General features: G+C 40.9%; 7 protein-coding genes and 2 long non-coding RNA genes across 24 annotated transcripts; 4 read left to right on the top strand and 5 right to left on the bottom strand.

Annotated features, from left to right (window-relative positions):
- Positions 1-5,035: 5,035 nt before the first annotated feature.
- Positions 5,036-10,289, bottom strand: LOC307042940 (uncharacterized protein; the record flags this gene model as incomplete). Its single annotated transcript, XM_079687099.1, has 7 exons — positions 5,036-7,481; positions 7,580-7,707; positions 8,581-8,758; positions 8,866-9,198; positions 9,354-9,447; positions 9,532-9,668; positions 10,188-10,289. The coding sequence occupies 7 exons, from the start codon at positions 10,287-10,289 to the stop codon at positions 7,332-7,334; spliced, it is 1,122 nt and encodes a 373-aa protein (XP_079543225.1). The 3' UTR covers positions 5,036-7,331.
- A 201-nt stretch (positions 10,290-10,490) lies between these two features.
- On the bottom strand, positions 10,491-11,268 carry LOC307045434. The gene is made up of 3 exons (XR_013809911.1): positions 11,171-11,268; positions 10,709-10,799; positions 10,491-10,625 (listed from the first exon to the last, which is right to left on the bottom strand). It is a non-coding gene; the product is annotated as an uncharacterized lncRNA (long non-coding RNA).
- Positions 11,269-27,561: 16,293 nt separating this feature from the next.
- On the top strand, positions 27,562-57,427 carry aak1a (AP2 associated kinase 1a). 11 transcript variants are annotated; one of them, XM_079686368.1, is made up of 21 exons: positions 27,563-28,391; positions 34,457-34,575; positions 35,168-35,276; positions 35,790-35,932; positions 36,070-36,191; positions 36,274-36,355; positions 37,280-37,412; positions 37,540-37,643; positions 38,105-38,184; positions 38,807-38,970; positions 40,430-40,611; positions 43,540-43,727; positions 44,347-44,540; positions 44,631-44,699; positions 44,958-45,047; positions 47,344-47,448; positions 48,663-48,758; positions 49,381-49,548; positions 49,893-49,982; positions 50,632-50,731; positions 54,919-55,037. In XM_079686368.1, exons 1-20 carry the CDS (start codon positions 28,232-28,234, stop codon positions 50,724-50,726), a joined length of 2,493 nt encoding a protein of 830 aa, XP_079542494.1. In that variant the 5' UTR covers positions 27,563-28,231; the 3' UTR covers positions 50,727-50,731; positions 54,919-55,037. The 11 variants fall into 11 exon arrangements, with proteins under 11 accessions (XP_079542495.1, XP_079542494.1, XP_079542499.1 ...); XM_079686369.1 differs by lacking the exon at positions 49,381-49,548 and having other exon boundaries at positions 27,562-28,391; positions 54,919-55,039; XM_079686367.1 differs by lacking the exon at positions 50,632-50,731 and having other exon boundaries at positions 27,568-28,391; positions 54,919-57,427.
- Positions 57,428-57,946: 519 nt separating this feature from the next.
- On the top strand, positions 57,947-61,569 carry med22 (mediator complex subunit 22). Of its 3 annotated transcripts, none has more exons than XM_079686381.1 (5): positions 57,947-58,099; positions 58,310-58,466; positions 58,814-58,894; positions 59,511-59,719; positions 60,954-61,569. In XM_079686381.1, exons 2-5 carry the CDS (start codon positions 58,344-58,346, stop codon positions 61,138-61,140), a joined length of 600 nt encoding a protein of 199 aa, XP_079542507.1. In that variant the 5' UTR covers positions 57,947-58,099; positions 58,310-58,343; the 3' UTR covers positions 61,141-61,569. The 3 variants fall into 3 exon arrangements, with proteins under 3 accessions (XP_079542507.1, XP_079542506.1, XP_079542508.1); XM_079686380.1 differs by having other exon boundaries at positions 60,948-61,569; XM_079686382.1 differs by lacking the exon at positions 60,954-61,569 and having other exon boundaries at positions 59,511-60,591.
- Positions 61,570-66,154, bottom strand: cUnh9orf78 (chromosome Un C9orf78 homolog). Its single transcript, XM_079686378.1, has 9 exons — positions 65,992-66,154; positions 65,191-65,250; positions 65,044-65,095; positions 64,872-64,942; positions 64,653-64,730; positions 62,933-63,130; positions 62,689-62,825; positions 62,146-62,250; positions 61,570-61,972 (listed from the first exon to the last, which is right to left on the bottom strand). The coding sequence occupies exons 1-9, from the start codon at positions 66,066-66,068 to the stop codon at positions 61,875-61,877; spliced, it is 876 nt and encodes a 291-aa protein (XP_079542504.1). The 5' UTR covers positions 66,069-66,154; the 3' UTR covers positions 61,570-61,874.
- On the top strand, positions 66,148-69,643 carry nfu1 (NFU1 iron-sulfur cluster scaffold homolog). The gene is made up of 8 exons (XM_079686379.1): positions 66,148-66,281; positions 67,332-67,432; positions 67,524-67,659; positions 68,303-68,369; positions 68,466-68,583; positions 68,685-68,748; positions 68,853-69,027; positions 69,261-69,643. Exons 1-8 carry the CDS (start codon positions 66,223-66,225, stop codon positions 69,297-69,299), a joined length of 759 nt encoding a protein of 252 aa, XP_079542505.1. The 5' UTR covers positions 66,148-66,222; the 3' UTR covers positions 69,300-69,643.
- A 330-nt stretch (positions 69,644-69,973) lies between these two features.
- On the top strand, positions 69,974-89,123 carry LOC307044061 (glutamine--fructose-6-phosphate aminotransferase [isomerizing] 1). The gene is made up of 19 exons (XM_079689089.1): positions 69,974-70,121; positions 72,305-72,412; positions 72,956-73,063; positions 73,162-73,287; positions 73,408-73,466; positions 73,542-73,676; positions 73,766-73,827; positions 73,911-73,990; positions 74,070-74,178; positions 74,312-74,475; positions 76,792-76,887; positions 77,259-77,356; positions 77,543-77,663; positions 78,000-78,157; positions 81,247-81,361; positions 82,279-82,406; positions 82,824-82,991; positions 83,905-84,066; positions 87,469-89,123. The coding sequence occupies exons 1-19, from the start codon at positions 70,115-70,117 to the stop codon at positions 87,511-87,513; spliced, it is 2,049 nt and encodes a 682-aa protein (XP_079545215.1). The 5' UTR covers positions 69,974-70,114; the 3' UTR covers positions 87,514-89,123.
- Positions 89,124-92,093: 2,970 nt separating this feature from the next.
- Positions 92,094-119,072, bottom strand: antxr1a (ANTXR cell adhesion molecule 1a). 4 transcript variants are annotated; one of them, XM_079689090.1, is made up of 18 exons: positions 118,619-119,072; positions 115,184-115,255; positions 115,033-115,104; positions 114,399-114,480; positions 114,211-114,244; positions 113,070-113,149; positions 112,353-112,421; positions 111,691-111,771; positions 110,579-110,639; positions 109,748-109,846; positions 105,044-105,113; positions 104,849-104,927; positions 104,029-104,124; positions 100,144-100,185; positions 99,223-99,318; positions 98,366-98,533; positions 97,370-97,450; positions 92,094-93,814 (listed from the first exon to the last, which is right to left on the bottom strand). In XM_079689090.1, exons 1-18 carry the CDS (start codon positions 118,774-118,776, stop codon positions 93,401-93,403), a joined length of 1,854 nt encoding a protein of 617 aa, XP_079545216.1. In that variant the 5' UTR covers positions 118,777-119,072; the 3' UTR covers positions 92,094-93,400. The 4 variants fall into 4 exon arrangements, with proteins under 4 accessions (XP_079545216.1, XP_079545218.1, XP_079545217.1 ...); XM_079689092.1 differs by lacking the exon at positions 118,619-119,072 and adding an exon at positions 115,839-116,021; XM_079689091.1 differs by lacking the exon at positions 118,619-119,072 and adding an exon at positions 115,695-115,827.
- A 7,612-nt stretch (positions 119,073-126,684) lies between these two features.
- On the bottom strand, positions 126,685-128,906 carry LOC307042188. Its single transcript, XR_013809037.1, has 3 exons — positions 128,672-128,906; positions 128,077-128,156; positions 126,685-127,501 (listed from the first exon to the last, which is right to left on the bottom strand). It is a non-coding gene; the product is annotated as an uncharacterized lncRNA (long non-coding RNA).
- Between the last annotated feature and the right edge of the window lie 16 nt (positions 128,907-128,922).

Genomic DNA, 128,922 nt, shown 5'->3' with positions numbered 1-128,922 from the left:
GCTGTGTCAAGCTGGGGCTCCCAACTGGACCTCACCATGGTCTCACCCGCGGAGGATGTCCTGGAGCTGGACTATGAGGAGGAGGAAGGAGAATACGCCCCGGAGTTTCTTCTTTCCGACTCAGACGAGGGCGAAGATGACATCTTCGTCTCGTCTGCCCAGGCTGCCAAGCCTGGGGCCATGTCCGCCTCCCCGGGCGAAGGCGAGCCACCGCTCCCCCCGCCTCAGCATGGACCTGCAGGCCGTGTGCCAACGCGCTGCATCCAAGCTGGACATCCCCTGGCCTGAAGCGGCCAGAGAGCCCTCCAGGTCTAGATACGAGGAAAGAACTTGCCCCAAGCCGCGAGGCTGACCAGGCAACTTCTCCCCGTATTTCCAGAGCTGCTGGACGAGGTGTCGGTCTCCTGGAGAGACCGCCCCTTCAGCAGCAAGGCCCCAATCCAGGGAGCCTCCTCTCTGGACTGTGAGGGCATGGAGAAGCTCGGGTTACTCCGCATGCCTCCTATGGAGCCGCTTGTGGCAGCCCACCTCCAACCGCGGTTGTCGGCGGCCCCCGAGCAGGAACCCCACACTGCCGACAAAGGCGGACCGGTTCAGTCCGCAATGACTGAACGGGCCTACAAAGCGGCTGCTTTGTCAGTCAGGGCGCTGAATGTCTCCTCCATGCTAACCCGCGTACCAAGCGGAGCTGTGTGCGGACATGACGGTGAAACCTGAACCGGCCGTGTGGGAGTAGATCATGGCGATCACAGACATTTGCCTCCGCGTACAGCGCTGTGCAGTCCAGGCCACAGGCAAATCGCTAGGGATGATGGTGGTGCAGGAGAGAGCCAGATGGCTGAACCTGACAAAACCTCCCCGACCGGGGAAAAGGAGGACGTGTTGGACATGCCAATCGTCCTGAGGGCATATTCGGCTCCGCTCTTGCCTCCATGCAACAACGGTGTGAGGCCAAGAAGAAGGAGGATGAAGCTCTCCAGCTTTGCCTCCCTCGGAAAGCCCAGCCGCCGCCCCCAACGGTCCTGCGACGGACCTTCTCCCAGGTTCCCCCGCACTCGGCCCTGTTCAAGGTCCCGAGATGGCAGAAGCCACAGCCCGCCCCCGGTCTCCCACCGAGACGCGAGGCGCGGACAAATTGGCCAAGAAAGTCCCCGGTCCCGGCAGCAGCCACACAGGCGCCGCCGACCCAGACTTTCAGTCACCAGGCGAGGAAGAAGAAGAGGGCAGCCTGACAGCCTTCCCTCCCCCCCTCGGGGAAAGGGCTGGAGGTTTCCTGTTCTCTTTCAGCCCTGGATCGTGTTCCGCACGTATCCAGCACCCATGTGTTTCCGGGGGACAACCACGCTCCCGCCTTCCCGCCGCCTCGGGTGATGACTGCACGTCATCCTCCAGTTCGCGCCATGAGGGAAGCAGACTTCACAACACTGACAACAGTTCCTGCCAGTCGTTCAAGTCACACAAACACACACAAGGGTCTAAAAATAAAATGTTTGCCACTGTTGCTTCCAGGCTTAAAGCCAAGGGCACAGTCGAAAATATTAAAAAGACAAATAATAATGTCAATAAACAGTCAGGTGACTGCCCCGCTTCTGAGAGTGGCTATGAACGCCTCTCTCGGAATGCGGACGGTGGCCGGGTCTGTGAACGCACCATCACCGCGCGCATGCGCAGTGTCGACCGAGGTTGTCACCCTAGAGCGCCACCGTGTTCAGACACTAGAGGGCGCCATAACACAACCAATGCGGTCACAGGGTGCAGACAACAGAGATATGGTGACATCCCCGCTCGCTCTGAGGAGCGAAAGGTGGAAAATGCTCACATGCTCTGCTTGGGTTTTCAAGACGATATCACGGGGCTACAGACTCCAATTCGCTGTCACCCCCCCTCGCTTATCGGGCATTGTGCAATCACATGCCCGGGGAGCGTCGGCTCACATTCTAGAGCAGGAGATTCTCTCGCTACTAGAAAAGAAAGCAATATCCATCGTACCCTCCAAACGGAGTCAGAGCGGCTTCTATTCCAAATATTTCCTCGTTCCCAAACGGGGAGGGAATGGAATTCGCCCCATCCTAGATTTAAGGGCTCTGAACGGGTATCTCAGAAAATACAAATTCCGGATGCTCACTCACACATCCCTGCTGCGTCTCGTGCGTCAGGACGATTGGTTCACATCAATCGACCTGAAAGACGCGTATTTTCACATCCCAGTATATTATCCACACAGGAAATATCTGAGGTTCGCTTTTCAGGGTGTCTGTTACGAGTACAGAGTGCTTCCCTTCGGTCTGTCTCTCAGCCCACGGGTGTTTGTGCGATGTACGGAAGCAGCGATAGCCCCGTTAAGACAACAGGGTATTCGCCTGGCAACCTATTTAGACGACTGGCTCCTTCTGGCACAGTCGGAGCAGGAGGCTATTATGCAGACGAATATCCTCATGAAACACTTGCTCGACCTGGGTTTTGTAATAAACACAGAAAAGAGCATGTTGTCCCCAGCCCAGTCGGTGCTCTTCCTGGGCTTACGCCTGAGCTCGGTGCCCTTCACAGCCCGCCTGTCAGCGGAGAGAGTGAGAGCCTTCAGGGCTTGCCTCGCTCGTTTCCAGCCACGCAAATATGTTCTCTTCAGATCGTGTCTGCGGTTACTGGGGCTCATGGCGTCAGCCATCCTAGTAGTACGTCTGGGCCGCTTACACATGAGGGAATTTCAGCGCTGGGTAGCTGCCCTCAGACTAAACCCCGCGCGTCATGGCGCGCGGAGAGTGATGGTCACTGTGCACTGCGTAACGGCGCTACGCCACTGGCTGCACCCGACTTTCCTGGTGCGAGGCGTGCCTATGGGTGCTGTCTTATCGCGGAAGGTGGTCACCACGGACGCATGTCTGACGGGCTGGGGGGGCATATACGAAGGTCGACCTGTGAGGGGTCTCTGGAGCAGAGACCTCCAATGGTCACACATAAATTATCTGGAGCTCTTAGCTGTGTTTCTCACCCTAAGACGCTTTCTGCCTTTTCTCAGGGGACATCATGTCCTCGTGAGGACAGACAACACGACCACAATATCGTATATAAACCGCCAAGGGGGTTTGCGTTCTCTACAGTTACACATGCTGGCACGCAAACTGATCTTATGGAGCTGCGGACGTCTCCTCTCTCTGAGAGCGACACACGTACCGGGAGTGATGAACCTCGGGGCAGATCTGCTGTCCAGAGGTGCACCACTATACGCAGACTGGACTCTACATCCAACGATTGTGAGTCAGCTGTGGGTGCGTTACGGCCGGGCCGCGGTAGATCTGTTCGCATCAAAAGAAAATGCTCAATGTCAGCTGTTCTTTTCAATGCGCGATCTAAATGCACCGTTAGGCGTGGACGCGCTCGCGCACGTTTGGCCCCCGGCCCTTCTGTACGCGTTCCCACCCCTGGCTCTAATACCTCCAACTCTGGCCAGAGTGAGAGAACAACGCCACACACTGATCCTGATAGCTCCACACTGGCCTGCAATGTACTGGCTGGCGGAGATATATCAGCTGCTGTGCGGACAGCCGTGGCAGCTCCCGCTACGCAGGGACATACTATCTCAGGCGGGGGGGATGATTTTTCACCCACACCCAGAGCGCCTGGCGCTATGGGCCTGGCCCGTGAGTGGTATAACCTGAGTACAGTGGGGCTCCCTCAGGAAGTGATAAACACTATTCAGAGTGCAAGGGCTTCCTCCACCAGGTCTCTCTATGACTGTAAGTTGAGGGTGTTTGAGGAGTGGTGTCTTCAAAAGAAACACATCTCTTTTCAATGCCCTGTCGGTGTGATTCTATCATTTCTACAGGATCTGATTGATAAACACAGAGCTTTCTCCACGATCAAAGTGTACCTGGCTGCTATTGCCGCATGCCATGTGGGCTTTGGGGGAAAGACGGCTAGCCAACATCCCTTGGTCTGCCGTTTTATGAAAGGGGCTCGCCGGCTCCTCCCCGTTTCCAGGTCATTGGTGCCCCTGTGGGACTTGACAGTGGTTTTAGATGGGCTCGCTCGAGCTCCATTTGAACCCCTGGAAGACGCTGACATGAAGCACCTGTCACTGAAGACAGTGTTGTTACTGGCTCTGGCATCTGCCAAACGAGTCAGTGATATTCACGCGCTCTCTGTGCATCCTTCGTGTACTCAGTTTGCCCCGGGGCAAACGAGAGTATTGCTGAAGCCCAACCCGGCCTTTGTGCCTAAGGTGGTTGGCTCATGCACTCCCATTGACCTTGAGGCATTTCCTTCACCGCTAGGTTCCTCTGGGGAACAGCGGCCGAATTTGCTTTGCCCGGTTCGTGCTTTGCGCACTTATATGGACAGGTCGAAAGAGTTTCGGTGCAATGACCAACTCTTTGTATCTTGGGCTAACCCTCATAAGGGCAAGCCCGTTACCAGGCAACGGCTCTCCCACTGGATTGTGGAGGCGATTGCTCTGGCTTATACGAGCCAGGGTTTGCAGGCACCAACGGGCCTGCGCGCTCATTCTACTCGTGGATTGGCTACATCCTGGGCTTTGTTCAAGGGTGTTTCCATTCAAGACATTTGTGCAGCAGCGAGCTGGTCCTCGCCGCTCACTTTTGTCCGCTTTTACAGGCTAGATGTTTCTGCTCCAAGTGTGGCCCGCGCAGTGCTGGGCCCCGTATTGGGACAGGGTTCTACCTGTTAAGTTCTGTTTTTGTGTTGGTGATTTTCGAGATAAGCATGTCTGGCAATGCGGGAGTCTCAATATCCCATAGTGAGACATTGAACGGAGTGTTATGAATGAGAACTATAGGTTACTTACGTAACCCCAGTTCTCAGAGTAACATGAAGTGAGATGTCTCACCTGACGGCCCTTCTTGCTGAGGCGAAGCGAGAAGAGGTGCTTATTTTGAATGACGCCTGCGTCGTGGCGCAAGCTACTTATAGGGTTGGTGGATTCCCTGACGTTGGCGTCAAGATCACCAGCCAATCAGGATTGGCGTAATGAGATTGATGCTTCTGGTGCATACGCGTTGAGGCGCATCCCATAGTGAGACATCTCACTTCATGTTACTCTGAGAACTGGGGTTACGTAAGTAACCTATAGTTTCAAGTACACACATTTTAACTGGACCAGACTGAACTGGTTTTAAAGTCAAGCATTCCCAATGATAAGCTAATGCAAACTGGTGTTTTTTCGCAAGTGATACTGTCAAATTCTTGAAGTTCTTTACCCAATCTTTGAAAAATGTGTGTTTCGCTTCGAACCTCATAGTCCAAATGTGAATAAGTGGTCCAATTTTCCGAATGCACCTCGGATAATGGACCATGAAATGATGTTTTGGAATCAGGTCGTTTGAAGGGTACAGTTCTTTAAAGAGTTGGTGGTGTTCAATGATAAGGTGCTTTAAATACACAGTCATCCCTTTGGTGATAGAGTAAGAGAACACAATGTTTATAATGTTCAGCAACAAGAGCAATAAGTGCCAGTGCAAGTCATCCTCTGGTACCAAGTCGCCAAATATCAGAGGTATGTTTGTGATCAAACAGTGTTTGTGATGCATTGAACCCTATTCCATTTCCTACACCATCAAGGTTAATATTTGTTGGCTTGTTTTTCTTTTCCAAATAGCCATAGTTAAAAGAATACACCCTGTTTAACAAGGTTTCTTTAGACATGACATTTTTAATTAAATACTCAAATAGCAGTTTGACCTCATATTGACCAAACCCTTCCAAAATGTCATGCATGATGTCGACACCAACATTTTCTGCAATATTGAAATATTGCAAAGTATTTAGTATGCTCTTTCTATTGATGCCAAATGAAGAGGTTAATGTTGGATCTTCTGCCAAGTTGGTATAATGTTGATCATTCAAAATTGCTGATTTTAAAGTCAAATGTGGGTGGTCTTCTGAGAAAACTGACTGCGATGAAGATTTATCAATTATGCAAACTCTACAGTAATAATTTGCACTAAATGACTCCATGAATCCAAGAATTCTATACCCAAGTTATCACCAGTAACTTGTGCAAGAGTGCCACGTACAAAAACTTCAGAAAATGGGACAGCAACTCCAATAGTCTCCAATCTTTTCAAGTCTTTTACTAAAGGTTTCAGTATTTCATCGATTCCGTATTTCTTAGCATCTTGTGCATGAAACAATGATACCAGATGAATGTTCATAAGGGCAGAATTCACCCTGGGATTAAGATTTCTAAGGATGAAGTATAGGCAGCCAACTTTATGTATACCTTTTTTTTTTTTACCAAGAGGATTTGCACACTCAAAATCATCATAGTACAATTGGATTTGGAGGGCAAACTTACTACTTGAAAACAAAGGATGACTTTTAAAGTAGCTTCCATCACAGAAATCTTCATATGTGTCACTTTGAGTGCATGTTTGCATCATTTCACATATATTTTCATTCTTGAAAATAAACTGCAGTGTTTTCAGTATGGGAATATAAATGAATTTGTCATTTATTGGAACTTGCTCATAAGTTCCACTTTTGCTGTTTCGTCTGGCATCATACCTTACACCTAGGCGTAGTTCAACTGGCTGTACTATATCCCATTTTTCCCCAAAATATTTCTTCCATTTGGTATCAGAATTCAACTGGCTGAAAGGGTTGTCCATACTATTAAATAGCTCTTCAATAGCTGAGGGATTGTCGGCCGGGAGAAAGTGTAATACTTGTTCCTGAATAGTAGACTGCAAATCTCCCACAAATTCCTGTAAATTCTCAATTGTAGAGAGAACAACCGTATTTGGAACACCGCTTCCCAAAAGTTTGGCTATAATGGAGGCACCCATATCTTTGCTGTGAGTTGATAGTGAAGGGCCTGCTTCAATATTTTGACATTGAGAAGAAGTAGAGGGTGTTTCATCATTCATGCACTGAGAATGATCATGCTGTTGGATGACATGGTTGGAAGGGGTGTCTTGAGGCCCACAGGACTCGTCAGAATGAGCATGTATCTTAATAAGATGTTTTCTAAATCCAGAATAACTTGAGAATTGCAAGCAACATCCTGTTTGCCCACAATTTAGTCTCAAGTTTTTACCAGGATACATTCCATGAATTACTTTAAGGTGTCTGATCAAAAGTAAAGCTGTATCAAAAGATGAAGCACAGAGGAAACATCCAAACATGTGTGCTGCATTAGTTAATTACTGCTTGTTCAAGAGCTTTGCTCTCAACTCTTTGACTTTTGGAGTTTCTACTGTTGTGCCAATGTCAATATCGTACAGAGAAGTCTGCAGAAATGTGTACAGGCTGGACAGAGCATCATCATATGTCACACTAAAAGCAAAGTGGAACTTGAAAAGCTCATCAAATGCACCCTAGGATGTACATGACTGACAAGGAAGAAGCTTTTTGTCCAAGACGATGTAGAAGCTGAAAACCTGTGCCTTTGAAGTGCCTGTGGCCAGAAGATAAGGCTGGTGGGTTCCCTCGATGGTCATCATGTGATCCTCAAGGCTCTTGCAGGACTGAAACAAAATGAAAAGCATTTTCGTACAAGCCATTAGTTTTAAAATGATTGGACAAACCACAATATTTGGAATTGGGACGCATTGTCTTGACAAACCTTGTGAAAAATCACCAGATGATCTATTGCCTCTCTGACACTGATTTTCTTGGCCCGCTTCCTCCCAGCTGGTTGTGGAGTGAGAAGATGCAGCACGACAAGAAGAGAAGCCATGTCGCTGTCCCACTCTGCAGACAGTGGAAATCATCTTAACATTTCTACATTGTCATGGACAAGGTTACCACTATGAGGGGATGTCAGGGACATTATTCAGAAATACCATTCACATATAATTATGTAACTCTCACACGCCTAACTGAAACCAAAATCATGTATGGGAAACGCTCTCATAAACACACGTGAAACACTCATGTGTATACATGTACATATACATGTGAAATGCTCTCCCACACAATGTATACGAGAGCATTTCACTTGTGTATGAGAGCATTTCAAGTGTGTGTGTGTGTGTGTGTGTGTGTGTGTGTGTGTGTGTGTGTGTGTGTGTGTGTGTGTGTGTGTGTGTGTGTGTGTGTGTGTGTGTGTGTGTGTGTGTGTGTGTGTGTGTGTGTGTGTGTGTGTGTGTGTGTGTGTGTGTGTGTGTGTGTGTGTGTGTGTGTATGAGCATTTCACGTGCGTGTGTGTGAGAGCATTTCACACGTGTTTTTGAGAGAACATTTCACAGGTGTATATGAGAGTGTTTCATATGTGTATGTGAATAACTTTTAAATTCAGTTGTGTCATTTCAAATGTGTGTTTTTAAATGATTTGTTTCTGTTTGTGAGAGTGTTTCTTAATTGTTTGTGAACGGTATCTCTGAATAATGTCCCTAACGGGAACAACAACACAACAACATGATGCACAGCATACAGGATGTAGATGATATTGTCAGAGAGGAATGTACAATTGAACTTTAAAGTTCAATTGACATCACATCAAGTCATCCCGATTACATCAATAATGTTAAAGTACTTTTCTTAGTGAAAATATCAGAAATGATCCCCATCCTAATATTCAAGACCATATTACTACACTTATGGAGTATGACTGTATGAAAGCACCTGGCTCATCGGTGTCAGATGCTTCATTCAGTGTAGATTTCAGCTGATTTTTCAGAAAAGGAGTCTCTCTAAGGTCCCTGGCCTCTCGTAGGACTTTGTCTTTAAAACCGCTGTTCCATCTTTCCAGGAACCTGGATGCAGTTTCTGCTCCGAACATCAACGAGAAATCTTGCAGAATCTAATAAAAAAGAAAGTAAGATTATTATTATTATTATTATTATTATTACAATCATTTAATGTAAACCAAGTATTTTTCAAGGAGGGAATTCAAAATGTGTTACCTACCAGTCCCTTAGTGTCCAAGAAACGAGGAAACGTTTGAAGTATGTTGGCAGATTGCTGTTGGTCATGGATCATCTGTTGACGATAGTGGAAAGTTTCTCTCATCTTCTGGAAGACTAGGTCATGGTCAGTGGTGTGGTGAAGAAGAAATATGGCCTCCATACAGTCGTCTCCTGTTTGCAGGTCGTCTATGGAACCAAAACTTCTAGATGATGTTGGACCTCCTTTTAGCTCCACTCTGTCATGGAATGTTGACGTGGGTTTGGATTGGCGTTGCTCAGTCTTGACACGCCACTCGAGAAAGCCTTTGTTGCTCTGAATGTCATAGAAATGTTCCTAAAAAGAAAAGAGCGCTTCTGGTTGGAATGCAGACAATATCAGGTTTTTCATATATCTAATGCAAATATGCTGCTGCTTGTACACAAAAGACCAAATAACCTAAATGTGACCACTGCCATTATTTTAAAAAAATGGCAACAATGCAAACTCAAATATCCTTTTGTTGAGTAAGGGTCCTTCAGAGATGGGAAAAGTGACACAATCCCAAGGGCATGGAACTCCTTCGTCACTTTACTTAAACCTTGCCTGCAAAAACAAAATAATTGGTTTACAATAAGATGTTTCCCTCTATAAATGAATACTTCATGCCATTAAAGCCAAGGCTCTTACCCTTCCTTTTCACACATGTGAGCTACGATGATGTTCACCATTAGTCGCCTGGTGGAATCTTTCAGACTCCCAGTATCGTCGTACTCTTTGATCACGGTCAACCCTGCCGGCTTAGAAGTTAGAACCTGCTCCACCATCTAAACACAATTTATATGAAATAACAAAAAACAATTAACAAAATAGATCATGTGTAACCAACTACTCATCAAATCGATCATCAATAACAAAGCTTCTTCAATTCCATGAAACCAATTTGTTTAAACTTGCTTTCGTTCTCAGGCAAAGTAAAGAGTAAATTATATTTAAGTACAATTACATTTCTTGCTCGGGTAATGTCCCTCATAGGTTGAATCATTTCACATCCAGCATCACTTGTGTCACTGCTTAGGCCACTTGAGGTTGAGACAAACAATGTATCTGTACAACTTGGAGAAAAGGGACCTTCACCATGTTGCTGCAGGTTGGTAAGATCTGGGGATCACAATTAACATAAATTATCCATATGGCCCATTATACCAAATCAAATATGTTCCAGTTGCAATGTGCAAAAACTACAATTTACCGTTAGATCCCAACTTGCTCAATGAGCTACTTTTTATTTTATTAGAACAACTTTTTATTCATTTATTATGAACATTTACTATAACCCTGCCTACCACATGTTGTAAGTACACACATTCGGTCAGGTTGGAGCAGTCACCAGATTCTGTCAGGTTGGAGCAGTCACCAGATTCTGTCAGGTTGGAGCACTCATCCATGTTTTTGGATGAGTCTGCCAGTGGGAGGTCTGAAATGCACATGATACATTATAGATTTTACTCTGGAGAGAGAAAATTATGTGATTGCTGTTGGTTATTGGCGAGTACAGAATATGAAGAAAATCAGTTTCTTACACATAGAAAATACAAATCTCTCATAGCATTCCTGCAACAAAACAAAACCCAGAAATATCACCTTACCATAATCACTGTAGATGACAAAACAAATGTTTTGGACTGTTGCCACTTCAGGAAAGACATCCTCATCCACCTCTGTGCCTCGCTCATCAGTGACTTTCAGCATTGTGTTTTTTGGTATGAGAAACTTCTGTTGCACTGAAGCATAACAATAAACACTTAATTAAATAAACGACTTTTACTACCCCTTTAATGAATTCAACAACATAGACAACACTTACCTGCTCTGATGAAGTCTGAGAAGTGGACTTCGTCCAGTTTGACATATTTTGTTGTCCCTCCAAGTCTCACCTTCAGCAACATATTGACCAACTAAGGAAAAAAGAGATAGCTCTTACTTTAGCAACATGTTGACTGTCACTAACAAAATGATCTTGGGTAGCCATATGGTAATATTATTTCATAAGCATTTTAAGGTAGCCTATTCTAGACTATTCGCGAGCCTACATCATCAGGTTGGGCAATTAAGAACAGTTTTGGGATATTTATTTGAAAAAATTAATGAGTTAGATGTTAACAGTTACTTTAAAAAAAGGTATCCCTTACTTTACTTCGTTATTTACTGCTGAAAGTAATTAGTTACACTACTAGTAACAGTAGTTTTGGATTACTCTGTAACATCACCTGAGATGCAACATAACAACCTCTATTTTATTTGAAAATCAACCGCGTTTTCTTTTAACCGTTGAAACGGGGAATCATCGTCTCCATGCTGGAGGGAAATGTTGGTTCAACCAGCCTCTTTATTCCCTGCCATTTCTGCTCCGGTCTCCTGCATTAACGGTACGTCTACACTACAGGCATCAAAAAATGCTTTCAACGCTTCGCCCATTCACTTGAATGGGGTGACGTAGAAGATTTTTAATTTTCGCCGAACTGCATTGTGGGGAGCATGGCATGGCTTTGCAAGCATCACGAGCATCTATCGGCATCAAAAGTTGAACAATGTTCAACTTTTGAGGCTCGATGCTTGGCATCAGCCAATCAAATCCCGTTTATGCAAATCCCGCCAGTGCAAGCGCAGCCAATCAAACCGCGTGCAAGCTGGGAGAGCCAGACCGCAGTTCATTTCCTCATATTCCAAACGAGATATTACGGTAGCAAATCACCCGGTTCTTTACGACCGGAACTATTTACCGGGATACAAACCGGAGGAACCAGGCATGGAGGGCGGTGGCAGAGACAGTGGGTGAAACTGATAGTTTTTTCGCCTGTTTGGAGAGTTTATATCCAGTTTACTTCGTTTTAACATTGCTATTGCTTTGTATGTCGGGGGCGGGAGATTCATGGGATTGGTTGCTCGCAAAAAATCGCCAAGCTTCAGACACGCCCAGCTTCAAGATTTTTTGATGCCTGTAGTGTAGATGGGCCGAGTGTAGCGCAGCGAAAAGGGACGTTTGCTTTATTTTTCTTTCCTCCCGTCATGCAGATAGTTAAAGTCGAAGACCATAAAAGTAACGAGCTAATTTCGTGCTTTGTTTGCGCCTTACACTTATAAAGTCGCCATTTACTTTGTAGTGTTACTAGCTAGTTGTTACGTCAACAAAAATGTCCGGGAAAGTACGTCACCTCGTCCACATTCCCTCAATGTAGGTCGCGGGACTCGTCCGGTACCGTCGTAGCCGTTCAATCTAATGTTTAATGCAAAGGAAAAGGCATTTTCGGTGTTGAAAGAACAACAAACTAAACTTTAAGCTAACACAAAAGAAACAGATATGACGACTATAAAGCTAATTTGCATTAGCCTAAATCATGTCCATGTTCAACACGTCTATGGCAAGCATTCAATTCAACAGCTAGTTAAACTTGCTAAATTCGTCTTAGCGAAAATAAACACATTAACTTTACAATGACAGAAAATATAGTTTGAGATGTATAACAGCACTTACCTTCCCCGGGACGGAGTCCAAGTGAAGCCGCGTGGTCCCGCGGCAGCAGAGCAGTTGTGAATAAACACCAGGGTAGTGTTCTGTCACGCTTCTGTGACCCAGTGACTGAACCCCGAAATATTACTCCGCCTACGAGTATCCCTTAACACAAACGGTAGTCTAAATTCGAAATGAACTCCCAAAATCTAACCCTTTCACACTTTTTTGTCTAACTACCAATTATTTTACCCCAGAAATTTGCTGTGTATGATTTACTATTATCAATCTATCAATCAATCAATCAATCAATCAATCAATCAATCAATGTTTATTTATATAGCCCAATATCACAAATGTTAATTTTGTCTCAGTGGACTTCACAGTTTGTACAGAATATCAGTATGACAATACGACACCCTCTGTCCTTGGACCCTCACATCGTACAAGGAAAAAATTCCAGAGAAACCCCCACAGTTTAAAGGGAACATGGGAGAAACCTCAGGGAGAGCAACAGAGGAGGGATCCCTCTCCCAGGAGGGACAGACGTGCAATAGATGCCAAATGTTTGGAAATGCATGTGTCTTTAATAAGAAGATGAATCCAGGAGGATGTCAGAAGTCCTGTAGGAGCCATCAGGGAAGTAGTATGACGAGAGTCAGGCAGGACCGCAGAGACAGGTTCAGCCACGACTCAAAGTCCAGGACTTAGATCCAGTACTCAGGATAGAGGATCCAGGACACACGACCACAGCAACAGGATTAGCCTCGACTCAGGATCCCGGCGTATATATAGACACACAAAAAAAAGAGATTTGGGGGAAACTGGGTTAATCGGAACATGAGAGTACACAGGTACAAACAGACAGAAAGACGGAGTAAGGTCCCCCCCCAACTATTAACTTACTATTGCCATGTATCTTGTGTCTTTGCTGAACAATGTTATTGCTTTCTTATGTGACATGATATGTGAAAATTTGATCTTTTTGGCTTTGGATTATAAATTAAAGTAATCCTAACTAAATAATTGATAATTGAAATTAAGTCCAAAATTATGATCTCATTTACATTTTTAATATTGCCAAATACACGATGCCTAAATAGACATCAGGGCGGACTTTATTTGAGGGATCAGAAAGATGATTGATGCATGAGCACCAAATGGTTAATAAAGAGGATTTCACATAGGCCATTAATCATACGTTATGTATCAGTGTAAACGACGGAACAGGTCACCACTTTATTTGAAGGGGCACAAACATGCTCAAGGTTGAGGTGGTTTGGGCACCTAGTTAGGATGCCACCTGGGCGCCTCCCTAGGGAGGTGTTCCAGGCACGTCCAGCTGGGAAAAGACCAAGGGGTAGACCTAGAACCAGATGGAGGGATTATATCTCTTCGCTGGCTTGGGAGCGCCTTGGGATCCCCCAGTCAGAGCTGGTTGATGTGGCCAGGGAAAAGAAAGTTTGGGGCTCTCTGCTGGAACTGCTACCTCCGCGACCCGACCACGGATAAGCGGGAGAAGATGGATGGATGGATGGATGGACAAACATGATGAAGTAATGACAAAGCCATGCTTAGTTAATCATGATTACAACGCTTGGAATTGCTGTGACAGCAGTTTTTGGGCCTGTCCCTTTAACTGCAGATCTATATGAAGAAGACATGAACAACTCAGAAGTCATGATGATTGAGATACCTTAGTTGATGCATTAATGAAGGTATTGTTCCTGCATTAAGTCATGCATGAGATACTATTAATCCTTGTACATTACTGATAGTTCATGAAGTACTACATGAATGAATTCATGCTTTTTCATGCATTAAGTCATGCATGAATTCATGATGATTAATATACCCTTACCATAAAGTGTTACCGTAACTCCTAAATAAATCTGTAAAGTAAATATAGTGGAATCAAAAGTACAAAATTGGCTTTCAAAATGTTTCGAGTAGTATGAAATTAAAATACTCAAGTAAAGTACAAGTACTTCAAATGTCTACTTAAGTCCAATACTAAAGTTAATGTACTTAGTTTCTTTCCAACACTGAAAATAATTCGGTACAAGTTGTTCTAGGTTTAACTGAAGGCAGGTTAAAAGCAGCAGTGAAACAGTAAGGACAAAAAGTATATATATATTTTTTTCTCATTAACTTTCAACAGTTATCTGCCACATTGTCATATATAAGGTTCCTGAAAGGAGGCTCAAAGCAGGAGAAAGCATTATCCTACTTTATGCCGCTCAGTTTATTATTTCAATATATAGGGCTCTGCCTGCCAGAAACCTTCAAGTTGTGTTGGAGAGCAGAGATGAGATCAGACTCAGGAAGCATTGCTGAAGCGTATGACTACCCCCGTAATCCCTGCTTCAATTCACACCATCCGTCTCATTTTACAGTGGCTGATCATTTGTCTTGTATTTGCCAACCTTTTTCCCTCAGCCAAGCATGAAGTAGGCTCCGATCTGCACGTACGCAAGGAAGGTTCGGGGATGGACTCGCTTCTGTGCTCTCAAGTCAGACCTTCACATCTCTTGAGTACTATTTATTTTAGGACGCCAGAAATGTACATGCACTGTTCACATTATGACGGCGTCCAAAGTTTATGTGTATATCTTGATGATTTGACCATTGGGGTCACGGTCGGATCAGCTAATATAGAGGACAATTACTTTAGAGTTAAGAGGAAGGGAAAGGTAGTAGTAAGTAGATTTATATTTGTATGGGTTCTTAAAAGGCCATGCTGGCAAGCTGTTCGATTCAAGATTCAAGATTCAAAGGCTTTTATTGACATTCGTACATAGTTACAGTGTAGTTATGACAACGAAAATCTTAGGTCACAGGCTCCTCCAACAGTGCAACACAATAAAACTGATCAAATAGTGCAATTAAATATAGATAACATAGGTTAGAAATAGAGCAATAAGAGTCTATATACAAATAATTAGAATAAGATATATTAGATACATAATTTGTAAGTTGCAAACAGGTGAATGTTATACATGTTCAGCTGTTTAACAGTCAGATAGTTAGTGTTGGGCAAGAAGTGTGGGATTACAATTTAAAGGGGCCCTGTTATGCTAATGTTCAGGTTTCATATGTGTATTTTGTTCCTCTTTTTTGTGAGTAACAGGACTTCAGGAGTGCTTTTGTGCTGTTTTGTTTTGTATGTGTCAATCAAAGCTGCACGTCATATACAACTAATTTCCGCAAGCACTCAATAATAAGGTTATTTGGAAAACGGACATTGAATTCCAGTAATTATAGCACTAGAACTACATAAATACAAAGCTAATATATCGGAGAGTGGGACCACTTGTCGAAACAAAAGGCCTCGCTGTAGCTTGTTGCTTGGAAACAACTGTCAGTCCCATCTCATCTCTCTGCACTGTTCCTCTGAAGGTGAAGCCGATGTCTGATTTTTGCTCAGAAATTGCCTCTCTCTGTGTGTGATTAAAAAGTGTTGAAGTGGATTTTCAGTTCCATAAGTTGACTTATTTTTGTGGATAATTTCTATTTCTAAATGTATTTCCCTTTCATTTTATACAGGATGAAACAATTACTTCTTGCTTTATGCCGGAAGACCTTTGTCTTTGTGCCAGTTGCTGAGAGTATAATGACAACCTACAGAAAATGTATAAAATAAATAAATTCAAAAAAAAGAAAGTTCAATTATAATAATAGAAACATAATAGTAACAAATAATAATAATAGTATTTGCGTCAAATACTTAATTATTACTGCTAAATACCCAATTCTACCCCCTAAAAAAATTGAAAGTGAAAACTACATCTAAAGAATGAAGAAATAAAGTGAATTAACTGGATGTGTTTGATTTGAGTTGTTTTGTCATTGTTGTTAAACATATGAAATGTCATATAAAAGCATTCTGTAATTGTATTAAATTAAAAATGTACTATTGGATTGGAATTTCTGTTGATGAACGCATATCTATTGACCACCTGAACCATCTTTATTCAGAGAGATGACTCAACAGCAGCTGATGTTACAAACCAGCCGTGTCAAACATGGAAATAATGAAATCATCCATGATGAGTTGTGGCCGTGCCATGGTATCTATTTTGCTTTGTAGTATTCTCCTGGGAGTTTGAGGTTAGCTCCAAGAAATCTGCTTACTTCTCAGTAGCGTGTTACTACAATCCACGGGGGGGGTTGTTGTGCATTTGATGAATGCAGTCTGATGTGCCAGTGGTACTCTGGGATGAAAGGGGGAAGGATATCCATTCCGGTCAATCTGAGGAACAAGCAGCTTTATTTTTCATCTACAGGAAGTGGTGTCTGAATGCAGTGTGAACTTTCCAACAACCATGCACCACAACTGAGCTTTATGCATCTGCTGCTATCAGCCCACTTCTGATAATCTTTTCCTGACATCGGTGTCATCTGTACGAAATTACCAGAGTTAATTTAGCTGATTGTCTCCCCCCTCATATATTTAATAAGGATCAAAAACTACTAAAGACACGTGATAAACCATAGGAAAACTCAAAAGTAAAACTGGGCACCAGCTAGAGAATCTTACGCAGGGAAAAAGATCCAAAGTCCAGGCAAGAACTTGGTTATGTGCAGCTTTATTTAGATTATCCAAATCCAACAACAGTACAAAGACAACGATTTCCTATATTCTTTTCCTGTGGCTTTCCTTGTGTCTACTGGTAAAAAAAAACATTCCGGTGCGCTAATCCCATAGACACTTGTCTCCAATATAATCACCAGGAGCCAAAATCCCCCAGTGCCCAAACTTAAATATTACATTTCGAAGAACAACATATTTTGTAGCAGTTTTTCCACTGTGTTTGTTTAGTAATCCCCTCTGATCTGACATCGGAAAACCAAAACAAACATTGGCAGATTCCACCGTGGGGAATATCATTTATTGAGTTGTTTTTAAAGCATTGAAACAGTTTAAACAGTCAGAGATGGAAACAGAGATTGGTTTGTCTGAGTTTCTGTTTCTCCTTGAAAATGTAGGCACAATCTGTAATTTGAAGTTGGAATTGCAGCAAAGCGAGAAATGTTGATTGTTACTGAACTGAAGTGTGTTATTAGAGACCATATTAGAATAATCATAGTTTGATTTCACTGTGATCAATGTGAGAAAAGTGTCCTCCTTAGACCTCTAGGAAACACACGTTATCACTTTACAATAAGACTACCCGTATAAAGGATTCATAAAGGGTTCATAATTAAGTTATGAATTAGGTTGTAAACACTTTATTAATCATTAAGAACCATTTATAAACCAGTTCTAACATAGACATCAACGCAGGCTCACTATTTGGCAAGATGGCTAAGCCTTATATTGGCACTAGCTTACTTCGTCTTCTTCATCAGCCAACATCCTTGGTATCTGTTGTTCACTGAGTTGATTCTCCCCCCCATCCATCTTGATGTTTCTTGGCATCTCTTTAGGACCATTTATTTATGAGTTACTAACATTTATAACTGCCAAAAGGGAGCCTTCTAAAAAGTTATATTAAGCCTTAAAGTTATGCATAAATTAGGGCGTGGTCACATTGAGTAATTAAAACTGTGGGTTTTCTCTGGAAGTTTTTCCTTGTACGATGTGAGGGTCTAAGGACAGAGGGTGTCGTATTGTCATACTGATATTCTGTACAAACTGTGAAGTCCACTGAGACAAATGTAACATTTGTGATATTGGGCTATATAAATAAACATTGATTGATTGATTGATTGATTGAGTGACAGGTCTGTCCAGTGACTGCTGCTGTTAGCTTTCTGCTCTACTAGCAGCTCCGTGATGCTACAGGGGCTCTGCCTGTTCAGCTCATCCGGGGAACATAACTTGAACTCTGCCGTGTTTGTTGTGCTGGTGCCTTGTGGACTATTCTTAATGCTTATATCGGACTATTGTGACTCACTTTGGGGTTAAAACAGACGGTGCATGAATGCAGTTTTACGGTAAGTGAAATTTGAGTACTTTATTTATGTGTTGCTTATGTTTTTTAGTCAGCTAACGTTAATGAATGTTAAGGCTTGAGTTAGCATGTAGTAAGCAAGTGGTAGCTACATCTGTGCTAACGATGCTAATCGATAGAGAAGTGTTAAAATACTGTAGAACAAACGGCTTCTGTTTGAGGTTGGTATAATAAGGTCATCCTTGTAAGTTAGAGAGATATTTTATTAGGAAGGTAACTTTATGCATTGATAAGGTTAATTTAAATTTGCTATGATTGATTATGTAGACAAGCTAACGTCAAAGTAGTGTTGAAGAGCGGCCTGGTTTATGTGAAATTAACCTCACAATAAGATGTGTGTATATTACAAATATTAATGTCATATTTCAAGATGATTACTTAGATATTACAACATTTTTGGTTGAGCTGGAGTTCATTATTGAAGTTTACACATTAACGTCACAGTCATATCTGAAGAACAAACCCACACCTTGTTAATTAATTGTATAACCAAATTGGTATCAAATAAATAGTAAGCATTGGTAACGCCAATGCTGATAAAGTAAACTATTTCATTTGATTATTTGTGTCTGGGAGAAGATCTGTACCCAGTTCCTATTTTCGGCAGTTATAGACTGGGCTTTCTTGTACAAGAGAATAAAAAAAAAAAATCATCAATATGGACCATTACTGTATAATTATCCTTAAATTATGTTATACAATGCACCTAATAAACAAGTATGGCATTTTGAAACATGATGTGCAACAATGTTTACTGTAATTTGTGTGCATTTTGTTGTTAACTAAGATGATGTTATGATTTTTTTTTGTTAGTATGCACGTGGACACTTTGGACATACAAGAAGATACATAGATACATTCAATACATAGAAGGAAGAAATGGGTCTTCGGAATGATGGGAGTTAAAGACAACAGGCGGAGACTAGTGGAGAAACGATCAAGATGCCACCTTGTCCCTCTGATTAGACGGCATGTTAAGTCAGGAAGTAGCATTATTAGTGATGAGTGGAGGGCATACAGGAGAGTGCTGAGTAACATGGGGTACAACCACTACACCATAAACCACAGCAGGTGGCACCCCCAGACGGCAGTCATATCCAACATATAGAAAGAGCTTGGTCGACCGTCAAAGGAGATGTCCGTAGATTGAGAGGAAACCGTACAGAGAGTTTGTTGGAGGAACACCTCAAGGTTCTTGAATGGTCATCTTGGCTTGGCTCTGCTCACCCTGATGGACTGCTTGGACGCTTGTTCAAGGATATACACAAAGCCTTTCCAGTCTGAGTACCATTATGTCTTACCAAGTCTTTGATTTATGTCTGAGAAAAACTTTTATGTTTAAATATGTGTATCAGTCATACTAAACAGTCATTACTTTGAGTCCTAATGTGTGAATAAAATGTTTTGCTTGGCTCTTTTGCATCTTACTTTGCATTTCATGTGAAAAATGTGTATTAGGTCAGCAAAAATGTTGTAACTCATTCATAAATGGACATGTGTATTACACTTTTAAACAACGCACTCTTTCAGTTTATAAATGGTTGTAACTCATTAATAAATGGCAATGTGTTTCACACTTTACAATAAGGCTCCCTTTTACTCATTATAAATGGTAGTAACTCATTCATAAATGGTCATAAGAGATGCCAAGAAACATCAAGATGGAAGGGGGGGAACCAACTCAGTGAACCACACCAAGGACACTGGCTGATGAAGAAGATGAAGTAAACTAAGTAGGCTTAGCAGTACAGATAAATGTGGGCTCACTATTTGGCAAGCAACCGGTCACAGTTGGCCTGTTCATCTAATCTCTTATAAAAGCTTATTAATGACTTATAAAGTGTTCACAACCTAATTCATAAATGAATTATAAACTATTCGTAAACCCTTTATACGGGTAGTCTTATTGTAAAGTGGTACCAAACACACAATATATTCCATGGATCTAATTTTCATTTTGATTTCTTTTTTTCTTTGATTTGCTTTTAAAAGGCTTCACAATTTGATCCCTGATTGACCAAGATCTGTTGCTCCAGTACGGGTCCAACTCTGACTCAAACACATTTTAGATAGATGCATGATCAAATGCAACATTTAAAATAAAATGAAGGGCAAAGTCGTATTAGCTTCCTGTAATACATACATTCTCATACAAACACACATTGACATTAATTTGGTCTTGGTTTCCCCTAATGACTTATTTCATTTTCATCTTTTCTATTATATTGCATTCGTTTTTTGTGCACCTTATGTGTCTCTATTATGTATGCCTGCAATGAGGTATTTCCTAATCTAACTTGCCTCTATTGTAAAGCACTTTGGGGTTTATATGTGCTAAATATATATAATCTGATTTGACCTGACTTGACATACAATGGTTGGTCTTCTTGCCTTGTGCTTCCCGGTTACTGCCAACTGCTTAAACAAGTTAAATGTGCTGATTCATTCGAGGCCCTTACATCACATGGGCATTTCCTCATTGCTGCAAAAGGAGCCTTATCTTACGAAACAACCGCATGTATTTACTAACACAAGGAAGTATTCTTGTTTAGTGTACTGTGACCAAAAAAGATTTAGAAAAAAAAATAGAAGGAATCGGGTAAAATGCTCCCCTCTTCTGTCTGTGAGAAGCACTCCACCCTGCAGGAGAGAGGCACATTCCTCAGGAAGTTTACCCTTCGCCTCTTCCCTTCATCCCTCGGTTTCCTGCCTCCAGTGATCGTCCCTGATTACTGAGGGCTGGGTGGGCCGATAAGAGATGCTAATGAGGAGAGGAGACCCTTAGACTTTAATGGTGTGAAGCTTTTTCACACGCAGACATGAAGGAAATGGTAAAAACTGTGCTTTTTAAATTATCAATGTCAAGATTATACACAGTGTTGGAAGAAGTACTCAGTTCCCTTACTTAAGTCAAATGGTAAAGTAAAACATCCAGATTTCAAAATATTTCTTAAGTAAAGGTACAAATGTATCAGCATCAAACAATACTTAAAAGCACCAAAAGTGAAAGTATAATCTGCTGAATGTACTTCAAGTAAAAGTACTTGTTGCACAATGGATCTTTTCACTGTACTATATTATTATGGTTATTGTATTATCCTGCATTTAATACATGTAAGAGCATTTTAGTATTGTAGTTGCTCAATGTCGACCAATATTGAAATACGATGTAAATTAGTACAGTACTGCATTATATCACATATGTGTTTTGTATGTACAAAGTATCTGTGAGTGCTAAATAAATGTACTGGAGTAGTAGAATTACAAAATAGCATTAGATGGAAGTACAAATATGTCAAAAAAGTACTTAAGTACAATACTTGAGTAAATGTTGCTTTACGCCAATGAATATACATAGAAATTACCAAAAACTGTTATGTTATTTTTTGACAGTCATAAGTCAGTGAACACAGCATATTAGGTTGAAATTCCAGATAGTTTAAGAGCTCGGCACAAACTAACACAAAAACACTTTTCACTCAAGGGTCAGAGATTAGATTTTGTCTCCACTAATGTTTTAGCAGCTGCCACAAGGTCGATCAGATAGCTTGATTTTTCCCGGCAGTTTAGCTGTTTGTCTCCATCACCGTCAACACCATCCAATCCTTGTCACCACACCTGCTGCTCTGCCACCAGAGGCTGATCCAGAAGCTGCTGCTGCACTGTCTGCGGCTGACAGAAAAGCTGCCAGTCAGCGCAGACTAGTGAGAAGAAACACGTCCCAGCGCTGCAAACACTATGCGTGCAACACCAAGCAGGTGTCTCTGAGCTGCTGCTGACACACAATCACAGGCAGAATTTAATTCAAGAGATTGCAGCCTTCATCAGTGCGGCTCAATGTCTGCCTCACAACATGGGGTCTGCATTGCTTTCCCTCTCTAAATACATGCATGTAGATCAGATCAGTGGATCAGTGTTAACGCAGGGTTTCCCGACCTGCTGACCCCTGTTTATCAGGAAGGGCTGTTGCCAGAAATAGTAATGCAATGTTCACAGCGAGACAATCCACCATCTTGTTAAAATCCTGGGCTCTGACCAATAGATCACTTGATGCTAATAGTTTACAGCACTCTGAGATAACAGCAGGGGGTCATCATTGGTCAATTTTTTATACATTACTGCAATTCCTGGGAAAAAAGTAACCTGTCAGCTCATTCTTTGGATGCATTTATGCAACTCATTTGACAATGCCGTTGCTTAGAAAACACCCTTATATTTTTTCAAAATCTAATTATAACATCCCATCAATGAGTTGTCTTTTATTCATTGGACCATGAGAATAGTTAAACCCATCATATTAAATTACCAAGAAGTTGACCATGTGTCCTCAATAGGAGATGAGGTCCTCCTGATACAGTGGGCAGATATAAGATTAGGCCTAATGATATTATGAATATAAATATGATACCAAACAAATAAACTGCAACTGAAGCGGGCCCTTTTGTATTTTAAGCAGTTTTTATATTTGGACATGAAAAGATGTCTGTATCCTCCTGGATTTTGAAAAACATTTTCTGTTAAATATCACTTCAAGGGGAATTAAAAAGGAGTTATGTTGGCTGGTGATACAGGAAGCTTATACGCATCGCCACAACTTGAAATGCAAAAAGGAAATTTGCTTTCAATTTTATGCACTGTTACTCCCTGTATTTTTTTTTCTTAAACCAATTTGCTGCAATATGGTTGGAAAATCAATTAAAGGAGTCCTATTCAACGCACTCAGACATACATCCATGATCCATGATGCCGGAATAAAAAGGAGATAGACCCTGCAGTAAGTATGATGTGAACCATGACCTAAATCTGGTACGGTCAGAGGAATTCATCATCTCGTTCATCCAAAATGTTCCCTTTGTTCTCTCTATGCACTTAACTGCACAATGTCAGCAGTCTTTCGAGAGCCAGATTTCTTTCTAAACGTGCCTGCTCAGCTTCCAGAATCTCTTTTTAATATCAGAGTTTGGACTGTGCTTATGAAAATCTTTACTTTGACAAATGGGCACAATAATTAAGGCTTGAACCTCTATTGGCGTGTCCATGGAAAGTCAAGAGTGTATGCTCAGGTATGTAATGATTGGCTTTCCTTACAGAGGGATGAGATCCAGATGTGTAGTGTGTCTGCTACTGGAGAGAAAGAGGGCACTCCAGTTCTGTCTCACACACTCCAAAAAGTCGATTAATCAGCTACTCTAAAATAGTAGTCAATGCCAAACAAACCAGCAGAGAGGAAGGAAGCTGACGAACCTCTTCTAACAACCGTGTTTGATTTGTTTTTCAAAAATAAACTATCCATCAGGAACTGGGATCCATCTGCTTTGATTTGGATTAAATATACACAGACTTCTTTCGTGACTACTTTGTTCTGTTTTTTAGCAAGCTTAACGGAATATCTAATCAAAACTTGGATGTTGTTTAAAGAGTTTTTAATGGTATGCATAAGTAGACGTATTCTTTTTGTAACGTGATTATGCATGAACAACATTAAAAAACATTTTGCCATTAGAAAAGTTATTTCTACTGTCTGGTATTGAGTCACCTTAATACATCTTAACAATTAGCTGTGACACCTAGCTGGGACAGACAGACAATGCACTGACATTAACCTCAGAACAATGGACATTTAATGAAAGGTCATTTTGAGCTGAACAAAGGGCATCCAAAGGAGAACAACCTGGAAATGAGAAAAGATAAAGGTCAGGCTGCGTAATTGATGTGAAGTGGTTTCATCTCCATTAGTTCGCTCAGGAGTTAAAACATTATCAGGCTTGCGATCTCAATCTTTAAGGAGGCATTCTTGTTGTCGAAGTTGGGGTTAAAACGTAAAAGTTATTAAAGTTTCACCGTACGCATGCACCCCAAACTCGTGCGCCATCATGTGATTCTGATGTGTTTTGTCAAAACAGGGAATATATGGAACAAATCCAACAAAACAGTATGGATGTATAAAAGCCATACAAATTTTAACACAAGTGTTTCCACATGGGTGTTTTGATACTATTCTTGGAAGCGAAGTAGGCTACTTCTCAATTGACACATCTTGCCTTAAAGTCCACCAGCTTTTCCTGAGATTTTTCTGACTTCCTTTCAATTCTACAGAGGGCTTTACACTCCAAAGATAGATTTTGGTTGGAGGATCCATCCCATATCTTTGAAACATTGGATATTGCATGTGTACGAGGCTTATTTAAGTGACCACAAATCAACTAAGAGACAGACATTGATTAATTTCAAAGTTGTTGAGTTATTTGTAAACTCAAAAGACAGATTTGTCTCTAAGGATGTAACTCTCACTCTACTCAGTTCACAGGCCCTGTTAGACACTGTTCTAGTACTTGCTGGCATGCATACATGATGCTTGCTTTTCTGACCCAGTACTTCACATTATCTAACCCCAAAAAATAATTACATAGTATGTTTGCTTTTGGCTTTTTGGTCAGCAGAGATCTATTGTATGAACGCAGAGGAAAGAATGCATCACAGATTTGTCATTTATCACCAGAGCACTAACGACTCTCCGGCTGAAATAGCTTAATGGCTCTATTATTTTGGAAAATGGTCACCACATGTTTTAAGTGTGGCTACATGAATGCCAAGGCATTAGCTGTGCTAAAAATGAACATCCTGTACTCTTTAAACAAATAGTCATACATACATACATTGTTGCAGACAGATACATGAGAGATTATTATGAATCAACAGCAGTGTTTATTAAGCAGCTCGTTGTGCATTAAGTAAAACACTAACAGTTGAAATGTAAAACATGCATGTAGTGCTTGATTATTATAGTTTGCAAACACGTTAAGTTGCACAGGTAGTAAGGGATGTGGGAACGAATGAGGAAAGTGGTCGCTGTGGAATTTAAACTGTCCGTCAATTTATACAAACATCAATAAAAGAGCTTGACAAGAAGTTTGTTGAAAGCTTAACATGTCTCCCCCAAAACAAACACACACAGATGGATGATGGATGCAACTCAATATTATACAACTTTTGAGATAAGCAATGAATAATGATCAAACTTGAATGAAGCTCTGTAAATTGGTGAGTTAAAAAAGCAGGTCCTGCATATATAAAGTAATGAAACAGTGCCCCCTGCAGGAGACATTATCACAGTCAGAAAGGCAGCCAACCAGGCCTTTTATCAATTTGAAAACCAATTCAGAAAATGTGTAACCTTTGAGCTGGCTCACTGGATTTCACTCAAGTATGAAGAAGTTCTAAAAACAAATTGATTGATTGGTTGATTCTGAATATATCTGCTACATTTCTATTAAAAGATACTGGAAGACCAACAGTGTGTGTGTTTAAAAAAAAGCATGAAACTATAAAAACATGGACGTGCAGTGTGAGGAGGAATAGAACAGACCATATATGAATGTTGTGGCCCACATTTTCATATTAGAAACTAGGAGGTCTAGAGTGATGAAATATCAGTTCTGTTATCTCTATTTTACTAGAAATATTCAAGGGGGTTGACACACGGGCAGAGTTCTTGTTTCATGTGTCACTGTGTATTGAATCGTGTGTTTATTTTGTGATAAGACATCGAAACCAAATGGGATTCCTTTAACTGGAAAACAAGGTCGTAGCTCATTTCCAGTGGGGTTGCATTTAAAGTTGAACATTCCTCACTGTCTCTGCTGCAAGATTTCAAATAATGATATGAGTAGGTTTTAGTTCATATAGACAAGAAGGAAAGGATTTATTTAACCGTTTCCTACAATATATATTTATCAAAGGAAATAAATCGATAGAAAAGGCAAGGAAAGAAAATTAAAAGAAAGAGCTAGACTGAAGAATGCAAGGCAGCTCATATGCAATTTAAAATACAAATTGTGTTGATTAAACAACTTGAAACTGATTTGTTTTAATATGTCTGCAAATATCAGTACAACTAATGACAAGACTGTTGTCTGTTTATTTTGTTTTCAAGACTCTGGTCTCACACTAAAATACCCGAAAGGCATGGAGCCCTGTGAATTAGGTTTTCTGTGCCCCAGCAACTATGTCAGTGGTTGAGGTGTTCACCTTCTGCTTGCATCTAGTAGTGCAAGATAATTGTGTATTATAGTTTTTAAACAGCCTATGTTCTGTGTTTGCTCTGCTCCGTCACAGCTTTGGCTGCAGTGTAGGTGTGCTAATGGCCTCTTTATCAACAGGGATCATTACATAATTCCCTGCGAATGCATATTTGGCAGCAACATTTTTTTTAGCAGAGGAAAATGGAGACACAGATAGATAATGGGTGCTTGTTGTGTCTGCCAGCCTGAGAGCCAGCCCAGTTTAGTGATGGAGCACTTTCATACACCTTCATGACCTCGTACATCATTTTCAAGTACATTGGCCGCTGTTCCTTTTTACATATTCCCAGATGGTTTATGAAAATGTAATTTGCATATTTGCTCTTACATATGCATGTTTTGCTCCTTCGCCACTCCGCGGGGAAGCGCCTGTCTTATAAAAACACGAACAAAGAAATATGCTGCAATCCCTAGCCTTTTTAGTGTTCTTCGTTTTTGTGAGTGCAAACTTGTATTCATGCTCAACTTCAGCCGATTAAAACAATCTCACTTTCCTCTATTTAATTCCATTTCAGAATAATATATTTAATATGTTTGATTATGATTATTGATGCATTAATGTGTTTATCGAAGCTATGCAGCTAGTTTGAATTAATTTGTATACATCACATTGCATTTAGCTGACGCTTTTATCCAAAGCGACTTACAATAAGTACATTCGACCAGGAAGATACAACCTTGAAGAAAACAGAATCATATAAGTACATCAGGTTTCATAGAGTCAAACATTTCAAGTGCTACTCAACTGGCTTTAGATAAGCCAGTCCTTTATTAGTATATAAGTGCTTTGTTAGTAACTCTATCGCTCGAATTGGAGTCGAAAGAGATGAGTTATGAGTATACTGCAGGGTAACTTGAAAATGTTACTGTAGGTGTAACCAAAGTCCTTTTAAAGTGTTGTCTATATTTCACATTATTAATCCAAATCCAAAGTAACTAAAGGTATAAAATAAATGTAAAATTACACGAATTAGGCTACCTCTGAATTGTAGTGGAGTAGAAATACAAAGTGGCATAAAATGAAAATACTCAAGTAAAGTATCTCATAATTGTACATTACTTGAGTAAATATTTAGTTACTTTACACCTCTGCCAGAGGGACCAGCATGTATTAGCAGGGGACTAGCGTGGACTGACAGGAAGTTGTTGTTTCTCTGACCAATCACATGAAGAGAGGTCCAGCAGCGCAGTCCGCATTGGAGACTATCCCCATAGCATCCCCTCTGTTTGTAGCTACGTTAGCTCTGTCATTAAGTTAGTGGACCAGCCTCCACACAGCCTGCTGGACGCACAAAAGCAGTGGAGGTCTGTCTTTTTTTTTTATGCGACAAAGATTGAAAGGGCAGCAGATTAGCTAAGGTTTATTTCAGGTGGAATATATAATTGGAGATGTGTAATAAACTGCATTGGACACTTAGGACCTACCTGGCTTCCAGCCTATCAACTGACAGCTGTCACCGCACCTAGCTGCTGAGCTAGCTTTGTGCTAACAAGTGTTTTTTCCGGCTAAATTAGCCAGCCAGTGCTACTCTCGCTTCAGAGAGGAAAATAGCTGACTTCCGCATGGACGTTATATCGTATTATTTTCTCAACAGAATTTGACTCCGCCTGCTGTTCAAACCATGAGTTAGCTAAGGTGCGTCGGACCGCAGTGTTTGGAATATTTAAGGTCCAGCTAAGTAAGCTAGCATTTAGCCTCGAAGCTAGCTTTCATTCAATTTTTGAAAAACTGCTTACGCGTTAACACCAGCACAACAGCGCACCGGGACTGCTTCAATCCAAACTGTTGTTACGTTACTAGTATATTTTGGACTTGCTTTGAATAACTTCTGGAGGGGGAAATGAAGAAATTCTTTGACTCTCGTCGGGAGTTGGTGAGCTCCGGGCCTGGATCTGGAGCCGGTGGAGGAGGCGCTGGATCCGGCGGCGGAGACAGCTTCATCGGACGGGTCTTCACCATTGGACGGTATCAGGTGACCGTAGAGGAAATTATCGCTGAAGGTGAACTATGTGGCTTTCTGTTGTGTGGATTACACCCATGTCACACAAACACGCTTATCTAGATCCACAGTCTGCCCTGTACCACATTGTTTTGAGTCAATTAACATTATGTGTGGGCCTGTTTTTTGGGGGGTTATGGCCTGAATGGACTACAAACCAAATGTATATATCATACATTTACCATATGTTAATTATCAGAAAGGCAATGGTCATTCGTATTGGCACATTGCCATGACAGTTGTATTAATTGTGACCACCAAGGAAACTCTTTTAATGCTCTTTTATTGTCAGACTTTACTTTTGTGCTCTTAGTTTACTTTCTTATCCTTTCTTCTTTTGTTTAATTGCTCTATTGAAAAATGATGTAAATGTAGGAGTGGTTGGGAATATAATTGTCAGTTAATCAGATTGTATTCTGCTTGAAATACAGCACATTTTAGCTCTAGGCTGGGAGGAACCCTAATTGCACAACTGGATTTTCTACTGTTTTGTTAAGGACCAATGCCATGCTGACTCATCTGTCTGGATATTTACAGAGGGAGTAACAAATTACAAATGCAGATATTAGAAGTTTTGATGTTGGTTAAAAAGAGGGAAAGGTTATCGGGATGGGCAGACACATAAAACCTGACCTTGTGACAAACCTGGGCTTTCATAACATACCTGGGGCCTGCACTTATCTATCTTAAAACAATGTTTATTAGCTGTAGGTTAATCCCAGTCCTTGAGCTGAAGGCCGAGAAATGTTTTGCTGAAAACTGGTCTTAACCAGAACATGGTTAAACAAACGTATTGATATTGGGCGAACAAGTTTCCTATGGTCATTTGTCTGCAATGAGAGTCTGCCATGCCCTGTTAGCGAAGAGTGGCTGTTATTGAATAATAGATGAAAGAAGACTGATTAATTCATCAGTACTATAGATGGGCCCCATGTGTTTGGACACATCTTACCTTTATGAATGTGTTAGACATCCAACCGCAGTTATACCCCGCATTGACATGCCAGTGGAAACATATAGTGGAATTTGTGCAGAGTCAGTGCATCTGAATTTTCTAATCAGTTCCGAAAAAAGAAAAGTTGGAACTGCTAGAGACATTGAATTGAGAGAGGCACCACTCATCCTCATCAACCAGATTTAGCGTAGACTGTGAAAGATGCTAATTCCCTAAAATTATAGATCCTTTCACAAAATCCTAGTTGGAATGTTTTTTCTGCAGATCATATTTAATCTTGCTTTGGGAGTGGACCAACTGCTTGCAATGTGACTCCCTCCTAGTGTCACTAAGTCTATTTGTTCAGATGGTTTTGGTTTTAGTCTGGGCTATTAATTTCTGTGGGCTTTCTGCTTGATTTGGAAATTGTGTCTACTCCCTTTGTTTTTATTGTTAAACTCTGTTGCCTTTAGCTGAAATGAAGCTGTTTTACAATAAACAGACACAAGCAGTCAGAAGGACATACTGGTGGCTTTGGGCCTCGAGGTTTGTTTGGAATCTCATTATCGAAGTCCTTTTTTTAGATATTTGGGCTTCTGGCAGCTGTCTGTAATTTGTCCTCACAGAACTTTCCGAGAGACAGTTTTCTGTCTTCATCAACAAGGTGTGTTTTCTTCTGTCCATAGAGAGTTACTCACTCCTCATACCATTAGCCCTGTTCTGGAAATGTTGCATTGAATCAGTGTCCCCCCCAGTTACTGCTGGGTCATGTAACCCTGCTGCAAGCATGTTTGTTAACAACATAGTAGTTGTAAGGAAATGTGATGGTAGTTATATAACTTCCATTACACTGATGAGAACTTGTAACGGGACACTTTTACCAATCTCTGCGCTTTTCATAGCAGTGCCTGCAGGTTTACATTTGTGTGCATTTGCTTGAGCGTGGATACAGCTAGAGGGGTATAATCCTTAAAGTCAGTTACGTCACGAGGCAGTGGCTATTTGTAGTTCTACTTACAACTATTTGCTCGCACTGTCTGTCACATGCTGAGATTGAAGACCACTGCTAAAAATGTTGCTTAAGAAGGCCGCTAATCCTTTTAATTTCCTACCGGCATTTCAGATTAGGCTCTGAAGGTCATCTGTCTGAACTCTGACGTACCACACACAAACACATTCACAAGCGTGTTTCATGTGTTCATCATGACCAGTGTTTCCGCCATACCAGGGCTGAGAGGGCGTCCACCCCGAGAGCGGGGGGTGTGACGTTGTGTCACGTGACTTGAATTTTGAATTGAGCCGTCCCTTAAGTTATAGATACTATCTCTTTACGTATTAGTGATGGGAATTCCTTTTGCTCGGCACCAAGAAGAGCCGGCTATTTCGGCTCCTAAACGGCTCGCAGTTCACGCACGTGCTCCACTAGCACCCCCCGTCAAGGCTCTCCGGCAGGACACTTTCCGTCACAGGAACACGCTTTGCTGGCGGCGAAAATAATCCCACCAGACTCCTTTGCCCCTTGTCCTTTTTCCTTTTCGTAATTTCAAGCGATAAAAACTCGATATTCTCTCGAATTATTATTTTTTTTGGACGCCCTCGGCTCGAGTTCAGGGCGTTCCGAGCTGAATAAGGGCGTCAAATAGCAGCAAGACGCCCCCCCCTGGCGGAAACGCTGTTCATGACGTCTCTTTATTCTAATTCACGATAGGCTGTAATACCTCATTCACACCAACGGTGTTTCAGGGCAGGTTCGGAGCTGCAGCTTGAAAAGCACCAGGTTTTCCTGTTCACACCGCAGCGGAGCAGCCTCTTAGCTCCGGAATCCGGTTCGTTTCAAGCACCAAAAAATTGTCCGGCCAGAGCAAAAGCACCACATACGTCACGCTTACGTCGAGGCGGGGGCAGGGGCGGGATCAACTCCTGAACAACAACAAAAAGCCCGCGTTTTATCCAGTTTGTACACAACGATGGAGAAACTTAACAAGCAGCAGTGGTCCACTGAAGAGACCAGCTACCTGCTGGGACTCTGGTCTCCCGAAGAGGTACAGAGGAAGCTGGAGCACAGTCGGCCATTGTTGTTGTTGTCGGTGTCAGCTGTGAGTGGTTTCCGCGCGGTTTGGCTTTATGAAGCAGGCACGCAAACGGTTCCGTCACGACGCAAACGATGACGCAATGACGCAGCACCAGTCGGACTCTGGGCAGTGTGAAAAGAGCCTGAGCTAAACCGCAGAACCGGTTCTGAACCTGAAAAGCTCTAGCACGGAGCTTGAACCGGAGTTGCGTTGGTGTGAATGAGGTATCTGTTAGTTTGATAGTGTCCTAATACTGTGTCTTAATAACACTAACCGCTCAGCCAAGTGCTCAGACACTAACATGTCTGTTGGTGCAGCTCTGTGTTGCACATTTTTGCACTTCATTGTGAATTTTTCAGTATTGAGTTTATAGCTGATGACATAAGTGAAATTGTGAGGTGTGTTGTCATCAATGCTGAACCAGCTCCACCCTGTTCCAAACAAAATATAACACTGAACAAACATGATTTGAATTGTAGTGTGAGGATTGTTGCATTAAATGAATCATTTAGGCAAGCCTGTTAGAATGTTTTTAAGTGAGAATTTGTTGACTCTTATCATCTTTTTGTGCTCTGTGCATTTATTTAATGATACAGCTCATAGTCCCAAGGCAGTCCTTTTCAAATGTCATCCAGACCATTCACATGGAGCTGCGTTGGGTTTAGTATTGCAATCCGGATGAGTCAGCCCAGTGCATGGCATTAACACAAGCTGTGAACAGAAGAGCTGCACTAACACAACAACCTGCTACTTAAAAAGAAGAGATAACAAAATGCAAGCGGAAGCCAGTTCATATCTGCAATCCAGTGAAGACAATAGATTATCCCACATTTCACATTCCAGTTTGGTGCAGTCTGTAGAAAAACCTGAAATGTAAGCTTCATTGGTAAAAGCTTTCTCCTTGTGACTTGACCGGTATAGTTACTCATATCTGTTGACGTGTCCTTTATTAATTTGTGTGGTTGCTGGTTGCTGGAGGATACATACAGCTGTCATGTAGTTTCCCCCATGTGTCAGCATCACTGCGAGCAAAGGTGGGATGATTAATTCTCTCACTTCCTGTATCCTCTGTCAGTTGTGTCTTCTTCTTGCATTATTCTCTTCAGTGCTGCTGCTGACTCACACAGTCAGGGCCGGCCCTTGGCATAGGCAGTATAGGCGAATGCTAAGGGCGCTCAACCCATCGGGGGTGCCAACATTTTTTATTTCATAGCAACACAATTTCCCGATTTTGGATCAACAAAGTACATCTTATTATAGTATAGTATAGTTAGTATTCGTTTATTTGTCCCCGAGGGGAAAATGGGTTGCAGGCTTGCAGCACATCACAAAGGCATTTAAAAAAAGATAAGACAATACCTCACTGACAACAACATAGACACAGATTAAAACAAACAGACTGTATCTTATACTAACAGAACTATGCCTATATTGCGTACAGCGCCCATAAACTATGGCGCACCCCCCCCGCCCCCAAATCAAGTTGAACTGCCCCAGCCCCATTCCCAGTAAAAACCAGAGGTTTATGTGAAATAGTTCTTTTTAAAAATAATGGTTTTAGTGTGCAATTATAGGTTTTAATTTTGTATTTTTGTTAATTTAAAATAAATCAAACTACCAAATAACGTATACAGCTTCTGTGTGCTTTTATTAACATTGGAATTTACTGTGTAAGCGGCGGCGGGGGGGAGAGCTTTAGAGAGCTCTCCTGAAAGACTGAGCGGCTCTGATATCCTCAGTCAGTGAGGTAAAGGCACACCTTTATATGATCATTATAGTTGTACAAAAATAAGAGAATAAATGAAAAACAGCTCAAATCTGGCCTAGGGCAGCAAATTGGTCAGGGCCGGCCCACAGTGCTGTACACCTCGTACCAATCTCCGCCTGCCTGTCTACCATTCATTTATTTCTCACCGTTTTTTTTTCCCCGTTAATCACTCCCTACCAACCTTGGCACTATAATAACATGAAATCCATGTCTTAGTTAGGGTTGCAAGATTCCGGGAATATTCAAAGATGGAAACTTTACATTGGAATTTATGGGAATAAACTGGGAATTTTCTAAATTGAAGGTTGGCTCGTCATAGGGAACTTAAATATAGTTTGGGGAAAGTATATTTTAGCATAATTTTGACTAAAACAAACAGATGCCATTCAAGTATCCTTGAATATCCATGCCATTCCTCAATCACATGCACATAGCAAACTGCTTACTGCATGGCTATTGAGACCACACCCCCTACAGGCACTGTGCTTTCCTCCATCACATGCACACATGATTTCTTGAAGTAATATTTAACTCAACATTCATGTTTTTGTTCTTCAATGAAACAAATGATTGTTCAATAAAAATAATTAAAACTTGTTCTGTTGTACTTACAAATAAATCTGTTGAAATGTCATCTTTTTTAATTGTATCATTTTGCATGGATGTTTGCTTATGACAAAACAAAATGTTTATATGTATGCTTGGATATGATACAATTCAATTACATGACCCTCAATTCCCAGTTAGTTCCCATTAATTCCCATGGAAAGTTTCCAATATGGAATATTTCCCAAATTCCCCAGCTTAATTTCCCATGGAAATTTACCGGAAATGTTCCACCCCTTTGCAACCCTAGTCTTAGTTAAGGATAATCCTATTCCTTAATTCCATCAATCGGCCCCATTAGCTACCAGGATCAAAATATGTCAGGGTTTGACAGAGTACTGCTGGGGGACGTTTTGAGACGCTCTCAAAAAAGAAACATGTAGCCGTTAGAATCAGTATTTGACACACAATAGTTTTTTTATATTACTTATACTTTTGGAGAACTACTGAATATCTGCAACAGACAGGGACCGTAGTGATAATTTAAAACAACCAGTTTCACTTAAAGAACTGTCTCCATGTATTTACTTGCTCCTCCTATAGCTACAAATAAAAATAACACAGTGCAATAGGACATCTTTAACAAGTTATTCTCGACTACAGTGTATTTAGGTGGTGTTTTTCTTCAGAAAATATACATTTCTTTGTTCTAATGTCTCCTTCTCCATCTCTCCATTCATTTGCAGGAGGTTTTGCCATAGTTTTTCTGGTGCGGACTCATCAAGGCGTACGTTGTGCACTCAAACGGATGTATGTTAACAATGACAATGATCTGCAAGTCTGTCAACTTGAGATTCAGATCATGGTGAGTAACACGCACCAGTATATTTGTATTTTCTGACACTACTTGTAGATGGTCATGTAGGAGCAGATTGTGTTATTGTGTGTTTATGTGAACCTGTTATAGATTAAAAGTAGTGTAACACAAACAGTTGAAAGAGTTTTCATTGAAATACTTTCTGAAATCTGTGGTCTGAATGTGACCAAGCCCTAAATGCTTTAAGACCTATGCACCTTAAGTAGAAACACTTTATCTGAGACAACTCTTTGACCCAGGAATAGTGATAGTAACAGAAGCGAGCTCAAGGGTTGTATTGTAATGCAATAAGCTCCCTTGGAAGTTAATCTACTCACTGCAGACCGTACTGTAAGTGACACTAACTCAGTTCCTCAGCTCCTGCAGCCACACCCTGGGTGGCATGACTATCGCTGGATGGTTATCATCATAACGTCCGGACCTTTGGCATAGAATCAGCAACTCTGTTAAAAATAGACTAAATATCTATAAACATGGGTGTTTTCTTTGTTATTTACTTACCCAAATGTTTCAAAGCCGGTAGAATGTATGATTATGTTGTATCCAAATGGTCTGTCACTGTTGCTTTCTCTGTACACAGAGGGACCTAGTGGGCAACAAAAACATAGTTGGTTTCCTGGACTCCAGCATTACAGCAGTTGGAGCTGGCGATGTTTGGGAAGTCCTAATCTTAATGGACTTCTGTCGAGGTAAATACACCCCCCCCCCCCCCATGTCTTTCTGTCTCTATTGAACTCAAAGCTCCATTACCCTCAGCTTCATACAGATTACTGTTCAGTTCGATGCAAATATTTAGACAACAGCTGTCTATAGTCAATATAAAGTCTGTTTAATTCAATACGCTGCTGAGTGGTGTTATTTATAGAATGTATAAATATTTACATCACCGTCTAGTTTCTGAATCGAATATATCTTGTGCTCGTAACATAACATCTATTCCATTCAAACAAACTTTCCATAAAACCCACCATGTTAATGCAGTGTTGAATTTACAGTAATTAAACAATTCTTGCATCTTCTTTACAATATTTTTCAGTTTTAAAGTGTCTCAAGAATTGATTGAAAAAGAACGGTGTAAGCTGTATCTCTCACTGATTGAAATAGTAAAAAAAAAAACTGGTAAAATGTAGTAAGTCAAATTTATAAAATGACACATTAAAGTTATTCATTATACCTTAGTTGACTGTATCTGTTCTATGCAGGCGGGCAGGTGGTTAACCTAATGAACCAGCGGCTGCAGACGGGCTTCACTGAGGCCGAGGTGCTTCAGATCTTTTGTGACACGTGCGAGGCGCTCGCTCGTCTCCACCAGTGCAATACTCCAATCGTCCATCGAGATCTTAAGGCAAGTCTAATTCACTTTATAGAATGCTTCTGACGGCATAAGGATAGTTAATTGGTCATTATTTGGAAGAACTGTTATGTGAGGTCTTTTCATGCACTATAAGTTCTGACAGGTCTCTTTTTGTCTTATTCATGCAGGTGGAAAATATCCTTCTGCACGACCGGGGACATTATGTGCTCTGTGATTTTGGAAGTGCCACCAACCGCTTCCAAAACCCTCAGACAGAGGGGGTGCCAGTGGTGGAGGAGGAAATCAAAAAGTGGGTTATTTGGGCTCTTTACTCTTATGATCCTTTCTCTGCTTAAAAAAAATACAAAGCTCATTAGTGTTCTTTAAACCAGGTACACTACTCTGTCATACCGCGCTCCAGAGATGGTCAACCTCTACGCTGGAATGATTATCACTACAAAGGCTGACATTTGGGTGAGAAAGCTGTGTTTATTATCACTCTGCCACATAGCTTAATTCACCATGACAGTGACATCAGTGTTTCCCACAGAATTTGATTCTATTAGTGGGGGCACCGCACCTCACCCCCCGGCAAGAAAAGCCAAAGGCCCCTTAACCTATTCGGGTGGCCCACGCATCCACCCCCCCCTCAAATAAGAAAATACATGCGAGTTCATGGCTACTGTAGACCAGGGGTTCCCAAAGTGGGGGTCGCGACCCCGAGTGGGGGTCGCGAGATGATTACAAAATAAAAATGGAAAATAAAAAATAAAAAAGTTATAAAAAAAAAATTGATGATTTTTTTTAATAATTTTTTTTTTTAAATTATTATTAATAATAACATTTGCATAGACATTTTCAGGGGCGGACTAGCCATCTTTATAATTTCCCCGCAACGAGGCTCCCCCTTTGATAATCCACTTAACCAATAAAAAACATCCACCTAACTCCACAAATATCCAAACACAATAGGCCTGGGGTGGGGCAGTAGTGATAGTAGTGAGACAATAATGACACTCCCGCGAGAGTGTGGGGTTTATTCTCCCAAAAATATAATTTACAATTTAGGCATTTAGCAGACGCCTTATTCCAAAGATTTACAATGACCAATTACAGGGACATTCTCCCTGGAGTAACTGAGGGCTAAGTGCCTTACTCAAGGGCACACTAGTAGTGGTGTTCCAGGCGGGATTTGAACTCGCTACCTTCCGGCCTTCCGATCATCATTAGAGTAGACCACCAACATTTAAAAAAAGAAAAGATTATTATTATTATTTTCCATTTGTGGCGGACGATATTTAATTGTTGCGGCCCGCCACAAATAAATCAATGTATGGGAAACACTGGACATGTAACCTTACATTTACATAAAGTGACTTGATTTTCTTGTCTATACAGGCCATGGGTTGTCTACTCTACAAGCTGTGCTACTTCACGGTTCCTTTCGGGGAGAGCCAGGTGGCTATCTGTGATGGAAGTTTCACTATTCCAGACAACTCCCGCTATTCCCAGGACATGCACTGTCTCATCAGTGAGTAACCTTGATCGTCACAATAAACACACGCCCTACTTTCAGCCTATGCATCCTGTATGTGAGCAGTAACTGTAGGTTTGGATGTTTTTTTTTAAACAAACTTGCTTTGTTATTGATTTCTCAGGATACATGCTGGAACCTGACCCAGATAAGAGACCAGACATCTACCAAATATCCTACTTCGCCTTTAAACTGGCTAGACGAGAGTGTCCAGTCCCAAATGTACATGTAAGTCACCATGGCAAGAGCAATGCCAGCATTTTTAGATGATGATATTCTGTAGGGTTAGTATTATATATTAACACAGCTATTATTTTAATAACCATATAGGACTTCTTATGTATCTCACATGAAGTGGTTTCAGTGTCCTTGCTGCTTTCTAAGAAAAGTTATCTAGGAAGTAATAATATTAAAGGGAAGGGATGCTTTGTAGCGTTTGCCAGTTGGCTGCCATCCATCCATCATACCCTTTTTTCTAAAGTATTTCAAAGTAACACAGCAACATGTCAGCCAAATTCTGAATTCACCTTTTTAAATGGTATTAAACTTGGCAGTAATGGTGCGGACGTTTCAAATCAATACTGGATTGTATCTTTAACACTCAAAATCTTTCCTAATACCCCAAGCAATTTAAGAAATGCGATTACCTTCGATTTAATGCAACAATTCAAATCCTCTTACTCTTGTAGAATTCCCCGATTCCCGCAAAACTTCCCGAGCCCATCAGAGCCAGTGACGCAGTGGCCAAAAAGAGTCATATCAAAGCCAGGTAAGATAAGACACACACACAATACAAGGTTTGGGAAGTATTTAAAGGTCACCTATTCTGCAAAATCCAAATGTTCATGTCTCTTCTACATCAACATGTGTCCCCTCTGTGTGAAGAGACTCTGAAAGTTTAAGGAACAAAGATTCTCTCTCTTTTAGTCCTGATCCATTTATATAAAAACCTGTCTGAAAATGAGCTGATCAGATTTTGGCCACTTTATGATGTCATAACAATTTTTTGGCTTGTGTAAACATTAGCCAATCACCAACCAAGGTAACCCCCCCCCACCCCCCACCTTATCACCTGAATCTCCTCCTAGAGCACCATTGTGTTCTTTTTAACCAAATATCTCTCAGAGGGGCGTGGGGAGGGGCTCCTTATTTTCATCTAAAGTAACAGACAGAGAATCAGCACTTTTGAAACAGGGCTGAAACAGAGGGGATTATGGGATGCTGCCATGATCTGTTTGGTATTTGGAGCCAAACACCTCAGTGACATGTTTTGTATATATCTGAGAACTATAATATATTGAGGAAAAACAGTATAATAGGGGACCTTTTTAAGTTTTATTTTTTGGGGAAAAAATGTTTACATTTCTCGTCACATTTCTCTTTCCCTTCAGGCTCTCAGACCCCACTCCTACCTTGGAAACCTCAATCGCACCTCGCCAACGACCCAAAGCTGGCCAGGCTCAACCTCAGCCAATATCATGCATCCTCCCCATCCAGCCAGCTCTCACCCCCCGCAAGAGACCCAATGTGGCCTCTGGAGCCCCCCAGGCCATAGGTAGGATCTGTGATACCTCTGTGTGTTATCACCATTCATACTACATAAAGGGGCCCTGTGTTAATGGAGACAGTTATCCTTGACTCAGTGACATCTTGTATTGAACTCGGCACAGTAAAATGCTCATTCCCATTATGGGCTTGTATTCCCAGTGGTTCAATTAGCTCGTTCTTGTAAGGCAGGGGTGTCAAACTCAATTTCATCAAGGGCCACATCAGCATTATGGTTGCACTCAAAGGGCCGGTTGTAACTTTAAGACTTTATAAATATTTAATATACATAAAATAATGTATTATATTACATGATTGCCTCTGCATTGGATTATTATCAGATAGGGTAATAACTTCATAATTAACTACGTCTGAAAGAAGAAGTCTTGGGCAAATAATTACAAGTCTCTTCAGTGAGCATGTCACAAAATGATTTAAAAGGAAAAGCAAAATTCTGAAAAAAATCAAAATCCCAAAGAAAAGTGACAGTTTGAAAAGAAAGTAACATTTTGAAAAAAAGAACAATTCTGAGAAAAAGGCTCATTTTGAAGAAAAAGTCAAATTCTGAGAAAAAGGGAAACATGTAGTTTATGGGCAATGTGCTTCTGTAAATCGCCATGTAACCATATAACAAACATATTATATTCTTTGCAAGCTCTTTTGGGGCCACAGAAAATGAAGTCACGGGCCAGATTTGGCCCCCGGGCCTTGAGTTTGACAGCCCTGTTTAATTAACTTTTTATGAGTCATTTGACATTTACACTTTTACATATCCATTACTGAGTGTCACACTCACAAAGACAGCATAGACTGTGGAGTAATTTCACATTAATTACTGCAGCACTGGGTACTCTTCTCAAAGGAAATAATGTGTGTAATTTATGTGTGAAATACTATGTCAAAGAGAAATCAAAACACTATTGAGCTAAATATTTTATGCTTAATACATTTGTTAAGTTTGTGAGTATTATTTTGTTTTGTTTTTAGAGGAAAGTGGATATTCGGCCAAAAATATTACCATTTATTAAAATAATTTCTAATTGGAGGGTCTTGTTTTTTTACATTTCAAGATTCGCCAAACACTTAAATCCCTTTTTTATTTTCACATCATTTCAAGTGTTGGTGTACTTGCCAAATGGATGAAAACAAGAACACGATTCTTCAGGGCCCAGATAAAAGGGTTCCATCTTCAAAATAAAATCTTAGTAGATAGTTCAATCAATCAATGTTTATGTATATAGCCCAATATCACAAATGTTACAGTTTGTACAGAAGATGAATATGACACCCTCTGTCCTCGGACCCTCACATTGTACAAAAAAAAACTTCCAAAGAAACCTCGAAGAGAGCAACAGAGGAGGGTCCCTCTCTCAGGACGGACAGACGTGCAAAAGATGCCATGTGTAAATTGAAAAGATAATACATTTACTTCTACGTTATTCTCATTCTCCTTGTCTTATCCCTTCCAGGTGTTGGTATCAATGTCCCTCCTCCAGCTGCAGCCGCTGTCCAAGCAGCTCAACAGACTCCTGCTGCCCCTCAGACCCCTCCGACCGCCAACATGCAGCCGCAGGCGACCCCTCAGCACCAGCAGCTCCTCATGAAGCAACAGCAAGCCGCTGCCTTCCTGAGTCCACAGAGCAACCAGCAGGTAGGCGTCCGGGCAGAGCAGTAGTGTAAATACGCTTTGGCCACATTGAGTGTGCTCAAACATCTCACAGGGAAACGGATGGACGGTGTGTTGCGATGCTTTCTACATGTGGTGAAACTTTCTCGAGCAAATTAGGCTTATTTCCAAACTAGAAAAACAGCATCCGTGCCATTCCGAGGATTTTAAGCAAATAGCTCCAGGTAAAATGTTTGTAACTAATGTAGGGAGAGATGTTCCTTTATTCAGGCAATGCTGCTTCCTGTAGCACAGGGGTGTCAAACTCAATTTCATCGAGGGCCACATCAGCATTATGGTTGCACTCAAAGGGCCGGTTGTAACTTTAAGACTTTATAAATATACATATATAAATATTTAATATATATAAAATAATGTATTATATTACATGATTGCCTCTGCATTGGATTATTATCAGATAGGGTAATAACTTCATAATTAATTACGTCTGAAAGAAGAAGTCTAGGGCAAATAATTACAAGTCTCTTCATTTAGAATGTCACAAAATGACTTAAAAAGAAAAGCAAAATTCTGATTTTGAAAAAAAGGCACATTTTGAAGAAAAAGTCAAATTCTGAGAAAAAGGGCATATCTGAGATGCATTGTGGGACATGTAGTTTATGGGCAACGTGCTTCTGTAAATCTCCATGTAACCGTATAACAAACATATTATATTCTTTGCAAGCTCTTGTGGGGCCACAGAAAATGAAGTCACGGGCCGGATTTGGCCCCCGGGCCTTGAGTTTGACACCCCTGCTGTAGCACATCCATGCTTGATTTTCAACTATGTCTCTGAAAAGGTGTAATTTTGCACAATATTTACAGGTAGAGCACATTCATTCTTCCTCTTCCTAGAGAGATATCTGTGGTTAAAAAAAGCCTGTGTGTAGACCTTGTTTAACTACTCCTGCTCTAATTCAAAAATATCACTATTCATGCAAAAGAAAAGCAATATGATACAACAACACACAGTTTCTTCTATTGAACTGAATTAATCTTAAACATACAAACACATGCAGAAGGCCCGCTCGCCCAGGGTATCTTTTTATCTCATGGTTCAGACTGTAATATCCAGCTACCATGATTTATTTGTAATTTAAGTGTCCAGGAATGGACCGTGACCCCTTCTAATTCTTACCTTCTGTTATTATTTGTTGGCCTTAGCTCGCTCTGTAAGCTATTTTGAAATGTATTCTTCAAAAAATGGTTGGTATATTAAAATCTAACATAATTACAATACTATTTATCCCTGGTTTGTTCGGATAGAATCTATGCTTTTAAGGCTCAAACACCTAAATGTTGGGAATGAATCTCTCCTCACCCTCCCTTCCCCATGTCTATCTCTCGCTGTCTGTCTCCCTCTTTCTCATTTCATTTCCATTGTACTGTCAAACAGGTCGAACATAAATACTATGCTTTAGGAGGCTGCACTTGCCAACTAACTATAAATCATGACAAACTGGGCCTTCCTCATGCTCGGCTGTGTGATGTTCCTATGTAGCATCACCTGGCGCAGAGCGTCCAGCAGCAGCAGCACGCAGCGTCTCAGGCGTTCACCCTGCTGCAGTCCAAAGCTCAGCCAGTTCCTCCTGTTATTGCCCTGCAACACCAGCAGCAGCAACATGTAGCTCCTGTCCATGAACCCACAGCTTCTCATCTGACCCCGATCCCAGAGTCTGCAGCGGCTGGTCCCTCAGCGGACCCAGAGGTTGGGGTAAAATCCTTCTCCTGATGCCGTCTGCTGCTCTTTTGTGCCGCGGAGATGATTACCAGCTCGTGTCTTTCACATCCTTACTCTTACTTTTAGGGATGTCCCGATCACCTTTTTTTGCTCCCGATCCGATTCCGATCATTTGATTTTGACAATTTGCCGATACCGATTTTTCCCGATCCGATCTTTATGCAATGCGTTAAGAGAAAAAAAAGAAAAAAAGCATTCAAGTTGTCCCTTAAGGTTATTTTTTTATTTAAATTGGATATTCTATCCAACATGGATATAGCTTCTTTTTTTCACAGCAGCATTGGATCAGATCAGTTGTGCAGCATTGGATCAAAACAAAATAAAGCTTTCAGTACTCGTTAGCTTACTGCTACAATTAGACACTGCACCCTGCCCACTCCGTTGCCAGATTTGAGAGAAATAAGCAACCAGGTCTATGAAAACAAGCCCCAGAGAAGCAACACATACATGATGTTTTATCATTTGAAACCAAAACTAAGGCCTCAGGATGACTTTAACACTTGAACATGGTCATTTTTGTTTTGTAACATTGAATAAACATTTTTTTAAAAGTATTTTCCAAAAAAAAAAAAAGATATCCCGATCCACGATTTTTTTCTACCGATTCCGATCTTTTGAAAATCGCGTGATCGGCTCCGATCCCCGATCACGTGATCGGATTGGGACATCTCTACTTACTTTCCCTCTTCTTGGGCACAGGGAAGGCCAGAATACTCTCATATGGAAAATATTGAATGTTTTTGTGGTGTGGCTCGAAAGGCTTTCATTATTGCTATGTTGGAAATACTTAATTGCTTCAGTTTCAAATCACGTGATAACCAAATCAGTATGTGCTCGTCTTGCTTCGCTCAACTATCTAAATGTGGTTATTTTGTATTACTTTGTCGTCCTTCTCAATGTGTGTTGCCTGTACTCTTTGATGAGATGTTTTTATACAGTCTATGTATGGAAACAGTTTCCCCTCTTTTTGTTGTGGTGGTGGTTTTCTTGGAATCTATAATCAATCTTCTTTTGCAGATTTGATTTCCCAGTGGACCTTGCTTGCCTGGTTGTGTATGTTTCAGGCTCTGATCTGTTTGTTCTGTTCTTGTGCGCTAAACAGAAATTCTCTCCGTTGGCATCAAGGATATTTCATCTCATATTCCCCCATCTGTTTCTTGTTTACTTTATAGACGGCCGGCCGGTTGATTCACAAAGTGGGCTCCCTGACACCCCCCTCGTCGCCAAAGATGGCCCCTAAGAGCGGCCACCGACGCATATTGAGCGATGTCACTCACAGCGCCGTGTTCGGGGTCCCAGTCAGCAAGTCCACCCAGCTCCTGCAGGCGGCCGCAGCTGAGGCCAGTCTCAACAAGTCCAAGTGAGCAGAAAGAAGTCCCTTCAGTGATCTGAGGATGAACTGTCCTTTCATTGCACTGACTGAGTGAGCTGAAAGGGGGAATAGACGGTCCATTCATTTGACATGACGAAGGATAAACAACCCTTTTACTTCCTACGGCCTCCAGCTTAGGAAGAATCACTCAATTGAGTCTTTAAATAGCTCTGCTCACTCTCTAGTAGGGCTGCTCGATACATCGTATTTTAATCGCGATTAGGATTATGGCTTGCAGCGATTACGAAAACAACGTAATCGAAATAAAACGATTTTTTTTTTTTATTATTACTTTTTTTTTTTTTTTTATAATAATTTTTTTTTTTGTTGGGGTTTTTCAGTTGAATTATACTTAAAGTTCAGGGTAATCAACTGTTAAAATCATACTGTTCACATTTTTTTTCTCCAATAAATGGATGTTTTCAAAGTCAATGAATAATCGCATCTAATAATCGCAATTACAATTATTGACCCAAATAATCGAGATTATGATTTTTGCCATAATCGAGCAGCCCTACTCTCTAGTATTTGCATACATCAGTAAGCCAGTGTCCACATCACATTTCCCTGTGCAACATGTTTACGTTTACTCCTCTGTGCACTGCAGATCAGCCAGCACGACTCCCTCCGGCTCCCCCTGCTCGTCCCAGCAGAGCGTCTATCATCCAGGTGATTCTGACGCCAAACCCACCCCAACTGCAGCCAACAATCAGCCCAGCTGGAACCCCTTTGGGGACGATAACTTCTCCAAGCTCACAGCAGAGGAGCTGCTCAACAAAGACTTTGCAAAGCTAGCCGAGAGTAAGTGCAACTCGTTCAGTGCGACTTCACACCGGTACATATTGGTGTGGTCTAAAGATAATCACTTGTTTGTTGTCTGCTTGTTCACAGCTGCTGCGCCAGGAGAGAAGGTCACGGGCTCCAATGAAAGTCTCATATCCGGGATCAATGCTTTTCCTGGTAAGTCTTTGCCTAATTCTTTCCTGGATGCCGTCTCACTCGGTCATCAAGCGGACATTAAGAGTGGAAGAGCCCTTCTTTCTTTATTGTGACTTCTTTGTGTTGCTGTCCTTGCGGATGTCTACATTTGTCATGAAAGTAAAAACATTAGCATATGGCTTCTTACCCCCTAGTCCCCACCTGCTTTCTCTTTTCTGTTGTTCATGCTTTCACGTTCCCTCATTTGTTCTTCATCTTTACTCACTGTGCAATGTAAAGCTGAACGACCGTCAGACATCATGAGTGCAGGTTCAGCGGTGTTGACAGTCCCGGACTCTTTTAATCCCCTCTCCCTCTCTGACACCGCAGGTAAATCTCCTACATCACACAAACAAGTCGTGGCTTTTTGATATTCTCAGACCTTAAATAAATATATTCTTAGAGCTCATGATTAATTTTTCTTATTTACTGAAGTAGTTTCCTGGATATCACACTTCCCGGAGGTTAGTTTATGAGTGCTAGTTGTGTGGTTTGGATTTGTACCCAGTCCTATCTTGTTGACATAGCATCCAGCCTCACAGTGGCTCCTTGTCAGCACCATGAATACAGGCCAAAGCCGAGGCTGCAGCTCAAACGCATCTCAATTGCAAATCTGTGCTTTGGCTGTTGCTTGGTAACGCAAAGGACAAATTCACCTTTGTTAATTGGATTGCTTTACTGCTGGTGGAAGCTGCTTAACAGTGCGACAAAGACTGAGAGAAAGTTAAGCATGCTGCCTTGTTAAAGTGATGATCTAAGCTTTTTACGTTGTCCTCTGTTTAGCCCTTTAGTCCTTTTGGAAGTGCATTCTTCTTCACTGTGCAACCTCCTTTTTGTATTTACTGTTTAAAGCCACAACTGAGAGGATGAAAATGTCGAGGCTATTACATAATGAGGGTGCGGTTAATCTTCTCCACCCAGACTAAGCTGGATGCACACAAACACAGTCTGACTCTTGCTAATGGAGCAGAGTGGGATTAATGAGCGGCGGTTTCCATAACTACTAGGGATGTAACGATACTTAAAACTCACGGTTCGATAATATCGCGATAACAAGTCCACGGTACGATATTTATCGCGATATTGAAGAATAAAGAAAAAATGTATTGACTTTTTTTTGTTTTTACTTGAAATAATGTTCTTTTTTTTAAATAATCAATCTAATTTGTACAGCATTTTAGTAGGATTGTAGTATTTTAAAGTGAAAAAAACTCTCTTGCTTGGTACTGATGTTGCTGGGACAGAGAGATATGCTTTGGCCATGGGAGACAGCAGTGGGTCAAACTGCATTGTCTCTCCACCACTTCAAAAACAATACAGTTTTTGCCAAGAAGTTGAGGCTTATTGACAGGGCGAGATATAAATATACTGTTGGTACTTGTCTCTAGGTATGTACATGTAGCCCTGTAAATACCATGTCCTTTTGTGTTATCTGTTGTTTTATGTTCATGTTGTAACCTACTTGCTGCCATGTTGGACAGGTCTCCCTTGAAAAAGAGATCACCAGGACCACCTGGTTAAATAAAGGTTTAAAAAAAAAAACCGCAATAGATTTTCTCAGTCTCACGACGATATAGAGACACTTATTTATCGCGATATTCGATATATCGTTACATCCCTAATAACTACTCTTCGGTATTAAATAATAAAGCATATTTTACAGACATTTTAATATAAATATGTTTCATATTGACTTTAATTGGAATTAGCTTTTTGGCATTACGGATTTCTAAAAGATTTTAATAAGTGTTGGCCTCTTTCCAATAGTGCAGGGGGCAAAGGGTCACATCTGCTGTGCCATTATCTGAGCCAACACATTCCTTGCCCACCCCCCCCCTCCCTCCCTCCACCACATTTGTCCCATAGCAGCTTCCTGTAAGTATGGCCTGCGGTGAAAAGCCAGTCTTTTGTCATGTCATGCATGGACTGTATTTCCGGGTGATTAATTCACATATATATTAATATGAGTGGAGTGCGTCATTTTACAGCAACAGTCCAAAAAATGAGTTGAGAGGGTTTGCATGCGTGGACAGTGACGTGGCGTTGTGGCAATCTAAGACCGATGTGAAGAAACTCACTGAATGCTGTGGCTTGTTTTGTATAATGACATGTTTTGAAGTTTTGACTGCAGGAGCGGGAACACTTTCTTTGCACCATACCTCTATTAGGAAAAGCTCGTTTTCCATTTGAGTTGAATCTCACAGAACTTACAGGTCTTGGAGTGTACGGCTGTGGACAGCAGATCTTAACAACTAACAAATAACACAATAATTGTACTGTTGCATTATGGGTTTAGTCATGTAACTCTCCAAATGACATTTAGATCATATGTTGGTCTTTGCAGTCATCATCCATAATAATATTTTGTTTCTTTGTGCCTCCTAACCATATTCATTCGCTAACAATGTATGCCATGTAGGCTTGTGGAAGTCTACAACACTTCACACATTGGACAACTTTATTTATCTTTATTCATTTTGTCATTTTTAATATTCTCCCAGAGTCTCATCTTTAGTTTTTTTCACTGCATTCTTATTTTTATGAAATCTTTTCTCATCGCCTTTCTCTCTCTTGCCTTCTGTCCTGTCCATCACGTCTCTCTGCCTTTGCTCCCGGCTGCTCACAGAGAAGCTTATTGAGGGTCTGAAGTCCCCTGAATCTTCTCTGCTGCTCGCCGACCTCCTAACTCCAGCCAACCCCTTCAATAGTTATTCAGAGAGCTCCAGCCATGGTACTATTGCTGTTTTTGTCCCAGGCCTTGCCATTACATTCCCAGTATGCTCTGCATGTGTCCTTCTTGTCTTCCTACAGAGGCGATCTTACCTTTTATCATTACTCATTTCTTTGTACCTGTTTGGAAAATACTGAATGTACTCTTCCAGTTTCAGAGTAGCACATGATAACAAAGGCCCTACGTAGCTGTGTACGTGACCGGATGTATGATTGACCTAGAAGAACATTAGGACTGTTTTAGGCATATGATAGCTATGTGATTAACATGATGATTCGGTCTCTATGGAGACAGACATATGACTGTCATGTTTATTGCTTACGCCGGCCTTAGCTAATCTGAACTAAACATTGAATTAGGGCTGCTCGATTATGGCAAAAATCATAATCTCGATTATTTGGGTCAATAATTGATATCACGATTATTAAAAGCGATTATCCATTTACTTTGAAAACATTCATTTATTGGAGAAAAAAAATGTGAACAGTATGTTTTTAACAGTTGATTATTAATAATAATAATAATAATAATAATAATAATAATAATAATAATAATACATTTATTTTGGGGGGCGCCTTTCATAACACCCCAGGACACCTTACAGGGTTACAAATTAACATTTACATTTTTTTTTACAATTTTACCTTACAAATTAAAACAGTGGATTTAATGAAGTATCAGCCGGGGTAAGACAAGACAAGACAAACAACAGGAAATTGACTACAAAAGGACACAGGGTACAGATTATAAAGAAAATGCCAGTTTGAACAGGTGGGCTTTGAGTTGGGTTTTGAATGTTGTTACCCTGATTACTCTGAACTTTAAGTATAACTCAACTGAAAAACCAAAAAGAATAAAAAAAAATAAAAAAAGAAGTAATAATAATAATGGTTTTATTTCGATTACGTTGTTTTCCTAATCGTTGCAAACCATAATCGTAATCGCGATTAAAATACGATTCATTGAGCAGCCCTACATTGAATACTGCTTTGAACCGGTATTCTGCATCTAGTGACTGTAACTCTCTTGTATATAAAGCATGTCAAGGACACTATTCGGGGAACCATTTGTCCCACGCAGCTCTGTGTGTGATGACTACCTCCATTCTTGCAAGGATAATAAATACATGTATCCTGATATTGAAGCTCAAGCCGCTGACGAGTGATATTTTCCTAACTGTACCGCTGTCTTTTCCGCTCTCTGTCTCCCTGTAGTGAACTCAGAGATGTGTGTGGATTCACTGATTCCCGGGTTGGAAGCCCCCCAGCGACACTCGGGCCAGCCTGAGCTCATCCCCGCCAGCATAACAGGTTAGCGTCCTGGACCCAATAGCAAAACATCTTAGCATCAATCTCGTAAAGTACTTAATAGTTCCCAGCCTTGGTCATTATGTCCTTGTCACTTGTTGATATCATCCCCAAGGTTTTTTATAACCTCGTTAACTTTGTACAGCTGCAGTCACTTTATCATTGACAATCCCCATCATTGTGCCAGATCACGCTGCTTTGACAGAAACACTGCAACAACAAACAATTTACGGCGTGTTTAAAATGTCAACACGGCACTTTAGCGGATGGAACCGTTGCTTCATCTCGGTTCTCTCGGGTGTGACACGATCTAATGAATGAGAACATGCAACACATGATTTATTATCAATGCTAATCTTGCCCAAAATCCATCCACAGTCCACATTCTGCTGTAATGGTTAATATTAGCTGTGGCAAACTGTAAAGTCTGGACCCACAGCTGTACTTCCTGCACCTGGCAGCATCTTTTATTATGGGATTCCCACCAAGCCTTTCCTTTGATAGTGGTGATGATATGCTTTCATAGATAAAACGTGCTACTGGCTGACTAACACAAAGCATTTTCCTACTTAAGCTAACAATCTTGTTTTGACTGTCCGTCTGGCTTTGCTTCATCCTGTCTCAGACTCTCTCACTGGGGAGGACTCTCTGCTGGGCTGTGATCTGTTCTCTCGTGCTACTCTCCATGGAAACCAGTGTGTTTCTGCTCTCCCACCTTCCTTCTCCTCCTCCTCCTCCTCAGCTCCTCCTGGATCCTGTCTGGAGGAGCTGCCGGCTGGTCAGACAGCTTCTGGTAAGAGCGGCTATTTGCAGCACCCCTCAACAAGTCTAACGGGCGTATTGTACCATGAAACAATCACAGACTCCAGATCCTTCCAAAAATGGAGGGTTTGTTGAAATGTGATTTGGAAAAACAGAAGTAGGCCCATTTGAAATGACAGCTTCACAGACCCTTGACTCGTGTAAAAGAGCCCAAAAGCCACCTAAGATGCATGGCTTTGAAATACTGAGCGTGCCCTGGCTTCATCTATTTTGAATGTACTTGCCTCCTCCTTTTCCTTTTGCTCTTTCTTTTGGCTGAGTTAACTTCTTTTCCCCCCCTCCACCATTCCTCCACTTCCTCTTCCTTCACCGCAGACTCTACTTTCCTCATGTCGTGTGGGGAGAAGGGCAATGACGACGAGTTTGACCCTATTCCTGTGCTCATCTCCAAAAACTCAAACCAAGGTAAGGTTAACAGAAAGTCCCGAGATGAGCACTCACACCTGCTGAAGCCCAGGCTACGAGCCGTAGAGATGAAACCCCCCCCCTAGTTCAGTTTGAATAGCTCCTTCCTGTCACTGCTGAAGTGAAGGCTTGTATGGGTGTGCTTGTCACATTCAGGCTTTTTACCCCATGGAGCTCTCTCATTAGCCAGCTCTTTAGTTTCTAATGTTATCCTGCCAGTGATTCTCCGCCTTGCAGGTGGCTCTTTTTTCTAGCTTATCTTAAAAGTCTCCTCATGTTACAATGGCATTCCCTTACTCTCCCCCTGTAATGATGCAGCTGTGTAAAGATGACCCCGGCTCACTCTCTGCCTGTTTCTCTTTCTCTTTCTGCTCCCCCCCCCCCCCCCCCCCCCCGTTCATGCATCTCTCTGCTCTGCCATCATTTGCCCTTCATCTCCATCGACTCTTAATTTTCTCCATACCACCTCTGTTAATATGACTTATTCTTTTGCTCGTTTTTATTCACAATCTCCCTTTTGGCTCTCCTTCCATTTCCATCTCTGTCTCTCTCTCTGTCTCTCTCTCTGTCTCTGTCTCTCTCTCTCTCTCTCTCTCTCTCTCTCTCTCTCTCTCTCTCTCTCTCTCTCTCTCTTTCTGGCACGTTCCAGGTGGCCACTCACGCAGCAACAGTGGCAGTTCAGAGTCCAGCATCCCCAACTTGGCCCGATCCCTTCTGCTGGTGGATCAGCTCATCGACCTCTAGAGGGGGTGGGAGAGGTCGAAGGGGCAGTGTGCAATCCTAACAGAAGGAACAGGGGGAGGGTGGGGGATAGAGATGGGGTGCAGCACCTTAAAACGTTGGTTCAGTGAAACCTCCTTGGCCTCACCTGATCAGCTGGCTTCGTGTAACTCTGCTGGCCGCTCACATTCCCACGCTGGTTTAATGCCTGAGCATATCGTTTGCTTCTGCCCCACGGCACCATGGTCTTCTCATGCTTTCCTCATACTCGCATTAATATCCCCTCATTAAGTGCACTGCCGTGGGGATCAACACTCATCGTATTCACTTTGTCCAGGGTCGAAGCTTTATTTAAATAAGCCACCTGCAGGCATCTGTGTCGGGGGTCTGAGTAAAGAGTGAGGAGGCAAAAGGCTGCAGACCAACAGGAGAATGTGAAGCACCTTCCTGTAAAAACTCAACTACTAGTCAATCAATGTTGCAACCAGAGTGAACCACTTAACAGTTCTCAAACCAATGGAGACAAAAACAGTCTTACCTTAACCTCTTAGGAAGTCAAGTCTTTCCAGTGATGGGCTTCTATTCCAATATAGGTCAGTTATCCTGTTATGGACAGCTACTTCTCAAAGCTAACTAAGTGCAGATATATGGAGCGCTGCAGCTTCAGCATTACTGTACATAGCCTCCTCTTCCTGGCTGCTAACAGAGTATTCGTTCTCCTAAAATTACACCTGTAAATAGGTCCGTCTGCAACCTGTGAAATCATTGTTTACATGGCTGATGTACTGGGATCTGTTGCCATGGCAGCACGCTTTATTGTTGTGCAGAACACTTCATAATTTGCTACCATTCCTGATTTTATAATGACATATTTTATGGTGGGAAAGTCGTAAATCACCATCATATCTTCGTTCGACCGATTGTCAAGATAAGCACATCGGAAACAACAAGGGAATCCAATTATTTATTAGCCATGCCAAAGCTAAAGGAAACACTTTATTATTATGTTATTTAATGCCATGTGTCAAACTGCCCTCAGGTCAGTGAGGACGAGCAGATTTTTAGCAGCATACCACTGTTTCAGAGAGAGAGGGAGGAAGATTACATTTTTGTGTAGATATTATGAGCTTTAGATGAAAATCTCCCTTTCCCATTGTCATCCTCTCTATCTCACTTACGCACCTACGTTGAGTTCATTTGGGGGAGTTCATTTCAGCCAGAAGGAAAAAAGAAAATGAGGTTCATTCCTGTACATAAAATCACTTTTCAAATGTATTGTCAGCACTGGTCAAAGTTGCATTTTTGTTGTGTGTGTGTAATAATTACCGGCATTTCATCTATCATGGTACGACTAAATGTGACTTTTATTGATGGCGCTCTAGAATGAATGTATGAACTGAGTACCATTATTTAAAATATATATATAAGGATATATAGATAAAAAAAAGACTTGTGTATAAAGCTGTATTTAAGAGTGCACAGACCCTCTTTGTCCAAAGCCCCTCTGTCTTTTCTCATGTCAAGCATTCAGCTAGTGCTTTTCTTTTAGATAACATCATTGATTCAAACGTGCTCATGACTTGCCTGACGGAGTAGTATTTGAAAATGCAGTACTCACAATTCTAGTACTTGTAAGATACTGTATATAACTATTAGAGATTTTATTTAACAGACGCCAAAACAGAGCTAATGACGGAATTGACTTCCTGATACCTCTGGATTATAACTTCACCTCTTTTCTCTTTCATGTGGCAGATGATCATAAGGAAGGCTAGCGTGACTTAAAAAAACAGCTGTAAACATGCAAGTTACATCACATCTGATGAAACACAGATCAATCACAAGTAGTACCTTCATATTAAGACTCAGATTTAGCCAAGGTTGGTCTATTGCACGTTTTAGGGTCCACATTGCCTTGGATGCAAACAAAAAAAGTAGATTTCTCTGATATGCCCCTCACATAAGCTTCATATAAATAGTTTTCTCCTCCTCCCCACAGTACATATTGTAGAGGTTAGTCATACAAATAATGTTAGAATCGGCATGGGTAAATAAAACTGTTTATCTTTTCTTTCCATCAAATGTTGTTCAGTTCAGTCATTGGCATTTTTGTGGCTAATCTATGCAATCCTACAAAAACGCTTCATGTTTCTATCAGACACTGCAGCGCTGTTTCCTGTAGAGCTCTCGCCTTGGTCGTAGACTTTGACTTGTGTTGCCGTGTGAAACAAAATGTACTTGTTGTGCTGGTTGGGTTGAAATGACTTTGGTTGGATCCAAAATGTTTGACATGATTTGGCTCGTGTAAATATGTCAGCAGGACCATTGTGGAGTGTGTACTTCTATTTTTATGAATTAAGGTTCAAGAAGAGAGACTCTGAATAAAACGTGTTAATGTGAATGTAAATGTTCCCTCTTTGTCATATTATTAGGATTGTTCTCGGAAAAGCATGTAGGAGCGAGCCGTCTTTGTTGACAATGAAAACTGATTCTTCCTTTGCATGGTTTTTCATTAGCAGACAGATTATTTTCCTTCTAGAAACCACACTAGATTACATATACGTCTAATCCAGTGGTTTTCAAAGTGTAAGGCGCGGCGTGAGAAAAAAATAACGAGGAACAGTGAAATCGAGCTAGTTAACTTCAGCAAACTTTATGCGAGCTGCAATATGGATCGATTTTTTTGTGAAATGACCTAAAGTGAGAGAGGAGACAGCGTCTGGCAGAACACGTGTGTCACTTGCACACTTGTGGCTCTCTGTGGAGACCGAGTTCCCCCACCTCGCCCCAGGGGTGGAATGGCCATCTGGAGAATCACAGAACGGCCGGTCGTCAAGGGCCGTTGACGACCGGCTCGGTTTGCTTACGGCCGGCACCGCCCTTAATTTGTTATGTTTTTAAACGGCATCATCGAAGTTGCGCTGACAGGCGACAGAGGTCCACCGTTTCCCCGCGGCGAGGCTCCCCCCCGTTGCAATGCAATTGAATACCCCTGCATTATAGCAACACAAATAATAATAATAATAATAATAATAATAATTGGGAGGGGGGTCGCGGCTGTTCTTACGTTCTCTGAGGGGAGGCTCACCTTCCCACACTTTGAAAACCCCTGCTGTAATCTAATTTACTTGATGGTATCCACTGAGGCCTTTTTTGCTTTGATTTCAGTGTTTAAACATTCATTAGTGTGGGTAAAATTGGTGCAACTCTTAACGAAAGCATCACTAGACACTGGCAATTTCTGCTGCTGCTTTTAGAGCTTCACTCCAATATTTAAAGTACTATTTCAGAGTTTTGTAGGCGTTGTCCTACTCGTCTTTCTTGCCGTCCTCTTAAATCTTAGTTGTTCTAGGCTTCCTTGATGTTGGTAGTCATTTTAAAAAGAAAAAAGCACACTACTCTTGACTGCTGTTGTGATTCCAGTCCAGACTTTTTGAGGCATTAGCTCATAATACTGTGTTAGATTGTACCAAGGACAGACCATAGAGCCCATGAGCCGTATTGTGGGGAATCTATGGCTGTTATTCAACACCAGCCGTCACTGTTTATCATTTTGCTAGCTTTTACCCGTGAAAAGATCTTTAGGTGATTTTTCAGTTTTTCATCAACTGTGAAAAGGGCTGTGGACAGTTGGAAATAGAAGAATGATGAAGGAAATGACCTAAGTAGTAAAACAAAAACTGGTGTTTACCTTTTAATGGCTGCCACTAACATCCTCCCAAGAGCTGCCAGCTAACTCTTCTGCCGACACTGCTGAGGTAAGACTGATCTGTCTCTGCTCCCCTGTGCTAACCTGTGTGTCCCCAATATCTCTGTGAAGGCTCTTTGTCCTTGTTTCCACATACACACTGACCCTCTGCCTTAACACAATCAATTCTCACTAAAAGCAACCCTAACTCCCCTAACACGAGGCACTGCCTGAAGCGGTGCTGAAACCTATTTGTGGAAACAAGCTTATGTGATGTCGCTGGCTAGTCCTGTCTGTCTTATGTGAGTCGTTCAGAGTAGAATATGTTGTTGTGGTGGTTGCTCACTGTTGGGTAGTTGTTATTGATGCTTCAGTGGGTACCTCGGTCCTATAGAATAAGGTGAACGAGGTGTGGTAGATAAGTGAGCAGCTGGACCTCAGGTGGTAAAGCTGAGAATATTCATACTTTTCTGACATTTTTACTTCACCTCTGATATGTATGTTCTCCATCTCTGCTCTCTAATACAGATGTTCCAGGTGAGAGTAATGGCTACTCTGTGCTTGGGGAGGGACAGGAGGCTGAACCTCGAGATTTCGAAGCAAATCAGGTCTGTGTGCACTCCAGCGATGATGAGGAGGAGGAAGAGGAGGAGGAAGAACAAGAAGAAGCCCATGAAGAGGAGCAGCAGGATGAGGAAGCCGTTGAGAATGACACATCAGCTCTGGACTGCAGCGGCTCCAGACCTCTGCTGATGGACTCGGAGGACGAAGAAGAACCCGGTTTAGCCCTCAGCTCGTCGCCGGACCCCAGCGCTGCACCAAAACAACCACCTACCTTCCACCAACCTCCTCCGAGCACATTCGTTCAGAATCATGGACACGAGCCAGCGAAAGGGGCAGGTGCTGCTGCCGCCGACGTTTTCTCCAAAGCCGCTTTTCCCATCACGCAAGATGAACCGGCCGATGTGTTCGCCAACGCTCCGTTTCCATGCGCCTACGTTGCGGCTCCGCAGCCGTTCGATGTGTTTGCTCAGGCTCCGTTTGGGAAGAGGAAGGAGGCCGCAGGGTCTCTGCCCTCGTTCCCTCACGCTGTGACCCCCGACCCAGGAGCGCTGGGACAAGTTGCCCAACAACCTTTCCGCCCACAAGCTCTGGCCAAATATTCCCGACACTTTGAGGGACCCGCGCCCCAGCAGCCGGTAGCAGCTCAGCGCATCGCTTCGAACGCGGCCTCAGTGCCTGCTGGACCTCTTCACTCATGGACCTCAGAAGTGGGCGCTGTGGACCCTTTCATCTCGGCCCCCTTTCACTTCAAGGCCCCGCAAGAAAAGCCCTAAATGCACACTCAGAGCTCAGGGCACTCATCACTGAATTATGCAAACTGTATCAGGCGTACTGCATGCTGTCACCAGCGCTGCAGCTGGACTGCAGGCATGCATGGGTCTCACTCTTAACTGGCTCTGATTAGTGATAGTGCTTCTTTACACTTGAATGCTCTGACATCATTACATGACTCCTACTCACTTTTTATTCCTCCTGACATGTTCTTTTGAGTTGTCCTTATTCCTTTTGGTACGTACATCTACACACGGTGGTAAAGCATTTGATTGTTTTCTTACCTCAGTTACTTTTTTGTTTCAGCGTTGAAACACCACACAGAGAGGGGGTTTGTAGTCTGTCTGCACCTTGGGTTTCATTTCATGTGCGTTTGAGCTTCACTGTGAAACTAATCTGATAACGCCTCATTCCTCCATCATACTAGCTCTCAGAAAAAGCTTGAATCAAAGGATCATAACTTCACAGAAGCTCATAAGAGGACAAGATGTAAAGATGGAATTTGAATCAAACAAGAAATGTGTAAACAACATGAAAACGATGCCCTCAAGCCATGAGTTGTGGGCTTTATGCCTGACGCTGTATGAGGCAGGTGCTGGATAATGATGCATAGACAGACATGGAAAACATTTGTTGATATGAAATGTTATTTTTGATTTGATTCCAAAATGGTGTCATGTGTATTATGTTTGTGGTCTTTGTCCTGTCTTATGAAAGTGGAATATCAGAGTTTCTCCATGTGTGTTATCGTACAAACCTTGTTTAAATGTTAGGCATAGAAAATACATAATAGTAGTTCCTATGTTAGATCAATGTAAACTCACTTTCTACTCATTCTACAAGATGAAGCCTTACACTCTTACAGTACGTCCCTCCGACCACGTCAAACAGCATTCATCACTTTTGCCTTTGGTGCCCTCCTTAAAAAAAAAAATGCTGCATTGACATCATTTACCAAATACCTGGCATACAGTCATGTACATCTATCTTTTGCTGTCTGCAGTATGCTAGTGCACTTCACTTCTGTAATGCATCTCTATCAAAGGTCCTATAAACTCCAAATGTGTACTAACAGGGATTTATCAACGACTGAAGAGACACGTTTACAGAGAAAAGCTTTCCTGCAGTCACACAAATATCTACAGCACTTATGATTTGCATTTCCAGTCAGGGATTGTATTAGTAGTATCTTGTGAGGTCTTGAATGGTGACTGGTTGATGACATTCCATTTGAACTTCTTTCCGTCGACATTTAGGGATGTTTTATTGTCTTTGTGCTCTGTAAAATCATTGAACACTTCATGGGTTTCCACCATGGCACTTTTTTTTTAGAAAAGGGGATCCAACCGGTTTCGGCCCAAAGTGTAATTCATGTATTCCTCTGTTGCAAATGTCAAATCCTGTATTCTTTTTCTTTTTGAAGTGTACAATCTTTTTGTTATAATTGCTCACTTTTCTCACCCACCTTGTATACATGAAGGTTGCACATAGAACCTGACACAGAGTCAGTGTTCCCTAAGAATGTGTTTTGATTGTAACACAGCTGTAAAATGTATTACAACCCGTGTAGTATAGGAGGATTCAACAGCTGACAATACTGTTGGACATCGAAAGCACTCTAAATAATTGCTATGCTGCACAGCCTGCCTTTGAAAACTATGTTGTATGTCATAAAAAAACTATTAAATGAATGTAAATCTAATTTCTGCACAGTTTTTGAGTCATTTGGCAGCTTTGAAACATAGTTGTGGATGTTACTAAGCACACATACTCTGGTATTGTGTTTTTTTTTATAGAATGAGGCATTTTAATTAGATAATTTGAATAGCTTCATATCTCTTATGTTACATTTCTTTGAGAAACGGTGTACTCTTTTACTCCACTACATTCGCTATGCTTTGTACATCATAGTTTTTACTTACAAAGCTTCATCACGACCCACTACATGATTAAATTGCCTTTATATTTATAGTCATGCAATCAACAACAATAATATAACATATAACAGGCACTGTATAATGAGAACTACAAGTTGTCATACTTCAAGTAAATGTTTATAATAATAATGTGCTTTTGCTTTGAAATGTATGTCTTTTGCCAATTAAAATCCAGCTCAAAGGGTTCATTTTCATGTTTTTTTGCATTGAATTTTGCTTTAATAAATTAAATAAATGAATATAAATACTAACATGACTTTAAAAAATACCCACTAAGATAACGGACCGGTTGCTGCAGTGTGAAATCAATGTCCACTAGAGGGCGGAAGTACACAGACACGCCGGAAGTTAGCCACTATTACATATTACGTAGAAGAAGAAGGAGCTGGGTTTCATTGAAAACAATTACAACATTTTGTCAAAGTATGCAGTAAGAAGTAAGTAATAACTTTTACAGAACCTTCAATAAAATATCTTAATACAATATTTATAAAAACTGCGTAATGTGCACGTTTCTCTCCCGTCTCATATCAAACAGCGCGCCTCTTCACGCGAGTGGCTCTTTCCACAGTGATGTTTTCTCATGTTTTTTTATTACAAATCTCGTCCTCTGAATGGATTTCTGTGTGTTAATGTAATGTGTACAGGTAAGGCTCGCTGTGTTGCTTTGTCCTGAGCACGATGGCTGCTCAGAGAGTTCTCCCTCAGAGCAAAGAGTCTCTGCTGCAGAACTACAACAAGAGACTGAAGGACGACATCAAGTCCATCCTGGACAACTTCACAGAGATCATCAAAACAGCAAAGGTACACACATCAAGTTTCTCTGCTGTCTAACAAGTGTTCTATATGTGTTTGTTTTTTTATGAAAGCAGGAACCATACAACTTATTTCTGATCTGCATCTGTCTGAATGTCTCCTGTTCCTGTTTGACCTTCCAACCTGGATGCTTTTATGTATTATGTTATCATGCCTGAAACTCAAAGGAACAGGATCTGACAATAATTGGTGTAACGAAAGAAAAAAAATTAAGTTTCCCAATCATGGTTTAATTTATAAGATATCTTGTCACATTTCTGCATCCTATTGATCCTAGTGAATGCTTGAAATGGGTTGTGATTAATGTATGTATGTGATATCGTGTCTTCCTGCAGATAGAGGATGAGACTCAGGTTTCCAGGGCAACCCAAGCGGAGCAGGATCATTATGAGATGCACGTCAGAGCTGCCAACATCGTGAGTATTGAGCCAAGCAACCTTTTGATACAAAATGTCACACATCCATTTAAAACAAAGTGCTTTACATGGTTAAAACAGGAACAAAAACATGTCCGGACGGCAAGGACATGATAGAATCAGTCATTTATGTCCTCACATTAATAGAAAGCATTTCATCAAGTTGTTTTGAGTAAAGACGTATAAGACGTAAAGATTATGCAATCCTCAGTTAAACAAAACAGTTGTCATGTTGAATTACTGTTTGATTGTAAACAAATGTATTTTATTTAACAATATTGTGTCTAACTTCTGTATTTACTTTTTCCAACATTTTATTTTAGTGATTTTTCCAAAGTGTTGACCGTGTGTTTTGAATTGGTACCATTAAACACGGTTGATGGCTAATTTAAATACTCAGCCTGATGATATTGGTATCTTTGTAAAGTGTGGATGTACACTAGAATTTCAAATCAAGTTTTGGAGAACGGGGGGTTCAGTGGTTTAAGATGAAGTGAAATGTATCACAACTCTGTGACTGAGACGGTTAGGATTTCTGTGACTAGCTAATCTACCCAGTTGGGAAAAAATACGATTATTAATTTCCCATTTCCTCTCTTCTGTGTTTTTATACCAGGTGCGAGCGGGGGAGTCCCTGATGAAGCTGGTTTCCGATCTGAAGCAGTTCCTGATCCTGAACGACTTCCCCTCGGTGAACGACGCCATCAGCCTGCAGAACCAGCACCTGCGCTCTCTGCAGGAGGAGTGCGACAAGAAGCTCACCTCGCTCCGGGACGAGATCGCCATCGACCTGTATGAGCTAGAGGAAGAATATTACTCCTCCAGGTACAAGTAGGCTCATACTTGCCCCCCCCATCCCACGCCCCTCTCTTGTCCGACACCATGTCCTGTCTCACCTTTACCATCACTGCTGAGCCCAGGGAGGGGTTCATTCTGCCAACATCAAACACCTTTCAGGTTGAATGTATCTCATCTTTATCATCATCATCATATCCAAACAGTACCATTCATCAACTCAGATCACTGTTTAGGGGTCGTTGTGATGGAGATCATCTCACTGAGGGATTTGTTATTGATCAGTAAGTGCCTTGACTTTTTGTTCTCTTCTGACACGTGTCATAATTGGTCAAATAGAGAGGACGTCAGCATCAACGGGGTATGCAACTGAATATGACCGGTGTAAAAAACGACCACTCTTTGTGTATTTTTGAGCTTTCAATGCAGTTAATTGATGCTGCTTGGAAACAAGGATGCTTTTTATAATTTAACAAATGAATCCTTGGTGTTGATCAACTGCTAAATTAAATGATAAGAGGCGATCAGCCTTTTGGTTTTCTGGTCTGCAGCCTTAAATAGAATAAAGACATTGTAACATAAATGCAGACTCATGGGAGAGATGTATGGTTTAGTGGATAAAGTAGTAAGGGTTTGACTTGTATGTCATTTTCAAATCCTAAATGGCATAGTGATGGCCGATAAGGCAGATTTTAAGGATGGACTTTGGATGAGTGATTGGTTTAGACATGACTGTTTACTGTTATTTATTCGAGATCAAATCTGAAACTACGACGAGTTTCTTTTTTCTGTAAAAGCAATCAGATCCTACTTTTTTTATCCCTCACTGCAAGCTGTGTCAATCACACGTGCTGTACCTGTAGACCTTTTAATGATTAAGAAATAAAGTAGAGACAAAACACTGGAGTAGTTTGTCTTGTTTTCTGTGAGGAGTGTCTCTCAGAGCTGTTTGGAGCATGCTGGGTGTGGGCCTTCCTTCCTCACTGCACTCACTCTGCTTTCCCCTCCATCGGCAACTAATCGCACCTTTTTGCTGAACTTCAAATCAACCGTCGTACCTCTAACTACTACTTGAATAAACAGCTGTTTTAGGTCCAGTTTCCAGCGCTTCTGCATAACCTCCATGCTTCTACCGTATGTGTGCCCTTTGATGTGCTCCTCTATGTGGATGGATGTGCTTATTCTGACCTGCCGCTCTGCTCCTCTCTTTCTGTGCTGCGCTGACCCTTTGCCTCCTACTGGTTTCCGCTCTGCAAAGCTACAGTGAGTGGGACAGCACTGACCTGCCGCTGTGCGAGGCGTACCGCCGGCGGGACAGCTGGGCCTCCCCGGGCAGCAGCGGCAGCTCCTCCCTGGGGGAGCGGGAGGACGTGGAGGCACCCCCCTCACAGGAGGCCCACCCCCAGCACCACCTCAACGGACACGGGACGTCTTCTATAGACAAACCTTGAGGAGAATAACGGACTCTGAACTCTCGTGGTCGATTTGTACTTCGGCTTATTTAGTTTACATTGTGAAGTAACGTCTGCCAGAGTGATGTGTTATGGACTTAAACAGGTATTACAGTCAAATGAAGAGGGTAATAAACCAGAACCATACATGGGAATAATTATTATGTAAAATGTATCAAAGTAACATTGCCCTCAGTTTAATTTAGTTTCTGAATTGAATGTATGTTTCTGCGTACTTTGGCTTATTTGATGTTTATACAATACTGAGTTAGGCAAACACAAATCAGACAACTTCTTGTGTAAATGTACATCATTTAATAACCCGTACACATTTTTTATATGATGTTGGACTTAGCTTGAGTATTGAATGTTCTTATGTTTTGTTTTTTTACTTTGAGCACTGGGCACATTAAAGAACAACTTAAAGCGTTTGGTTTTACGTTTTATTAATCGTTTGAATGCCAGAAATACAATTCTACAACTAAAGGTCAACATTTAACAATGCACTGACAAGCAAAGCTTACGTAATACACCTCATTTAACAATTGATATGCTGTTCCTTGATCCCCTCAATGATGTTGAGTAGACAAATAACCCCAACATTTTACAAATATTTACAAAGTACTACTGGCTTGGGAGCACTCCAATAAACAGCTGTTTGAGAAACTGCTCTGCAGATGTTATCTTCAAAAAGATGGACATCAAGTTGGGTTATAAAAAAGACATCAAGCTTCTCAATATCGTCGATTCATCTTCTTGAACTTCTCATAATGGTAATCATCTGTGGCCTTTTCGTTGTTTGGACGCTTGCGATAGTTAGGTGGAGACGGAGCTGTGGAGAAGGGCAAGGCGAGCAGTTAGCAACACAGGAAGTCTAATCCATAGAGTTTATAGAAGCAAGTACAAGTGTGTATTTTAAGCGCTTTGAGCACCAGGAAAAGCGCTTCATAAATGTCATGTATTATTATTATGATATAATCCTGTTAGGGTGTGGCGGTCTCTTACCCTCTGGACCTGGTTTCTCTGTGTCTCCCACACGCAGCGCCCTCGCTTTGGGCTCCTCTCTTTGTCTCTGATGCCTCTGTGGTGCGTTCACATCCTCACGATAGACTGTGAAAAGACATATGACATATTTAACCAACCTTTCACCTCATTAACAACAACAACAACAAAAACAACTCACCTCTGGCTGGCAGAGAACTCACTGATCCATCGTTTCTGTTTTGATAACTGGACTTTTCTTCACACTGTACATTTATATTTAATTTAATATGCTATTCCTTGCTCGCTCAATGTAAATAATATTCTACTTTTGCATTTTGTTAGCTGTAATTTGGCCCTTCATAGTGTTTGACCGATAGTCTACAGATTTGCATCTTTCACTATCAACATTTTTATATTTGATGTTTGTTTATTTTCACATTATTAGAATGCCTTGTTTTAACATGCTGTGACGAAAACATGACCCAATATGGGATCAATCAAGTAAGTCATATCTATTACTTTCTTACTGTTTGATATCTAACGTCTACAGATTGCAGCACTCACAGCGGTTATGTTGGACATAGTTGACAGCGATGTTGGTGGGAACAAATGAGGTGCCGTTGTCTTTTTTCTTGTTCCTTTGTTCTTGCAGGAGTTTGGCTTTTGCATCCTCTGTCTGGATAATGTTTTTAATCTTCGCACTGTGAAAGGAAAAAACAGACCGTCAGTAACAGAGTGGCTTCCTTCTTCTGTCCGTTAGTCACGTCCATGCATCTACAGGACTATCTTTAAAACGTCCTGTACGTACTCAATGCCGAGGTCGACTTCAGGGATCCCGCTCAGCATCTGATTGGACAACATCTCCTCCGTCTTCTTGGCAGAATTGACGTTGATGCTGTCTGGCAGCTCATACAGGTGGTCCTCTGCATTCTTCACCTTCACTTTCTGTTCCACTGCTTCCACCAAACCCTTCTTCTTTTTCAGCTCTGTCTCAATATATTTCATCCTGTGAGGGTAGATCGAAACATTTGGGTTTCAAAATATTTCAATGACAAACTTTGAAAAACAACTTTGTGTAATGGCGCATTTCCACTGCAGGGCTCGCACGGCATAGTTAGGCCTCGGTAGGCCAGGCTCACTTTATGCTGCGTTTCCATGGGAACTGGGGTAGTAACTATAGTAACGCAGTGTAGGCGGAGCCGTGACGTCCTCTTTAATGCGAAACACAAAACCAACATCAGCCGTTAGCTCTTAGCACTCAGAAGTATTACAATTAAATCACGGTCAAATAGGTTCATTTTGTAGTAGTTGCCAGCGATTCTCTCACTAGTTTAGCATACTCAGCCCGGTTGTTGGCCCGGAAAGAACCTCGATTTTGGAGAGCCAGAAAACTGTGAAAAAGTACCCGCTAGCTGGAACTACGCCCAGTGGAAACGCAACCAGTGGAAATGCGCCATAAGTATCCATAGTCTGGATCAGAAGTCGCGTTAACCGAATATTTTCCGTCAATGACGGATTTTTTCTAACAATGACGGAAAAATCTGAAAGCAGTCCGTCATTTTGACAGATTAGAACACAACTCGGAACAGCGCCAAAATGTCCACCAGAGGCCCACATTATATTACATCCTTAGTGGCCAGGTCGACTGAGGGCGATCTACTGTACTCTACTGTAGTCTGTAACTATTATGTAGTCATTCACACCCTTGTCCAGTTGGTGGCGAGTGTGTGTATATTAAGTAGCTATTGTCTACTCTTGTTTTTGACCTCGTTGATTACCTCGTTGTTTAACCGGCTTTAGCAATCGCAAAATGTCACGACAGCTGATCGTCCGAAGCTTTTTTAATAAGCCCAGTAATTGTGATGGTGTGGATAAAACGAGGTGAAAAAAGAGGGATTGATGCGGTGGAGGATGAAGGACAAGCCAGTAAGTTTGAGTGGCTGAGGAGGGAAGATGGCAAAATGTTCTGCGACTTCTGTAGAAAAGCTAAGATGAGTAACGGATTTGTCCGAGGGGGCACAACGATGCAGAAATCAGCGTTCAGGCTACAGCAGATCAATTGAGTTGTTCTTGTAAATGTTTTGTTCATATTCTGATTGTAATTGTCTCATTTAAAACGATGGCATTGTTCATATTTGCCTGTTTAGGCACAATGGTCGGTGTTTTTAGCGGCCTCTGCCCCCCTCTGCTGTGCTGTCAGTGCAGGAAAAAATACATCATTCATGTTCGTGTTGACATGAAAAGTGACCACACGGTCGGTGTCTCTGTTCAAGTATGATGTAATTGTTGTGTTTTCTCCATGCCCTTAAAAGTTCTGTATGAATCATAAAAAACAATGAATGAATGAACATTTGCTGCACAGTACCCAAACATAAATATTAAATATGTCTCATATCATCATTAAAACATGAAAAATAAAATGACGGGTAATAATGGATTATGACGGAAATGTTACGATCCTACGAAAAAGTCTAACCCAACCACTGTTCTGGACATTTCTGAATTCAAGAAATACAAAATAAACATACATGTCTGCATCCTCGTCTCTTCTGTTTGTTTCAGCAGAAAAGGAAGTGCCCAGGTTCAGGTCCGTCTCCTCCTCTGTCCTGCATTTGGAACAAAATGTAGCTCAAGTCAAATCATTGTCCTCTGCGATGAAAGGCATGGTTTATTATGTAATGACATTCAAGTGCCTACACAATGTTTTACACTGACGCAATTAATTGGACTGCCACAGATTTACTTACAGGCCCATATTCCTTTCTTTGATTTTCTTCATGTCTATAACCCCTCCAGACTTCAATTTAAAAGGGTCATCCTGTAAATGAATAAATACTTTAACAACGATGTATACAAATGGCTGTTAAAACCATTTTGATTCAATCCAAACAAATGAACAGATCCAAACAGATTACTTACATCAGCATCGTTCTCTGGTGGCAGTAAGTCCCCGATCAGCAGGGCGGACACACTGAAACAAAAAGGGAATATCAAGATCAAGTTAAATCCCATATGTTCCATTATGCTTTATTATAAACAGCATTACAAGTGCTTCATTCACATTACCTGACTCCAGTCTGTCGTTTCCGCAAACTCTGAAGCTCCTTAGCCTCCTCTACTTTTGATCTAAACGACCAAGAAATACACATATATTTTAAATGATATTAGTTGAGACAATAACATTCACACCACAGACAACAATTCCATCAATGAAAAACGTAGTTAGGGTGTCTAAATGTATTTTAACAGCAGAGCTGGGAGTAACTAGGTACATTTACTCAAGTACTCCAGATACTTGCTTGAGTATTTACTTACATGTTATGCTACTTTGTACTTCACTACTTTTTCAGAGCTAAATGGTTTACTTTTACTCCACTACATTAATTTGTACCTTTAGTTACTTCACAGATTTGGATTAATGAAGTGAAATATAATCAACTTAAGTTACATTCACAATCTACCCCACAGTATACAAAGTAATTACAACTAGCTGCACCTTTACCAGCTTCAATAAAAACACTTATAATGCATCACTACCTATGATCAATACATATAATCAAAACATATAATATATTAATCTGAAATTGACCAATTTGATATTGAATTCTTTTGGTACTGCGTATATTTTGATGCTAATACTTGTTGTACTTTTACCTGACTACATTATGAATGCAGGACTTTTACTTCTGACAGAGTATTCCTACAATCTGCTACTTCTATTTTTACTTTATTACAAGATCTGAGTACTTCTCCCTCATCTGTTTAAATGTATTTTAACGGATGGAGCAGTTGGCTCCGTTAGCTAACATTAGGTTGATTTAGCTAGTATGTTTGTACATGAAATAGAGTCTCAAAATAATACTTTACCTGACTTCTTTGGTTGTCTCATCTTCTTCTACATCTGAAGAGTTCCTTCTTTGTCTAAAGTTTCTACCACTCGGCATGTTGTATGTTATCTCTAAGGTTTTTGCTAAAGTACGCTTGTTGACGATAGCAGATGGTTAGATTTTCGGGGGAGAAATTTAGCACGTACAATAATACTGCGTCACTTCCGGATGTATGACAGACCACTTCCGTCTTTAAATAACCATAACAAACATGGCGACTTACAAGCAGGTCGGCAGGTTATTGGGAATTTCAGCAAGGCTTTCCCGTCCGTAAGTGTCCTTGTTTGTCAGTTGTGAAAGTGCAATGTCTGTCATTTTGCTGTAATACTTATAAATCAAGAGCAAGGACCTCTAACGTACATAACTGAGAGCAACTAGCTAGTTAGCTAAGTTCCATGGTGACGCAGAAAGATAGCACCTATCAGAGCAGCATGATAACAAGCATGATGTAATTGTTGTGTCTTCTATTACTTATTATTCTTAACGAGTTGCCCTTAAAATAAATGACGTGTTGTATTATCCTTTTTGCACCATTTCTTTCAATTGGATTAAACTGCAACATGTAGCTTTTTTTCTTTCTTTTCCTGACATGTATATAATTTAGATTTGCATTGCCATATCTACATTGCAGCTACTGTTCATATGACAATAAAAGCTTTGAAAATCTTTGAATCTGGAACATTCTTCAGGGTTCTTACAGTCATTAAAAACCTGGAAAAGTAATGGAAGTACAAAATGCTAATTCCAGGCCCTGGAAAAGTTATGGAAAACAATATGTTTCCCAAAGTTTTGGAAAAGTCATGGAAATGTAACTAAAGTTGCATCAAATATAATTTATATTTTATCTAATCGCCGAAATAGTAATGCTATAATGATAATACATACTGTATAGTAATGAAACGTAAAATGGCATTTAACTGACGAACTATTTTGCTGGTGAGAGATGTTAGTTGCTTTAGCCTGTAGAAGCTAGTAAGCCTACTATTGGATTTGTTTTAGATAGGCACAACATGTTTCATATGCAGACCTTATTTTCCTGTTCCATGGGTTAGGGTAAACCATTTTTAGTGGTACCGCTGAGAAAGAGTAATTTTTTTGGTCATGGAAAATTAGGTAAAGGTCATGGAAAATCATTGGTGAAAAAGTGTGTGAACCCTGATTCTTAGTGAACTGATTCCAGAAACTGTTACATACAGAAGTGGGAGGGAAGAAATAAAACAGGGTTGCAAGGGCACTGAATATTCAGATTGTTAGCAGCATATATTTTGGGTTGAGTTAAGCTGTTGTAACTCTTTACATGTTTCTTTTGTTTTGTCCCAGTCTTGCAGTCAGTGCATATCAGTGCGCAAGATTGCACTTGCCTTCACATAACACAGCAGTCCAAAACAGATGGCCACAAAACCCCCATTGGATTGTTCCTGGTTGGTATGCCTTCAAGATCCGTGTGGTCTTCTGACTTGGGACAACACTAAATAATGATTAACTGATTTACATATTTTTTGTTTTTTCCAGCAAGGACCATGTTTGTGCGGACGCAGGACACACCAAACCCAAACAGTCTAAAGTTTCTTCCCGGTCGTACAGTTCTTGAATCTGGGACTATGAATTTTGCAGGCCCTCGTGATGCTCATTGCTCACCCTTAGCCAGGTATATTACTTGTTAAGTAAACAATTACTGAACCGTTAGTAATATATCAAGTTCACAGCCGACACTTAGACACACAGTAGGAGCAAATGCGCAAATGACACTTGAGTGGTGCTTATTGATGTTGGCTGTGTTCCAACTATTCATAGTCAAAGGAATGCAGCCATTACGCTATGTATCAGTGGCACTTGGGTTTGTTCAACTGCATGACAACCAATTGCATCTGTACTCAAAAAACAAGAAATGACAATATAAGACTTCTGTGTTCTCCTCTGGTTGTCCTTGGGTCTTCTTAAACTGGCCAATCCCATGCCAAGGAATGTGTCAAACAATGCAATCAGTAGATTTAGTTAATGTTGAGCTTTTTTTCATGTCCTTGACCTTTAAATCACTTCATTGTTAAACATTCTAAACATAATTACTGTATATGCTGTAATAACATTGTAAATTACATTACACGTATGACATGTATATATTACACATGGGTGCTGTGTATGTTTATGTAAAACTAATCTGTCTTTTAGCATAATATCTATTATTGGTTTGGTTTGCATAACATATTTCTTATTGTAGTGTTTTAAGTGTCAAACTCTGTAATATTTTGCAAATGTATCAAAACCTCAGTCAATTTCTGTGTTGTCTTCAGGCAGCTGTTTAGGATCGAGGGCGTCACGGGTGTCTTCCTAGGCTCTGACTTTATCACCATATCAAAGGTAAAACCAGGTCAAATCTTATATAACCCTTACATAGTGACACATTATAATGTAATTGCTGAGAATCATTAGTTTTTTCTCTCTGTCTCCATTTAGTCTGATGAAAATATGGAATGGAGAGTTATCAAGCCAGATGTGTTTGCTGCCATCATGGACTTCTTCACATCTGGACTTCCTGTGGTGAATGAGGACAGCACACCAAGTGCAGATACAGGTATATATGTTAACCAGATGTGCAGGGAAAACACTGAAATAGACAGAATGAGTTTGGAAGACTATTTGTGAATGCTGAGGAATCTCCATTTGTCTTCTCAGCACCATCAGAGGATGACGATGAAGTAGTCGCTATGATCAAAGAACTGCTGGACACTCGAATAAGGTAGCTGCTTGTGAGGAGGCACTCTGATACTGTATAAGTATATTTTCCCTGTGACCATGGCTTCCTGTCCTTTCTCCACGCTCACTGGTGTTTTTCTCCCCCAGGCCAACAGTGCAGGAGGATGGAGGTGATATAGTGTATCGGGGGTTTGAGGACGGCATTGTTAAACTGAAGCTGCAGGGCTCCTGCACCAGTTGTCCCAGTTCAATGGTTACTTTGAAGAGTGGAATCCAAAACATGTTGCAGTTTTACGTTCCTGAAGTTGAATCAGTGGAGCAGGTTTGTTCTCCTGACTCATTGTTGTTGTAATAAGCTGCATACATTTGATTTAATGTTGTATAAGCACTGTCATTTTAAATCTCTTGTATTAATAGATAGACACATTGGGTGTCATGACTCACAAATTGCCATCTACAATTAGCACACATTAATTAATGTAAAAAAGGCAATATGTGGTTTGGGAAAGTCTGTGCTACTTAAGGTGTGAATTGAACTTGTTATTTTTTCCACAGGTGACGGATGAGGATGAGGAAGAAGCTGCTCAAGTGTGACTTGCACTGAAACCACATTTACACATTCCTCGCTCCCCCCACCAACTCTTTTGAGTCGAGCCATAGTTACAATAAAATGGATTACAGCACAGCATAGCTGTCCTCATTATTCATCCAGATGCCAGTGATTTTGATGTCTATTTTCTGTACAGTGATTACAAAATAAAAATATTTAGGACAGAAGAGCCTGGTCATAGGAACTGATTGCTGTAGAGCTGAAATGAAAGGTGATTATTATTTTACAATGTCACACCTTTTTCATTTCAGTCACTAACTTTACCTTATCTTAAAAAGGCTTTAAATAATTATACTGTATGTATATAAATAAAGTTTGTTGAAATATGTTTTGACAGTTTTGCCTTTTTATTGTCACAATATGCTTCCTTACATCTAGATGTATTACTTACAATTGTAGAGATATTACTTACATGGCAGGTTTAACGTAATATAAGTGTGCCATTGCTTAAAACCCGGATAATGCCCTTTGTGTAATTTAAAATGTTATTGATAAGTTATTTTACATGGTTTTGCAGTAGCAGAGGGCACAGGCTAGGCATTGCGCAGTAATGTTGACTTTACGTGTGCTGTGTGTCTGGTGGCTGTGCTGCCTACGGATCTGTATCCTGATGCCACGTCAGGAGTGTCTACGTCGGTAGGTATACCTTGATTGACAGGCCTTTCGACCAATCAGAAGCTGCCATGGAGGACGGTGGTTGGCTCTGACTCAGTGAAAACAATAAGTGGGCGAAGTTGAATTGACAGGCGTTCCCGGCTACCGTAGTAGCTGTATCTGGCAGCCAAACTGAACTGAAGACATGTGTGGTGAGTTCTGAATCAATTCTACATTTATACTATACAGCGGAAAAAATGGTTTGTTTCCTTATTCCCAGAACAGCAACGGTATAATTGTAAGTACTGCCAGCATCATTGGCTCAGGCTAAAGGTTAGTCAGTTGAAATTAGCTAAAGGGTGGCTAACCTGAGTTAGCTTACATGAGATGCTGTTAGCTATCCAAATATAAAGAAACCACTGTGTCCTTTTGCTGCAACGTCACATGATATCTGTGTTTTTTGGACGTTAACGCCAAGTCAATATCTAGGGATAGGATGTTTCATCCTGTCAACGCAGTTTACGTGATTTGCGGTGACATGACGTCCATCGCTACTTTCCACTGCGCGTCTGTCACTCTGGTTTGTTCTCTTAAGAGGTAGAAGAACTACTCAGATTGTGTACTTCAATACAATTAGAACTAGCAGAGAGCATGACAACTTGGTTACAAGTTATAGTCCTGTATTTCTAAATGTTACTCGAGAAAAAGTACAAAAGTATTGGCATCAAAATATACCTAGTATCCAAAGAAAAGTATTCGCTATGCAGAATGGCCCATTTCACAATCCTATCTTATATGTTGTCATTAAAATCATTGATGTATTCATGTGTTTATCAAGCTGGTCAAGGTGGAACTCATTTGAATTACTTTATTTACTGTTGGGTAGCAAGAGCATGTTGTAACTTGAGTTTTAATTAAGTGTTGATCATATTGTTTATCATTCATCTATATCTGCATAGTAACTAAAGGTACTACATAAAAGTAATAGAGTAAAAGTCCAATATTTACCTCTGAACTTTATTGGAATGGAAATGCAAACAAAAATAAAATGAAATTAATCAAGTAAAGTACCTCAAAATGAGTTACTTTACACCACTGGTCATACCGATGTCATTACGTTAAACTTTGATCGATAAAGTATCTGGAAAACAACTCCTTTGTCATCAGTTTGGCAAATGTATTTGAGATACTTTGCAAGTACCTGTCCATGTCCATGATTGTCTTCTTCTTTCACGCCTGATAGCTGATGTCTCTCTGTCTCCCATCACGCTCACTACAATCTCAATCACACAATCAGACCAGATAAACGAGTTGGTTTTCTCAGGGAACCAAGACACATGCTTCTATTTCATTATCTACTGACATGTAGGCAAGAAGCCACTTTGTGTTCTCGTGTTCAGTTTTCTATGATCAACATATTTCTTTAACAAAGGTTGGTATTGTGCCTTCTGCCTGCTGCTGCAACACTTTCCTGTGGAGATTCCCCTAACTGCCTCCCCCCCGTCTCCTGCTGATCTGAATGAATGCTCTGTTGGACCAGGCAGCTCTCTGGCTCTACATTTGCATGTATCTGTTAATGCTTAGCTATGCAGCTGGGCTGTATTTCATTCCTTCCCCCCTTTGGCTAATTAAGGTGACAGTCAGTCAGTGTGAGTAAGTTGCTGGACTGGCAGAGGAGTCCAAAGTACCCGCAGGAAAGACAGGGGATTATTGCTGAAATGTGTCATTGAAACACTAAAATAGGGATTGATGAGGGTCGGTTATTGCACCGTTGAGTAACAGGAATATTTTGAATGAGATGTCACGTGTTGTTTTGACACCTGCACCTCGCTCCCTAGACAGAAGATATCAGCTTGGGAAACACCCATGCCATTGCCTATCGATATACTCAATTGTCTCTAAGCAGGTCTTACTGCCAAGGATTTAGTTTAGTCTGTGCTCCTGTTAGACTGGTTTTGTGCATTATGCACAACTCACCTCCAATGTATTGAATTGTAAATAAAGGGTGGCTGTCATCTCAAAGTAGAGCCTGTCCTACTTCGTAAGAATCACATTACACTTTCATTGGTTTCATCAGCCGCATTTTCATATTCATTCTTATTGTAAGTGTTGGTTGGATTGTCAATATCTTTATATTTAATAATTTAAAGTTTTACAAATAAACAATTCCAAAAAGATTTTAGTATCATGTAATGACAGTAGAACACGGATTATTTCTTTTTTTGCACACATTTTTTATTTCCTGATAATCTACACATATATATATATATATATATATATATTCAAAAAAGGTATTTATAGTGTTGTATTATTATGCTAAGCCATTTCACAGGGATAGTCATTTTTCTTCCTTACATCTTCAGTGGCTTGATATTCTATTCCTTCCTCTGCCCAGGAATCTTTGCATATCTCAACTACCATGTGCCGAGGACTCGTCGGGACATCCTTGAGATCCTCCTCAAAGGTCTGCACCGACTGGAGTACAGAGGCTACGACTCAGCCGGTGAGAGGCATTTAAAAAGCTCATATCATCAACAACAACAACACACTTTTTTAATCAGGCCTCTTTATTCACGTTCCCCTTACTGTCTTCCAGGAGAGCTTTTTTCTGATAATGCCCAATTTGCTGATGGTGAAGTTTGTTTATTTGGACAATAATACAGCGTTAGAATCGCCTTATCACCATTTGTTTTTCTTTGTTCCCGCCAAGCAAGACTGATGTTGACCCTAAATAATTGAACAGCCGTTATTGTGTTTATGGGTTACACTTACCGCACCATTAATGTAGCTATGTACTAAAGACTATGTACAGTATGTGAAGACTATGTACAGTATGTGAAGACTATGTACTGTATGTGAAGACTATGTTCTGTATGGGAAGAAGTTTTGTTCTAATGTTTTGGTTAAATGTAGCTGCATGTTATGTTGGAGTTCTGTTCTGGCATTGGACCACAACAAATGGGAAACCATACAGTTATCATATACATTTTTGTATACTTCATGCACTCTAATTCACTCTCATGCTCACTTATTTGTATTTGGTTAGGTGTGGGAATTGATGCTGGAAATGGAAAGGACTGGGAGACAAATGCCAAGTCCATCCAACTGATCAAGCAACGTGGAAAAGTGAAGATGCTTGATGAGGAGATCAACAGTAAGTACCGTGAATCAAACATTCATCTGAATTTTCATTCTTTATACTTTGTTGCATTTTGGATACTAAACACTCCTGTATTTGTCTGACCTTTTTAGAGCAGCAGGATATTGAAATGGATGTGGAGTTTGACGTCCATCTGGGCATTGCTCACACCCGCTGGGCCACCCACGGTGCGCCAAGCCCAGTTAACAGCCATCCCCACCGGTCTGACAAGACCAATGGTCAGTTGTGTTTGAAGATTGAGAGCTAACACACAGCACAAAGTTTAACATTTTACAGCTCAGGTTTTTTGATCTGGTTTCAGGTGTCTTAAAGTTTCTGTTTATCTTTCTGGTCTACAGAGTTCATTGTCGTTCACAATGGAATCATCACCAATTACAAAGACCTGAGGAAATTCTTGGTAAGCATACATTTCTTTCATGTGTTGACCACTCTGATATGAAACAGGACTAACTCTTTTTCCCCACCTCCACAGGAGAGCAAAGGTTACGAGTTTGAGTCAGAGACTGACACGGAGAGCATTGCCAAGCTGGTGAAGTACATGTTTGACAACAGGGAGAATAACGACATCAGTTTCGCAACACTGGTGGAACGAGTGACCCAGCAGCTGGTGAGGACCTGCTCATGCACACTGCTGCTCTTATATTGATCAGCTGATAAAAAAGCCTGTCTTGATTGATTTGTTCTTCCCCTCACCAGGAAGGAGCTTTTGCCCTGGTCTTCAAGAGCGTCCACTACCCCGGAGAGGCAGTTGGCACAAGGTACATTCCTACTGATGCTGTCAAACGTATTGCAACTACTTCAGACTGAAGTTTTGTTTGCTCATAAAATAGTTTCTGTGTAGGAGGGGAAGTCCCCTGCTGATGGGAGTGAGGTGTGATCACAAGCTGTCCTCAGATCATATTCCTGTGGTCTACCGCTCCAGTAAGTTTCAGTTTGTATTCTCAATGATCCATGTGTGATGGCAGGAGTGTGACTGAGGCTCATTTCTTTTTGTCTTCAGCCACTAAAGACAAGAAAGGCTGCACTGCCCTACCCAGGTCGGACCGGGACACCTGCTTGTTCCCTGTGGATGAGAAATCTGTCGAGTATTACTTTGCCTCCGATGCAAGGTTAGCACATACCCACGTCTTTGCATCAGCCTTTTTTAATTAGATTTCTTTCTCACCGAAGTTCCAAACTTTAGACTTCATTTTGAATCAAATTATTGACGTTGTCTTCCGCTCGCCTCTCTTGTCGCCACAGCGCAGTGATCGAGCACACAAACCGGGTGATCTTCCTGGAGGACGACGATGTGGCCGCCGTGGTGGAAGGCCGTCTGTCCATTCACAGGATAAAGCGCACGGCCGGAGACTATCCAGCCCGCGCCATCCAGACGCTGCAGATGGAGCTGCAGCAGATCATGAAGGGTGAGTGGAGGGCCAAGTCTTTGATCTGTTTGTTTGAACTGCTTGTTTAGCTGAGCTGGCTGTTAACTTCCTGCCCTGAGGGCCGCCCTTCTTATCATCCAGCTCGTTACAAACCCACTGTATCAGCTGCACTCCCAGGCCAGCCTCTGTCAATACGATGATTGTTGTAGGAATGTATCGCCCTCAACTTCCCTATCTGAGCCTGAGCTGACATTTAGTGCAGTCAAAAGATAGAAGTACAGAGGAGCATGGTTGAATGTTTATAGCTTTGTTAATTAAACAAAGGGTAATGAGTTTTAAAGTGGATATTTGAGCTGTAATTGAAAATAAGTTACATTTGAGTTTATTTATTGTTGAGACTTGGATGAGAAGTGGGACTTTCTTGGCTCAAACATCACATGACTGTTTGCTGGGACCAATAACCTCCCAGGGTCTCAGCTGGTTGCCTCTTCGTGCTGTTTCCCTCTGTTCTCACTCTTTGTCTAAGCCAAGTTAAGTGCATGTTAGCTGCAGCTTCATATTTACTCTACAGACATAGGAGAGGTATCAGTTATATCACATAACTCCCCTCAAAAGGGGAAAACACTCCTTTAATTTGGACTAGGGCTGCACGATTTGGGGAAATAATCTAATAGAGATTTTTCTGACAGATATTGCAATTCGATTTGCGATATTTTTTTTTAAGCAACCCAACGGAAGTTTATTGTAAAATGCGGCCATACCTCCGGCTAGGAAGGTCGTATCAACGTGCTCCCGTCTCTAGCACCCCCGCAGCCCGAGCTACGAGTGAAAGAACTAAACTTACATGAAACTTCCGTTGAGTTGCTTTAAAGTCAAGCTTCAGTTTAAGATTCACCCTGTAATAGAAACATGTGATGGAGCATTACTAACCTGACTCAGATGCTTTGTTTCACCAAACCATCTAGGAAAGCTCCATTGGAAGCCATTTGGAAAAGTATTTCAAAAATACATGGCAGGTGATTGGATCAATCTGTCTATGACCTGCTATTATGGGCCACTTCTGATTGGTTAACAATGGCTGGTACATGTGGAGCACAGCACTTGTGATTGGTGTGGATGACTGAAACACTAGAAGAACCAAAAAAACAAAACAAAAAAATCGCAGGCTTTGCGATTTGATAATTGCGTCATTTCAAATCGCTTAATCGTTCAGCCCTAATTTGGACTATGGCTGCATTGTTATGATCTCACTTTTTAAATTATTGGTTAATCTGCAGAATATTTTTTTAATTAATGTATTTAGTCAAAAGTGGGGGAAACGGCTGTCTCCACTTCTCAGGACCCAGTGAAGTCTTTACATTGGTATTTTATCCAAACAGCAGTGCAAAGCCAGACCGTTCTGTATGACAACAAGTGCAATTTGGAAACAGCTATCCAGCATTCATGCGTTCACACAAAACCTCACATCCACTTGATCTCATTCCAAATGTTTCTCTGGGCGATGAACTGAGGCCGCCAAAGGGTGGGGACATTTTTGTCAACCGACCCATAGAGCAAGCTTTAGAGCTCATGGTTGCAAACGGAGCAGAACACCCTCATGTGAGAACCTGGGAAAAACAAATAGCTAATCGTTGCAGTTTTAAAGAAGGACATATTGATTGAATAGAAACATGTGTTAATTTTCCCAGCTGAAATGTTGCATAAAATGGGTGACGTGCCTCACTCTGCGTATCCCAGATCGCTGTGAACACTTAAACCTCTGAGCCGTCCACACAAAGAGAAATGTGACTTTCTAAATCACCTTCTTCTCCACTCACTCTTCCCGAGTCATCCAGCAGAGGGCAGAGGTAAACTGATGCTGGCTGCTCTCTACATTCCTTTGTGGTCCTGTCATTACTCAGCCTTTCCTCCGTTTCACTTTCTGGAGCCTTTCTGCTGAATAACCAAAATCATGCATGACCCAAATTGCTGTCAGTGGCTGGCTCGAAAAACACTCTCATAGTTCAGTGTCACTGATTATTATTGATGGAAAAACACTATCTCCCTTTGTCTCATGTTTGCTTTTACAACATTTAAAGGATGCCTTACCCTTTGACCACTTTAACAAAGCAACAGTAACTCCCCGCGTTCCAAACAAAGCCTGATTTATCAGTAACACATTGTAAAGATGTTCATGCTTCTCCAGGAGCTTGTGGTTTGCTTTTTCAGGCACTTAATCTGTGTCGAGAAGACCCTTTCAGACGGTCACATGTGGGCTCACACTTTATAAAAAAAGTCCATCAATGTGTTCTTAAGAGGCATCAAACCTCTTCAAGAGTGGAAAGGTTGAACTGATTTCTGACCCTCCCACCACAGGCAACTACAGCTCCTTCATGCAGAAGGAGATCTTTGAGCAGCCCGAGTCCGTGGTCAATACCATGAGGGGGAGACTCAACTTCGAGAACAACTCAGGTTCGTTTGCTCAGTCGGGCGTTCATGTAATCAAACGGCTAATGGGTGCACTATTTTCTGCTCTGTCCTACCGTGCATGATGCTGAAACGCATGCTCAAATGCCTCTGGTTAAGGATGTATTCTAAGCAAAGCACATGTATTAGTTTGTTCAGATGACTAGCCTTGCTGTCACTTTGTTATAAACATCTTAGTTTGAACACAAGGGAAGTTAAGTATGTATCCAAGATGAACTACACATGTGCTTAAGAACATTTGAATGAGCTACACACTTGTCGTCTTAAAAGATTCTCTCATGGGCTCTGGGCGGACCTTTTTGTAATGAGTTGGAAACTAATAGAGTAGCATGATGGATTAGCTGTTTGTTTTTCAGTGACCCTGGGTGGACTGAAGGACCACATCAAAGAGATCCAGAGGTGTCGCCGGCTGATCCTCATCGCCTGCGGGACCAGCTACCATGCTGGGGTAGCGGTGAGTAACCACTCTCCTAATGCTTTCTCTTCTTTGCTGTAAACGCACATTACGGGAAACATGTCTGTTTTGCGTTTCCACGTTAACTAGCCGGTCGTGTCTGTAATGTGGACACAGGTGAGGTTTGAGCACGCTTTTCGGTTGTGAGCTGGATGATGCCGAGCAGTGCTTTTCTTTCCTCCCCAGACCCGGCAGGTCCTGGAGGAGCTGACCGAGCTGCCGGTCATGGTGGAGCTGGCCAGTGACTTCCTGGACAGAAACACCCCCGTCTTCCGAGACGACGTCTGCTTCTTCATCAGCCAGTCAGGTGAGCAGGCGGGTGCCATCTGGACTTCATCTGAATACACATTCCCCATTTGTCCACTTTCCCCTCCTGGAAGATTGATCTGTTCTTATGCTCGTCTTGAGCCTTGTAAAGCGTCTGCAGCACAGCTGAGTTTTCTCTCTGTTCTGCTGCAGCCTTCTGAATGTGTCTGATATTTGTGAGACGGTTAAGCTGTTTCAAATCAGCCCCGTTTTAGTGGAAAGGCCATTTCCTAACCAACTAATACATCAGCATTACTATATTGTCAGAGCTGTTGCTTCTGTTCCATTGCATAAACCGTTGTCTAAATGATTTTTTTTACTCCTGCCCATCCCCCAGGGGAAACTGCCGACACCCTCATGGCCCTGCGCTACTCTAAGGAGAGAGGAGCTCTGACCGTGGGAATCACCAACACCGTGGGCAGCTCCATCTCCAGGGAGACCGACTGCGGAGTCCACATCAACGCTGGGCCTGAGATCGGAGTAGCCAGCACCAAGGTGAGCCTGTCTTTGTGAATTCTAGAGAGCTGCGATGTCTGGGGATTGTGTACGGTCTCTTCCTCTGCAAGAAGGCTAAGGTCGCACAAAATGCCATAACCTGGAGGTGCTTGTTAGCTGAGTTACATTGCTTGCCATATAACGGCAATGGCCTGGTTTTAAATTCCAGCCTTGGGACCTTTGCATGTCACACCCCCCTCTCTCTCTTTCTCGCCCTTGCTACACTCTGACATTGTCTTACCTGGCTGTTTGTCAATACCTTTGGAGAGTACATACCTGTTGGAGACAAATATACATGTGACATGATCTGTTATCAAATATTACATTTAATACAAAATATAGCTACATCTTTTCCATTGCATAAACTTCATATTGCTCAGTTGAGAAAACCCCCCCCCGATGTGTCCCCGAAAAACGGTCCCATTTTCTCCTGAGTGAGGAGGTGCACCTCACATCAAATCCCTGAAAGTAATTGCATGCGTAGATGGCAACTGGTTTGGAGAAAACACTTGATATCTTTGAACTGACCTTTTGATTCTGACTTTGACAAAACTGTGTCCACCAAGTTGTGGAATTATCTCGTGAATGAACTCAACGGCCACTGCATGAAGCCCAGATGAAAACTCCATCGTGAGTCCCCCCCCGCCTCCTGACATTTTCCTCCTCTGAACCCTCGGGGATTGAATGAGCCTGATATTCTCATCTCAACGCACGTCAAGACAGGGTCCTTCATTTTCTGCCTCCCCCCGGCCCCCCCAATCCCCTTCTACTAAACCAAAAGGCTTTGCTCATTTGGACCGAGAAGTAGAGGAGCCCCCGCCTCAGTTGGCCCGGCCCTTAGGCTTGGCTTGGGGACAGGCTTGGCTCGGGGACTCTCTCTCTGCGCCAAAGTCCCAGAGCACGCCTCGGAGACGCCATCATTAACTGCTTGGCTGCCTGGGCCACACACCCAAACCCAACTCCACCAAATGCTGCAACCTAGCTCGTCAAATCCCTGCACTATACACACATGTTACTAGGGCTGAACGATTCATCGATTTTAAATCGAAATCGCGATTTTGAAAGGATGCAATTTATCAAATCGCAAAGCCTGCGATTCTGTTTTTGTTTTTTCGTTCTTCTCGTGTGTCAGTCATCCACACCAATCAGAAGTGCTGTGCTCTACATGTACCAGCCATTGTTAACCAATCAGAAGTGGCCCATGATAGACAGATTGATCCAATCACCTGCCAAGTATTTTTCAATTTTTTTTTTTTCCAAATGGCTTCCAATGGAGCTTTCCTAGATGGTTTGGTGAAACAAACCATCTGAGTCAGGTTAGTAATGCTCCATCACATGTTTCTATTACAGGGTAAATCTTAAACTGAAGCTTGACTTTAAAGCAACCCAACAGAAGTTTCATGTAAGTTTAGTTCTTTCTCTCGTAGCTCGGGCTGCGGGGGTGCTAGAGACAGGAGCACGTTGATACGACCTTCCTAGCCGGAGATATGGCCGCATTTTACAATAAACGTCCGTTGGGTCGCTTAAAAACAAATATCGCAAATCCAACCGCAATATCTGTCAGAAAAATCGCAATTAGATTATTTCCCCAAATCGTGCAGGCCTACATGTGACACACAAACATCCTCTTCATTGCTTCTATTTTCAACGGGATAAGCAAAAATAAAAAGGAGAAAACAGCCTTTTCCATTTCGCATGTTCATATTCAAGATTTACGGAATAATTTGGAGACGAGAACATTTTGAAGCTGTCAAAATGTGAATCCTTTTGGCAGGTCAACTAATGAAATGGAGACTGTATGGATTACAGTGCAGTATCCGTCACATCGTTAGTTTCTAGTCAACAACTGCATCTCTTTGAACATAAATGTGTTTATGTAAGGGGGTTCATCTCTGTTGGCATGTTATGTATGAAACACGCTAAGAAGTTGATGACATGAACACTTGGAGAATCCCACAGTTGACTATGTTGAATAAATATGTTGCCACCTCTGACTCGCTCGCACAGACGGTCAGAGTTCTGAGGGGCTGTGGTTAGCGTGTTGTCTGGAGGAGGGGAAAAAACAGTGTAAAGGGTTTACAGCCATTTTCTTGGCAACAGACACTGGCATGTCTGAGTCCAGAGGGTCCCGTGAAATGACTTGGCTTCACTGGAGCACTGATTCAATCTCTCTAATGGGCATGGAAGGCCTCCAAACGTGCCTGCAGATGAAGGAAAGGAGACGAAGTGCGTGGGGATGACGGCAGGCAGGCATGGAGTCTCAGATCTGCCGCGGTGACATTTGCAGAATGATCAGAGGGTGTGCGCTCTGACGGGATGTTGTGTGTTCACACAGTTTTCCAGGATGAGCAACAATTGGTTTTAGTGAGCTCCTCTGCTTGCTGCTTGACATGTACTAAATCCAAACTCTCCTTCTATTCTCATCTGGTGCAGATTATTACTGAGACAGAGTTTAGTATAATTAAACAGAGGGACATGAAGCACATGCACAAAGAACTAAACTGAGAGAGAGAGAGACTCCATTTGAGATCTGGTTGCTGCTCTTTTTTGTTAGTTTAGCTGCAAAACAGAAAACTTATAATTTATTATACTCGATAAGTTTGGTTACAGTAGGACTTGGTTTTCTATAACCATTTGTGCACGTGTCTTAGCCATAGACTGTATATTAGGGTTAGGGTCTTAGCACAGTTGTATTCAGTTAGAAGGGTAATTAGACGGCTGTTTTCTTATTCCTATCACTTATTCTAATCCTATAATACTCATTAAGTATTATACTTTTCAAGGAATACTCTGGTTTAATTAGTAATATTACACTACTATATACATTCTAATATTCACATTTTTAAGTATGTATTGTTGTTATATATTGTAGTACAATGTGCACATTTTTTCCAACGTATCTATTGCACTTTTAACTTGAATTTAGTTGATTTTAATGTTTATTTTATTATAAAATGGAGCACTTTTCATGAAACCAAACACAACCCAAGATTATATATAAAAATAAAAAAAAGATTCTGCAAAGTTGAAATTCGACCCAGAAGTTGAAATGTAAATCTAACGCTAATAACACACACTGTGCTCTGCAGGCGTACACCAGCCAGTTCGTGGCCCTCATCATGTTTGCGCTGTTGATGAGCGACGACAGGATTTCCATGCAGCCCCGACGCCGAGAGATAATCCAGGGCCTGAGAGTCCTCCCAGGTAAATGAAGCCAAGACACGGAAGTCCTGATCACATGTGAGATCAAAATGAATAGGGATAGAAAGCCAGCCCTCCGAGCAGAGATCAAGTGAACCCAAAGCATGGTTCATATTTGTTTATACAATCCTCTTGGATGAGGAAGTGATGCGATGAGAGCGGGATCAGGGGAAGAGAGCGCTGTAGGCTGTGGCTTCTCTGGATCTAAAGCATATGATAGAATCTCCCTCATTGTGACATTATGAGTTCCAGCATTTGATGGGAGCAGCATGTTGACAGTAAGACAGTTGCAGTGTTAATTTTGGCAGCTGTTTTTGATTTAGTCTTTAGACGAAAATGGTTATTAGTTTTAGTCACTTTTTAGTCATTCCTATCCTTCGTAGTTTTAGTCTAGTTTTAGTCGACAAAAACTCAAAACGTTTTAGTCAACTTTTAGTGGATGAAAAATTACATTTTGGTCAACTTTTTGTCAATGTGTCTCTATACTCTCTGAACGCATGTCTGTTAGGCCCCGCCCCCCGCACACAGAGATACACAGGGAGATCGCTCTTCTGGAGTGAAGAGAGCGGAAATAATGATATTGCAAGTTAGAAACGTAAGATGTATTTTGACAGACAAGATGGACACTTGGGGGAAAATATGCTGCATTTTGAATGTCCGACAGTCCACCATTAACACCTTAGTCCCGTCTCGTCAACGAAAACTAAATATACATTTCGTCATAGTTTTCGTTATCAAGAATCTATTTTTAGCTCGTCATCGTCTCGTCTTAGTCATGTAAAAAAGGTTGTTGACGAAAAATTTTCGTCACAGTTTTCGTTGACGAAATGAACACTGGACAGTTGACATCATCACATGTTAGGATTTGGCCACATTTCAAATCCACAATTGCATATTTGTTCTGGTCATGTCTTTTACAGATCTGATAAAGGACGTGCTGGCTCTGGATGATGAGATCCAGAAGCTGGCGATGGAGCTGTACGAGCAGAAGAGTGTGCTGATCATGGGCCGAGGCTACCATTACGCCACCTGCCTGGAAGGAGCTCTGGTGAGAACACACATCCTCCTCTCTCTGAATGCTGTCCCTTAAGGGCTTCATAACAGTTATATTTAACTGCAGGAAATATTTTTGCCTTTTTATTTAAACTAAGAAACCAAAGAATGTAGATATCTAATATTGGAGATCATTGTTTTGAATATGCATCTTAATCTTAGAAAACTAGTGTTCATACCGATAGTTGGGTCTTAATGTGTACATATGTATAAATGTGTCTTTTGATTGTGTATATATATATATTTGTTTCGTATTCGGAATTAAGGGAAACGGTATTTCGATCTCTCTCTCTCTCTGCACTCACAAACTGAAAGATCGACAATAAAGTTGACTTTGGGATGGACTGAGTTTTGTGGTTTTACCTAAGCGTAGATTGACTCAACCCGTGTTTCTTTCCATTATTCTGCTTAGAAAATCAAGGAGATCACGTACATGCATTCAGAGGGCATCATGGCTGGAGAGCTGAAGCACGGCCCCCTGGCTCTGGTGGATAAACTCATGCCGGTTATCATGATCATCATGAGGGACCACACCTACAACAAATGTCAGAACGCACTGCAGCAGATTGTTGCCCGCCAGGTAAGAACTACACACACCTCAACGAATCAGATGTTACGAGTGGATGCCTGCACAATTTCCCAGTTTGCGATTATATACATCTTGTACACCTCTTATTTATTTACAAAATAAGGATACAAAGAATATAGGAAATATTAAAACAAAGGTATTACATTTGACTTCAGGATTCACTCAGTGAAATGCTCTGGAAACAAACATCGAATCTATTACGGTTAACAAATGAACGATACATTTTGGGAACGGATCTACATTTTATTCCGATTTTAAAAGAATGTTTTTTTTTGTGCCGTCATCGTGACTGAAAAAATCTGAAGAATATATAATTGTGTATTAAAATCACGTACAGATGTAATGATATCTGTTTAGATGTCCTTTTTGTCTATTCATACACCTTGAGCACTCACATTTCTCCTATTGGGATAATAAAATGTACCTTGACATTGAATATTAACTAAAAGTAGTTCTTAATACATCAAGATTTAGTTAATATTCAAACAAAAACAATCCAGATTTAAAATATACTGTTGCAATGTCCAGTGATCGACCTTGCAAATTGTTTAAAAACTCACATTTTCAAACATCGAAATCTAATCTGTGATACCGTCATTGTTATTGAGAACATCTAAAGCGTCCCGTATTAAAACCTTAACTCTCTGAACCCTTGATGACCGCAGCACATTTAGCATGTCAGGTTGATTTCCACAGTCCTGTCCTGCGTCACACCCCCGATCCTTCACCTCAATAAACACAAGGGAGGGGTCCAGCGTGACATCACCGCTGTTGGTAATCTGCAGCAGATGTGGCTTTAAGAGGTGTTAAAATCAGCTGACATCGCTGGAAGAAGGAGGGTGTTTTTTTTACAGATCCAAGTTTAGGACCACGTTGACGTTCATTTGCTTTGTTTGATTTCCAGGGCCGCCCCATCGTGATCTGCGACAAAGACGATTACGAGACGGCGAAGAACTCGAGCCGCACCATCAAAGTGCCGCACTGCGTGGACTGCCTGCAGGGCGTCCTGAGCGTCATCCCGCTGCAGCTGCTGTCCTTCCACCTGGCCGTGCTCCGAGGATACGACGTGAGTACTGGCCCTGAGTGTCCTGACGGTTCCGACAGAGGATCAAGGTTCAAGGCTTTTATTGGTCATACGTACATAGCTACAGTGTAGTTATGACGATGAAAGTCTTAGGTCACAGGCTCCCCCAACAGTGCAACACAGAAAAAAACTGAAAAAGTACTGCAAGTAAAAATAGTGCAATAAGAGTCTATCTACAAGTGATTGGAATATGATATATTAGATGAATAGTTTCTAAATTGCAGCCAGATGAATGTTATGTTATGGATGTTGTTTCAAAAGTTCAGGTGTTTAATAGTTGAGATGTTTTGCCTTATCTGTAGGGAGGTGTACCGAGCCCCGGGGCTGAGTTATTAAAGACCGCGGTACCGTTAAGCTCCGACGTTATCTGTCTTTTTATCGGTACCGGAGACGTTTAAAAAAAATATGCATCATGTATTATGGCTACACAAACATTATAGTGCAGTTTTAGTGTCGCTATCTCCTTTTCTAATATGCAAAAAGACTGCAAAATGCGTCTATGATTATTTTTTAGTATTTCCGATCTTTCCAATCCAGAAGAGAGATCTCTCTCCCCCGTCTGTGTGCGAGGGGGCGGGGCCGTTTACACACACGCAGCTGCTACACACACACACGCACGGGCGCGCGGCAGAGAGAACGTGCTCCGAGGTGTGGTTAAACTTTACCCGTCTCGAGGTGGACAATACTCGTAGCAATAAGAGTTTAGCTTGTAAGGGCGGTAACACGAGCTATTTGTCTAAACCAGGGGTGGCAAACTCAATTTCCTCGCGGGCCACATTAGAATTATGGTTGCACTCAAAGGACCGGTGGTAACTTCAAGACTATATAAATATACATAGATAAATATATAACATATATAAAATAATGTATTATTTTACAATATTTCCTCTGCATTGGATTATTATCTAGGGTAATAACTTCATAATTAACTACGTCTGAAAGCAGAAGTCTAGGGCAAATAATTGCAAGTCTCTTCAGTGTGCATTTCAGAAAAATGAGATGCATTGTGGGACATGTAGTTTATGGGCACCATGCTCCTATAAAGCGGCATGTAACCTTATAATAAACTGATTATATTCTTTGCAAGCTCTTGTGGGCCACATCAAATGAAGTGGCGGGCTGGATTTGGCCCCCGGGCCTTGAGTTTGACACCCCTGGTCTAAACATTTAGCAAAAGTGCACCACATTCAGACGGAGGAATGCACCGGGTTCGACTGTCTTTCTAGAAGCTCTGTAGCCTCATCCACGAGTAATGTTTCCACGTCAGGTGTTATGTATGCTAGCAGCAACACACGGAGTTAACTCAGTTATACAAACATGGGTTAATGATTAGAGGTAACTGAGTTACTCTTTATTTTGTTAAAGTTTCAGCTATTCTGTTTACAATTCTGTCATCACATTACTTAATACGATTTGTTAAAACATTGTTGTTTCTTTTGTTGTGAAATATTATTTATTTAATTTAGTTAGTTTTGTTTACAATTTGTTTAGTTAGTTTACCTAATTTTTTACTCTAAAAGTACCGTTAAAAGACCCGACCGATAAGCGGTCCATCTTTCTGGTATCAGTTTTGACGACTTTTTACTTTTACTTCTTACATTTTTAAAACAAATACCTGTAGGCCTACTTTCTACTTCTTACAATTTCAAAACAGGCTGGTTACTTTAGTCTGAATGTGTGTTTGGTGGCGTGATCATTATTATTTAGAGTCATTGCGTGCCGTTTGATTTGAACACGATCCGTGTATCCATCACTTCCTGGTCTTCTCTAAAGAAGAGGGACCAATGGAAACGTTGTCATGTTGCCGTGGTTCAGTAAGACTTTACAAGTTTACATTAAGATGTGGACTTCAAAGCCCCTTATTTTAGCGGAGATGCGTTTGTACTTTCAGTCTCCTGGATTATTTGTCTGTGAACCCGTCCGGTGGCAAAGGCATCGACATCCACTTCCAGAAATAAACCACATGCAGTGTTTATGTGCAGATCACAGTGCTCTTAACTCAAACCATTATTGTTATTTAAGTCAAAGTGTGTAACTCAGGACACTGGAGATAATAAGTTTAGCTGCCGTAAAAAAGGATTTCAATTGTATGTAGTATTTATTAAACATCCCAATGTGTTGACATACAGTCTCCCTTTGGTCACATTTTGTGTACCAGTTTTGCTGTGCTGTGTTGGAGAGGACCACATCCTCTGCTATCACACATTTAAGCACTACTTTGTATTAATTGTTCTTGTTAGCTTCTGTAAAGCCTGCTAGTTTAATTATTCCCAATGTTTCCATGCATCTGTGTCTCAGACTATACGAGCCCTGAAATTGAGGCATGTCATTTGTTAGTTTAACAGATTTGATAAAGAACAGTATGTGACCATTACTCGTATTATTGTCTCTTAATTTTCACAAGTTGCTTACTTTTTAAACAGGATTGGGCTAGCTGTTGAACTGTGTGTAGACTTCCCTGACTCTGCTTCATAACATGATGTCAAAGCACAAAGTAAACAGCTTAACTGAAGTACACCATGTGAATATTGTCCGTGTGGAGCACTTCACTTCAGAGACATGTCCTCACACTGCATCCCAGTTAGCTCTTTAAGCCATAGCTATTTATAACTGTGCCATATTGGGCTGCTGTTACAGCTCTGTTGCACTCCGCCCTCCCTCTCTTATAAAAGTGTCCAAGCATCTGAAGTCTGTTTTTAAAGTAATGGAGGAGCATTATATCACTGGCAATAAAATGTCTTTTTGGTAAATCCAACTTAGCATTTAGTCAGCAGGAAACCTGTCTTACTTCAGGGGGTCCGCGGGGTCTTAAAAAGTGGATAAATCAATTTAGCGAAAATGAATGCTATTCAAAATTATTTAACGGCATTTTCCAAGGTATTACATTTTGTAGCTTGTTTTCAATAAGTTTATAAATTGTCCAAAGAGGTTGTATTCTACAGTGCGCCTGAATGTAATCATTGCGTAGGTGTGTAGTGTGATTCTGTGTAGTTTATTTATGGCATCCCGTTGGATCTGACGTCATCTGAACAGGACATTGCACGCTCACTGCTTGATAGCGCGCGAAGGTCCGTTTACGCCGGTTGCTAAGCAATATCGTTATGGGGAAATGCAAGTCTGCGTCCAAATGGTTGGAAGATAAGGAGGAAGGACAATCAATACTGTATATAGTCGATGTGAGGTAAAGTGTGTCGCCAAGGTAACCGGTTAGAACTCAAAGTGGCGATGAGGTCTTAAAATGTATGGAAAGGGTCTTTTTAAAAAGGTCTTAAAAGGTGTTTACATCTGACTTCAGGATTCCTGCTTATACCCCGTCTGACTTGTTGTTCATTTAAAGGGCTATTGTTCATCGTGTAGTAAATAACTTATTGTGTTTAACTACAGGTGGATTTCCCAAGAAACCTGGCCAAGTCAGTGACCGTGGAGTGAGAGACGCATCATTCATCCCGACAACAGAAGCCAAGCGGACGTTCACTCATACAGACGGAGAGGGAGCGCCTGTATGCAGAAAGCAAGAGAAAACAACGTTATTTTTAATGCAATCTTTTAGCCAACAGTTGTGTATCCCACTGTTGCGTATTCTCTCACTGTCTATATTCTCCTAAAATCCAATGGCGTCGTTGTTATTTTACTGTTAGAGAAGCAGTTGTGTGTGGTGGGGAGGTCTGGGCTGGTTGTGAATCTGTAGCAACTGACAGTTACATATTTATTTGTGCTGATTAGCATCACTAGGAGCTGCTGTGATAGCTGACAGGAGTTTGGTTTTACAGACCTTCATGGCTTTAGTTTTTTCTTCCTTTCCTGCAATATGGATATTTTTCTTTGGCAGCTAATCGTTTGAAGTGTCTTTAATCTATAGTAAACGACCGCCTTAATTCATTCCACGCCACATGTCATCACGTATTGGTAATTGCAGCGCAGTTTGCCTGTGCTTACCTTGTTACACTCGCTCTCTTCTGAGGACTCTCATCTCAATAAAGGAGCAAAATCACAGAAAAAGCTTGAAGACACTTCTGTGTAAGAAACCTTCTTGGGTAGGTTTCACAAGTTTGTCCTTTGTATGAACCTTGCATTTCAATATTAAACCCTAGTCTTGGTGGGATTGGTTTGCGAGTAGAAGCCTCTTACTCAGATTGTGTTACCTCACACTCGCTCTGCTATTACTTTAAAGCTTTTTCTGCATAATGACTCTTATACTGGCCTTATTGCTGAGGTAAGGTTTTCATTTAAACTGAAGTGAGATGAAGTTACTGACATGGAGTAGAAGTTTCTCACAGTTTCCAGCCCACGCCTCTCCACCACGACTCCTGCAATTGGGACCATTTGTAGCTAACCTTTTTTCTTTTCTTATATTTAATGTCTTTTTTTGTATTATTGAAGTTATTCTGATTTAAAATGTGAATCTTACTGTCATTTGAAATGCCCTGTCGTACCAAAAATCACTTTGGCAGTTGTAAACCAAAACATATATTTGATATGTTATCGTATATTGTAGCCAAACGTGTACTGATGTTGGTCGATTGGGTCATGGAAGGATGCTTCGAAGCCTAAAGCGGACATGTATAGTTTTATGGTAGGGTGTCATGCTGCAGATGTTTATTTAGATAAAAAAATGTCAGCTATGTGTGTGTCCCATAATGTCTGTATTAGAAAGGGAGATGTTGTATATACACACACACACACACACACACAGTGAAGAAATAGAAAGTGCTTGTTTGCTTTCCTTTTCAGTCATCACATGTTAGGTTCAAAATATATTTATCTTGCTTATGCAATCCAGCCTTAACTTTAATTCTCCCCCCCCCCCCCCTTCATTGAGTTCCTCCTGAACCAGTGTAAGGTTTTGAAAACTGGACAATGTTACAGGTACAACAACAAAAAAAAGCACGTACATGAGGTTAGCAGATTTAGATTTCTTGACTGGAGGCGTTGACAAAAGATGCTGCACTGAATCCTAGCAACATCTGTTACTGAGGGCGTGGGGCACTATTTATTAGTGGACCCGATGCAATAAAGTGCCAAGTACTTCCCTTTTTAAAGTGTCCGAGTTCATTTGTTCAGAAGGTGCAGTTCATTATGTGCATTCTTGTGAAGGTGCCACACATCCTGACAAAGATGCCAGCAAATGTCAACATTTTATTAGAATGAAAACAGGCAGTAGAAATCAAGTTCTATTACATTCTGTATGATATTAAAAGTTAAATAAATGGGTTATTTTAAATATATACAAAGAGACCTATACATTCAGGAGCTGTACATAGTGATGACATATCCCAAATGATTCAGTTACCAGTCACTCACAGTAAGGATGGAATGCATCCATATAAAGTCATGTTGGAGGCACTGGGTCTAAGCGGCGAGTTGCCAGGGTCAGGATGGTGGTCACGCAAACAGAGCGTGAACGTTGGCAGAGATCAGGCCCGACATGCAGCGCTGACTTTAACCCCCGGACAGCTCTCCCTCCTCCCCTGCACACACAGCAGCTGGTGTCTCTGAAGGTCTAATGGAGCCCAGGTGGAGCAGCTCGAGCGTACATGTATGTTGGTCCTGCCTCCTTTGAGAGAGTAGCACACCTGCCAGCGTCAGCCTGAGGAACGCATTCAGGCTCAGCAGGGTGGAGAGGTAAAACGGTAAGCTGTTGATGAAGGCAAGTGCAACCTTCAGCAAGATCTCGCTGCACTGACTAACCACAATGAAGTCTTCCAGTGCAGCTGCAGAGTACTTTCTGAAGCTGGCCACCGCTCTGATGAAAAACGTCCTCCATTCTCCAACCACAAAGAGCACATGGCTGTGGCTAGTTTAGCATGTAGAGAAAGCAGTTAGGTCTCTCTCTGTACTGTAGGTCTCACTATGTATGCGCTCAACTTTATTACTACGCGGCGGTGGTGTATAGCCGAATCACAGCCCCAACCTTGAGCAACCACACAATTTCACTACATATTTTACTTTTGTAACTCTCAATGTTTGTGACCAATAGAACTCCTTGTGCACTTGTACAGCCAGCCAGTCATATGTTGGCATTAAGTGGGGTGCTGCTCTGAGGTTTTGATCGATATTACCTAGGTCTTCTTGAGCCATACACTGTCTTGAGATCTTATTCATTGTATCTTTGTCTTGTGATTTTTGACTGAAAGGGCAAAAGGCTTGAACTACTTTGGTTGAACTATGTGGCTGTGTCCCTGCTTTTGACAAATAGGTGTGCGATTTGACATGCCAGATTGACTGAAAATTCTATATATTGGTCATGTTGGTAGGATTTGGTAGGCGTGGTGTTACTTGTTGGTACGTGGGTTGGGGGGGGGGGGGGGGGGGGGCATGAGTGCTCAGTGCCCAAGGGTCCCTGGAGGTACTAATCCAGCCTTGATCAAAGCCATGTTTACGTGATTATCTACACCTGTGTTTTACTTCCAATAAGCCAAAATGTAAACTGTATAAGTGAAAAATGGGATTGAGAAATATGTTGTGTTTCTTCTTCTTTTGGCACATCTGCTTTTTATTTTAACAAAGAGGCTGGTATTTCAGTGTATGTCCTATTTTTAAAAAAAAAAGAAAAAAAAAATGGGCTTCAGAAGGCACCTACTGTAGCAGGACATGGCCACAGAAGCGGTTTTGCCCACTTAGAGTGCAAGGTGTTTATATTTTGTCTATATCTGGACAAATCAAAATGAACGCTGAGTTCAAAGTTAGGTGTGTTTCAAGAATGGGTGCTGCTCCAGGTTTGGGCTCGGTATGGCTCTACGATTGTTGTGATCTCATAGCAAGTGGGGCTGTAACGGTATACTGGTGTCACTGTGTAAGAAGTGACATTAATGATATTGTGGATATTCGTTGAGTTTAACTAATGGGTGATCTCAGTGAACACATAGCCTATGAGATGATTTTTGATAATGTCATCAACTACGTAAACTAGACCAGACACTTGTGAATGTTTGTTTACCAGAAAAGCTGACCTCACTTAATTGTGCTGACAAAGTCTGGAGACAATCTTAAATGAACTGTCAGTCACTTATTAAGGTCTGTGGTGGTTCATCTCACATCTGAATGTTTCATACTGATGAAGAACTCCACCCAAATGTCTTGAAGAAATTGCGGGTTTCTTTTTTTTTTTTTTTTTTTTTTAAAGGCAGCAGTCAGTATAACAGTAGTGCCTTTGTTTTTGCGTTTTTATCATATGGGAGACGTCTGTGTAATAGTTATAATATGTGTGTCATGTTTATAAAGTATATGCTGGACATATGTGCTGTAATTCTTAACACAGCCTGGAAACAAAGCTGGCAGCAGACTCCAGACATCTTGCATTGGGTTTGTCTGGCATTGAATATTCACAACTTGATCTGAAATGTCCCTGCAGATTGTCAACATCAAATCATAATCAAAGTCATTTTCTTTGAAACATTCAGAAGCTGCAGATCGTTATTTCTCTCTGTCCTGTCCACTGTCCCCAGAATTTGTCGCAAACACTTTCCCTGCAGCCTGTCCACATTTCCTGAGGATTAAATGGTGTCTAATATTTTCCGAGATAGCTCACTCCGTTCGTGCATGTGACATAATGCAACATATGAACATCTGGGATTAGTTAGCCATGCTCTGCATATTCTGTTCTCCCTTTTTTCCATCACAGCGAGGGAGTGAGGTGCTCTTTGCAAACAGCCCCTGCCCACTTTGTAAACCCGGTGATCCCAGTGACAATATCAGTTCTCTTTCTTACTGTTGTATAAAGGAAATAGGAGGAAAAGTTCAATTAGAGTTTTACCATCATATCTCCAATTACTGTAGAATGAATGGCATGCTGTAGACATTCTTTAAAGCAATCTTATTATTCGTTCTGGGGTTTTCCCTTTCCTGTAGTGTGTTTATAGGTTTTTGGGCATGTGGTCTGCTAAGGCTATCATCTTTAAGTGGAGTTTTCATCCCCCCATGTTTTCACATTGTCAGCAAGTATATCACAATGGTCTACGGATGAGTAATTGTATTTAAAGAGAAATACAGAAAGACAGAATCCACTTCAGTACATTTCAATTGTTTACTTTCATTTTGAAGGAGACAAACAAAGTATTCGACTGTATCGCTGGAAATTTGAAAAACGTTCCTTTGAGTTTTGCGGTGAAATTCAAGACTCTGAGGAGCAGACCATTGCAATCTGCACTGAATTTAGCGGAAACTCTTCTGATCTTATATTAACTTTTATTTAATCTAGACTTTTTATGGCCCATGAGACGGCATTGCTTTCATTATGTTCCATGCTTGGAGGAACTAAAAGCACCTTGTGCAAGAAAACAGATGATTCTGTTTAAGTGGATTAAAATGGCTGTCACAATACGTAAAGTAGCCTCTTTCTATTTGACACACACGCAAGCATCTATCTGCAAACACATGGTTGTGTCAAAAGTATTGTTTAGATGAAACCCTTTTGCTAGAGGCCATGGGTGGAAGATGATGCACAGCTTTTCCCTGACTCTTTATCCACATAATAGGTGGAGCATATGAAGCGATCACAATCATCTTGGTGAGGTTCATTTAAATCATTCTTTACTCTGACGAGCACAAAAAAGGCCCAGATGTGACCCACAATGTTTACTATGGCATAAAAAAAAGTTAAAATACGTTACATTGCTGTTTCAATACGCTGAACAATCAGCATTTTTGCTAACCTCAAAAATGTGTCTACTCGACAATTAAAAACAAAAAAAAAATGCATTTATGTTGTATAAAACAAGGTAGAAATGTTATAAAAAGAACAACTTAAACATTATTGCATGCAATCGCTCAACATTCAAGAGTACAAAAATGTGTGTTTTCAGAATCTTCTAAGTCATCCTAACTGTGTTGTATCTGGAACATTTGCAACTTGAGTCTCTTATCTCTTATCAGGAAATGTTACAGACACATACTTTAGTGTAATGATCATTTTGAACATAATTTCCTCCTTGTACAGAGGCTTCAGTTCAAGCTGTTGTTCCTCTGCTTGTTCAGGATTCGTCCAATCGTGCGTGTGCATGCAGGGGACAACAGGGCCTGCAGCAGCTCCGAGGACCATGAACCAAATGTCTTTCAGCCGGCCTGCATGACCTCATTTTTAGGGAATGTCTGTGTAATTCAAGCATCAGCAATTGCACTGTTAGTCTTAGTGTGTACGCTGTAGACAAACAGCTGAAAACAAGTCCTCACTGCTTCAACTTCACAAGGCAGGAAGGCAAAAGCCCGCGCTCACAGGTCCTCGCAGGTACAATCAAGGGTGGTCATGTGCTGATTGTTGAGGGGACTCAATATAATTTATAAAATCCTTTAAAATTCTCCACCCTCTGCTCCCAGAGCTTTACAGGCCGGGGCGAGGTGGAGGCCGGGCAGGTGGAGGGGCGCGTCCCGGAGTAAGTGCCTGAGGAAGAGGAGGCAGGGAACCAGTGGGGGAGGCGGAGGGTGGGGGGGTGGGAGGAAGGGCTGGAGGGTCAGGTATGTACAGGTTGGTCAGAGGAAGAGCCCGGGTAGGAGGCGGCGTGTAAGGCGGAGGCGTGTTGGGAGGGGAGCAGGTGGGAGGAGGGGTGGGAGGCAGCAGTGGGAGGCTGGAGAAGGAGAACGATGGAGATGACGGGGGGCTGCTGGGGCTCGGAGGGAGGGTGCCCTGCGGGGGAGGGGGGCTTTTGGGAGGGTTGTAGATGGGAGATGGGTGCTGGTTGTAGTCTTGGTAGGCTGGAGAAGGAGACTTCATGCGGGTGAAGTTCATGCATCGGCCCTGAAATTCGAAAACAGATTTTAGAGGAACATTTAGTGACGTAACAAAGTTGTAATGTAAAATAATCATTATGTTTTCCTTTGAAGGGCCTTATTATGCTTTTGGGGTTTTTCCCTTTCCTGTAGTTTGTCTTAAATGTTTTAGTGCATGTTAATGGTCTGCAAAGGCTAAAATACCAACGTTCCCTCCAGAAGAAGCTTCTCTCCCACTGTTGGGAGACTTTTTAAACATAGCATCTAAACATGTAACATCACAGGCACACACATGAACCTGAAGATAAATGAGCAGTAACTATGGCACCCAAAAGAGGGTTTTATTTAGATTTCAGTTGGTCATTCTAAATGGTCAATTTTCCACACACAACATTTTCAATTCTCTTCACCACATTTTTTTATCTATCCTATATTTAACAGGATATCTCCTGCAAAGGAATCCAGGTTTTATGATGGGCGGCAGGTACATCATGTCATATACAAGTACAAATAGGAACGGATAACACAAAACAACAATAGACACTAAGGCCAAACATAAGTAGGGTTGTATACATTATCAGATATTTTTTAAATAATCTGTAGGTCCACTGTGTTAGTCACCATTCACAATCAGACAACCATACGTGGGGATATGTTATCTTTGAACTGTTCTGTAGGCTTCTCATTTACCTCTTTTGTCAAAAATATTAGTCTTGGATCTTTGAGAAAGTAATTGCTGTTTGAAATAACAAACACCTTTTTCTTCTTTCACAGCTGTATTTAAGATATAAAAATGTCCCTTGCTGCGTGTTGTCACAATTTGCATGGACTGATGAATCCAGCAGATGGTTCCACACACACCTTCATGACTGTTTTAATGTAAACACACCTCTACGAATGCTGTATTTCTTGATTAAAGCTTTTAGGTTTATCTAGTGGGCTCTACTCAACTTGACAAAAGAACCTGCCATCAGTCCCCCTGTCCAAACCAATGTGAGGTCATGCTCAAGAGACGATCATATCCCAGAAACACGCTCCGCCCTGGGAGCAGCTGCAGGACCAGGGAGTAGCTGCAGGACCAGGGAGTAGCTTTGGACTGATAAGAGATGACAGCGCTGCTCTGTGCCTCTCATTAACCAGCGGGGCCAAAAGACCTCAGATAGAAAACCCAAAAGGTCTGTCGATCCTCATGAAAACATGTTATAGAGAATTGTTTAAAGATGTCTAATGTTTTTTTGTTCCTGCTGTGTGCCCTGTTTGATTCCTTCACTAATTACTGAAGACACTAGTTTTGAGAGGCTCAGATATTTACAACACATGACGGGAACCTCACTTTAGTTTCTCTCAGGCGTGCAACCGGCCTCCTCCCTCCCTCCACTGCATTCATCTAGGGGAAGTTATAAAAGCAGGGCTTTGACAAGAGTCCTAATTGCAACCAGCGCGAGCTTGTTTACTGCGAATCATCAAGGATGCTAGAGCCATGCTGTGTTTCCAGTGCACTAATGAAGAGCTTAATGGAGTGGAGGACTCTCTGGTGCACTTCAGTTTACAGAGTGGTGTGTTAGATGGACTGAGTGTACTGGGGGAGAAAAGCAAGGGATGTGACTCTGAATATAATTTCATTGTTTCAAAGAGAGTAAAGTAGTTCCACCTTCAAGGCTGGCGATTTAGCATTAGGCCTCAGCTTCCCTGCTTACATAAACTGAGCATTTTGATACTGCATTTCTGCATTTCAGGTCAAATACTAACTGCATGTGACCTGGAACTAAGACACACTGGCCTTGCTGACTGTTCGGTAAGTAAACAAGAGATTATTAAATCTATCTGAAAAGATGACGAAGCTTAAATCATAGCCATATTCATATTTACTGTAATGCAAAATATGTTTGTCACCACATCAGAACAAGGATATTATTACCAAGCATACATTACTGCTTCACAGTGGATTAGATGTGAGTGTCAAATCAATAATGGGCAGGATTCCTAAAAGGAGTCCGCAAAACAGATGTCCTTTAAAACACTGAAAGGAAACTAGGACACTGTTAACATGCAGATGAATGTTGTGATGAAGACAATGCAGGAGACACATGTGCAACCACATCTGTAATGAAACAGCTCTGCTTGCTTATGTACTGCGTGTGTGTGTTTAAGCACTGTGTGTTAAGCAGCTGAAAATCATTTGTTTGTAGCCCTTGCATCTGTTACAGTCCACATATTTATACATGATTACAATAAGAAATATTTTATTTAACTTAACATTCTTTTTTTTTTTTACATAGTCTACTTAATTAGAATTTGTTATCACTTGCACAAATGTATGTCCTTTTTCTTTTATGTCTCAAGTAGTTTCCTGCTGTCCACTTCTGTTGTACATTGCAAGTAGTTTCCTGCTGTCCACTTCTGTTGTACATTGCACTTTTGGAGAATGTCATGATGCCAAAGTTTCAATCATAGCCAAACCCATATTTATTGTATAACGCAACACGTTGTGGTACCATATCAGATTTTAGCTAGTAAGATGTTGTTATCTGCTAATTTATGAAACACGTTAAAATGAACACTTAGAAAGTCTGACATCTTTAAAACACTGTATGATTCTATGGCATACAGTCAGTGTATCCCTCACTTTTTAAGGCTTGCACCGACTGCACCATCCCATCAGATAGACATATGTGATTACATCTATTGCCAAACTACACATCAGCTTGAGATATCATAGTTAGTATCTCAAATAAATCAAATGTGAAACGGGGCAGTGTTATTCCTCCTCTACCTGTGTTCCTGTGGGTTAAAACCGCAGCACTTGACGATGATAATGACTTCTCTGAGCCATGACCACATGAGTTTCATCCTTCCCAATTCAGCTATATCCTCTTCTTGACTTCTTGAGTGTCAAAGCAGCTGTGTGCTATTCAGCTGTGGGAAAATAATAGAAAACCAGCTTTTCCCCAAACTATTAAAAGGCCTGTGTTTAACAGCTGAAATTGCTTTTTAGGATTGTTTGTACATTCACAATTGAACCAGACTATATTTAGTATAGGAAATATGTGAAATGTACAGTTGGCAAAACAGTGCAGTAAATGTGAAAGTTTCTGCTAATCTTTTTTGACTTTGAGGGTAATGGCTGCTGCTCTTATATCAACATGTCTTACTCAGGGTAAGATGAAGCAGTACATAAACGCTTGTGGGTTAGGCATTATTATATCCAGGCTTCCCTCAGATTTGAAGATCCCAGAGTCTCAGACTTCACGTCAGCTGCCAACTGTACAGGTCATCACGTTGTTATCCCCCCCCCCCCCCCCCCCCCTGCTACAGCTGGCCCGTGAAGAATAACATTTTCATAATGACTTCCCAAGACGTCTTTACGTTGCAGTGCACTGTATTCAGTCTAAATCCTAACTCACCACAGGTTTTCCCAAGAGCCTCTACGCTGTGCACAATTCATTGCTAACAGCTGGTTCATTTTCTCAACATTTTCAGATACAAAATAATCCTGTCCGTTGCCAAATGCTGACACACAGCCCAGGTCTGACGTCAGTGTGCACGCTTCATGCCTGATTGTGCAGCTTTGAGTTGTTCTTACCTTGTCACCCGGGTGAGGTCTCATTACAGACACACGGTCGTAGCCTTTTCTTAAAAGCATCCACAATGCATCCAGTTTGCTCTATGGAAAAAGAGAAGAAATCGAACTTTGAAACCAATGCAATTATTCTTAAGATGCAGCTTCTGCTATCAATCGATTTGTTTTTCTCTCCTGGTCACAGCTCTAAACCTGAAAGGACCCATTTGATCCAATCCCTAAAGCCACTTCACAGTGACCAACTAAATGGGTTTCAGTTCATTGTGAGCAGACTCTTCATAGTTTTGAAACAGTAAATACTTTGAGGATAAGGGCAGCTGTTTTCCCTCACAGAACTGCTGGCTGTGCAGCTCTGCTCCCTGGAGGTCAGTCCAACAGGAGTCTGGTTCCTATTATCAATCCCCCGCTGACTGCTGGCTTCACAGCGACTCCCTTAACCCCTGCTGGTCCTGCAGGATGGGACTGTGTGCCAATAGTCACCTTAGCACTAATACCTTAACACATCTCATGCTAATTCCACTGCAGCGTGTTAATAACTCTATCCTCAGCCACATTGTCATGGAGTAATTTGTTACAGATGTTTCACTTCATGCAGTACGCATGTTTACAGCTGGAAGAAAGAAAAACATGTGTCTCAGCGTGCTATTAAACAGCCATAAATGCTTTGATTCATGAAATGTAAGCTGAGGTGCTTTCCCTGACTTCTTCAAACAATTATCTCCCAAATCCTCCTCCATTGCTTTTTTAATGTTGAGCAGTTGAAACTCATCAGTCCTTATTATTTGTTGATAGCACACATATCAGTTTACAGTCCACAGATTTACAAAGTATTGCAATAAGCCGTACTTAATTCTAGTGTACGGTATTTCCTTCTCCTTTGAATCTTTGAATCTTGAATCCTGTATGTATGTTCCCTTTTTAGATGTTGTCAACGAGGACGTTTGAAAGAGCATGTGACCAAACACATCCTCCTCCTGGCTGTTTCCGTCTGTTTCGTACCTGGATGGGTGAGTACCACTTCCTGGGCCCGGGGGGTTTCTGCATGCCGTTGTTGAGGACCCGCGTCGGTGCGTCCACATACTCCTGATCAGGCATCTTCACTTTGGCATTTTTGGCCTTTTCCAGCTTTGCTCCTTCTTCGGTGGACCCTTTCTCCCCCCAGCGGACCTGATCATAGAGCATAAGGAGGGTCGAATGACGTATCATACAAAACATCTAATGTTGTACGTAAGTGGACATTTAGGGAAAAGGGTTCATTATTAGGGCGGTAACAATATCAGATTTAACTAAATAACTAACGTGGCAAATGTATTCATAATAACAATTTGATAGAGATATCTATAGCACATTTGTTTGAAAAGAATTAGCAATGCTATTCGTCAACTTCATCTTTGTATTTGTTGATTATGCGCTCTTTGTTGGCTAATTAATTACGCTTGCATGTGTACGTGTAGGAGGTGATAAGAAAATGTGTAACCCAAACCAAAGTTACAACTGATTTAAAAAGGACTTTTACAACATTAGGCATATCAACAAGATATCAATACTTTATTTTTTAAATATCACGGTTATAGGGAATGTTAATACACCTAGCAAGATGGGTATGATTATGAATCTTTTTTTGAAATATATCGATAACATGCTTCATTTCAGTGAAGGACAATTCAAGTGAATTTCATTTAAAGCGTTAAACTTTTTGAAAGTGTTTTGATCTTAAATCAATCAACTCTAGAGATACTTTAAGCAACCCAAATGATAAACACGTAACATCTCAGCATGTTGCTTTTATGGTTCCTATCCTTTTGAAATAACACCAGAATGTCTTTTTTGAATACATGAGATTCTCTTAATCTCACCTCCATCCTTTTAATTCCCCCTACTCCTCTTCCTCCGTAGTAAGATGCATCCACCGTCGGCCATTTCTTCTTAGGGCCTTCAAAGTCTTCATCATCCTGTGGAGAAGTGACAGGAAGTACATTTTATTATGATATCATAGAAATAGAAATAAGCCATTTGACAGGCTAGCTAGCTAAAAATTAAAGCACCATAAAAGGGAAATGTGTTGTTTTTACATGAATGGGTACATGAGCTACTATTAATGCCCTTTAATTGGTCAACAGTAAATACTTCTTTCTCCCCTCTTAACTCAAATCTCTACTTTTTGTGCTGGTTTCCAGATCAGAGGAAATCACAAAGCCAACTTGTTATGTTTTAGTACTTTATTAAACCCAGTCTGACTCATAATCTAGCAGGATGTGAGGCCTCGGTTGTTATTCGAGTCTGCTTTTTGGAATAGATTTACCAGTTAAACCTTATTTTCATTATATTTCGTGCAAATAAATACCGCCTGATGCATCCCAAAGTTGCATGTCAGCCTCCTCTTATTGCATTGTGAGTGGTTACAGTCAAAATGTATTTGAATGATTGTGTTGATGTTATTCGTCAGTTTAATTTAATTTAAAGTCCAAAGAACTCCAATGGAAGAGAGATGTGGAAAACATGCATTGAAAACATGCAACTTAATGAGTAGGAAAAAAGCATTTATGGTCAGGATTTCAGTGTTATTCTAAGAGGGCGTTAACTCACATTGGATGAATGACCAAATGAGTAAAAAATGAGTTTATGGCCAAGAAGGGAATCACGCCACATGGTCATAGAGGTTTCGAATGTCCGGATAAACTGAGGACTTACACAACCTAAACACTGGCAGCTGTCTAATTCTTTAATAATGAGCTTTTCTCTGGAATCACAAGAAACAATGACAATGGCGCTCCTACCGAACTCTCCTCGTCCGCAGGAGGCGGGGGTTCATGGATGATCTGCGCAGGGGGGGAAAAATAAAAAAGCATTGGTGGAATATTGTGATACGTCAGAAAACAATGAAAAGTCACACATCTATCAAATGTTTTCTTCGTAGGAACTGCATGTCACCACTACGACATCCTCCGTGTGCAACAAGAGGGTTACACAACAACACCTGGCTGAGGAGGTTTTTTTTCCTATCTCTACTTCACAAAAGCGATGCACTGACACAGAAATCTGCTTTCCAGATTGTTTTGTTGGCCTGAGGTTGTTGATTCGGAGAAGGAAAGAGTTACATGCTCATAAATACTGTATTGTTTGCTCTTCCGTTCTATAAGAAGCAATATTATCCATGAAATTGTATAGTACTATTTATACTTAATACTGTCTGCAGCTGATTAACAACACATAAACATTTATATTTGAACATACACAGTTTAGTCGGCACTATGCCCTTGTGTCTTTCCCCTTCTTCACATGAGCTGTCCGTGTGTTTTCCATCATATAAAAAGAGACAGTTTCTTTTACATTAAATGCCCTTGGCAAATTAAACGATTCTGATTCTTATTTGGGATTTTCCTCTGCGCTTCTCCAACCCCTGGCACACCAGACCATTCGCCATGGTAACCTCGCATCGCTTTCCTAAACAGAATCACCGCACAGACTTGAATTTGCAACTTCATGGACGAATAAAAAAAAGCAAAAGGGAGGAACAGCCATGTTGTAAATGCGGACATTTCTGTTTGGCAGCTCTCAACTTTCCCGATCCAGCGCTGGAAACATTGGACTGGATCTTGCAGAGACTCCAAGCTTTTCATTTGAAGGAGAATGCAGATTCTGACAGCGAGCATCGATGTGAGATATTGCGATGCTGGCAGGTGGACCACTGTCTAAATACTGGCACAGATATTTTCCTCGAGCATTTCCTCTTTCTACTGTACCTAGAGCAGATGGCTGTCACAAATATACTAAGATTTCATAAAACCTTTTTTATTTATGACGAGTTATCTTGCGACCAAAAAGTAACAACCAAAACCGGGTATTTAAAGCTTTGGTTTCCACATCAGCAGCTGAACATTCTAACTATTACTGATGGAGTATTTCTTTTTACAAGTTATAGTCCTCCAGTGAATACACTACAGTAATACCGAGAGGTGAGACTTGGAGATCACCGGCTGTGACCTACGGAAACACAAATTATTTCTACAGCAGCACAATTACTTAAACACACGATGTCCTTGACCTCGTCTGGCTGTGGACTAAATTCAGCTGCAGGGATTCAAAAAGACCATTCACCCACACAGACTAACTTTCTCACCATGGTCATGATGTTCAGGTTAATGAGATGCCTTAGAGGGCGTCAGCCAGACAAAACAAACCTGGAAAAGACATTTCTCTGTGTCTAAATGTCTGCAAGAAACAACGCATTCCATAAGTGTTTGAAGCTACCTACATCTACATCTGTTCGTTTTAAAGAGGGAAGACCAGAAGATATCTGTAGAGCAGCATGTGTGCACTGGTATTTAAAGGTCACCTATTATGCAAAATCCACTTCTTCATGTCTTGTATACATCAACATGTGTCCCCTCTGTGTAAAGAGACTCTGAAAGTTTCAGGAAAAAAGATTCTCTCTCTTTTTGTTCTGATCCATTTCTATAATGTATCTATCTATATATGTCTAATGTTATGTTGGCGTCTCGTTTCGGTCATAATGCCATTTGCTGGTTTCAGAGTTATCTAACCGACCGTACTCAATGCGTCAGGTTGGGTAGCACTGTCTCTGACCCTGTCACCTTGGAGAAGGGAGTTCCACAGGGCTCTATTTTGGGGCCTTTGCTCTTTTTATTATATGTAAACAATATTTGTAATCAGATGCAATTTTCTACCTATCATATGTATGCTGATGACACTATTTTATATTCATGTGCTCCTTCTCTGGATATGGCCGTTTCCAATTTAAAATCTGATTTTATCACGCTGCAGCATGCACTTCTTGATTCCAAACTGCTTTTGAACAGTAAGAAAACCAAAGCAATGCTTTTTGCTCCCAAGTCAGCGTCCTCTTGCCTCTCCATTGACACCCTTGATGGCGTCTCTGTTGAGTTTGTTGATACCTACAAATATCTTGCCTTTTGGTTGGACAGTAATCTGAACTTCAAACACCATATCGAAGTTCTAACAAAGAAATTGTAATTCACTCTTGGCTTCCTTTACAGACTTAAATGTTGTTTTTCAACTTCATCCCGTAAAAGGTTGGTCTCTGGCTTATTCCTGTCCCAGCTGGACTACGGTGACACCATTTATAGATTTGCCTGTCCCACTGTCTTGGCCAAACTTGACCCACTCTACCATGCTGCACTGCGTTATATATCAAATGCACCCTATAGGACTCATCATTGCACACTGTATAGCCTAACTGGATGGTCCTCACTCACTATGCGTAGGATGCAGCATTGTTTTTTATTAATGTATAAAGCCATTTTAGGAAAGCTTCCACTCTACATATGTGCCAGATTTGCTCCAGTTTGTGACTTTTACAACCTCAGATCCAGTGCCTGGATACGGTTCCAGGTTCCTGCTGTGCGGACTGAGGCTGGAAAAAGGAGTCTCTTTTATTATGGTCCTTGGTCTTGGAATGACCTTCAATCACGCCTCAAACTGACGGCACTTGTCTCTATAGCCTGTTTTAAATTCAAGTTGTCAGAAGTCCTTACCACCAGCTGCTCTTGCAGTAATAAGTAGTGCCTTTCTTACTGTCCTAATGTGCACAATGTAGTAACTGCTTTTTTCGTCTTTGGTTTTCTTAGTTATGTTCTCTGTATTTTATATGTTTGTGTTATGCGTTATGTGTAACGTTGCTGCCTTCTTGGCCAGGTCAGCATTGTAAATGAGATTTTATCTCAATGCTTTTTATCTGGTTAAATAAAGGTTAAATCATTTTTTTTTTTTAAAACCTGTCTGAAAATGAGCTGATCAGATTTTGGACACTTTATGATGTCATAACGATTTTTCGGCTTGGTAACCATTAGCCAATCACCTTATCACCGGAATCTCCTCCTAGAGCACCATTAGCCACTTTCACACCAATTACTTTGCCGTACTTAGTTCCCAGCACTTAGTACCCCCATGGAACTAAGTACAGATCGCGTTCACACCGGAATAAGTCCCTGAGGGAAGATTACGCAAATGAAGCAACTGACGTCACTTCTTCTTCTTCTGCTTTGGGTTTACTGGCAGGCCGCAAACCACTTCACGGCGTCTACTGCCACCCAAAGTCCCCGGCCGGAAATCCCCGGAGTTGGGGACAGGCTTCAGTAGAAGCTGCTGGGAGTCCCAGCAGCTTCTACTGAAGCCTGTCCCCAACTTACTTCCGAGTAAATCACCAGAACGCCGACACCTCGTCATCACTCCACCGTTCCCATGTTAATTTTTTTGTTGCCATAAGTTAGTCTCTCTCCGTTGGTGCGCGGGGCTAATGCTAATGCTAATAATGCTGATGAGAGGAAATAAAATGGCGAGTTTTACGGGCCGTGGTTTGCAATTCGCCCAGCCAATCAGAAATTTGAACTTGTTTCTCCCCAGGATATTCCCACCTCTCTAGCAAGCACTAAAAATGGGGGTAAAAGTTCTCTAAACTAAGTAATCTTTTTGGTGTGAACGCAAAATTCCAGGAACTATCGGAACTAACAGGAAAAGTACACTTTTGAAACAGGGCTGAAACAGAGGGGATTATGGGTAATGCTGCAATGATCTGTTTGGTGTTTGGAGCCAAACACTTCAAAGATATGTTTTGTATATATATGAGACCTATTATATATTGATGAAAAACAGTATAATAGGAGGCCTTTAAGAGAACTCACCACAGTGCAGCAGAGAGGCCAGAACCACCACAGGAGAGCCAGGACCAGGAGCAGCATCAGGATGAGCAGCGCTATGGCCAGGATGGTCCCATCAGACTGTGACAGAGACCGACACGTCAACACAGACTCTCTCAACATTCAGAGCATTAATGTCAACCACTTCACAAGGCGTAATGCTTGTTTTGGGAAGAAATCTTTTGGTTTTGGTTTTATCTTCCATGGAATCAGTACATGATGACTGTGATTCAGCTTCTACTGAAACACTTAAATTGATTTGCGTCTGCAACGTTAAGTATGTGCCAATACAGATACCAGTCTGATGTCTCATGTCCTTTTTCTTTTCTTAAAAACCTAAGCTGCTTATGATTCATTTGTATGGATGCAAACAAATGTATGGCAATCTAATTAACGTTATGTTTAAACTCTGAAACGAATATACTACTTCCTTAAAATCTTCCAACCCAACTCACTTTGCAATACTGCTAAATCTCTTTGATTACACTTTTCACACACAGAATCCTTTGTAGCTTTTTTGATTGGTCAACCATTTTTAAACATTCACAATGAAATGTAAAATACAACTTTCTGTTTAAACCGGAGAGTTTAGAATAAGAATACATTTGTTTCAGAAAGTTTCAGCTTCTATTTTTCTTTTTTTATTCCTCCTATATCCAATCATTTCGAAAGTATAGGACTGATGCTGATTGGATAACAGCTTCCTTACTTGTTAATGCTTTTTTTTTTTTACCAGTTTAAATGCACCATTACCCACTATAATATGCCTTCAAAGCTATAAGCTGGTACATTAAATTGTACTCACACAGCCCACAGTGGTAATGGTGACCGAACTGGAGATGAAACTGAGACCTTCGTTCATACTGACATAAAGGTTTGCTGCCCTGCAAAAACAAAAGCAGTAATGTCTCAACTGTAATGTTTGTGGCGTCTTAGAAAAAACAGAGTAGCTGGTGTCATATGAGAACTCACATACATTTTCACATATTAAAATACTCACATTCCCTCATCTTGAAGTACTGGTGCAGTGCAGAGAAGATATGTATCTTCCACAATCAAGGGCTTCACCACTAAAGAAAAAGAAGAGTGGAAAGAAATAGAAAAACATTCAGTAGTTTTCCTTGACATATAACAGCTCCTGAAACCGTTTTAACCACAAACCATGTCCTGCATCAACTCTCAGTGTGTCATTGTTTAGCCTAATACAGCGTAAGTTTATACTTGATAAACACACTCTCTCAGAGAGGCGTTTCTGCTTTGTTTCTTCTTTGTTTCTTCTTTGTTTCTTCTTTGTTTCTGCTTTGTTTCTTCTTTGTTGTCTACTGTCTAAAGACATCTGTATGACACTCAGAAACACCACCACAGCTTTTGATTATTCAGGGGAATCTAGTCGTCTCCTTATCCAGCTGGCTTTTAGTAAAGCAGCTCCAACAAACATCATCGGCCAAGCCTGTCTGTTTATCCTGGCAGGAGGGGAGCATACCCCAGAACTGAGGAAATCAACACGAGCAGCCGCATGGGCTTCGACCGCTCTTCTTTAAAAACACAACGCTGCAAGGAGTGGATGGGTGTGGGTTGGGCGATCAGCGCTGCCAAAAACTTGTCTAGATAATCCAACTCGGAGTTCATCTCTGCATCGACCTTGTACTCTGAATTGCCTTACAGCATGACGAAAAGGCCTGAGAGTCTTCTAAAAGTCAAACTACAGCAGAGTCCAGTAATGCGCTGGTGGGAGCTGATTCTGCACTGTTTAAACCCCTCGAGGGTAAAATGCTGGCAAAGCATCTAGAGTTCATGTCAGGAGGTTTTATTGGACTGTTTGCTCTCTTACCCCAAAGAGAGGTAATGTTTTACAGTGAGGAGTAGACAAGACAAACTAGCAAGAGTCAACATTTAACCATTTAGTTGATTGAAGTAACTGCTTAAAATTATGGCAGATGTTCAATCTCTGAGAATATTTATTGAGAGGGTCAAAGGTCAATTTACAGTTGCCTATGGTGAAGTGTTTGCATTTTCCAGACTCCCAAGGAGAAGTAAAAATGTTTGGCTTATTCATTGTCTTGCCAGCTGATAAGATCTAATCCACTGTCGGTAAATAAATAACAAAGAAGCTATACAGCCCTGTGATGGTTAGCTAAACATAAAAACTCAAACAGCTAGTCTGACTTTCGTCCAAAGGGAACATATTATGCAGAATAACATCCTATAGTTACAAAAAAACATTCAAACATGGTTTTACACATGATTGACTATTTCCTGGACGGGAGCGATACTTCCTGGATACTATTAAGGCGAGGAGAGACAGAAACCAGTTAATATACCAAGGTATGTTTTACATTTGAATTGTTGTGAATATTAAACAAACAAGGTGTAAGCTAAGCAAAAAATATGCATATATGTCTGTCTTTACAGCTAGCTTAAACAGAGCTAAACTAGCCGTTTCCCCTTGTTTTTAGTCTCTGTGCTAAGCTAAGCTAGCTAGCTGCTGCTGGCTGTAGCTTCATACTTAACATACAGGCCTGCGATAGGTACCAATCTTCCTATCTTTATTCAGCAACAATAGCAATGTTGCATTATATCTTTGAAGTATTATGTCCCATTTTTAAACTTAAAATATTATCCATGGCAACATCTGTCAACAAAACAATGGCTAGCGAACGACAGGGCCTGCCAAATCCCATCCCGCCTGAATGAATGTATCTGCTGCTACTTTTTCCTGGAGACACAAACTCAAACATCGATTCATCTGCTGAACACATGCATTTACATATTACTGCCTTCTTTTTTACCTTTTCACCATATTTGCGAAGTATACACAGAGGGCTTGAGGGGGAGAGCAAAGATGAACAGTATTAGACTCTTTTTAACCTCTCCCTCAGCACAAATGCAATTCCAAAAGTATGGAAGTCAGCTTATGTCTTGCCTTTCCTAAAAGGAGAGAAGGCAACTATTTTAAATAACTATAGGCTAATCTCAAAATTGTCAGTTCTGGCGAAGGTGCTCGAACGCCTAGTGAGAGAACAGGTAAAGGAGTTTTTATGTAATAATGATATCCTGTCTAAACATCAGTCAGGCTTCAGAAAGCAACATAGCACCATCACTGCCACAATGGAAGTGGTGAATGACATTACAAGTATTTTAGATAATAAGCAGAGTTGTGTAGCTCTATTTATTGACCTTTCCAAAGCGTTTGACACCGTTGATCATCGCATTTTGAAGAAGAGGCTACTCAGTATTGGCATATCCAGCCATGGTGGTTTGTGAACTACCTCTCTGAAAGGTCCCAATGTGTTCACTTCGATGGGCTGTCTTCTGAGTGGTTAAACATTGCTAATGGTGTACCTCAAGGTTCTGTTTTAGGTCCACTTTTATTCTCTATATATATCAACAGTTTAGGTGAAAATGTGGATGAAGCTACTTTGCATTTTTATGCGGACGATACCGTGATGTACTGTGCAGGTCCCTCCATTCAGGAGGTTGGCGTTAAATTACAGGCTGTTTTTAACATTATTCAGACTCAGCTCTCTGAACTAAAGCTTCTTTTAAATGTTGATAAAACCAAGGTAATGCTCTTTTCTAAAGCTAAGAAGACTACAGACACTGCTTTGGATATTGTTACTATGCAAGGACAAGTACTCAAAGTGGTTACCTGTTATAAATACCTATAGGTATCTGGCTTGATGATTGTCTTACTTTTAAACTTCAGGTTCTGCCTAAAAAGCTGAGGGTTAGACTAGGTTTCTTTTTTAGAAACAAGTCCTGTTTCTCATTTGAGGCCAGGAAAAGGCTAGTCACTGTGACCTTTTTACCTGTGCTGGACTATGGTGATTTGATCTATATGAATGCACCTGCCTATTGCCTGGAAAAGTTAGATGCCGCCTATCACAGTGCGCTGAGATTTGTTACTAACTGTAAAGCACTTACTCATCACTGTACCCTGTATACCAGGGCAGGTCTGCCTTCACTAACTGTACGGAGGCTCAGTATCTGGTACATGTTCATCTATAAAGCCATGCTGGGTAAACTACCTTTTTATATCTGCTCTCGGATCTCTCGACGAATTGAAAGTACTTATTGCCTGAGATCTCATGATGTTGTTTTATTAAATGTGCCTAGTGCTAGGACTCTCTTAGGGAAGAAAGCTTTTAGTTGTGCAGCTCCACTAAATTGGAACAGTCTGCAAACATGTTTAAAACTGAGCACTTTGGTTCCCCTGCATCATTTTAAAACTCGGCTGGGTGACATGCTGTTTGATGCTCATGGTACCTGTCACTGTAAATAGAGTTTGTAAACTGTACCCTGTACATTATGTTGTATGTCATCCTTATTGTTGTTCTGTTGTTTTATGTTACATGTGTAACTAATGTCCTGCAGGTCACCCTTGAAAAAGAGATCTTTTGATCTCAAGGGGCTTTCACCTGGTTAAATAAAGGCTACAAACAAACAAGAGAAATAATTTCCTTATAGCCAATTTATCTGAAGGTGAGCTTACACTTTTTTCATTTAAAGTTCCTCTGACCAAATTCCAGAGATTTGTGTTGAAGCAATTTAGAGAAGTGAATGAACCTGGAATATACAAGTATAATGGGATTGACATAAGGAAATAGTTTTGCTCAAATTACTTCCATGTCTGCTGTTTGTCTCCAGGAAGTTTGATGATTTATCACGCTTGAAACTAATTCTGATTCTGAGTAATTGTAATAATAATAATACAATTAATAGGCCTACTGTGAAAATGTCATTTAAATTTCAAGATGCAATCGTCATACTTTCAGCACCTTCTCATAGTCAATGAATTCATACTGCATGTGCCCTATCATGCATAACAAATACCGTATGAACGGGACAAAGCAGAAATATGGTTAACCCTAATGCAAGATGGTACTAAACTCCAAACAGACTTGGATAGAAGCAAAAAAGGCTGACAGCAGGAATGTCCTGCATTAAAAAAAGGCTAATCAAATTCAACATATCAGATTGATAAAGACATGGACGCACCCACATGCCGTCAGATTGAAAAGATAAAAGCAAGTTCACCACCTCTCCCTTTGAGGAGCAGACATGTTGCTGGTGAATATTGTAACTAGACCAGCACCTCTTAAAGCTCTTGTGGCATGCCTGGTAGGAAGTGGTTTTAACATCTATTACAGTAGGCCACCAGTAAAAGACCTTTTCCTCCTTCTGCCTCGTGTGTGGTACTTATTCTCCTTTATCTCGTGTTTCCGGCAGTAAAATTAAACGTGTGCTGTTCATAACATAAACATGCAACCAGTAACACCAGTAGGCCTGTTTGTTTGATCCCAGATGATTCCAGCTGTGCGGCTGACTTGGTGTTTGACTTTCGGGAAGAACGGTTATGTTATGTAGATACACACTCATGTGCTCAGCTTTTTTGATGTGGTTAGCTTAGAGTAGATGTGTATTGAGTTTTAAGATAAGTAAAGATAAACTCTTTTGATCCCAATTTGGCAAAGCAGAATCTAAACAAGAGTATTAAATAAACAGACTTAAATAGAAAAGAGAAACATCTCAAAATAGAAAAAAAAACACAACTAAAGAGTAAAATATATTCATATTGAAAGTGAAATATATATATTTGAAGACTATCTGTACACTATGAACATTACAGCTAACAAATATAAAAGAAGGACATTGAAAGTGCATGAAATAGGAATATTTTTTCAGAAATGGTTCACTAACTCACTCTTAGTAAGGGTGTCGTTGATGCGGAAGCTGCACCGGACCTTATCGACGTTGCTGGCGTGTAGAAACCCATTTCCTCTCACCACTACTTGGAAAGACTCTAAGGAAATACAGGAGAAACACAAACATCTACAGATAGGCTTCATATCTGGTTTAAATTAACACGAAAACATGTCATCATGTAAGAACATTATGTGACACTCTCAACAAGACCTGGTTGTTTTTGCAGAGCGAAACAAACACATGTCAGTATTATGCTCAACACATGTCGTAATAAGACCCTCTGACAGTAACATTATATTGTGATTTAATCAATTGACTTCTTGAACTGAAAACTGGGGACCTATTATTGTCAGATCTATTAATGTCTAATCGTGTTTACTAAAGCTGCAGCATATTTTTTGAATAATGCCATTATCATTATATTACAGTTATGTATGCTCTGCAGAACTATGTCTCATGAATTGTGTTTTCTTTATTAGAGTTTATTCGCAAGATATCTGACATGAATTTCATCACTAGATCCTTTTGACCCCAAACTTAAGTAAAGTTACTGTATTTAGGATTACATACTGTACATGTATTGGCCTGAACATGGCTTTAAAGCTAATGTGTTTTTATATATTGCTCATATAACAACATATAAATCACAAAATGATTCCTTGTTATGTGTTTTGCATCACCTGTTTCAAATGTGCACAAATTGTAGCAAATGGAAAGATTACCATAGATACATAAGATTTTAACATTTAATATGCAAGGTCAACTATGAAGTGCAACTGTCTTGATTTATGTATTTAGTCGCCTAATGAGGATGTCCTTTTTGTCTTACCTCCTGCACAGATACTAGAGGGCTCTGCAGCCAGGATCTCAATACACGACTTCTTCAGGATCTGAGGAGAGGAAAAACACATTTGAGTAAGTAACCAGCTATTCTCAGATGGACAAGAAAAATATAGTCCTTACTCGTGAATTCATTGCAATTTGAGGATAATATTCTGGTATTGTTATTTAGTGTGTTTGTATTTTAATCTTCTACACTGGAATTTTAATTAAAGTGCAAGATGTCATCTTCATATTTCAGTGTCTCTTCAGAGCTAATAAGTACTCCATAAGGCCTAAAAGCACAGTATAAATGTAAGAAAGCAGGAAAAATGGTTAACCATTATGCAAGATGGTACTAAACTCTTCAGGAACAACACATTTCAGCATCCAGCAGTCAAATAACAGACGGACAAGAAGACTTTTAAATATATAGTCCTTACTCACATCTTCAGTTCAATTTGACTATAATATACTGGTATACTGTTATGGAGGGTATTTGTGTCGCTGAGTGACTGGTTTCAGCCACACCTCTGACTTTTATCTGCCTATTAATTAACCTTTTGACACTGGGGTCTCTGGTCTTGAAGTTTCCATCTATTCTCATTTGTCTTTTGCAGATTGATGTGTACTCACTGCTCTCCAGGAGCATGCCAACTGTAACCTAGAGTACTAAGAAGTCTGATTTATGACCCGCTGCTCGACTCACATACATGAGAAATCTGATCCAGATGACAGTCAGCCTTTGACCCTGCTCAACAAACAGTGAAAACAGACCCTAACAACAAGCAGGTGTTTGGCGTCTTAAGAGATACAGATTAGCTATGATCATATTTGGATAGACGTGTGCTGCGTTGATCAAAAGCAGGATAGTCACAGTCGCAGCAGGTTTTCCTGGAAGTCTGTCCCTGGCCGGGCTCCATGGATGAAATCATTTATCGTGATTTCAATCGATTTTGTCTTATTTTCTGTTTACAGTACATTAAAGCAAGATGATTTATTGCGGTCCTCTACGAGACATTACTTTTGTAGCACTCCTCAATGGTATTATTGGTATTATTGTCAACACAACAACAACAAGCGCTGTTTGAACATTTTAGAGAAAAATAACTAAGTGCTCACCGAGTCGATCACCCCTTGCAAGGCTTCAAATCCATCATTTACGGGGAAGACATGATCCTTGCTGTCAGCAATATTTGCCAGCTGGAGAGGAAACAAGTTATCACAATCAAATGAGACAACGGCACCCTTATTTATCCAACGCACAGATTTAGTAAAGCTTACATCATAATTGATAACAGGAGTGGCTCATATGATATTACCTCATTTCCTAGAGTAACAAGACAAGCTACATAATGGAGGAAAGAAAAGGCTTCTTGGATCACACTGTAATCATTACTCTACCAAAAACAAGGATGCTGTATAAAGTGGATTAAAGCATTTGATGTGCAGCTAATGTCCTTTTTGGAAACATTGATTTCCGTTCACTGGGAAGAGAGTTTGAGTTTTGAAGGCTCATTTGCCAGTGTCTCATGGTTCTATAAAGTGTAATGACTGATATAAGTGGCCTATTTGTTTTTTAAATGGGGAAAATAGGCCTTTAAGTTATGTAGGGCACTTTATCACCACTAAAACACTGTTTTATTCATTTCTAAGTTACATTCTTTTCAAAAGGTTTGATTTACAAAGCTTTAAATTCCCACTTGTCCAACCATTCAACTCCCTTACCGCTTTGACATCATGATAAATGAAGGTACAGACTCAAACAAAACAAAAAAGCACACCTGTGTCTCATTGAAGTCCTTCACCCCCACGCAGTAAACCGAGGCACCCAGGCTTCGAGAACGGTTCGCCTGTTAAGTTTTACACAGATTCACAGCGAAAACAGGAAAAAGCTCAGCACCTGGTTTTAATTATACTTTTGCTTAACATCATCCAAAACAATCGGAAAATGCAAGTGAAATTGTGCATCAACATTCGTGAATAATACTTTTGAGACGTCATAGAGATATATATATATATATATATAAAACACCAATGTCACACGGATGCCTGAAGGCTAAACGGAAAACAGAAGCTATATCATAGGTTTACAAGTTGTAATGCCTGTGACGAATGGTGCTGACACTGGCTTCAGTAAGAACTCCCACGGCCGTAAAGTGGACATTTCCAGCTTCTGGAAACGTCACCCCACTATATGTCTGCCGTCAACATGTGTGTGAGGGCTCTCAAAGCTGATTAAAGCCTCAGACTCTCACACACCTCAGAGCCTGAATGGTCCGGGGAGGAAATACATCTTTAGATCCCGGTGCAGATGTGAGGAGAACGACTGGGCTCGGATGTAGCCTATAAATCTGACGCCCTGACCTCACTTTTCCAAGACTGAAGTAAGAGGATCAAAGCGGTGATGTATAGGGTGTCAGTGTTTGATCTGGTCCATCACACGTGCAGCCTCACCTGGTTATCATTTGTGTGAACCATTCAGCCTCTCTTAATCTCACCTCTCTCTCAGCGTAGTAGAAAAGATCCCCGTGCAGCTCTCCATCTGTCAGAGCTATGATCACACTGGCAGTGCGATAATCTGCAGACAGAAATAATTCACTGCTGAAATATCCAACTGTTATCTTATCCTATATTTTGCAGAAAACATTATTAAGATTGCGGCTATTTTGTAGTATGTCCTAATCTACTTGCTCTTCTGTTTTATGAGACCCTGAAGGCTTCCAATTTTAGAATAAACACATTCATTCATAAAGGTAGGAGTCGAAGAAAGAAATCCCAGTTGTCACTTAAGCAGTTGTTCTAAGCTTGTGGAATAAAAAAAAATCTTTATTCAAGGTTTTAGACCCTCCAGAAAAGCGCAATTCTGCGATCGCAGAATTTACCGCATAATCAGCAAAATGGCGCAGATTTTTTAAAAGGCCGCATATTTATCAAAAGGCCGCATAATCCCCGCATTTTTCCACACAAAGTTGAGGGGGGGAAAAGTTAACTCGTCATCAGCTCGCGCATCACAGAAGGTAAACAACACCGTAGAGTGAACGTGTGGAACTCACACGAGAGAGAAAACACAAAGATGAAACAATCTGATCCATCTCATTTACCGACGAAAAGTGGGGGGAAACTATTCTGCACCCCGTGCAACTGTGTGTTGGAGCATAAGTCTTAGAGAAAATCGACGGTGACGACCCACTTTGATTCATTCAAACAATCGAAAATGCTTTCTGCTGCTGCGGACAAGAAAGCCAAACAACTCACGTTCACCAAGGCATCAACCTCCAAAACCCTTTCGAGGGCTACAAGAAACGAAGTGAGTAGCCTACAAGATTGAAGCTGGTCAGATAACGAACGAAGAAATGAAAACAGAATGAGGCGGAGAAGTGTGTGTGTGTGTGTGTGTGTGTGTGTGTGTGTGTGTGTGTGTGTGTGTGTGTGTGTGTGTGTGTGTGTGTGTGTGTGTGTGTGTGTGTGTGTGTGTGTGTGTGTGTGTGTGTGTGTGTGTGTGTGTGTGTGTGTGTGTGTGTGTGTGTGTGGGAGAGAGAAGCTGGGATGTTACATGCACAATTCCTATATAAGGCACTACAGGAAAGGGATACATATGAAACGTGTCTTTGTGCTGTGCTTTTTGTATGTAATACACACCTTCAGTGTTTCCATAATATATCTGCTCACTGGCCTGTGAAAATAAAAAACAGATTTTAAATATTAGACTGTATATCTTGTAGCATCAAGTGTGTCTCTCGATCCTCTAACACAACAACCATTTAGCCATGTGATGTTTGTTTTAAAGTGGAGGCCAGAACAAATTAGAATATGCAGCGGCTTCTCACCCTCAGGATGCCTTCATGCATGAAGGTGTCTCCTCCTGGACGAACGTTGTACAGCTCCTCCAGACCTCTACGAATGAGATCCCTGATCAAATGACAGACGACAAGGAAAATGACATTGTTGATGATACTATCTATAAAAATATTTATTTTGTCAGATTCAATTGTGAAACAACTTTTGAGCACATCCAGAAACTGTGAACATAATAGCTTCCATAAGGGCGGTAAAAAAAAAGAAAGAAACAGCAATGTGTAACAGATGAATAAATTGAAACAGTATTGGTTTGAATTGGCTTGAGAAGCTGTCACGCAGATAGGCAGGAAATGAGCCCTTTTGCAGGATGAGATACTTGGGAAGCAGTGAACCAGTGAAAAGGTTATGTGACACTCTGATGAGAAAGGATTAAAAATAAACTGCCCACCAAGTGTTAAAAAACCACATGATGAAGTCGTTGTCCAGACCGACGACACTAAAGACGGATCGCAGCGAGGGAAAGTATCAGTCTGGAAACTTCCTGGTGATAAACTCTCAGAGGGATTATAACTGTGTCCAAATCTGGCATAACACTCATTCCTCTCAGCTGCGTGTTAAAAAAATCAACGGATTAAAAATGACTTGGAGAGGATCTGCACCCACCTGTCTTCTGTCAGGCGCATCAGGATCCGTCCCTCAGTGGAGAACACAATGAAGGACATCCGCAACTGTGGACTAAAGGCGAGGAGAAGAGAACCACATACTGTTAGATCAGTGGTCATTTCTTTTTCAATGGCAAGATTAGGATTTTTACCTTATGAATTTATGAGCTAGATGTTCAACAAAGTTGTAGATTTCTGTCCAGTGATGCTGCACGCTCCCAGATCTAGGCAGAGAAAAGCCAAATGAGTAATGTGAGGGTGTCGTTTCAACCACTGCTGTGCATTTATGTGACGTGACCTCTTCTCTGTGCTGCTGTTGGACTGATGTCAATAGACCGAACAACAGACCCCTGGACACAGACATTTAAAGGGCCATAAAAGCCTCAAGACCCTCAGCCTACAAAATATGTTAAAATGATTCAATTACGTCTATTAGAAGCTGATCTGCACCTTCCTTTGTTTCCTGTCTTTTCATCTTTGTTATAGTAAGTCAAGTTTATTTAAAAAGCGCTTTTCACAGACAAAGTCACAAAGTGCTTGACAAAACAATAAGACATCCATATAGGAGGCGTACAATCATCAATGAAGCCACATGTTAAGAAGTCATAAAAGCACCAGAGCATAATTTAAGACACAATAAAAACACAATGAAACAAAACTTACAAGTGAAATTTAAAACAAAGAAAAATAAAATCATAGTATTAAATGGAATAAGATCAAGCACACCGGTGTCACGATCTGTCTGCGTTGTGTTTTGTCTTGGTTAGATCTGTCTTTGGTTTCCTGTCTGTGTGTGTTCCCTCCTACCTGTTTACTTGATTGTGTTCACCTGTTGCCCCTGTGTTTTCTCCTCCCTCCTCATCTGTCTCTTGTTTCGTTGATTAGTCTTGCGTGTATTTAAGTTCTGTTTTTGCTGTCTGTCATTGTTGGTTCGTCGTTTGTCTGTGACTGTGTTCCCCGGGGAGTGTTCTGAGTTTTGACGTTTAGCCTTGAAATAAAGGATTTTTCAGTGTTATCTGCGTTTGGGTCCTGCTTGCTTCACTCACCGTAACAACCGGTTACCCAAACGCCTGATCAAACAGGAATGTCTTTAAAATAGTTGTCATTATGTGTATGTTGCATCTCTATATCAGTTTTGCATCTGTTTGGAGTTGTTTTGAGTTTGTTAGTCCATCTGTGTTTCCTTGTAGCTATACAGCTTCTCCTTAGATGAAGCAGGTTTTGTGTCTCTTTGTAATTATTTTTTGTAATTCTTGTGGCCATTTTATGACATCACTTTTCATGTGGTTATTTGGTTCATGGTCTCCTTGCAATCGTCTCCTGACGCTTGCGCCCCGAGGTCTGCCTCTATAGGTCACTAATCGAACAATGGACTTCTTAAGGCTACTTCTCCCATTAAACGGTTGGTTTAATGTGAGAAGTAGCAGTAGTGCTTTGATCCTCAGATGACTGTTAACATCTGTATAACACACCTACAATCAAACCAGATTGAAGTTATTGTGTAAATGTAAATCATCTGACACTGTATTCTCTGTTCACTATCTCCAATTTGACCCGGTGGTGTCTCACACACTTTTATTTGACATTTGTATTGGATTTTTAGAGACACAAAGTCATGTGTATCCTGCTCAGTTGTTGTTAGGAAATACATATTTGGGGATAAAACATTTTGGAGGAGAGAACTTTATAATGACTATACAGTTGAATCTGGTTAATTAACAACAGTTTGCAAGCTTGCTTTATGCTTATCAAAATGTATTTTAATTAAAAACTCCACACCCCCTGCAACAAAACACCTATGTTTCCATTGTTACCACCATGACACAAGCCCAAGCACAAACAGCAAACAGGCTGAACATCTGAAACATCTGGATGTAATAGAGAAAGAGCAGTGCAGAGACAAGGAGGAGGGAAGAGGGATAAGGAGGATACAGCAAGAGGGCAATGAGGGCACTTGGAGGACATCACTGCTAAAAGGAAGCTGAGCGAAGAGAAAAAGACAGTCAAATGAAAGCTAAAGGAACAGCTACCTATCAGCTACACAAATACACATGCTCTCAATGGCTCTGTATTATACACAATTGCCTAATTTCCCGCGTGAGAAAACAGCAGTGCGTCTGGAGGTGGCACTGACATTTAATGTAGGACAACTGGGAAATCCATCACCATATCTGGAGGGAGTGTTATAAGAGAGCGGGACGTGTCAGACTCCTATCTTCCAGTTAGGAAAATGAAGACATTTGTTGTTGATCTAGTTGGCAAACCTTTTTGGCTGGTGGTGGGAAACAAGGATTGAAAACAAGTTGTGTTGAGCAAGGTTTGCAAACCAGAAATTTCATAGGATGAGCAGTCTGTTAAAGTCCAAAAGCAACAGCCTGGCTGAGTCAGTGACAGAGGAGTTGTTTGTATATTTATCTGCAGCATTAAGTACTTTATCTTGGACGTCTAGTCAGGCAAACTCATGTAAACATGGCTCACCTTGTTGACCCCTATTGAGAACCGTAAACAGTTTTCACTTGACTGGCTTTAATTCCTGTTAAGCTCAATTTGGGCGTGGGCGTTTTACATTACATTATTACATTACATTGCATTTAGCTGATGCTTTTATCCAAAGCAACTTACAATAAGTGCATTCAACCAAGAAGATACAAACTTGAAGAAAACAGAATCATATAAGTACATCAGGTTTCATAGAGCTAAAACATTTCAAGTGCTACTCAACAGGCTTTAGATAAGCCAGTCCTTTGTTAGTATATAAGTGCTTTGTTAATAGTTCTATCGCTCAAAGTGGAGTCAAAAGAGATGAGTTTTTCAAACGACCACATTAAGTGAGACTTATCATCAACATGTCATGAATATGATCCCGTTTATGTTCACTCTGGTAGTTCTGATGAGGTGGCCATGATGCACAGCTGAAAGCAAACTCAGCGATTACCAAAAAACCGGTAAGATAAACATGGATGTTTCTAAATAAAGACAAATGTATCCAACTTGGATGGGAGGCAAACATCCTGTCCCTCACTGTGGATACACAGAGGACTCAAAGAAGATGAGGAAATAAAAAGATGCATTTAATGGCGAGCATTTGTGGATAAATAAAGCCCACGTGGTAAATGTTTGTTAATGAGAATGAACACCAAAACAGCTGCAGCCTGCAGGATGCTGAAGAATGGGGAACACTAATCAAAGAGACACATGCCAAGCAGAAATGCATATCAAGGTAAAGCAATGCATCTTCAGTCCATTCATCCATATTCGCGCATGACATGGCACCAGGGGGCGTAACCAACATTATGTCATTTGGTTGTCACCATAATGAGAGAGGCACCGGAACTACAACAAGAATAATGCAAATGTGCTTTATGCATTAAGTGCCTTTTTTAAGCAACAAGCAAAAACAGGTGAGTGGAATATTCAAGTTATACTCAATGGAGTTAAATACATGCAGGAAAACAAAACACAACGCGTCCCATTCAACCTGCTATATTAACTGCTGTTTTTCAGACCTTAACGTAAATGGCACTGAAACCATCCCATCCATCCTTCCCCTCTTAAGCAACTCAGGTAAAGCGTGACCGTGAACTCACTTGTCCAAAACAAAGTAGAGATCAAAGCTTCCATAGCATGAAGACGGCCCGTCCTGCCTCCGGTCCTGGTTCGGTCCAGCACTAGCAGCAGTAAGAACAACCAGCGCAGCACCAAACAACACTGCCAACCAGGAGGTCCTACTCCACCATGAAGGCATTATTCCAGCTGAGGAAAAACTCCTAAAACCAAGACAAGTGAATGTGAGGAAGTTGCAAAGTGAATCCTCCTTTGAGATTCTTATTTTAATCCTCCACAGGTGTCTTCAGTATGAAAAGAGGCAGTAATCCAAAGTTGAGCAATGAGTTGAAGTGAGAGAATGAAGTGGAGGGGAGACAGAAATCATGAGTGTTGTGGGTCTCTCTGCTGTTGTTGGGACCCTCTCATCACACAGCGTGCACAAAGATGAGAGGAGCTCCACCACCTCACACTCTTGCTGCTTTTCGTTAATCACAAGACAAGTGCAACAGAGAGGTCCTGAGTCTTTGCAAACCTCTCTTCGTATTTAACCCTCCCTCTATCTGAAGGGGAAGAGACTGATGAAGACAATACACCAAAATATGCTGGCTGGTCCTGCCCCCTGGTGGTGAGAGGGGGCTGCTTTTAAACCACCGCATCATTAAAAATACAATTGCAGTGAACCTGAATACTGTGTACACTGCACTAAATACTACCTTCACTATCTTATTATAGGGACATTCTCCCTGGAGTAACTAAGGGCTAAGTGCCTTACTCAAGGGCACACTAGTGGTGGTGTTCCTGGCGGGATTTGAACTCACAACCTTCTGATCTTCAGCCCACCTCACTATCCATTAGACCAGTGGTTCCAAAGATCGCAGGGGGGGGGGCGCCAGGCCTCAGATCATTTGAGGCCAAATATCATATTTAGATTTCTTTTTTTTTATTTCTTTTTTTTACATATAATTGTAATGCAATACATGATTGTCACTAAAAGCCTTGTCTATACATTACAATAAAATATAAAAATGTATTAATTAATTTGAATACAAATTCAAGTTAGTAGCTATTAAAGGCATAAAAAGACAGAAATGTATAATTTTTTCTTTAATAGAAATGTTTCTTCTGCGCGTAAAGTCTCCAAACCGGGCTTGTCTGGATAAGCGCATTTAGTCATTGTCCATGCCGGTTTCAGATTATTTGTCACAGTTGCTCCGATCAGATCGGTCTCGTCCATTTTGTAGATTATTTACGACTTTTGAATCCACATAAACACATCAGCAAAATCCGGCTTACTTTGAGCATGTGTTTTAAACAGTTTAATCCCTTTGTGAATTGTTTCCACTTGCGCCGTCCTTTCATTTCTTCATACAGCTGGAATCCAAATGAATGAATCCTGAGTCCAATAACCATCAAAGTCACTCCAATAGTGCTCCTTAATTACGCTTTCATCCTCCTTTAACAAAATACTTCACATTCATCCAGTTTGTGACAGAAGTTGTAGCATTTTGAGACTTTTAAACTTTAGTTACCGCGCAAGGGGGGGGGGGGGGGGGGGGGCTCTTGGGGAAAAAGGTTGGGAACCACTGCATTAGACCACCACTACCCCTATAGTAAAATAGTATATATATAGTAAAACTATACTAATAAGGTAGTATTACTTTACTTATACTATCTTAACAAGATTTGCATTGTGTACATATGACTTTCACTTGTACCTGCACATATACATCTATCATCATCAGTGGCTCAGTCAGTAGGGACTTGGACTGGGAGCTGTAGGGTCGCCGGTTCAAGTCCCCGACCAGACCAAAAATATGGAGTGTGGACTGCTACTTGGAGAGGTCCCAGTCCACCTCCTGGGCCCTGTCTTGGTGCCCTTGAGCAAGGCACCAGACACCCCCCTTCCCCCCCATTGCTCCCCGGGCGCTGTACAATAGCTGCCCACTGCTCCTAGTACTAGACTCCTGGTACTAGGATGGGTTAAAAGCAGGGAACAAACGTCACTGTATGTGCTGTGTGCTCTGCATGTGTGACCATCCCCAATTCTAGCATCATCAGCTTTATTTGAAGAGACTCTACTGTAGGTCCATTTTAAAAGACACACAACACTCATATATAAATTAAAAAAGGCAGTTATACCAATGTTTCCACAGAGGTGACTGGTATCGTACAGTATCGAGACATATACGTATATATATGTATACAATCTTAACTCATATCTGTATATTTGTACATTCAGCTGATTTTACCTTTGTTTTATGATATTTGTATTCACACTGTGACTTACATGTTTACTCTTATTTGTATCCTTATTATCCTTGTGTAAAGGTCTATCTTATCTTATATTTGTTAAGCTTAAGTTATAATGTCTTGGACACACACAAACACCCTGTAACTCTTCTTTAATGTGTGATTTATGTGATTACAGTGATTTGTCCCTTAGAGTGACATCACTAGGGAGATCCTATTGGCTGCTGCTCCGCCCCTGCTGATGACTTTTATCTGCAGGAACAAGTTCGAGTCAGTTCAAATTAAAACTGTTTCTGGACACACAAGATTTAAATGTGGACATTTGGCACATATGTACAAATATGTAAAAAAGAATTAAAAAGATAACAAATAAATATGATCTCCATGATGATCTCTTACACCTACACGATGCTGCTTTTTATAAACTCATATTTACAAGCTGATAGTTCTTCTTGGAAGTGGTCTTTCTTCTCAATACATTTGAGATTGTGCAGGAAACAAATACTGGTAAATATTGAATATGTGCACAAATCCATCATTTGTTATTCCAAGAATACAAATAGCACATTTTAGACTCTGTCACAGTCGAATAAGATGCAAAACGATATTCTAAAGGCAAGACAGCATGGCATACAGAAGTTGTATCGGATTTATTAACAACTATGTCAATTCCATTGCCACTAAAATGTTTGTGTTTCTGTGTTTGTGTGACATGACACTATTCGTTCTTTAAAAGCTCTCCAATATAATGTTGTTTTGTTTAAGCTGCCTTTAACAAGCATAACTTCTAGTAGTCTCGAGCCAATCAAGGGACGAACATCATGGCCCAGCAGAGGAGCCGAGGGGTCGCGGTTCGTCATTTTTAGACGGCAGAAATTTTCCATATCTTCACTCCTTCGCACAGTCCATTTGAGTTTCCCTTTGTGTGCACTATGTATTCACAAGCCTGTGTGTCCAAAACTGCCACACAGTCTTCAGGGACCTCTGTGGGGGTTGTGTACCTGCAATTACACAGCAAGGACACCGTTAAGCGAAGAATATAAGTACAGAGATAAATGAAAACTGAATAAAAAACATTATTGTTATGTTGTGATCTGTTCACTTACCCAGAGCAACATCCCGTGCAACTACAGTCCAAACATTCACTGTTTCTCCATAAAGATCCAACTTGATGCCAGGTATGATCACGGTCGTCCTGACAATGGGTCATACCTATTTGTGGAGAGGAAACGTTTTACACATTTTAAAACAGTTTTGTATTTACTATAAATATTCTGTGAGTGTGTGTTTTTCTCTTCTTTTACCTGGTTTTAAGGCCTTAGTGTAACATGAAGCATCTGATAGCGACGCCAAAGCACAAAACAGCAAAGCCAGAGCCAAATATTTCTTCACAGGGAAAAAAGGAACAACGATTTACCATTTGATATCAGCATCCACATATGTATCCTAGCGAGCATTTGGCTAAAATCAGGCAAAAACTTTGGGTAGGTACAGTGTGTTAAGATATTATTTGTTGAATATACAATTCATCTGATACGAGTCATTCTGTAAATTGCTCCCATTTTGATAAACCACAACTTGAGGTCCATGCCACACAATGATACAAACACAATGATATCACTTTTATTAAGTAGAAAATATAATTTTTTTTAACATAAAATGGCTTTACCTCCATTATTACCGCTTTAACTTATTCCATCAGCACAGAAAAACAGTAAACATAACATTTGTAACCAGAATTTCAGATTGAGTACTAAAATCCACTCACCATGGTGGCAGTTGAACTTGTCCGGTCTGAATTGTGTTCAGGTAAGAGGAGGAAAGTTAAAGTGTGTGTTTGCTTGTAGGTCTTTTAAACTGTTATCTGCAGAGACCTTTGGAATTAAATAAGTTTTTCTGGTGTGAAGCCAGAGAGGGTTCACATCTGAATCTCTCTTTCTCATCCCTGCCAATAAGGACATGAACTTTCTAGGCATGGTTCTGTTGGCCAGAGAGGAATTACATAATGCATGTCTCTCTGTGCTCTCCCCAATAAATAACAACACACTTTCGCACCACTGCATCACTACATTACTGCGCCATAAATTGGACACAGTAGATCTTTGTTTAATCGATATGATACGTTCACTTGATATGATTCCTTATATAAACTTTTGTCATTTTGACAACAATGACATGGCATTTATACCATAAAATGATTCATTAATATCTATTTATCACTTTTATTTACTCGTAAACTTCACATTTCATAACAACTACCTTTACCTCCATGATTTAGGCTATATTTGAACCTTTAACCCACAAAAACAGCTAACAAACAGAATTGTACTCTGAAATCAACTCACCAGTCAAACTTGTCTGGTTTGAATAGTGTTCAGGAGAGATGCTAGAAACTAAACTGTGTTTTAATGCTGTTGACTTTTATAATGTGTCTGCAGGGACCTTTGAAACCGAATTAGAGGAGGATGGTCATCGTTCGAAGAAGCCACCGGTCTTAGTGTTTGTTTGAACCAAGCAAATAAATACTAGAACATACAGAGTAAAGGTTATAATTCAGAATACATTTAGAATTTGCAAAAACAGACAATATGGAAATTGTTTTTTTATTCGCTTTTATTCGTTTTATTCTTGTTCGTCTTTACAACAAACAAAAACAGGCAGTGAGTTCTGTTGAGAAGCCAGAGAGGGATTACATCTGCATGTCTCTCCCTCCTCCCCCTAAGAAATCACATCAGACTTTTACACCACTGTATCACTTCCCTACTGCGCCATAAATTGGACACAGTTGAGTCGGGTCGTCCCTCTTGTGCACTATGAATTCACAAGCCGCAGAGTCGAACACTGACACACAGTCTGAAGGAAACCGTGTGGGGGTTGAAAACCTGCAAAGACACAGTCAACAGTGGAATATGTAACTAAAAAAGTCAAATATAAATGCTATCCAATTAAAAATCTGAAATAATTTGGCACGTGTACTTACGCTTGGCAACATCCATTGCAGCTACAGTCCAAACATTTACTGTTTCTCCATGAAGATCCAACTGGATGCCAGGTATTATCACTGTCGTCCTGACAATGGGTCATGCCTATTTGTGGAAAGGAAACGTTTTACACATTTTAAAACAGTTTTGTATTTACTATAAATATTCTGTGAGTGTGTGTTTTTCTCTTCTTTTACCTGGTTGTAAGGCGGCCTTAGCGTAACATGAAGCATCTGATAGCGACGCCAAAGCACAAAACAGCAAAGCCAGAGCCAAATATTTCTTCAAAGGGAAAAAAGGAACAACGATTTATCATTTGATATCAGCATCCACATATGTATCCTAGCAAGCATTTGGCAAAAATCAGGCAAAAACTTTGGGTAGGTACAGTGTGTTAAGATATTTTTTATTGAATATACAATTCATCTCATATGAGTCATTCTGTAAATTGCTCCCATTTTGATAACCCACAACTTGAGGTCCATGCCACACAATGATACAAAACCAATGATATCACTTTTATTCAGTAGAAAATACAACATTTTTAAACATAACATTTCTTTACCTCCATTATTACCGCTTTACCTTATTCCATCAGCACAGAAAAACAGCTGCAAATAACATCTGTAACCAGAATTTCAGATTGAGTTCTAAAATCCACTCACCATGGTGGCAGTTGAACTTGTCCGGTCTGAATTGTGTTCAGGTAAGAGGAGAAACGTTAAAGTGTGTGTTTGCTTGTAGGTCTCTGTCTTTTAAACTGTGTATCTGCAGAGACCTTTGGAATTAAATAAGAGGTTACTGGAGGTCACCACTGTCTATAGTTAACCCAGTGTTTCTCAAAGTGGGGGGTGCAGAGGCATGACGAGAGACCAGGAGGAAAAATGGTTATTAAAAAATATATCATAATTTGAAAAATTATTGATTCGAAAATAATATGAGATACAGTACAGTACAATTACGTGTGGGTCTCTGTGTTTCATTCCAGATCGGCTCTGTGTGTGTGGAACGAGCCATTTTGTGCGCGAGCGAGAGAGACAGCGTACCGGTACCGGGGGTCGTTGTTGTTACCTTCTGGTGCAAGCGAGCTACGCTAACGGATATAAGGATCTTTTCGAACAACAAGGTGGAGAAGAGTCCTCTCCTGTCAGACTTTCATGCAACAATTAAATAACTGCTCAGCATCTCCCCCACAATCCCAATCTGCTGTGTCCTGTTTTCCTCCCCTCCGCATAACACCCCATCACACATACGAAACACAACGCAGAGTCCGAGGGTGTTAAGAGTATGTTTATTTAAATGTCCTCCTCTCTACTGGCCAACAAAGGCAGCATATGCTGGGTGTAGAATTTTTCCAGGAGGAGGAGATTTCCATGCCATGCAGGGTCTTTGGGGATGGGGATGATGATCGCCTCCTTCGTGGTCCACAGTAGCAGAGACTCCGGTCTGTGATGTGCAGCTGTTATATAATATACAATACATTTTTGAAAAACATTTGATCAACAAAAAAGGATTTGGTCAGGATCTAGACTCAGTGTGTAGTTTATGAATTAATCAATGCTCTCTACATTAGGAAAACACATACCAGTCTACCAGAGGGAGTCACACACAGCTGTGCCTAGATAACCAAACAAATTGACAAGATAACCAAAATCCTTGAATCTACACACAGCAAATAAACTCAAATGACACAACGAGATGTAAAAAGGCGATCACACATATAGTCGGTATAAAACTGGTCGCTTCAATCTGAAGAGCAACTAAAACAAAACACGGGAGTGTATCTTGTTCTTGTGAACAATAATTTTATCCACAGCATACACAGAGACCATGAAGTTCTTAAGGAGAAAACTAGTTGCTAAAGCAAAACACGTTAGTGTACCTTGTTAGCTAATGTTAGCTAGCTGACATTAACGTTAAACATTGCAATCATATTACTCACTGAAACCTTGTAAAGCCGGTCCCTCATGCTGGCTCTTACAGAACCGACTAACTCCCCTTTCGTGTATGTACAGCTCTCAACATGACTTGTAGTGATTTTCACCTCGTTTTATACTTTTTCGCCTCATTCTGAAAGAAACAGGGAAATCTGCTAACGTGACGGCCATCTTTGTGATGGTGACGCGTATTGTGCGAGACCAGAGACCTGCAGTTCACTGAGCGGTTTCACACAAAAAAATGTGTAACTTCACAGTTTTACGACACATTTTTATTTTTTTGACTTGCAAAATGTTCTTTTAATTTGACAAACATCATATGTGTCATTCGTGGCACAATTCAAACGGGATCGAAAGATGACTTTTCTCTCTCCATTGACTTCAATGTATAATTTTCCTCTTCCGGGGTCCCATGGGTCGGAAGTAGATGGGCGGGACTTCGCCTCTCTATAAGGGCAAAGAGGCGGAGCCGAGGCGGGACCACCTGCCACCGAGCTGAAAGTTCCAGAGCTAACTGAAGCTACCAAGCTAAGCTAACATGCTCCCCATCTGCACACTGCTGTGGAATTTTACGTTTTCTAAGGTAAGCGGAGATGAAACTATTCAGCAAAACTATTAATAATAATCTAAGTTATTGAGTTTTTAGCAAAATACTTCAGAATCTTAAAATCCCTTAACGTTTGTATGCAATTGTGCTAAATTCAACACTGGAATCAAGCAAATATTAATATGTTTGCATAACATTAGTTATTTATATTTTGATATCACTTAATTATACGTTTAATACATTTAAGTCAAGCTAAGGTACATGTGATGGTAGCTAGTTAGTGCTCTTACCTGTGAGGCCTCCTCCAAACAGCATAATAACCAGACTGTATCATTAAAACTAAGTACCAGTTCTAGATCCTTGACTTTAGACAAACAATTCAAAAGGCAACGTGTATTTAAAGACCAATCTTTATTTGAATGTGCCTCTTAACCTGATATATTAGTTATACAGTAATAGTATTGACAATCTAAAAAAACTGAGCAACTCAACAGTCAACTTTGTTTCTTATTGTCTAAAGCATTTGTTATTTTCATTTTCCCCCTCTCATATTCAGTGTGGACGGATTGAGACAACGTGGTGTCCAGAAAGCTGCAGAGACTTCAGGGAGAAACCTCCGTGTGATGGACGTCCTGTCTGTTGGTTTGGAGAGGACTGAGGGTCTTTCCTCTGCGAGGGGGACCAGGCCTGATGGAGGAGCCCATGCTGGGCAAAGCTGATACCAACTGCACAGGCCTAGTCTGTCACTTTATTTGACTAAATGTGTTTATTTATACATTTAATAGGTTTACACCTTCTGTCCATATGTGCTTTTTATTTAAAACATGTTTGATTAAGTTTTGGTTCACATTTCAATAAATTGTATTTGTATTTGCACTCCTTTTGTCCATTATTCTTACTGAAAATGTTAGATTACACATTCACATCTGACTGAAGATTGGCCCCATTTATTTGTGACGTTGCAAACTTTGCGGTACAAGGCACAAGTGATGTGAAGCTCATAAAGCGAGGCAAATAGAAATAATCAGCTGATGAAGTGTAGATGTGGAAATAGGTGCATTCGATCAGCTGACTGTTTTTACAATAAAAGTAGTTTCTTAGTGTACTGGTCTTAATATCTCATAGCATCAGCTTTTAATGTTCCTCTTGGATGTTCTTCTTGACCCTCAGAGAAGGAGAAAATGTCGTGTCTTTCAGGCATGTCCTTTCCTAACAAAAATTACAGGAAACATAAAACATATTATTGCAGAACAAGTGTGTTATTTATGAAAGCGGTGTGTTTGTGTGTTTAGGGGCTGTAGATATAATTATTTTGTAATAGTAATGTTTGTTTTTTTATTTCAACAGTGAGCTACAAAGACAATCAGATTATGAATGAAAAGTATGAAGTTCATCAACATTAAAATATATGTAATTATCAAAATAATATTGAACTGTTATCAAAATGTAGTGCAACTGTAGAAGCTTGCTCTGTTGTCTCACTGAAAGAATAACTTTTACCACTTTTTTTGAACAATATTCAGAGATAAATAGTAGCAGTTCTCACTATGTGTTAAATATCTTTGCCTTCAATACATTAAATTACAAAGCTGACAAAATTATATTGCTTGTTAACATCTCAATGTAACTTTTTGCACAGAAAAAACCCTCAACTTCACTGGTGTGTAGGTGATCAAGTATTGTTTAATGGAATGTATATCAGTGTATTAAAGTCAATACTTCATTCATTTAAACCAATATCTTTCTTGATTATTTGTACAGTGTGAAAAATAGAGTCTTTGTACCTGTGCTGAAGTTCACTGCTGAGAGGAGTCCAGTTCTGTCTCTCACTCTCTGGTCCAGCCTGTCTGCATCACCTGGACACCTTAAACAAACAGATATATATGTAAAGTAACATGTGTACAAACAATATAACTGATTCTCTTCTGTTGAGCCAACCATATTGTAATATCTAAGTAATCATCTTGAAATATGACATTAATAATTGTAATATACACACATCTTATTGTGAGGTTGATTTCACATACACTACTACTTTGACATTAGCTTGTCTACATACTTGAGCATAGACAATTTAAATTAACCTTAGCGATGCGTACAGTTACCTACATAATAAAATATCTCTCTAAGTTACAAGGATGACCTTATTTTATCAACCTCAAACAGAAGCTGTTTGTCCCACAGTATTATCCCACTTAACACTTCCCTATTTTGTTTTAACCTTTATATATACAGTCTATGATTTTAACTTGGAGGCTACGATTAGCATCGTTAGCACCAATGTAGCTACACCTCGCTTACAGGCTAACCCAAGCCTTAACATTCATTACGTTGATTAAAATCATTAACACATAAATAAAGTACTCGAATTTCACTTACCGCAAAACCGCATTCACGCATCGTCTGTTTTAACCGCAGAGCGAGTCACAATAGTCCGATATATAAGCATGAAGAACAAACAGCCACGGCCGGCTTCAAGTTGTGTTTCCTGGATGAACTGACCAGGCAGAGTCCCTGTAGCTAGCTTCACGGAGCAGCTAGCAGAGAGACAAGAAGCTAGCAGCAGCAGTTACTTGACAGAGCCGTCACTCAATGTGACCACGCCCTAATTTACGCAAAAACTTTAAGAC

Source organism: Notothenia rossii (genome assembly GCF_949606895.1).
Source record: "Notothenia rossii genome assembly, chromosome: 6".
NCBI lineage: Eukaryota > Metazoa > Chordata > Actinopteri > Perciformes > Nototheniidae > Notothenia > Notothenia rossii.
The sequence above is the reverse complement of the archived record's forward strand: the minus strand, read 5'-3'. Positions and strand labels throughout refer to the sequence as shown.

Coding starts and splice junctions, on each gene's coding strand:
- cUnh9orf78 (XM_079686378.1), bottom strand. CDS start 66,068: ATGCCGAGTGGTAGAAACTTTAGACAAAGAAGGAACTCTTCAGATGTA. Junction 65,251..65,991: donor GAGACAACCAAAGAAGTCAG/GTAAAGTATTAT, acceptor TTGGTCGTTTAG/ATCAAAAGTAGAGGAGGCTA. Junction 63,131..64,652: donor AGAGACGAGGATGCAGACAT/GTATGTTTATTT, acceptor CTACCCTCACAG/GATGAAATATATTGAGACAG.
- antxr1a (XM_079689090.1), bottom strand. CDS start 118,776: ATGCCTTCATGGTGGAGTAGGACCTCCTGGTTGGCAGTGTTGTTTGGT. Junction 104,928..105,043: donor GTACTTCAAGATGAGGGAAT/GTGAGTATTTTA, acceptor TTGTTTTTGCAG/GGCAGCAAACCTTTATGTCA. Junction 104,125..104,848: donor CCATTACCACTGTGGGCTGT/GTGAGTACAATT, acceptor TCTCTGTCACAG/TCTGATGGGACCATCCTGGC.
- LOC307044061 (XM_079689089.1), top strand. Junction 73,467..73,541: donor AAGACCTGAGGAAATTCTTG/GTAAGCATACAT, acceptor CCACCTCCACAG/GAGAGCAAAGGTTACGAGTT. Junction 77,664..77,999: donor CTTCTTCATCAGCCAGTCAG/GTGAGCAGGCGG, acceptor CCCATCCCCCAG/GGGAAACTGCCGACACCCTC.
- med22 (XM_079686380.1), top strand. CDS start 58,344: ATGGCTGCTCAGAGAGTTCTCCCTCAGAGCAAAGAGTCTCTGCTGCAG. Junction 58,467..58,813: donor AGATCATCAAAACAGCAAAG/GTACACACATCA, acceptor GTCTTCCTGCAG/ATAGAGGATGAGACTCAGGT. Junction 59,720..60,947: donor GAAGAATATTACTCCTCCAG/GTACAAGTAGGC, acceptor CGCTCTGCAAAG/CTACAGTGAGTGGGACAGCA.
- aak1a (XM_079686367.1), top strand. CDS start 28,232: ATGAAGAAATTCTTTGACTCTCGTCGGGAGTTGGTGAGCTCCGGGCCT. Junction 44,700..44,957: donor CGGGATCAATGCTTTTCCTG/GTAAGTCTTTGC, acceptor TGCAATGTAAAG/CTGAACGACCGTCAGACATC. Junction 47,449..48,662: donor TTCAGAGAGCTCCAGCCATG/GTACTATTGCTG, acceptor GTCTCCCTGTAG/TGAACTCAGAGATGTGTGTG.
- nfu1 (XM_079686379.1), top strand. CDS start 66,223: ATGGCGACTTACAAGCAGGTCGGCAGGTTATTGGGAATTTCAGCAAGG. Junction 67,433..67,523: donor CCCCCATTGGATTGTTCCTG/GTTGGTATGCCT, acceptor TGTTTTTTCCAG/CAAGGACCATGTTTGTGCGG. Junction 69,028..69,260: donor AAGTTGAATCAGTGGAGCAG/GTTTGTTCTCCT, acceptor TTTTTTCCACAG/GTGACGGATGAGGATGAGGA.